The 144,179-nt window shown below is 44.1% G+C and overlaps 1 protein-coding gene across 2 annotated transcripts; it reads left to right on the top strand.

Moving 5' to 3' along the window:
- The first annotated feature begins 62,874 nt into the window (after positions 1-62,874).
- On the top strand, positions 62,875-139,786 carry PANK3 (pantothenate kinase 3). 2 transcript variants are annotated; one of them, XM_073620716.1, is made up of 8 exons: positions 62,875-63,060; positions 63,423-63,479; positions 66,984-67,336; positions 84,900-85,153; positions 86,353-86,529; positions 88,300-88,423; positions 122,189-122,314; positions 133,031-139,786. In XM_073620716.1, the coding sequence occupies exons 2-8, from the start codon at positions 63,452-63,454 to the stop codon at positions 133,079-133,081; spliced, it is 1,113 nt and encodes a 370-aa protein (XP_073476817.1). In that variant the 5' UTR covers positions 62,875-63,060; positions 63,423-63,451; the 3' UTR covers positions 133,082-139,786. The 2 variants fall into 2 exon arrangements, with proteins under 2 accessions (XP_073476817.1, XP_073476818.1); XM_073620717.1 differs by lacking the exons at positions 122,189-122,314; positions 133,031-139,786 and adding an exon at positions 94,082-94,276.
- The last annotated feature ends 4,393 nt before the right edge of the window (positions 139,787-144,179 follow it).

The following is a 144,179-nucleotide window of genomic DNA, read 5'->3' as shown; positions in this document are numbered from 1 at the left end:
AAAGGGGCATGTAAGAGGTTGGTGACACAGATTTTTCCTTGGCACATTTACTAAAAGCATCAGGCTGAGCGTTGATAGTTACATTGTTGGCGAGGTTGAAAAAAGACACGTCCATAAAGCCCAATAGCAGCGGCAGTTGCTGGACTATTGCTCAAGCAGTGGATGCGATTACTTCTGGTAGTACCTCTGCAGTTATGCATCGGGCTATGGTCAGAAGGGGAGGTAGAAACACACCAAAAAAGGGCTAAAAGGGTCTCCCTCAAGTTCTGAAAGCTTAAAACTCATCTCTGCAATGGCATCCTCCCCTGAGAGGGGATGGTTGGTTAGAGTTAGCCGTCAGGGGCCATGAAATGTTTGCAACTGTTTACAACACTGCAGCTCCTGTCTATATTATTTAAAAAAAGGGTTTTTTTTTTTTTCCTAAGCCATGATAGGATTAGGAAAAGGATTAGCGGCTTTAATTGCATCCCAGTATGGGATAAAATGCGACCGGTTCCCTTCCATTACCCAGGACCTTCAAACTGAGGATCCGGGGGGCGGGAGTAAATGTTTTTCTCTCAGGGGACCATGAAGAGAATGATGACTATTCTTCTGAGGGGTCAAATGCGGAAGGATCAGCTTCACAATCTGAGATTGTGGGTGCAATTTCTTACTGAATTGGTCCGCTCCACATTTATGTTATCCTTAAGTGAGTGTCCACTTCTTGTTTGGGTTCGCTAAAAGCCTCCTCAAGCTGCGCATGCCTTTCCCGTCCATTCATTGCTGGAAAGACTTATGTATTCTAAGTGGGATCACCCAGATAAGCATTTTTTTCCCTCCTAAAAAGTTTTTCACACTTTATCCTATGGAGAAAAAAATTGCCTCAAGGTGGGAGATACCAGAAATTGACGCTGCTATATCTTCTGAATAAAAGTTTGACTTGTCTGGCAGACAATGCTTAAATGCTTAGGGATCCAACGGATAAAAAGTTGGAATTCCTATTTAAAAAAACAAACAAAAAAAAAATATTGTTTTCTCTGGCAGGTTGAGTGTCTCAGCCTGTGCTGACAGTAATTGGTATATGTCAATCCTTGAGAGACCAGTTTTACCAGGTGCTCAAGGTTATCCCTGTTCAGCAGGCCCAGGATCTGGCAAGCTCCTAGTAGCTTTATGTTTGCAATAGACTCTATGGGAGATTCTATCTTTCAGGCCTTACACCTTTCGCTGGGCTGGTACATATGACATATGTATAGAATACTATGGTTGAAAAATTGGTCAGCCGAAGCGTCATGCAAAAAACTCCTGGCTAAGTTTTCTTTCTTTGGTAATATGGCTGTTTGGGATATCTTGAGATAATACATCCAAAGAATTTCTAAGGAAAAGTATCCCTTTGCCATTTAAGAAAAGGAGTAAATATATTTAATTAAAACAAGCTCCTTCTCCAGTGCCAGGGGCATCAGCCTCCAGGCAGTCATGATGGCTTCCACCGTCAAGTTCAAAAGGTAATCTTCAGGGTAAAGCCTCCTAATGAGGGGGCGCCCCCGCTCGCTGGAGTCGGGGGAAGACTTTTGCAGTTCTCAAGAGTCTGGCAGAAAGAGTTTTGAGACAGATGGGTGGCTCAATAACTCTAGGGTACAAACTGGAGTTCCGAGAGTTCCCGTCTCCTCTTTTTCTCAGATCAGACGTTCTTAAAGATCCAGAGAAAATAAGTCTCTTTCTAGCAGTGGACCATCTTTTGGCAAAAAGTGGTCATGGTGGTCCCCATGAAAGAGCAGGGGGTTTTATTCAAAACTTTTTTCGCGGCAAAACCGAATGGAGATGTCAAACCTATTCTGGATCTCAAGAATCTAAACCGGTTCCTGAATATCCGCTCTTTTTTGCATGGAGTCAATCCAATCATTTGTCTCCATCCTACAAGGAGGAGAACTTTTGACGTCAATCGACATCAAGGGTGCATACCTCCATGGGCCTATTTCCCTGCTCACTAGAAATATTTACTTTTTAAGGTAGAAAATCTTAATTTTCAGTTTGTAGCTCTGCTTTTCAGTCTAGCTACTGCACCTTGAGTGTTTACAAAGGTTCTGGCCCCTCCTCTAGTTAAGGGCCCAAGGTATAAAGACTATAGCTTACCTAGATGATCTGCTCTTGATAGACCAGTCGGTAGCCTGCTTAGACCAAAGTATGGTCACCACAGTCAACTACCTGGGATACCTAGGATGGGTTCTCAGAGAGAAAGATCAGCGCCATAAAGGAACTGATTCAAGTGGTCAAAGCAAAAAAGAATCCTTGATTCAGCTTTGCATGAGGGTGTTGGGAAAGATGGTGGTTTCAATTGAGGCCATTCCTTATGCTCAGTTTCATTCAAGGCTGTTGCAAAACAGTATCCTATTGGCTTGGAACAAGAAGGTCCAAGCTTTAGATTTAACAATGTGTCTCACTAAAGGTGCGCCGGAGCCTCAGTTTGTGGTTGATAACCAAAAATCTGCAAAAGGGAAAATCCTTCCTACCAGTTACCTGGAAAGTGGTAACAACATACGACAACCTTTTTTAGGTTGGGTGTCCAAGAAAAGTGGTCCAGATCAGAAATGAACTTGCCCATTAACATTCTAGAGTTTCGGGCAGAGCGCTTGGCCCTGAGGGCCTGGACGGTTAGTTGACGGAGATGTCCTGTCAGAATCCAATCCAACAATGCCACAGCAGTGGCCTATATCAATCATCAAGGCGGCACAAGAAGTTGTGCGGCCCAGAGACAGGTGAATCATATCCTATCTTGGGCAGAAAACAACGTACCTTGCCTATCGGCAGTTTTTCATTCTAGGAATAGAAAATTGGCAGGCGGTCTATTTGAGTTGCCAGCAGTTGTTCCCGGGAGAATGGTTCCTTCACCCCGATATCTTTCTGACAATAGATCAAAGATGGGGATACCAAATGTAGATCTGTTTGCATCCAAGTTCAACAAAGGGATTGACAACTTTGTGTTAAGAACAAAGGATCTGCTAGCATGCGGAACAGGTGCCTTGGTGTTCTCGTGGAATTAGTTTTACTGATTTATGCATTCCCACCTTTTCTGCCTGCATCCACAAATTCTTCGCAGGATGAAGCAGGAAGGAAAGTCGGTGATTCCTGTGGCCCCGGCGTGGTCCAGAAGATCTTGGTATGCAGAGATCATAAGTATGGCGGTAGGGGTCCCATGGACCCTACCACCATGTCCAGACCTTCTCTCGCAAGGTCCGGTATTCCATCTTACTTTTTCAAACGCTAAATTTCACGGTTTGGCTATTGAGACCCACATTCTGAAGAAGTGTGGGCTGTCAGGTTCAGCAGTATCTACCTTGGTTAATGCAAGGAAGCCAGCCTCCATAATCATATATTATGGAGTCTGGAAAGCATATGTCTCCTGGTATGAAACCAGGGGTTGGCACCCCAGGAAGTAGGTCATAGGTAGAATCCTTGACCTTCTGCAGATGGGGTTAGAAATAAAGCTGGTCTTGAGTACTTTCAAAGGACAATTTGCGGCCTTATCAGTATTATTTCAACGACCACTTGCTTCGCATTCTCTGGTTCGTAGCTTTATTCAGGGGGTAACGTGGCTTAATCCTCCGGTTAGGTCACCCCTGAACCCTTGGGACTTGAATTTAGTTCTATCGGCATTACAAAAACAGCCTTTTTTTGCGCCGATACGACATATTCCATTTGTCCTTTTTGACAAGGAAAACTAGTTTTTCTAGTAACCATATCTTCTGCAAGAAGGGTATCAGAGTTGGCTGCTCTTTTCTTGTAAAGAGTTATATTATTATTATTATTCACAAGCATAAGGTAGTATTGCGTCTTCATCCTAACTTTTTACCGAAGGTAATATCAGGTTTTTTTTAATCTAAACCAGGATATTGTTCTACCTTTATTTTTTCCAGAACCCTGTTCTGTGGAAGAAAAATCACTACATTCTCTTGATGTGGTGAAAGCAGTCAAAGTCTGCTTAAAGGCAACTGCTCAGATTCAGAAAACAGATGTTTTGATTCGTGTTGCCTGAAGTTCCTAAAAGAGGACAGGCAGCATAGAAATCTACTATTTCTAAATGGATTCAATCATTCAAGCTTATGGTTAAAGAGGTAGATTCCACCCTCACAAATCAAAGCGCACTCCTCTAGGGCTGTCAGTGCTTCGTGGGCAGTGCATCACCAAGCCTCCATGGCTCAAATCTGCAAGGCCGCAACTTGGTCTTCAATCCATACATTTACCAGATTCTATCAGGTGGATGTAAAAAGACATGAGCCTTTGGATGCAGTGTACTGCAGGCAGCAGTATAAGTCCTCTGATCTCATGGTGCCCTACTTTTTTTGTGTCTCCCTCCCCTCAGTTGGCATTGCTATGGGACATCCCACATAGTAATTACTATGGCTCTGTGTCCCGTGATGTACAATTAAAGAAAATAGGATTTTAATAATAGCTTACCTGTAAAATCCTTTTCTTTTGAAGTACATCACGGGACACAGAGATCCCGCCTCTCTTTCTAGTATACACAAGTATTGCTTTGCTACAAAACTGAGGTACTCCCTGTAACAAGCCCCTTGCTCGCTCGGTTCCACTCTCCCGACACTCCTCTGCAGCTATAGAATCAGACTGTAGATCGCAACATCTGATTGCTTGGTCATCCGATGCTCCGGGAATTGAACTACAGCTATGTGCCATTCAAATCCAGTTGTGATAGCTCAGAACAAACACCAGGCAGGCTGTATGTAAGTTCAACCAGGAATCTCCTTTATTCAAAAATACAGGCTCTTTTATACACTAACAGTGGAGGTGCATACCTCTGGCTCATATTACTCTAACAATACACCTTTAACCTAATTAACCTACTTAACATGGGCTAATTAACTAATCCCTTTAGACAGCCTAGATGACTCAGACATGACCTTTAGGCCAGACTGGCCGTCTTGTAGCTTAGAACCCCCAATCAACATTATCACAATAGCAGAGTTAATTAAACACAAACAACAATGGGGATCTAATGACTCTTAGATCCCATACTAGAGACTTATTTACAATACACATTTTAGCAGACAACAGACAGGTAGCTGGAATTGATGACATTAGCATTTAACAGTAGGAGTCCCAACGGTATGAATCAGTCAGTATTCCAATATGGCAAATCCAGGGTCCCCAGAGTCTGTGTGTCCTGGGGGACCAGGACCCGAATCCACAGTAATACCACCTCAAGGGTCCCCAGGCATACAGCTCACAAAGAGCACCGTTCCCCCAAATGCCAGGGCCCACGATCGATCGGCAAGAGGCTAGCATTCAGTCCCCTCCAAAAGTCTCTCTCCCGGCTAGGTCTGTCACACTCCCGGTATGGGAGGGGTTATATAGGGAGGTAACTTCCTGTTTAGGGCGTGCCAGTGTCCAGCACCTGAAGGTGGCCTATAACCCACATAGTAATTACTATGGCTCTGTGTCCCGTGATGTACTTTAAAAGAAAAGTATTTTTACAGGTAAGCTGTTATAAAAATCCTATTTTTATCAGCTCGCCGTACATCTTGCAGGTCACTACATTCATAATTGTTGGCCAATATTTATGTGACCGTGTGTATGCAAGACAGGTTGGAGCCAACAACCTTCGAACAAAATTCCACGGTTTTGTTGTCGGAAAGTCCGATCATGTGTACGGGTCATTAAGGCTTGATTCACATCTATGCATGTTGCTATTGAGCTTTTCTGCAGTGCTTTTTGCGGTGCTTGCCACGTTTTTGGACATGCTTTTTTTTATCTTGATTTCACCACAATTTTCCCACGATTTGCGTCTTGCATTTTTTTTTTTACACTGTGTATAGCTGGTTGCTAAGGAAGGGGACAGGAAGCCGGCCACGCGGGCTTCCCCGCTGAATGTACGAAAAAAAAATTGCAGATTAAAAAAAAAATTGTGAAAAAAACCCAGCGTGGGGCCCCCCCCAGGTCCATAGCAGGCCCTTGGGTCTAGTATGGATCCCCCCCCCCCCCCCACACCAACATTTAAAAAAAAAATGGCATGGGGGTCTCCCCCAAAATCCATATCAGGCCCTTATCCGAGCATGCAGCCCGGCAGGCCAGGAAAGGGAGGGGACGAGCGAGCGCCCCCCCCCTCCTGAACCATACCAGGCCGCATGCCCTCAACATGGGGGAATGGGTGTTTTGGGCCGGGGGGGCTCTGCGCCCTCCACCCTAAAGCAGCTTGCCCCCTTGTTGATGGGGACAAGGGCCTCTTCCCAACAACCCTTGCCCGGTGGTTGTCGGGGTCTGCGGGCGGGGGGCTTACCAGGATCTGGAAGCTTCATCCTGATTGAACTACTACCTCTCAGGTGAACACTCCAGGCTATTACCACAGAAAAGGAGTCGCTTCATCCTGATTGAACTACTACCGCTCAGGAGAACACTTCAGACCAGACTACAAAATGAAGCAACAAACTCAAAATATAAACAGCTAAATTTTAGTTTTTAGTTTAGTGTCAATTCATTACCATCTTAGAAAAAAGAGAGCAATTGGCTGGCTATAAGGGGTGGAGGAGGCCGGATTTATTTTTACACTAAACAATATCCTTATTTTTCAGTAAAAATTCATAAACCTCCATTAGTTAATGGTACTCCTACACCCCTCCTTTTTCCCCTTACATCTGTTTGGAAAGAGTAGTGCACGTTAGTTGCAGTCATGTACACTGCAAAGCCCAGAGCTCATAGCCCACAGCTTATAGCCCAGAGCCCAAAGCTCATAGCATAAAGTCTAAAGCCCATAGCCCAAAGCACATAGTTCATAGCCTAAAGTTCAAAGCCCATAGCCCAAAGCCCTTTTCGGGAAGTTGAATAATAAATGGATTACCAGCTTACACAAAAGAAGCGTGATTGGGCGGCTAGGAAAGAAGGAAGCCCACAGCCCAAAAGCCCATAGCCCAAAGCTACTTTTTTTGGTTGAAGAAAACATACTTAAATTTAATATAATTTTTTTTAAACCAAAATTTAGTGTAATTTCTTTAACATCTTACAAAGGAGAGTGATTGGCCAACTGTAATGCCGTGTACACACGATCGGATTTTCCAACAACAAATGTGAGCTTATTGGTGGAAAGTCCGACCGTGTGTATGCTCCATCGAACATTTGTTGGCGGACTTTCCGCCAACAAATGTTGGCTACTAGGTTCTCAAATTTTCCGCCAACAAATTTTTGTTGTTGGACTTTCCGATCGTGTGTACACAAGTCCGTCGCACAAAAGTCCACGCATGCTCAGAATCAAGTACGAGCCGGAAGTGCTCGGTCTTGTAAAACGAGCGTTCGTAATGGAGATATTACACGACTATTGAACTTCCTTTTCATCAGCTCGCCGTACGTCTTGTCCGATCATGTGTACGGGGCATAAGGCTCAATTCACATCTATGCATGTTGCTTTTGAGCTTTTCTGCAGTGCTTTTTGCGGTGCTTGCCGCATTTCTGGACACTCGTTTTTACCACGATTTCACCGCAATTTTGCCGCGATTTGCGTCTTGCGTTTTTTTCTTTACACTGTATATAGCTGGTTGCTAAGTAAGGGGCCAGGAAGCCGGCTGCTGCGTCCTTAACAACCGATGAGTCATCAGCTGTCAGCTGGCTTCCCCCGCTGCATGTAAAAAAAAGAATTGCCGGTTAAAAAAAAAATTGTGAAAAAAAACAGCGTGGGGTCCCCCCCCCAGGTCCATACCAGGCCCTTGGGTCTAGTATGGATTTGGAGGGGATCCCCCCGGCTAACATTTTTTTTTTAAATGGCGTGGGGGTCCCCCCCAAAATCCATACCAGACCCTTATCCGAGCATGCAACCCGGCAGGCCAGGAAAGGGAGGGGGATGAGCGAGCGCCCCCCCCGCCCTCCTGCACCATACCAGGCCGCATGCCCTCAAGATGGGTGATGGGTGCTTTGGGGCAGGGGGCTCTGCACCCCCCAACCCAAAGCACCTTGCCCCCATGTTGATGGGGACAAGGGCCTCTTCCCGACAACCCTTGCTTGGTGGTTGTCAGGGTCTGTGGGCGGGGGGGCTTATCGGAATCTGGAATCCCCCTTTAACGAGGGGGCCCCCAGATCCCAGCCTCCCCCCTATGTGAATGAGTATGGGATACATTTAAGGTTGCCACCTTTTCTTTGAGCCAATTCTGAACACTTCAGCGGGGCTTGGCATTTTTTTTTTAGCATACACTATGAGATTGTAAAATACCTGGGACACCTTTGTGTGCCCTAGGGGAGTAGTAATGCAGCACGCGCAGTGGTGAACAGTGGGTGTAGCCAATTGCATATAGTGCAGGTGTGTGTAATGTGCAATATAGTGTACATAGTGCAGGTGTGTGTAATGTGCAATATAGTGCAGGCGTGTGTAATGTACAATAAAGTGTATATAGTGCAGGTGTGTGTAATGTACAATATAGTGTATATGTAGTGTGTAATGTACAATATGGTGTATATAATGCAGGTGTGTGTAATGTACAATATAGTGTATATGTAGTGTGTAATGTACAATATGGGGTATATAATGCAGGTGTGTGTAATGTGCAATATAGTGTATATAGTGCAGGCGTGTGTAATGTGCAATATAGTGTATACAGTGCAGACGTGTGTAATGTACAATAAAGTGTGTATAGTGCAGGTGTGTGTAATGTACAATATAGTGTATATGTAGTGTGTAATGTACAATATAGTGTATATACTGCAGGTGTGTGTAATGTACAATATAGTGTATATACTGCAGGCGTGTGTAATGTACAATATAGTGTATATAGTGCAGGCATGTGTAATGTACAATATAGTGTATATAGTGCAGGCGTGTGTAATGTACAATATAGTGTATATGTAGTGTGTAATGTTTGGTGGGGAGCCTCCCAGTGTAATTTTGGGGGGTGGGGGGGAGATCTCCTGGTGTAGTTTGGGGGGGACAGGGGAGTCCTCCTGTAAGGCATTGGCTGAGGATAGTTAAGCTGTGCATGATGTGTGAGCCTAAGTATGTATGCATATTGTATGGGGGGAGTGAGGCCTGTATGTATGCATATTGTATGGGGGGAGGGGAGGACCATATATATGGATGGTATATGGGGGGGACTGTATATACAGGGCTCAAAATTTCAAGTCCTGAGCTAGGCCTTAAGGGTTACTCGCCACCAGTTGCCCCACCCAACCCCTACCATGCCCTACCCCTAATCCCGCCCCTATACACGCCCTCATAAATTCTCATGAAATTACACTTAAATGTTTTATGCAGAATTAAGTTACACAAATAAATATTAACAACTTTATCACCCATGCCCAGCAATGCAGCCTCACCCGTGCCCATCAATGCAGCGTGACCAGTGCCCACTAACGCAGCCTCACCTGTGACCATCATTGCAGCCTTACCCGTGCAGCCCCACCTGTGCCCATCGTGCAGCCCCACCTGTGTCCATCGTGCAGCCTCACTCATGCAACCCCACCTGTGTCCATCGTGCAGCCTCATCTGTGTCCATCGTGCAGCCCCATCCATGTCAACTCACCTGTGTCCATCGTGCAGCCTCACCTGCATCCATTATTGCAGCCTCACCTATTAAGCCTCACCTGTTTCCATTATGCAGCCTCACCTGTGTCCATTATTGCAGCCTCACCCATGCAGCCCCACCTGTGTCCATCGTGCAGCCCCACCTGTGTCCATCGTGCAGCCCCACCTATGTCCACCCACCTGTGTCCATCGTGCAGCCCCACCTGTGTCCATCGTGCAGCCTCACCTGCGTCCATTATTGCAGCCTTACCCATTAAGCCTCACCTGTGTCCATCATGCAGCCTCACCTTCGTCCATTATTGCAGCCTCACCCATGCAGCCTCACCAGTGTCCATTGTGCAGCCTCACTAGTGTCCATCGTGCAGCCCCACCAGTGTCCATCGTGCAGCCCCACCCACCAGTGTCCATCGTGCAGCCCCACCAGTGTCCATCGTGCAGCCCCACCAGTGTCCATCGTGCAGCCCCACCTGTGTCCATTGTGCAGCCCCACCTGTGTCCATTGTGCAGCCTCACCAGTGTCCATTGTGCAGCCTCACCAGTATCCATTGTGCAGCCTCACCAGTGTCCATCGTGCAGCCTCACCTGCGTCCATTATTGCAACCTCACCCATGCAGCCCCACCTGTGTCCATCGTGCAGCCCCACCTGTGTCCATCATGCAGCCTCACCTGCGTCCATTATTGCAGTTTCACCCATGCAGCCTCACCAGTGTCCATTGTGCAGCCTCACTAGTGTCCATCGTGCAGCCCCACCAGTGTCCATCGTGCAGCCCCACCCACCAGTGTCCATCGTGCAGCCCCACCAGTGTCCATCGTGCAGCCCCACCAGTGTCCATCGTGCAGCCCCACCTGTGTCCATCGTGCAGCCTCACCTGCGTCCATTATTGCAGCCTTACCCATTAAGCCTCACCTGTGTCCATCATGCAGCCTCACCTTCGTCCATTATTGCAGCCTCACCCATGCAGCCTCACCAGTGTCCATTGTGCAGCCTCACTAGTGTCCATCGTGCAGCCCCACCAGTGTCCATCGTGCAGCCCCACCCACCAGTGTCCATCGTGCAGCCCCACCAGTGTCCATCGTGCAGCCCCACCAGTGTCCATCGTGCAGCCCCACCTGTGTCCATTGTGCAGCCCCACCTGTGTCCATTGTGCAGCCTCACCAGTGTCCATTGTGCAGCCTCACCAGTATCCATTGTGCAGCCTCACCAGTGTCCATCGTGCAGCCTCACCTGCGTCCATTATTGCAACCTCACCCATGCAGCCCCACCTGTGTCCATCGTGCAGCCCCACCTGTGTCCATCATGCAGCCTCACCTGCGTCCATTATTGCAGTTTCACCCATGCAGCCTCACCAGTGTCCATTGTGCAGCCTCACTAGTGTCCATCGTGCAGCCCCACCAGTGTCCATCGTGCAGCCCCACCCACCAGTGTCCATCGTGCAGCCCCACCAGTGTCCATCGTGCAGCCCCACCAGTGTCCATCGTGCAGCCCCACCAGTGTCCATCGTGCAGCCCCACCAGTGTCCATCGTGCAGCCTCACCAGTGTCCATCGTGCAGCCTCCCCAGTGTCCATCGTGCAGCCTCACCAGTGTCCATCGTGCAGCCCCACCTGTGTCCATCATTCAGCCTCACCTGTGTCCATCATTCAGCCTCACCTGCGTCCATTATTGCAGCCTCACTCATGCAGCCTCACCATTGTCCATCGTGCAGCTTCACCTGTGTCCATCATGCATCCCCACCTGTGTCCATCATGCAGCCCCACCTGTGTCCATCATGCAGCCGGATGATTATAGCAGAAGAGGGGATCCGGCTTGATCACAGAGCGGGGTTTACCCACTGTAACAGCTTTACATTACAATTGAAGTCTGCGCGTCATCACACACAGCCTCGCCCTCCTGACCCCACACCTGTGACAGACAGAATGCCGGTCCAATGCCAGGGCACGTTCTGTCTGTAGCCTTTGTTACGTTGATCCCAGCTCTCTGCAGGTCATTCGCTAGGTCCCCCCGTGTGGTTCTGGGATTTTTGCTCACCGTTCTTGTGATCATTTTGACCCCACGGGGTGAGATCTTGTGTGGAGCCCCAGATCGAGGGAAATTATCAGTGGTTTTGTTACATAGTTACATAGTAGGTGAGGTTGAAAAAAGACACAAGTCCATCAAGTCCAACCTATCCAACCTTGTATGTCTTCCATTTTCAATTTATTGCTCCCACAGTTGATTTCTTCACACCAAGCTGCTTGCCTATTGCAGATTCAGTCTTCCCAGCCTGGTGCAGGTCTACAATTTTGTTTCTGGTGTCCTTGGTCTTCACCATAGTGGAGTTTGGAGTGTGACTGTTTGAGGTTGTGGACAGGTGTCTTTTATACTGATAACAAGTTCAAATAGGTGCCATTAATACAGGTAATGAGTGGAGGACAGAGGAGCCTCTTAACCACTTGCCGACCGCCTAACGACGATATACGTCGGCAGAATGGCACGGGCAGGCAAAATCACGTACCTGGTACGTGATTGCCTTCCCGCGGGCGGGGGGTCCTATCGGACCCCCCCCCCCCCGGTGCCATAGGCGGTCGGCTCTTGTTCGCGGGCGATGAGAGGTGAGGGGGAGGCCATCCATTGATGGCCACCCCCTCCCAATCGCTCCCAGCGAATGAAATGCTTCCTCTCCCTCTGTAATGTAAACAGAGGGAGAGGAAGTGATGTCATCCCTCCTTGAGCCGGTCTTTTCGATCCGGCGCCGAGGAGAGAAGACATCCGAGTAAGTTGCACCAACACTACACGGTCAGTAGAACACTCCAGGCACACTTGTCACCCCCCTTCACCCCCCCGATCACCCCCTGATCACCCCCCGATCACCCCCCTGTACCCCCTGTCACACTGACACCAATAGCAGTTTTTTTTTTTTTTTTTGCATTGGTGTCAGTTTGTGACAGTTATAAGTGTTAGGGCAGTTAGGTTAGCCCCCTTTAGGTCTAGGGTACCCCCCTTTAGGTCCAGGGTACCCCCCTAACCCCCCCTAATAAAGGTTAACCCCTTGATCACCCCCGTCACCAGTGTCGCTAAGCGATCGTTTTTCTGATCGCTGTATTAGTGACACAGGTGACGCTAATTAGGGAGGTAAGTATATAGGTTCGCTGTCAGTGTTTTATAGCGACAGGGACCCCCATATACTACCTGCTAAAGGTTTTAACCCCCTGATTGCCCCCTAGTTAACCCTTTCACCAGCGATCACCGTATAAGTGTTACGGGTGACGCTGGTTAGTTGGTTTGTTTATTATAGTTTATTATAGTTTTAGGGCACCCACCGTTTATTACCTTATAAAGGTTTAACCCCCTAATTGCCCGGCGGTGATATAAGTTACGTTTTTAGGATCAGATAAGGTCTGCGTCGCCCCAGGCAGCGTCAGGTTAGCGCCAGTACCGCTAACACCCACGCACGCAGCATACACCTCCCTTAGTGCTATAGTATCTGAAAGGATCGATATCTGATCCGATCAGATCTATACTCCCCAGTAGTTTAGGGTTCCCATAAACACAGTGTTAGCGGGATCAGCCCAGATACCTGCTAGCACCTGCGTTTTGCCCCTCGGCCCAGCCCAGCCCAGCCCACCCAAGTGCAGTATCGATCGATCACTGACACTTACAAAACACTAAGCACACATAACTGCAGCGTTCGCAGAGTCAGGCCTGATCCCTGCGATCGCTAACAGTTTTTTGGTAGCGTTTTGAATCAGTCGCTAACAGTCAGGAGCTTTTTTGCCTGTGAGTCTCACTAGTGTACCCCTAAATTTAGAGCCCAAAATGGCAAATCAAAGGTACACTAGTGAAGAGGCCTACAGGTTTCTGAGCATGACAGATAGTGAAGAGGAAGTCATTCATCTGTCAGATTCAGGCTCAGAATACGATCCTGTAGAGGACAGCGGCTCCATGACAGATAGCTCTGACGACGGAGTTGTGGTCCCTGCTAAGGTCAGGCGTACCAGACCCCAATCTTCTTCTGTCCTTGAAGTGCAAGAACCGCAGGTCCCTCGTATGGAGCAGAGAAGTACTAGTGCCGCTATTCCTTCTGGTGAACTGGCAAGCACCAGTGGCCTAGTACACCCTGGTCGTACATCCAGCACTGCAGTATCACGTGGTGACGTGGCGAGTCCCATAAGTGCAGTTCAAGCTGGTGAGGTGGCAAGCACTAGTAGTGTCCCGCTGCCACCAAGAAGACGAACACAGGCCCGTCGTGCCCATAGTGCCCTTCCTGCTTTGGGTACCCACCACTTCTGCAGCACCCGTACTTCCCCCTTTCACTGGCCAACCCGGAATTCAGGTGGAAACAGTTGACTTTACGCCACTGGATTTTTATTCGCTGTTTTTCACCGAAGATCTCTATCTCTATAAAGAGTGAGTTGCGGTCATATTGGTCCACTGACCCAATTTACCATTCGCCCTTGTTCTCTGCTTCCATGGCCAGGGCACGATATGAGCAGATTTTGCGGTTCATGCACTTCAACGACAATGAACTCTGTCGTCCTCGTGGAGACCCTGGATATGATCGGCTCTACAAAATTTGGCCCCTTGTAAACCACTTCAACCAACGTTTTGCAGACTTGTTTACTCCCCATCAAGTTGTCTGCATTGATGAGTCCCTGATTAAATTTCCTGGCCGCTTGTCATTCAAACAGTACCTTCCCAGCAAGCGTGCCAGATACGGGGTCAAGATGTATAAGCTCTGTGACAGGGCCACAGGCTATACATGTAGTTTTATGGTTTACGAGGGCAAAGATAGTCACGTAGAGCCAACAAACTGCCCTGACTACATAGGAAGCGCTGGCAAGATAGTGTGGGACTTGGTGTCACCCTTATTCGGAAAGGGGTACCACTTGTACGTGGACAATTATTACACGAGCGTGCCACTTTTTAGCCACCTTTTTGATCATCAGATTTCCCCAGCGGCTTGTAGATTCCCGTCTTAGGCTGGGGGAGAGAGCCTGCTTGCAGTGTAATAACTTGCTCGCTATGAAGTGGAGGGAAAATAAGAATGTTTTCGTTCTTACCTCCCTTCATGCAGACACGACGGTCCAAATTACTACGGCGACTGGTGTTGTGGAGAAACCCCTCTGTGTCCACGAATATAACCAAAATATGGGAGGGGTGGACCTCAACGACCAGTTGTTGGCGCCGTACCTAATTGCCCGTAAGGCCAGACGCTGGTACAAAAAAGTGTCTGTTTATTTATTTCCTTGTCAAAAGAAGTTTATTGAGTATACAATGTTATAAAGATACATAAAGTAAGTTTACAAGGATCTATAAAGTAAGCTCATTGTTTTACAGTAGGGTTTATATAGGTAAATATCATGAAATTTCAAATATTAAACATTGGGTTCACGTAAACCTAAATTAAAGATATATATTATTTCCTTAGTTACTTTTGTAGGTATTTAAATGATTTATACCTACTATACATATTGTTTACAAGTAGAGTGTATATAGATCAAATAAATTCTGATAATGAGCTTTAATCGTAAGGTGGAGAAAAGGAAAGAGAAAGAAGAAAAAGGGTTGAAAGGTAGAGGTATGGTCCACAAGGTTGTCCCGCTCGTCAGTTTATTATTCTTTTTAGTTCTCTTTGAAGCCTTAGAATGGGTGTCTCTGTAAGTCATTTAATCTGTTACCATGGCAACAGGACAGAGTCATTGAAGTTTGACAGGAACTGTTGTTTTATCCAAGGATGCCAAAGTTTTTCAAATTTTGGAATTTGATTTTGATCGATGGCTACCATCTTAGCATGGGACATTGTATTATTCATTCTGTGAATTGTTTCTGCTAGTACCAATGTAGGAGATTTCCATGCCTTGGCCACTGTTTGTTTTGCAGCCGTTATTAGTTGGATCATAAGTTTGAATTGAGAGAGTGTTAACCATTCCGGTTTTAGATTAAGTAAAGTTAAATATGGATCTGGTTGTATTATTTTTTTAAATATTTTAGATGCAATCACGAAGACTTCCTTCCAGAAGGTTTGGATTACTGGGCATGTCCACCATATGTGTAAATATGTGCCTATTTCTGGGCATCCTCGAAAACAAAGAGCTGAGGTATTAGGTGAATATTTTGCCACTCTAGCGGGTACAAGGTACCAGCGAGTTAGGACTTTATAATTTGTCTCCAGTGCTAAGATGTTGGGTGAAGATGACTTAGATGTGAGCCATATGTTAGACCAGTCCATGTCTTCTAAAGTTCATCCCAGGTCCTCCTCCCACCTCTGAACGTAAGAGGGTCTATTAAGATTTGCTACTCCATATAATTGATTATAAAGTGATGAAATTGTACCTTTAGCAAATGGATCTTTTGTACAGATTGATTCAAAAATGGATAATTGGGATAATGGTGTATCCCCCTTTAGGAATGGTGTATAGAAATTTTTGATTTGGAGATATCTAAATATCTCAGAGTTTGGTAGATCATATTTTTCTCTAAGCGATGGGAATGAAAGGAATGATTTAGATGCTATGAAGTCATTTAGTGTCTGAATGCCTGATGTTGTCCAAGCTTTAAAAGAATTTGGGTAGATCCATGCCGGATAAAAGGCCGGATTTCTGATAAAAGAAAGGAGAGGATTGTGTGGAGATTGTAACTGATATTTGGTTTTTAGTTTATCCCAGAGAGATAAGAAGTGTTTAGTTATGGAATTATGAATTTTAAAGTGGTCTCTAGGATCAAGCCATAATAAATTTGATATTAATAGAGGGTCATTTTCTGAAGCCTCTATAAATACCCATAATGGGATTTCCTGTTTTGCATGGTATTTGGACAGACTGGCCAAATGTGCTGCTCTGTAGTAGTTAGTAAAATTAGGGTATCCCAGGCCTCCTTTATTTTTGGGAAGATGTAGTGTGTGTATAGGTATACATGGTTTAGAAGAGCCCCATATACTGTTTATTTATTTCAATTGGCTTTGCTGAACGCTCATGTGCTATACAGAGCTTCAGAACAGACTGGATCCTTCCTTAAATTCCAGGAAGAGATCGTCAGAGCCCTTCTGCTCCACCTCACCATCCCCAACCAAATGCAGTAAGCTGGCTGCATGAGAGGCATTTTATTTATGTCCTCCCGAGTACCCCTACTCAACGAGCCTCCCAAAAAAGATGTTGTGTCTGTAGCAAGCGCGGATTTAGGCGTGACACCCTGTATTATTGTCCCTTCTGTCCTGGCAATCCTGGTCTTTGCATTGGTGAATGTTTTGAACGCTACCATACACTAGTGGAGTATTAGCGTAGGGTACAGCACTGCACTGACTAGGACACACTTTCACAGGGTCTCCCAAGATGCTGTCGCATTTTGAGAGACCCAAACCTGGTACCAGTTAAAAAAGTTAAAGTTACAAAAAAAGTGTAAAAAAACAAAAAAAAAGTAAAAAAAACACAAAAAAATATATAAAATAAAAAAAACAAAAATAGTTGTTGTTTTATTGTTCTCTCTCTATTCTCTCTCTATTGTTCTGCTCTTTTTTACTGTATTCTATACTGCAATGTTTTATTGTTATGTTTTTATCATGTTTGCTTTATAGGTATGCAATTTTTTTATACTTTGTTTTTTTATTGTTAACCACTTTTTTGTTTTCAGGTACGCCATTCAGCTGCAGAGCGGATTTATTTATCTTGACAGCAACAGCGTTTGCTCCCACGATACATAAAGCCGTGACTCCAGCGCTGTCGGAGGTGATTTCACCACCACAGTTACATAGGCATATAGAAAAATGCAGCGCATGTACAAATGAGCATAAATCTTTAGAATGGTGAAACAGTAAGGAAATCAATAATTGACCACAGGTGCTTTGAAACAAAAACGTCCAAAGATGGATGTGAATGTCCAACTGCACAGGAGGTGTTAGTACTCCAAGGGGTGGTGATGGTCTGATAGTTGTCAGAAAACACCAGGCATCATACAGCGACTTCACAACCGAAAAACTGGGTCCCAATGGGTCATTCGGAGAAAGTGCAAAAAAGCCTCTTACCAGATCCTGTGGATTCCCATGTCAGCGACAGGGAATCACATGCGCAGTTTGTCACCAATGACTTGGAGATGGGAGCTCGGGAAAGGCCAATCACTTGGATAGTGGTCTGTATGGATCTCTGCCGGCAACCGGATGGGTCCTCACAACGAACCGTCCTCACACCGAACCGTCCCAGCGTGCATCAGAAGTCTCACAAACGGTCCCCTAAAGAAAGAGCAGTTGGAGGGACTGGATCTCATGCGGTAAATGTGGAAACAAAAAAAATATGCCTCCACATGGTGCAGATAAAAAAGGGGTGTTTTTATTGACAAAAACGACCATACATAAATAAAAGCGTGATCACGATGGATAAAAACAAATGGGCAACAAGGAGAGTAGTATATGTACCCGACGCGTTTCGACCTAGGGGTCTTCAACAGGGGCATAGACCACTCGCTCCAAGTTGCCATATATATATAATAAAAATATCTAGAGAAGGACCAATCACAAGGGCTGAAAAACCTGGAGATTTGATTGGGTGAATGCAATCACATGACTTGCTTAAATGTCTAAAAATGAAGATCGTACACAGTTATTATATAAATGAATAAATGACACTGAGGTAAAGCCCAGGAGACTGTATAGAGGTCTACCAGCAGAAAAATATATAACTTTAAGATCTCTCTGACAGAGATAAAGCATTTAAAGATTTAGTGCAAACAACACTCCTCTGCTGACAGTCCGGCGGAATGTACCGCCCTGTCAGCCAGAGGAGCCAATCCTCAATGAGAAGACAAAAGATGTTAAGTGGAATTGACCAATGGGCCGCTGTGTATGATCCGGCCTCTATCCCTGAACGTCCACAGGACCAGCCCGTGTAGGGAATGACGTCACGTGCGTGGGCGTGTCCAACGTCTCCCTCTCACGTGACTCACTGGGCCAATCGGAGAGCAAGGGTCCCACTCAACTCTGCTGTACGCACAATCCGTACACCGCAGAGGGATAGGGCATGACGTAAACACACCCAGCGTCCCAGCGATCCAATCAAGCAAACAACGGACCCTCAATGTGACTAAACAGCATCCCTATTGTATACTTGTAAAGAAATGTGCAGTGCAGCAGAACGGGTCACGATGACCCGGAAGTGTGCATAAAATTTGTGTGAACAGGAAGTGTATTGAAAATGGGGACACACATAGTAAATTATGTTGTGTTGGGAAATGACAGACAAAATGCAATAAAGTGAATGTGTAAAAAGGTGACCTGAATGACACATAAATGTCGTTTAAGGTCAATATGTGTTCTCGTGAGACAGAACTAAAAATGGAAGTATTAAATAATATGTGAACACAAAACATCTGGAACACACCTTGTAAAATGTGTTGGAATGAATATATATATGGGGGAAATATAAAAATTAGTAAAGTGACAAAAATAGCTGGCAGTTAACCTTATGATCCCTTGATTATAAAAAGTCATCAAAAAGACCGAATGGGTCCATTTTGATTGGACCAATTTATATTGGGTGAAAGGATGACCCTCTAAGGTGCACCCTATATAAGTTATGTGAAAGCTTGTGAATATAGGTGAAAAAAAAAAAAAAAAAGGAGTTGAGGTCCCACTCCACGTTCAAACCGAACGGGAAATAGGACCTCAACTCCCATATCCAATAAGTCTCGAGGCGTGACACTCCTCGAAGGCGGGACTCTCCTCTCCAATGTGGGACGAATTTGTCGATTACCTGGAATAAAGTCCCGGTAGGGTCTCTATTATGGTGTTCCAGATAATGACGGGGTACTGTGTGTTTGTCCTTGCCTTTCTTGATACCTGCCACATGTTCATTGACTCATATGGAGAAAGTTCTGATGGTACGCCCAACATACTGTTTGTGGCAGGGGCAAGTGATGAGATAGACAATGTATTGTGATGTACAAGTTGTAAAATATTTCATCTGATAAGTAAGAGAGGTAACTGTAGATTGGAAAGTGGTACTTTTTTGTCTGCCTCGGATGTTGTGGAGGCAGACATTGCATCTACGGCAGGGGTAATAGCCCTGACATTCCTGAAAAAAGGAAACTCTTTTGGGGGGTCTATTATATTCGGAGCAATCTGTCCTTGAATGGACCGTGCTCCCCTGAATACAGCAGCCGCCCGTTCAGGAAGAACTGTCCCAAGTAGATTATCATTTAAAAGTACTTTCCAGTGCTTCTTTAATATAGCTTTCACTTGTTTGGACTGAATGGAGTGAGTAGTGAAGAAAGCCCATTTGTGCATGGGTTCTACTGTGGGTTTGGGGCGTTCTATCAAAGTGGATTCTCTATCTATGGATAGTGCCCTATTGAGTTCCTTGTCTAGATGTCTGGGATCGTAACCTTTTTCGATAAATCGATCTCTCAGAACTAGCGATTGTGACTGGAAATCAGTACCATTGGTACAGTTGCGCCGTAGTCTCAAAAATTGGCTACGGGGAACAGACTTGAGCCACTGCTCCTGATGGCAACTGTCAATGGGAATGAATCCGTTCCGGTCGGTGGCCTTGAAATACGTGCGGAACTCCAGATGTTTGTCCACCTCAAATATTTCAAGGTCCAAAAAATGTACACTGGTAGAGCTGGCCTCATAGCTCAAGGATATTCCTCTGTCGTTGGAATTGAGACTGGTCATAAAACTATCAAGTGATGTGCGGTCACCATCCCATAGGAAGAGGATGTCGTCTATGTACCTGGCCCAGAGGATCAACTCGGATCTCCGGGCCGCATAGACGACATCCTCTTCCCACTGGGCCATGAAGAGGTTGGCGAGGCTGGGGGCGAACTTAGCCCCCATAGCCACGCCCCTCTTCTGTAGAAAAAATTGATTTTGGAACCAAAAATAATTGTGTTCCGTTGCAAATATGAGTAATTGCATGATGAAATTACGCTGAAGGGAAGGGAGCTTATTGTCTCTAGATAAGTGTTTCTCAACCGCCTCAAAGCCCAAGTGATGTGGGATGCACGTATAAAGTGCCGCCACATCCGCTGTGACTAGAAGCATCCCTTCGGAAACCGAAACAGGTTCCAGTAATCTAATGGTGTCTCTAGTGTCCGTGAGATATGACTGCGTGGAACGAACCAACGGCTGTAAATAAAAATCTACATATTTACCAATGCGGGCCGTGACTGAGTCAATCCCGCTGACAATGGGTCTGCCAGGGGGATTGACTGAGTCCTTGTGGACTTTGGGAAGGTTATATATAGCTGGAATGCGTGGGACTTGTGGGACTAGAAAACTTTTTTCTTTTTTGTTTAAAATCCCCAACGCATAACCTTCCTCAATAAGTTTGACCAGAGCTTTTTTGAAAGGTGTGGTGGGGTCCGTGGGAATGGGACTGTAAGTGTTCGAATCGTTGAGGATTCTGTACATCTCTTTAAGGTAATCGACCTTATCAAGAACTACAATCCCGCCCCCCTTATCCGCAGGGCGGATTATAAGGTTCTTTTTCTCACAAAGGGATCTAAGGCCGTTCTTTATGTCAGATTGAACATAGACACGTTTTTTCTGTTTGTTTAATTTGTCCAAATCCCCCAAAACAAGGTTTTTAAAAACCTGTATGGAGGGAGCTAGAGAGCCTGGGGGGTTAAATATAGATGGATTAGATAATCCTGAATGTGTAACTTGTACATCAGACAGGCTGGAATCTACGGATTCGGAACCTGTATGTGCATTAGCTGAAACCGGGGGAATTATTGTGGATGAAATCCCTTACCGGTGAATCCCGTAGGGGGTTTGGTGAGAAAATGTCTTTGTATACTTAGTTTACGTGTAAACTTGAGGACGTCAATGAAGGTGGAGAATTTGTTAAGGGGTTTGGGCGGAACAAATTTGAGTCCTCTGTCGAGGACAGATTTCTCTGCCTCTGTCAGAGTGGCCGAACTCAAATTAAAAATACCTTTTCCTTTTATGTTCTTTTTCTTTTGGGATTGTGCCCTCCTCCCCCCTCTGGACCCTCTTTTCTTTCTGTATATCCCAGATGTCCCTCCATGGTTCTCTGAAAATCCAAAGAGTAACTAGGGGCAGGTTGGTTTTGATTGTAGTTGTATGGAGATCTGTGATAGTAATCCTCCTCCCTCTCAGAATAGCCATAGGTATCTCGATGTGCTTCGTAAGGAGTATTTTCTCTGAGGGGAGTGAAGCGATTAGTCACCCGAACAGGGGTATGGTACCCATATTCCTGATTTGGATGTTGTGATCCATGGTAACCCTGAGGGGGACCATAGTGTGGGGGAGGACCTTTGGTGTTGTTCCTCTGTTGTGGATCAGTGGGGCGTCCCCTGGGTGGACCTCTCCACACCGGGTCTTTCCCCCTTGGTCCCCGGAATGGAGGGGGACCTCGAGGAGGTCGGTAAGGACCCTGTTCAGGGCCTTGCTTCTTAACCGTAATCTCCTTAGTGGTTGGTTGGGATGTTGGTTGGTATACCAACGTTCTATCAGTATGGGTCATGGTAACTGTAGAAGTTTCCATATTGGAAGGTTCCCCATTGCAAGAGGAAGAAGAAGGGTTGAGCTTCTTCTGCCAATTGAAAACTGAATGTGTGGTGTAGTCTGTATAATCTCTATTGTATTTTTTTTGTTTTTTATTTCGTTGGTCCTTCTCTTCTTTTTCTAAAACATTTCTTAAATTATTCGAAAGTGCAATGTATTCAGCAGAGGTCTTGAAAGGAATCAGTTTGTCCCTCAAATCTTTAATTTCTGTATCTATAAGGGACAACCTGATCCTCTTCTTTTCCACGAGGTAGCCCAGTAACTTAATACCGACCTCGTTGAAATATTTATACCATGATTCAAGGTCCAATTCATCCTGTTGGGGATGAATGTCCCATCTGAGGCCACGGGGGACCATCTGTTCCTTGATATATTGTTCCAGGAACGCTGTGTCCCACTGGAGATGTAGTTCGCTAATCATCAGATTTTTTAATCTGATAAAAATGCCACTCATCTCAGAGTTGGGATTAGTGTTGGTGAAGACACCTTCAGTATTAAGGGACCTGGCAGTCCTATATTCAAACACATCCATGAGGAAGGAGAGCGTGAAGACTCAATTAGAAATTGGGTGGGAGCTGCAGGTGTGTAAAAAGTCAAAAACAGTATCAAAGGTAAATGGAAAACACTGCGTTAACCAGTGAAATAAAAAGAAGCTGCTGCATACAGTCTGACAAAAACAACAAATAGGCATATAGAAAAATGCAGCGCATGTACAAATGAGCATAAATCTTTAGAATGGTGAAACAGTAAGGAAATCAATAATTGACCACAGGTGCTTTGAAACAAAAACGTCCAAAGATGGATGTGAATGTTCAACTGCACAGGAGGTGTTAGTACTCCAAGGGGTGGTGATGGTCTGATAGTTGTCAGAAAACACCAGGCATCATACAGCGACTTCACAACCGAAAAACTGGGTCCCAATGGGTCATTCGGAGAAAGTGCAAAAAAGCCTCTTACCAGATCCTGTGGATTCCCATGTCAGCGACAGGGAATCACATGCGCAGTTTGTCACCAATGACTTGGAGATGGGAGCTCGGGAAAGGCCAATCACTTGGATAGTGGTCTGTATGGATCTCTGCCGGCAACCGGATGGGTCCTCACAACGAACCGTCCTCACACCGAACCGTCCCAGCGTGCATCAGAAGTCTCACAAATGGTCCCCCAAAGAAAGAGCAGTTGGAGGGACTGGATCTCATGCGGTAAATGTGGAAACAAAAAAAATATGCCTCCACATGGTGCAGATAAAAAAGGGGTGTTTTTATTGACAAAAACGACCATACACAAATAAAAGCGTGATCACGATGGATAAAAACAAATGGGCAACAAGGAGAGTAGTATATGTACCCGACGCGTTTCGACCTAGGGGTCTTCAACAGGGGCATAGACCACTCGCTCCAAGTTGCCATATATATATAATAAAAATATCTAGAGAAGGACCAATCACAAGGGCTGAAAAACCTGGAGATTTGATTGGGTGAATGCAATCACATGACTTGCTTAAATGTCTAAAAATGAAGATCGTACACAGTTATTATATAAATGAATAAATGACACTGAGGTAAAGCCCAGGAGACTGTATAGAGGTCTACCAGCAGAAAAATATATAACTTTAAGATCTCTCTGACAGAGATAAAGCATTTAAAGATTTAGTGCAAACAACACTCCTCTGCTGACAGTCCGGCGGAATGTACCGCCCTGTCAGCCAGAGGAGCCAATCCTCAATGAGAAGACAAAAGATGTTAAGTGGAATTGACCAATGGGCCGCTGTGTATGATCCGGCCTCTATCCCTGAACGTCCACAGGACCAGCCCGTGTAGGGAATGACGTCACGTGCGTGGGCGTGTCCAACGTCTCCCTCTCACGTGACTCACTGGGCCAATCGGAGAGCAAGGGTCCCACTCAACTCTGCTGTACGCACAATCCGTACACCGCAGAGGGATAGGGCATGACGTAAACACACCCAGCGTCCCAGCGATCCAATCAAGCAAACAACGGACCCTCAATGTGACTAAACAGCGTCCCTATTGTATACTTGTAAAGAAATGTGCAGTGCAGCAGAACGGGTCACGATGACCCGGAAGTGTGCATAAAATTTGTGTGAACAGGAAGTGTATTGAAAATGGGGACACACATAGTAAATTATGTTGTGTTGGGAAATGACAGGCAAAATGCAATAAAGTGAATGTGTAAAAAGGTGACCTGAATGACACATAAATGTCGTTTAAGGTCAATATGTGTTCTCGTGAGACAGAACTAAAAATGGAAGTATTAAATAATATGTGAACACAAAACATCTGGAACACACCTTGTAAAATGTGTTGGAATGAATATATATATGGGGGAAATATAAAAATTAGTAAAGTGACAAAACTAGCTGGCAGTAAACCTTATGATCCCTTGATTATAAAAAGTCATCAAAAAGACCGAATGGGTCCATTTTGATTGGACCAATTTATATTGGGTGAAAGGATGACCCTCTAAGGTGCACCCTATATAAGTTATGTGAAAGCTTGTGAATATAGGTGAAAAAAAAAAAAAAAAAAAAAAAAAAGAAAGGGGGGGGGGAGAATTTAAAGGGGAAGGGGGAGGCATGTATGGAAATAAAGGAGGAATTTAGGATTGATTAATGAAGGAGTTGAGGTCCCACTCCACGTTCAAACCGAACGGGAAATAGGACCTCAACTCCCATATCCAATAAGTCTCGAGGCGTGACACTCCTCGAAGGCGGGACTCTCCTCTCCAATGTGGGGCGAATTTGTCGATTACCTGGAATAAAGTCCCGGTAGGGTCTCTAGTATGGTGTTCCAGATAATGACGGGGTACTGTGTGTTTGTCCTTGCCTTTCTTGATACCTGCCACATGTTCATTGACTCGTATGGAGAAAGTTCTGATGGTACGCCCAACATACTGTTTGTGGCAGGGACAAGTGATGAGATAGACAATGTATTGTGATGTACAAGTTGTAAAATGTTTCATCTGATAAGTAAGAGAGGTAACTGTAGATTGGAAAGTGGTACTTTTTTGTCTGCCTCGGATGTTGTGGAGGCAGACATTGCATCTACGGCAGGGGTAATAGCCCTGACATTCCTGAAAAAAGGAAACTCTTTTGGGGGGGTCTATTATATTCGGAGCAATCTGTCCTTGAATGGACCGTGCTCCCCTGAATACAACAGCCGCCCGTTCAGGAAGAACTGTCCCAAGTAGATTATCATTTAAAAGTACTTTCCAGTGCTTCTTTAATATAGCTTTCACTTGTTTGGACTGAATGGAGTGAGTAGTGAAGAAAGGCCATTTGTGCATGGGTTCTACTGTGGGTTTGGGGCGTTCTATCAAAGTGGATTCTCTATCTATGGATAGTGCCCTATTGAGTTCCTCGTCTAGATGTCTGGGATCGTAACCTTTTTCGATAAATCGATCTCTCAGAACTAGCGATTGTGACTGGAAATCAGTAGCATTGGTACAGTTGCGCCGTAGTCTCAAAAATTGGCTACGGGGAACAGACTTGAGCCACTGCTCCTGATGGCAACTGTCAATGGGAATGAATCCGTTCCGGTCGGTGGCCTTGAAATACGCGCGGAACTCCAGATGTTTGTCCACCACAAATATTTCAAGGTCCAAAAAATGTACACTGGTAGAGCTGGCCTCATAGCTCAAGGATATTCCTCTGTCGTTGGAATTGAGACTGATCATAAAACTATCAAGTGATGTGCGGTCACCATCCCATAGGAAGAGGATGTCGTCTATGTACCTGGCCCAGAGGATCAACTCGGATCTCCGAGCCGCATAGACGACATTCTCTTCCCACTGGGCCATGAAGAGGTTGGCGAGGCTGGGGGCGAACTTAGCCCCCATAGCCACGCCCCTCTTCTGTAGAAAAAATTGATTTTGGAACCAAAAATAATTGTGTTCCGTTGCAAATATGAGTAATTGCATGATGAAATTACGCTGAAGGGAAGGGAGCTTATTGTCTCTAGATAAGTGTTTCTCAACCGCCTCAAAGCCCAAGTGATGTGGGATGCACGTATAAAGTGCAACACAACATAATTTACTATGTGTGTCCCCATTTTCAATACACTTCCTGTTCACACAAATTTTATGCACACTTCCGGGTCATCGTGACCCGTTCTGCTGCACTGCACATTTCTTTACAAGTATAGGGACGCTGTTTAGTCACATTGAGGGTCCGTTGTTTGCTTGATTGGATCGCTGGGATGCTGGGTGTGTTTACGTCATGCCCTATCCCTCTGCGGTGTACGGATTGCTGGAATTACTGGAACCTGTTTCGGTTTCCGAAGGGATGCTTCTAGTCACAGTGGATGTGGCGGCACTTTATACGTGCATCCCACATCACTTGGGCTTTGAGGCGGTTGAGAAACACTTATCTAGAGACAATAAGCTCCCTTCCCTTCAGCGTAATTTCATCATGCAATTACTCATATTTGCAACGGAACACAATTATTTTTGGTTCCAAAATCAATTTTTTCTACAGAAGAGGGGCGTGGCTATGGGGGCTAAGTTCGCCCCCAGCCTCGCCAACCTCTTCATGGCCCAGTGGGAAGAGGATGTCGTCTATGCGGCCCGGAGATCCGAGTTGATCCTCTGGGCCAGGTACATAGACGACATCCTCTTCCTATGGGATGGTGACCGCACATCACTTGATAGTTTTATGACCAGTCTCAATTCCAACGACAGAGGAATATCCTTGAGCTATGAGGCCAGCTCTACCAGTGTACATTTTTTGGACCTTGAAATATTTGTGGTGGACAAACATCTGGAGTTCCGCACGTATTTCAAGGCCACCGACCGGAACGGATTCATTCCCATTGACAGTTGCCATCAGGAGCAGTGGCTCAAGTCTGTTCCCCGTAGCCAATTTTTGAGACTACGGAGCAACTGTACCAATGCTACTGATTTCCAGTCACAATCGCTAGTTCTGAGAGATCGATTTATCGAAAAAGGTTACGATCCCAGACATCTAGACGAGGAACTCAATAGGGCACTATCCATAGATAGAGAATCCACTTTGATAGAACGCCCCAAACCCACAGTAGAACCCATGCACAAATGGGCTTTCTTCACTACTCACTCCATTCAGTCTAAACAAGTGAAAGCTATATTAAAGAAGCACTGGAAAGTACTTTTAAATGATAATCTACTTGGACAGTTCTTCCTGAACGGGCGGCTGTTGTATTCAGGGGAGCACGGTCCATTCAAGGACAGATTGCTCCGAATATAATAGACCCCCCCAAAAGAGTTTCCTTTTTTCAGGAATGTCAGGGCTATTACCCCTGCCGTAGATGCAATGTCTGCCTCCACAACATCCGAGGCAGACAAAAAAGTACCACTTTCCAATCTACAGTTACCTCTCTTACTTATCAGATGAAACATTTTACAACTTGTACATCACAATACATTGTCTATCTCATCACTTGCCCCTGCCACAAACAGTATGTTGGGCGTACCATCAGAACTTTCTCCATACGAGTCAATGAACATGTGGCAGGTATCAAGAAAGGCAAGGACAAACACACAGTACCCCGTCATTATCTGGAACACCATAATAGAGACCCTACCGGGACTTTATTCCAGGTACTCGACAAATTCGTCCCACATTGGAGAGGAGAGTCCCGCCTTCGAGGAGTGTCACGCCTCGAGACTTATTTGCATATGGGAGTTGAGGTCCTATTTCCCGTTCGGTTTGAACGTGGAGTGGGACCTCAACTCCTTCATTAATCAATCCTAAATTCCTCCTTTATTTCCATACATGCTCCCCCCCTTCCCCTTTAAATTTCCCTCCCCCCTCCCCCCCTTTCTTTTTTTTTTTTTTTCACCTATATTCACAAGCTTTCACATAACTTATATAGGGTGCACCTTAGAGGGTCATCCTTTCACCCAATATAAATTGGTCCAATCAAAATGGACCCATTCGGTCTTTTTGATGACTTTTTATGATCAAGGGATCATAAGGTTAACTGCCAGCTAGTTTTGTCACTTTACTAATTTTTATATTTCCCCCATATATATATTCATTCCAACACATTTTACAAGGTGTGTTCCAGATGTTTTGTGTTCACATATTATTTAATACTTCCATTTTTAGTTCTGTCTCACGAGAACACATATTGACCTTAAACGACATTTATGTGTCATTCAGGTCACCTTTTTACACATTCACTTTATTGCATTTTGCCTGTCATTTCCCAACACAACATAATTTACTATGTGTGTCCCCATTTTCAATACACTTCCTGATCACACAAATTTTATGCACACTTCCGGGTCATCGTGACCCGTTCTGCTGCACTGCACATTTCTTTACAAGTATACAATAGGGACGCTGTTTAGTCACATTGAGGGTCCGTTGTTTGCTTGATTGGATCGCTGGGACGCTGGGTGTGTTTACGTCATGCCCTATCCCTCTACGGTGTACGGATTGTGCGTACAGCAGAGTTGAGTGGGACCCTTGCTCTCCGATTGGCCCAGTGAGTCACGTGAGAGGGAGACGTTGGACACGCCCACGCACGTGACGTCATTCCCTACACGGGCTGGTCCTGTGGACGTTCAGGGATAGAGGCCGGATCATACACAGCGGCCCATTGGTCAATTCCACTTAATATCTTTTGTCTTCTCATTGAGGATTGGCTCCTCTGGCTGACAGGGCGGTACATTCCGCCGGACTGTCAGCAGAGGAGTGTTGTTTGCACTAAATCTTTAAATGCTTTATCTCTGTCAGAGAGATCTTAAAGTTATATATTTTTCTGCTGGTAGACCTCTATACAGTCTCCTGGGCTTTACCTCAGTGTCATTTATTCATTTATATAATAACTGTGTACGATCTTCATTTTTAGACATTTAAGCAAGTCACGTGATTGCATTCACCCAATCAAATCTCCAGGTTTTTCAGCCCTTGTGATTGGTCCTTCTCTAGATATTTTTATTATATATATATATGGCAACTTGGAGCGAGTGGTCTATGCCCCTGTTGAAGACCCCTAGGTCGAAACGCGTCGGGTACATATACTACTCTCCTTGTTGCCCATTTGTTTTTATCCATCGTGATCACGCTTTTATTTGTGTATGGTCGTTTTTGTCAATAAAAACACCCCTTTTTTATCTGCACCATGTGGAGGCATATTTTTTTTGTTTCCACATTTACCGCATGAGATCCAGTCCCTCCAACTGCTCTTTCTTTGGGGGACCGTTTGTGAGACTTCTGATGCACGCTGGGATGGTTCGGTGTGAGGACGGTTCGTTGTGAGGACCCATCCGGTTGCCGGCAGAGATCCATACAGACCACTATCCAAGTGATTGGCCTTTCCCGAGCTCCCATCTCCAAGTCATTGGTGACAAACTGCGCATGTGATTCCCTGTCGCTGACATGGGAATCCACAGGATCTGGTAAGAGGCTTTTTTGCACTTTCTCCGAATGACCCATTGGGACCCAGTTTTTCGGTTGTGAAGTCGCTGTATGATGCCTGGTGTTTTCTGACAACTATCAGACCATCACCACCCCTTGGAGTACTAACACCTCCTGTGCAGTTGGACATTCACATCCATCTTTGGACGTTTTTGTTTCAAAGCACCTGTGGTCAATTATTGATTTCCTTACTGTTTCACCATTCTAAAGATTTATGCTCATTTGTACATGCGCTGCATTTTTCTATATGCCTATTTGTTGTTTTTGTCAGACTGTATGCAGCAGCTTCTTTTTATTTCACTGGTTAACGCGGTGTTTTCCATTTACCTTTGATACTGTTTTTGACTTTTTACACACCTGCAGCTCCCACCCAATTTCTAATTGAGTCTTCACGCTCTCCTTCCTCATGGATGTGTTTGAATATAGGACTGCCAGGTCCCTTAATACTGAAGGTGTCTTCACCAACACTAATCCCAACTCTGAGATGAGTGGCATTTTTATCAGATTAAAAAATCTGATGATTAGCGAACTACATCTCCAGTGGGACACAGCGTTCCTGGAACAATATATCAAGGAACAGATGGTCCCCCGTGGCCTCAGATGGGACATTCATCCCCAACAGGATGAATTGGACCTTGAATCATGGTATAAATATTTCAACGAGGTCGGTATTAAGTTACTGGGCTACCTCGTGGAAAAGAAGAGGATCAGGTTGTCCCTTATAGATACAGAAATTAAAGATTTGAGGGACAAACTGATTCCTTTCAAGACCTCTGCTGAATACATTGCACTTTCGAATAATTTAAGAAATGTTTTAGAAAAAGAAGAGAAGGACCAACGAAATAAAAAACAAAAAAAATACAATAGAGATTATACAGACTACACCACACATTCAGTTTTCAATTGGCAGAAGAAGCTCAACCCTTCTTCTTCCTCTTGCAATGGGGAACCTTCCAATATGGAAACTTCTACAGTTACCATGACCCATACTGATAGAACGTTGGTATACCAACCAACATCCCAACCAACCACTAAGGAGATTACGGTTAAGAAGCAAGGCCCTGAACAGGGTCCTTACCGACCTCCTCGAGGTCCCCCTCCATTCCGGGGACCAAGGGGGAAAGACCCGGTGTGGAGAGGTCCACCCAGGGGACGCCCCACTGATCCACAACAGAGGAACAACACCAAAGGTCCTCCCCCACACTATGGTCCCCCTCAGGGTTACCATGGATCACAACATCCAAATCAGGAATATGGGTACCATACCCCTGTTCGGGTGACTAATCGCTTCACTCCCCTCAGAGAAAATACTCCTTACGAAGCACATCGAGATACCTATGGCTATTCTGAGAGGGAGGAGGATTACTATCACAGATCTCCATACAACTACAATCAAAACCAACCTGCCCCTAGTTACTCTTTGGATTTTCAGAGAACCATGGAGGGACATCTGGGATATACAGAAAGAAAAGAGGGTCCAGAGGGGGGAGGAGGGCACAATCCCAAAAGAAAAAGAACATAAAAGGAAAAGGTATTTTTAATTTGAGTTCGGCCACTCTGACAGAGGCAGAGAAATCTGTCCTCGACAGAGGACTCAAATTTGTTCCGCCCAAACCCCTTAACAAATTCTCCACCTTCATTGACGTCCTCAAGTTTACACGTAAACTAAGTATACAAAGACATTTTCTCACCAAACCCCCTACGGGATTCACCGGTAAGGGGATTTCATCCACAATAATTCCCCCGGTTTCAGCTAATGCACATACAGGTTCCGAATCCATAGATTCCAGCCTGTCTGATGTACAAGTTACACATTCAGGATTATCTAATCCATTTATATTTAACCCCCCAGGCTCTCTAGCTCCCTCCATACAGGTTTTTAAAAACCTTGTTTTGGGGGATTTGGACAAATTAAACAAACAGAAAAAACGTGTCTATGTTCAATCTGACATAAAAAACGGCCTTAGATCCCTTTGTGAGAAAAAGAACCTTATAATCCGCCCTGCGGATAAGGGGGGCGGGATTGTAGGTCGATTACCTTAAAGAGATGTACAGAATCCTCAACGATTCGAACACTTACAGTCCCATTCCCACGGACCCCACCACACCTTTCAAAAAAGCTCTGGTCAAACTTATTGAGGAAGGTTATGCGTTGGGGATTTTAAACAAAAAAGAAAAAAGTTTTCTAGTCCCACAAGTCCCACGCATTCCAGCTATATATTACCTTCCCAAAGTCCACAAGGACTCAGTCAATCCCCCTGGCAGACCCATTGTCAGCGGGATTGACTCAGTCACGGCCCGCATTGGTAAATATGTAGATTTTTATTTACAGCCGTTGGTTCGTTCCACGCAGTCATATCTCAAGGACACTAGAGACACCATTAGATTACTGGAACCTGTTTCGGTTTCCGAAGGGATGCTTCTAGTCACAGTGGATGTGGCGGCACTTTATACGTGCATCCCACATCACTTGGGCTTTGAGGCGGTTGAGAAACACTTATCTAGAGACAATAAGCTCCCTTCCCTTCAGCGTAATTTCATCATGCAATTACTCATATTTGCAACGGAACACAATTATTTTTGGTTCCAAAATCAATTTTTTCTACAGAAGAGGGGCGTGGCTATGGGGGCTAAGTTCGCCCCCAGCCTCGCCAACCTCTTCATGGCCCAGTGGGAAGAGGATGTCGTCTATGCGGCCCGGAGATCCGAGTTGATCCTCTGGGCCAGGTACATAGACGACATCCTCTTCCTATGGGATGGTGACCGCACATCACTTGATAGTTTTATGACCAGTCTCAATTCCAACGACAGAGGAATATCCTTGAGCTATGAGGCCAGCTCTACCAGTGTACATTTTTTGGACCTTGAAATATTTGTGGTGGACAAACATCTGGAGTTCCGCACGTATTTCAAGGCCACCGACCGGAACGGATTCATTCCCATTGACAGTTGCCATCAGGAGCAGTGGCTCAAGTCTGTTCCCCGTAGCCAATTTTTGAGACTACGGAGCAACTGTACCGATGCTACTGATTTCCAGTCACAATCGCTAGTTCTGAGAGATCGATTTATCGAAAAAGGTTACGATCCCAGACATCTAGACGAGGAACTCAATAGGGCACTATCCATAGATAGAGAATCCACTTTGATAGAACGCCCCAAACCCACAGTAGAACCCATGCACAAATGGGCTTTCTTCACTACTCACTCCATTCAGTCTAAACAAGTGAAAGCTATATTAAAGAAGCACTGGAAAGTACTTTTAAATGATAATCTACTTGGACAGTTCTTCCTGAACGGGCGGCTGTTGTATTCAGGGGAGCACGGTCCATTCAAGGACAGATTGCTCCGAATATAATAGACCCCCCCAAAAGAGTTTCCTTTTTTCAGGAATGTCAGGGCTATTACCCCTGCCGTAGATGCAATGTCTGCCTCCACAACATCCGAGGCAGACAAAAAAGTACCACTTTCCAATCTACAGTTACCTCTCTTACTTATCAGATGAAACATTTTACAACTTGTACATCACAATACATTGTCTATCTCATCACTTGCCCCTGCCACAAACAGTATGTTGGGCGTACCATCAGAACTTTCTCCATACGAGTCAATGAACATGTGGCAGGTATCAAGAAAGGCAAGGACAAACACACAGTACCCCGTCATTATCTGGAACACCATAATAGAGACCCTACCGGGACTTTATTCCAGGTACTCGACAAATTCGTCCCACATTGGAGAGGAGAGTCCCGCCTTCGAGGAGTGTCACGCCTCGAGACTTATTTGCATATGGGAGTTGAGGTCCTATTTCCTGTTCGGTTTGAACGTGGAGTGGGACCTCAACTCCTTCATTAATCAATCCTAAATTCCTCCTTTATTTCCATACATGTTCCCCCCCTTCCCCTTTAAATTTCCCTCCCCCCTCCCCCCCCTTTCTTTTTTTTTTTTTTTTCACCTATATTCACAAGCTTTCACATAACTTATATAGGGTGCACCTTAGAGGGTCATCCTTTCACCCAATATAAATTGGTCCAATCAAAATGGACCCATTCGGTCTTTTTGATGACTTTTTATAATCAAGGGATCATAAGGTTAACTGCCAGCTAGTTTTGTCACTTTACTAATTTTTATATTTCCCCCATATATATATTCATTCCAACACATTTTACAAGGTGTGTTCCAGATGTTTTGTGTTCACATATTATTTAATACTTCCATTTTTAGTTCTGTCTCACGAGAACACATATTGACCTTAAACGACATTTATGTGTCATTCAGGTCACCTTTTTACACATTCACTTTATTGCATTTTGCCTGTCATTTCCCAACACAACATAATTTACTATGTGTGTCCCCATTTTCAATACACTTCCTGATCACACAAATTTTATGCACACTTCCGGGTCATCGTGACCCGTTCTGCTGCACTGCACATTTCTTTACAAGTATACAATAGGGACGCTGTTTAGTCACATTGAGGGTCCGTTGTTTGCTTGATTGGATCGCTGAGACGCTGGGTGTGTTTACGTCATGCCCTATCCCTCTGCGGTGTACGGATTGTGCGTACAGCAGAGTTGAGTGGGACCCTTGCTCTCCGATTGGCCCAGTGAGTCACGTGAGAGGGAGACGTTGGACACGCCCACGCACGTGACGTCATTCCCTACACGGGCTGGTCCTGTGGACGTTCAGGGATAGAGGCCGGATCATACACAGCGGCCCATTGGTCAATTCCACTTAACATCTTTTGTCTTCTCATTGAGGATTGGCTCCTCTGGCTGACAGGGCGGTACATTCCGCCGGACTGTCAGCAGAGGAGTGTTGTTTGCACTAAATCTTTAAATGCTTTATCTCTGTCAGAGAGATCTTAAAGTTATATATTTTTCTGCTGGTAGACCTCTATACAGTCTCCTGGGCTTTACCTCAGTGTCATTTATTCATTTATATAATAACTGTGTACGATCTTCATTTTTAGACATTTAAGCAAGTCATGTGATTGCATTCACCCAATCAAATCTCCAGGTTTTTCAGCCCTTGTGATTGGTCCTTCTCTAGATATTTTTATTTTATATATATGGCAACTTGGAGCGAGTGGTCTATGCCCCTGTTGAAGACCCCTAGGTCGAAACGCGTCGGGTACATATACTACTCTCCTTGTTGCCCATTTGTTTTTATCCATCGTGATCACGCTTTTATTTGTGTATGGTCGTTTTTGTCAATAAAAACACCCCTTTTTTATCTGCACCATGTGGAGGCATATTTTTTTTGTTTCCACATTTACCGCATGAGATCCAGTCCCTCCAACTGCTCTTTCTTTGGGGGACCGTTTGTGAGACTTCTGATGCACGCTGGGACGGTTCGGTGTGAGGACGGTTCGTTGTGAGGACCCATCCGGTTGCCGGCAGAGATCCATACAGACCACTATCCAAGTGATTGGCCTTTCCCGAGCTCCCATCTCCAGGTCATTGGTGACAAACTGCGCATGTGATTCCCTGTCGCTGACATGGGAATCCACAGGATCTGGTAAGAGGCTTTTTTGCACTTTCTCCGAATGACCCATTGGGACCCAGTTTTTCGGTTGTGAAGTCGCTGTATGATGCCTGGTGTTTTCTGACAACTATCAGACCATCACCACCCCTTGGAGTACTAACACCTCCTGTGCAGTTGGACATTCACATCCATCTTTGGACGTTTTTGTTTCAAAGCACCTGTGGTCAATTATCGATTTCCTTACTGTTTCACCATTCTAAAGATTTATGCTCATTTGTACATGCGCTGCATTTTTCTATATGCCTATTTGTTGTTTTTGTCAGACTGTATGCAGCAGCTTCTTTTTATTTCACTGGTTAGCGCGGTGTTTTCCATTTACCTTACCACAGTTACATACTTCAGCATATATGTCGAAGCGTGGGGGCAGCAGTGGGTGGAGGAGCGATTTGCTCCTGCCTTTTGCGGGAGGATGCCCCCATGCTTCGGCATATATATACGGTGCATGTATGCCCATCATTAGAAGTGGGTGGATGAAGGGAGGTATTCTAATGGTGGGCATACCCACCGATCAATATCTTTTTTTTCGTTCAGCCCACAGGCTGCATGAAAAAAAAGTTTACAATATATGCCCAACAAGGACCAGCAACGTACTGGTATGTTGCTGGACTTTGAGTGGTTATACCAGAATGATGCCTGCAGGTTTAGCTATCATCTTGGTATCATTCTTTTCAGCCAGCAGTCGACTTTCATGTAAAAGCAATCCTAGCGGCTAATTAGCCTCTAGACTGCTTTTACAAGCAGTGGGAGGGAATGCCCCCCCTCCCCCACCGTCTTCCGTGTTTTTCTCCGGCTCTCCTATCTCAACAGGGAACCTGAGAATGCAGCCGGTGATTCAGTCAGCTGACAATAGAGCTGATCAGAGACCAGAATGGCTCCAAACATCTCTATGGCCTAAGAAACCGGAAGCTACGAGCATTTCATGACTTAGATTTCGCCGGATGTAAACAGCGCCATTTGGGAAATTGGGAAAGCATTTTATCACACCGATCTTGGTGTGATCAGATGCTTTGAGGGCAGAGGAGAGATCTAGGGTCTAATAGACCCCAATTTTTTCAAAAAAGAGTACCTGTCACTACCTATTGCTATCATAGGGGATATTTACATTCCCTGAGATAACAATAAAATGATTAAAAAAAATAAAAATGAAAGGAACAGTTTAAAAATAAGATAATAAAGAAAAAAAAAAAAAAAAAAAAAAAGCACCCCTGTCCCCCCCTGCTCTCGCACAAAGGCGAACGCAAGCGTCGGTCTGGCGTCAAATGTAAACAGCAATTGCACCATGCATGTGAGGTAAACCTCCTCTGTAAATCTAAAGTGGTAACCTGTAAAGGCTTTTAAAGGCTTTTAAAAATGTATTTAGTTTGTCGCCACTGCACGTTTGTGCGCAATTTTAAAGCATGTCATGTTTGGTATCCATGTACTCGGCCTAAGATCATCTTTTTTATTTCATCAAACATTTGGGCAATATAGTGTGTTTTAGTGCATTCAAATTTTAAAAAGTGTGTTTTTTCCCAAAAAATTTGAAAAATCGCTGCGCAAATACTGTGTGAAAAAAAAAAAAATGAAACACCCACCATTTTAATCTGTAGTGACATAAGCTTCTAAATGTTGTGCATAAAATGCCAGGACAGTTCAACCCCCCCCCCCAAATGACCCCATTTTGGAAAGTAGACACCCCAAGCTATTTGCTGAGAGGCATGTCGAGTCCATGGAATATTTTATATTGTGACACAAGTTGCGGGAAAGAGACAAATTTTTTTTTTTTTTGCACAAAGTTGTCACTAAATGATATATTGCTCAAACATACCATGGGAATATGTGAAATTACACCCCAAAATACATTCTGTTGCTTCTCCTGAGTACGGGGATACCACATGTGTGAGACTTTTTGGGAGCCTAGCCACGTACGGGACCCCGAAAACCAAGCACGCCTTCAGGCTTTCTAAGGGCGTAAATTTTTGATTTCACTCTTCACTGCCTATCACAGTTTCGGAGGCCATGGAATGCCCAGATGGCACAAACCCCCCCCCAAATGACCCCATTTTGGAAAATAGACACCCAAAGCTATTTGCTGAGAGGTATAGTGAGTATTTTGCAGACCTCACTTTTTGTCACAAACTTTTGAAAATTGAAAAAAGAAAAAAAAATATGTTTTTCTTGTCTTTCTTCATTTTCAAAAACAAATGAGAGCTGCAAAATACTCACCATGCCTCTCAGCAAATAGCTTGGGGTGTCTACTTTCCAAAATGGGGTCAATTTGGGGGGTTTTGTGCTATCTTGGCATTTTATGGCCTTCGAAACTGTGATGGGTAGTGAGGAGTAAAATCAAAAATTTACGCCATTAGAAATCCTGAAGGCGGTGATTGGATTTCGGTGCCCCGTATGAAGCTAGGCTCCCAAAAAGTGCCACTCATGTGGTATCCCGTACTCAGGAGAAGCAGCAGAATGTATTTTGGGGTGTAATTCCACATATGCCCATGGCATGTTTGAGCAATATATCATTTAGTGACAACTTTGTGCAAAAAAAAAAAAAAAAATTGTCACTTTCCCGCAACTTGTTTCAAAATATAAAATATTCCATGGACTCAACATGCCTCTCAGCAAATAGCTTGGGGTGTCTACTTTCCAAAATGGGGTCATTTGTTTTGGGGTTTTGTGCCATCTGGGCATTTTATGGCCTTCAAAAATGTGATAGGTAGTGAGGAGTGAAATCACAACTTTACACCCTTAGAAATCCTGAAGGCTGTGCTTGGTTTTCGGGGCCCCGTACGTGGTTAGGCTCCCAAAAAGTCCCACACATGTGGTATCCCCGTACTCAGGAGAATCAGCAGAATGTATTTTGGGGTGCAATTCCACATATGCCCACGGCCTGTGTGAGCAATATATCATTTAGTGACAACTTTGTGCAAAAAAAAAAAAAATGGGGTCATTTGGGGGGGGTTTGTACTGCCCTTCCATTTTAGCACCTCAAGAAATGACATAGGCAGTCATAAACTAAAAGCTGTGTAAATTCCAGAAAATGTACCCTAGTTTGTAGACGCTATAACTTTTGCGCAAACCAATAAATATACGCTTATTGACATTTTTTTTACCAAAGACATGTGGCCGAATACATTTTGGCCTAAATGTATGACTAAAATTGAGTTTATTGGATTTTTTTTATAACAAAAAGTAGAAAATATCATTTTTTTTCAAAATTTTCGGTCTTTTTCTGTTTATAGCGCAAAACATAAAAACGGCAGAGGTGATCAAATACCATCAAAAGAAAGCCCTACTTGTGGGAAGAAAAGGACGCAAATTTTGTTTGGGTACAGCATTGCATGACCGCGCAATTAGCAGTTAAAGCGACACAGTGCCAAATTGTAAAAAGTGCTCTGGTCAGGAAGGGGGTAAATCCTTCCGGGGCTGAAGTGGTTAAAGAAGAAGATACAGGTCTATGAGAGCCAGAAATCTTGCTTGTTTGTAGGTGACCAAATACTTATTTTCCACCATAATTTGCAAATAAAGTCTTTCAAAAATCAGACAATGTGATTGTCTGGATTTGTTTCCACATTTTGTCTCTCATAGTTGAGGTATTCCTATAATGACAATTACAGGCCTCTCTCATCTTTTTAAGTAAGAGAACTTGCACAATTGGTGGCTGACTAAATACTTTTTTGCCCCACTGTATGTATGTATGTATGTATGAAGTATGGGGGTGGGGTGAGAAGAACCCTTTGAAATCCTGACATACTAAGATCACAAAAACTTACTTTACAAGCTAGTCTGACACAGCGATCTCTGCACACTTCAAAAGAGCAGCAGGGAACGCAGGGGCTCTTCCTTCAACCTCCCCTCCGTGTCCCTTCTTCGGTCAGCCAGCTTAGGCAAGGCACGCTGCACAGGGAGCCACCGGCGGGTCTGAATAATGTGCCTGGGTCTCAGGCGGGCAGAGACCCGGACACATGTTTCAAAACCTGTACTGTCCGGGTGAATCCCAGACAGGTGGCAGCCCTAGCTAAAACTAAGTTTTATTTTTTTCTTTCATATGTACAGTATCTGCACAAATTTTCTATTATATTCAATCATAATATGTTTACTGCCCTTTACATGTTTTTTTCCTGCTCTGTTGACACCTGGAATGTTTACTGATTTTTTAGCCCACCTACATCGTGTAGCTGCAGAGATTCATATCGGTTTTCATATTTTCCTTTCTAAAGATCACATATTTCCAGAAGTATATTTACAAACACTACAAGGACTTATCTGATCATTTTACTCTCTGTCTCAGATTGTCTATATTGCATGTCTTTGCTGCTCTATGGCAGAGGGAGCTATGTGCACTTATATTAACGGGTCACATTGCATCATTCAGATGGCATGTACTGAACTTAATCAGCCCCCCCCCTTAAAGACCCCCCATTAGATTAGAATCCCTTAACATTACCCCCCTTAAAGACCCTACCATTAGCTCAGAGCCCCCTTGTATCAGTGCGTTCCCCCCCCCCCTTCCGCAGACCTCCATTAGAGAGAGACTTACCGGCAGGAGTGGGGGCTGTCACTGGAGCCACTGCAAAGATGTGTGTGGGAAGTTGGGGACAGGGCCGGAGTTAGGGGTTGGAGCTGGGTGGTGGAGCGGCTGTCTCCCATGGGTTCCTCTGCAAGATCGTCACTGGAGGTGTCCTAGCACAGCTGAGCATTCACACGCTGGCGGCGGCCACGCGTGGGGGCGGGGCAGAGTGCGAGAAGAGAGTGAAGCAGTGAAGTATACTCCTCACTGAGTTCCTGCTCATGTCATTATCGGGGGGGTTGAGAGAGAGAGAGAGAAACCGTAGCAACTGCATTGAAGGCTACCCCCCGCTGAGTTTTCACGCTGGCTCCAGTCATCCATGGGAGGACAGAAACCCGGGCACAAGTGTCAAAACCTGGACTGTCCGGGTCATTCCCATACAGGTGGCAACCCTAGGTACACTACCCCTACCCATTCACCAAAAAAGTAGTGTAGTGTTAAATAATACAGTAGACGGTTTTTGACAAGTCTTTTATTAAAAATATCTGCACTTCTTCCCCGCTTCTTCCTCCGGTCTTCCTCCATCTTCTCCCGCATCTTCCTCCTCCGGGCTTTTCCTGCTGCTTCTTCTTCCGCTCGTCCCCTCCCTTACCTGGCCTGCCGGGTTGCATGCTCGGATAAGGGTGTGGTATGGATTTTGGGAGGGACCCGCACTCCATTTTTTTTTTTTTTTTTTACATTTTGGTGTGGGGGGGGGGGTCCCCTCCAAATCCATACTAGACCCAAGGGCCTGGTATGGACCTATGGAGGGACCCCATGCTGTTTTTGTTTTTGTTTACGATTTTAAGTCTATTACATGCAAAACGCTGCATTTTGCGGGAAAAAAGTCCCTGACCCTTTCCAAAAACGCAGAGGCAAAAAATGCATTGATGTTAACATGTTCCATAGTTTGAATTGAGCCTAAGGGGAGGAGGAGGTCAGATTTTTTTTTTTTTTTTTTTAAACGCTAAACAATATTCCTATTCTTCAGTAATAATCCATACACATCCACTAGTTGATGGCCCTGTTATCCATTTTTCATTAATTAATTTCTTACCTTTTTTTCCTGCTTCCATTTACTATAACATCCTCCATCAGCTCCCACGCCTTTCGTTTCCCCCTTCACTTCTCTTTGTTTGGAACAAGCAGTGCACGTTACACTGCTCCATGCAAAGCCCATAGCCCAGGAAGTCGAATCACAAAAAAAGAATATGGAGGTTTGGAGGAGTCTGAAACCAGTAAAAATCACTTTTTGGGTTAAGAACACATGCCTGAATTGGATATTTTTTTTAAACCAGAGTTTAGCATCACTCCTTTACCATCCAGCAAAAATGGAGTGTGATTTGCCAGCTATTGGGGGAGGAGGAGGCTGGATTTTATTTTTTTTCGTTGCACTAAATATATAATTTTTTTAATAATCCATACAGATCCACTACTTAATGTTTATGTAATTTATTTTTAATTAAATAATTTCTTATCTGTGTGTCTCTGATTCCTTGTCACATCTGCTGTTAACTCCTAAACATCTCCACTTCCCCTCACTTCTGCTTGTTTGAAATTAAAAAAAAAAACAACATTTTTTTTGTATAGATTTTTTAGATAATATAGTCAACGTACTTGCAAATTATTTGTCATGAAATTGTTTCTTGCTGTGTGTTTCTTATTCCTTATCACACCTTCCTTTTAACCCCTGAACCTCCTCTCCATTTCTTCTCGCTTCTGTTTGAAAAAAAATATTTTGTAAGCATAGGTAAGATAGTGATATGATAAGATAGTATGTATGTTTTTAGTCTTGTTTATAAAAAAGGTAGGTAGATAGATATATTTTATTGATAAGATAGACATTCTAGTTAATGTCCTTGTAAAGTATCTTTTATGAAAAGGTCTCTGTATGTTCCTGCCTTCTTCTGTCATTCTTCATTAACCACTTGCTTACCGGGCACTTAAACCCCCCTCCTATCCAGACCAATTTTCAGCTTTCGGCGCTGACGCACTTTGAATGACAATTGCGTGGTCATACAACACTGTACCCAAATGAAATTTTTATAATTTTTTCACCACAAATAGAGCTTTCTTTTGGTGGTATTTGATCACCTCTGCGGTTTTTACTTTTTATTAAAAAAATGTAAAAAACTGAATTTTTTTTAAAAAAAAAGTTTATTTTTTTATATTTTGTTTTAAAAAATTTTAAACGGGTAATTTTTCTCCTTCATTGATGTACGCTGATGAGGCGGCAGTGATAGGCACTGATAGGCGGCAGTGATGGGCACTGATGGGTGGCAGTGATGGGCACTGATGGGTGGCAGTGATGGGCACTGATGGGTGGCAGTGATGGGCAGCACTGGCAGGTGGCACTGATTGGCACTACAGGTGGGCATTGATAGGTGGTACTTGTGGGCACTGATAGGTGGTACTTGTGGGCACTGTTAGGTGGCACTGTGGGCACTGTTAGGTGGCACTTTTATTGGGCACTGATGAGGCAGATGTGCCTCTTCCACTTGGGGACCGATGTCCCTCACATCCGATCCGGTGATCGGCTTTTTTTTCTACTCGCGCTGTCAGCGTGAGTAAAAAAAAAAAAACGATTACCGATCTTTTGTTTACATCATGTGATCAGCTGTCATTGGCTGACAGCTGATCACATGGTAAGGGGCCGGGACCGGCCCCTTACACAGATCGGTGATCAGCCGAGTCTTAGTGACTCGGTGATCACAACGCGCCCGGCGCGCGCCCTGTAGGGCGCGCGCAGGGAGCGTGCACAGGGGAGGAATGTAGGTCCGCGCTGTAGCCGTCATTCGGCTATAGCGCGGATGCCAAGCGGTTAAATCCCAAACCTCTCCTGCAGCCAACAGCCGAAACCTTGTAGCCCAAAACCCGCAGTCTGCAGCCCGCGGCCCAAAACCCATTTCAAGCAGTTAGATCAGAAAAACATAAATGGAGATTTGGGGGAGTCTGAGATCAGTAAAAATCACTTTTTTTGAACACATACTTAAATTGAATATATTTTTTTAAACTAGAGTTTAATGTCACTTCTTTAACATCGTACAAAGAAGAAGTGTGATTGGCTGGCTATAGGGGAGGAGGAGGTCGGATTTTTTTTTTGTTTACTGTACACTATTTTTTTTTTCAGTAAAAATCCATCCACTAGTTAATGCCCCCCCCCCATGTCTGTTTGGAACAAGCAGTACACGTTAGTTGCAGTCATGTACACTGCAAATCCCAAATCCCATAGCTTAAAGTCCAAAGCCCATTGCCCAGAGCCCACAGCAGGAAGTCGGATCACAAAAAATAAAATAAAAATTTAGATTTGGAGGAATCTGAGATTGGTAAAAAACACTTTTTCGGATATATTTTTAACCAGTTAAGGACCAGCCACCGAAGTTGTACTGCGGCAGGTTGGCTCTCCTGGGCGAATTGCCTTCATTGTACGTTGGGTGCGCGCACCCACAGCGAACGGATTAGTTCCAGAACTGATCAGTCTCCAGGCCCAGGCCAATGATTTCTGGCCTGGACCTGGTGATTGGTTCTGGCGAATGAGAGACTGTCATCTGCCTGTGTAATGTAAACACAGGGAGAGTAAGTGATGTCACCTCCTCTCGTGGAGCCCTTTTTGGTTCCAGTGAGGAAAGAGGACATCTAACCATGAGATGCACCAACACTACACAAAAGTAGTGCCAACTGCCCAGAATACATAGGGAGCGCTGGCAAGACTGTTTGGGACTTGGTGTCACCCTTATTCGGATAGGGGTACCCCTTATACGTGGACACTTACACAAGTGTACCACTTTTTAGTCACCTTTTTGATTGAGGAATTGGCACGTGGCACCGTGCGATCTAATCTCCGGGGCTTCCCTAACGGCTTGTAGAATCCCGACTTAGATGTGGGGAGAGAGTCTGCTTGAGCTGTAATATTTTACTCGCAGTAAAGTGGAGGGATACACGGAATATTTTCGTTCTGTCCTCCCTTCATGCAGATATGGCAGTCGAAATTCCAACGGCGACTGGTGTTGATGTGAAGCCCCTCTGTGTCCATGAATACAACCTTAATATGGGAGGGGTGGACTTCCAACGACCATATGATGGCGCCGTACTTAATTGCCCATAAGGCCAGACACTGGTATTAAAAAAGTGTCTGTATATTTTTTTCAATTGGCTCTGCTGAACGCTTATGTGCCATACAAAGCATCAGAATGAACTGGATCCTTCCTAAAATTCTAGGAAGAGATCATCACAGCCCTTCTGTTTCCAGATGGTGATGTGGCCCAACTTCCCAATGCAAATGCAGTGCAACTTCCCAATGCAAATGCAGTGAGCCGGCTGCATGAGAGGCGCTTTCCAGAAGTCCTTCATGGGTTACCCTTGCCCAAACTGCACCCCAAAGATGTTGCGTCTACAGAAAATGCGAATATAGGTGTGACACCTGCTATTATTGTCCCTCCTCTCCTGTCTAACCTGGTCTCTGCATCAGTGAATGTTTCCGTCCCTACCACACACTAGTGGAGAATTAGTGTAGGGTACAGCACTGCACAGTCCTATGGCAAACTAACATAGGGTCCCAAAAGATGAGATGGCCATCACATTTTGAGAGACCCTAATCTGGAACGTTTACAGTTAAAATAGAAGTGCAAAAAAAATAATAAAATTAAAGAAAAAGCCAAAAATAGTTGTAATTTTATTTTTCTTCTCTCTCTATTGTTCTCTCTCTATTGTTCTCTCTCTTTTGTTACTGTATTTTATGCTTAACTGTAATGTTTTATAGTATTTGCTTTGCAGGTATGGTATGTCTAATAGGGCGTACACACGGTTGGACTTTGTTCGGACATTCCGACAACAAAATCCTAGGATTTTTTCCGACGGATGTTGGCTCAAACTTGTTTTGTCTACACACAGTCGCACAAAGTTGTCGGAATTTCCGATCGCCAACAACGCGGTGACGTACACCACGTACGACGAGACTAGAAAAGGCCGGTTCAGAACCAAGCGCGGCACCCTTTGGGCTCCTTTTGCTAATCTCGTGTTAGTAAAAGTTTGGTGAGAGACGATTCGCGCTTTTTCAGACTCGTGGCTTTCAGATCGTTTTCTGACGTTCAGTTTGTGCTTGTGGGTTTGTATCTGCTCTTCAGTGCGTGCAGTCAGTTCGTATTGGAGTTTTCTGTGTGATCTTGCCTGCTCGTTGCTGTTTTTCAGGTCGCTCTTCACAGGCCTTGCTGTTCTTCAGTGCGTTCTGTTACTTCGTTCTGAGCAGCCGACCGTTTTCTAGCCATGTTTCGTATGCGTACTCCTCGTAGAGTTCGTGCTGTGCGGGGGCTTGGTGTTGGGGTCCTGACCTTGACACAAGTCCAGTCCATGAACAGGGTGGGGAGGAGTTCATGGACCAAGAATTGGTTGCTTCAGCGTGACCAGTTCTGTCATATGCCTTTGCTCCGTGAGATCCATGAGAATAATCCTGATGATTTCAGGAACTTTCTCAGGATGACGGACCCCGTGTTTCACCGTTTGTTGGCTTCGCTGACCCCCTATATCAGCAGGCAGGATACCTGCATGAGGCAAGCCATCACTCCGGAGCAGAGGTTGGTCGCTACCTTGCGGTATTTGGCCACAGGGAGAAACCTGCAGGACCTCAAGTTCTCGACAGGCATCTCCCCCCAGGCTCTGGGGATCATTATCCCAGAGACCTGTTCTGCCATCATCCAGGTCCTGCAGAAGGAGTATATGAAGGTAAGATTTTTATCCTTTTATATCACATTTTATTGTATTGAATGTTTGCTAATATATTGTATTTCTTTCCTCATTCCCTAATTACCATGATTGTAATATGCTGTGAATGTCCCCTTTGTCCTCATGCATGCTGGATTTTTATGTCATTATTATTTTAGGTCCTTCATACATATTTGCCCTTCAATAAACTCCCCAGCATGGTGTCTCCTGCCCTATATTCACCTCATGTAGTCACTTAACAATGTATTTTATCAGCTCCATAGTAGTGCTTTACCCCAAACACCCCCTAAAATGTTTGGAAATGTTACTTTTGATTTAAATTCAGGCAGAGGGCCAGAGGCTTTTTTTTTGTGGTGTCCCCAAATTTTTTGTAACCCTCCCCCCCCCAACTGCTAAGTCAGCTGATCCCAATTCATTATCCTCAATCATCTATCTGCTGACTTTGCCAAACCCATACACACTATACCCATCTCTTTACTGGTCAGATTTATGGATGAATTCCCCAAAGCATGTAGTGCAAGGGCCTGCCTGTCTACTTTCCAATGGTACTGTTTAAAGTTCTTGTATCCTATTATTATCTTGATAGGTAATAGCAGAATGTCCAAATGTCCTCAAATGTGTACAGTGTGTATTTATATCTTTGTATTATGACACTTCTTACCTGTCCAGTGGTCTGCCAATAGTGTAACTAAGGAGGGGCTGTTCCAAGTAATACCCTGTATTTAGGCATTCATCTCTCAATGAAGTGAAGAGGGTTACCTGTCCAAGAGTTCCCCCCCCTATAATGTTAGAAATGGACCATGAGAGGGGGGGAGGGGGAATATGATAGGTGTACCTTATACTTTGTTGTTGTAAAATTCCCCTTAGTAAATGTTATCTGGAGGTTGACCCATAATGTTTGTGTCTAATCTGCTTGCCATGTTTCTGTGAAAAAATAGTAATGTTTATTGTTTTTTCCTCAACAGTTTCCTTCCACGCCACAGGAATGGCAGACTGTGGCCTCCCACTTTGCCCAGCGGTGGGACTTTCCTAACTGCGGAGGGGCAATTGATGGGAAACACGTCCACATCGTCCCACCACCCAACTCGGGGTCGTACTATTATAATTACAAGGGGTTTAATAGTATAGTGATGTTGGCGGTGGTGTCGGCTAATTACGACTTCTTGTATGTGGACGTGGGGAAGAATGGCCGGATGTCCGATGGTGGAGTGATCGCCCAGACGGAGTTCTACAGGCGTCTCCAGAATGGCAGCTTGGACTTGCCACCTCCAGAGGACAATGTTGAAGGTCTCCCATTTGTGTTCGTTGCTGATGAAGCGTTTGCGCTGGGGGACCACCTGATGCGGCCATTCCCGATGAGGACCCTCACCCCGGAACAGAGGGTTTTTAATTACCGGCTGGCCAGAGCCCGAAGAGTGGTGGAGAACACATTTGGAATCCTGGCCAGCTGGTTCCAACTATTTCTGACATCCATCCATATGGCGGAGTATAAGAAAACATTCAGCCAACTATGCTGGCTCAGTTGGGCCTGAGGCCGGAATACCAAATACATCAACAATGACGGCGCTTGAAAGCGGCCGTCCTGGCTTGCCCTCCCTGAGTGCCCGTGATGTCCGGTTACGATACCTGGAGTTCTTTGCGGGTAGGGGGGCTATCAATATGCCAGACAATCTGTGACACCTTTTTCAAATAAAAAACAACCAAAAGCAATTCTTGGTGGACATTTACTGCTTGTGTTTGTTTGAGCTGACCCTGACAGAAATGTGTTGAGTGCAGAAAATGTCGTGATTGGGTAACCTTATAAAGAATAGTGTTGGCTGGTACTTCCTAAATGCAAAAACACATTTCACTACAAGTGCACTTGCAACTGCACTGAACTTGCACTTGTAGTGCAAAGTGTATTTGCCCTTAGGAAATAACCCCCATTTTTGCATAAAACAGCAATTACATCACCCCAAAAGTGTTGTAGTGTTGAGACAATAATCCACACATTCTTCAGTAAGGCACTTTTTTATACCTGCACAATCACATGTGCATTTACCAAAGGTTTTTAAAACAAAACAACATGTTTGTTGTATAACAATTTTTGGGGGGGCATTATCAAAAATCGAAATATCCATTTCAGATAAAACAGGCCTGTGTAAAACCAACAAGAAAGCCAAAAAACTTGAACTTACAAAGTTCACATTAGGTAAAACCTGAAGGCTATATCAGACATCAGTATTTAGGAACTGGGTTTGATATAGCATTCAGATGGGGGGAAATCACCCCTGGAAAAGCCAAATTTGGAAGATGCACACCAATTTACGAATGTCAACATGTGCTATCTGCCATCAGGGGGGATCAAGGGACGTGTTTTGGGGGAGCAAGCCCTTCCTCAATGCGACTTTATAATTGAGGAAGGGGTTGCACCCCCAAAACGCGTCCATTGATCTCCCGTGATGGCAGATAGCACATGTTGGCACACTGTGTGCATCCTCCAAATTTGGCTTTTCTAAACATTGTAAAAATTTTTGTAAGATAAAACAGGTGATTTTGTGGGGTTTAAATTCGCCCCAAAACATCAATGATGTTATTATTTTTTTTAATAACATCAGTGATTTGTTGCTGGATGTTTTGCAATTGGAGATTACACCCCATGATCTCCCCGATCAGTATCTGGGCACTTTCAGATGTAAAGCGTTCTGGATCACGATCACCTAAAAAGAGATAAAGAACAAAAAAAACAGGTCTCAAAAATCTGCCAACATCCATCTCTTTTACCTGAGCCTGTGGTCGCAGACACTCACCTGTTGTGGTGCCAATCTCCACCACATCTTCTTCTTCCTCCTGCTCTTCTTCTTGTGTTGGTATTTCCCCTTCTTCCAGAGGGGGGGGGTCTCTGGTCTCCTGGGATGAGGAGTGTCCTCCGAGTCTTTTCTCCCCTATGTAAAACAAAAATGGTATACTTAGCACACAGATATTTGATGGCAGAACTAGAAATAGGAAACATTGCTTGGAAGTGGGGTACAATTGTCTATTTTAGCAGAGTTCCAAGATGTATATTTTTTATTGCCCTTTGTCAAGCTGCAATACTTTACCTGTTTGGTACAAGTTTCACAGATGTAGCCCCCCCTATAGTATACACTGGAGCACCTGTGTGGCCCCCCTAATAAAAATGGTGTTCTTGTGTCCCACACTAGTGCTCCAGTGTCCAGATGTGAAAACAGCTGCTCAGTGTCCTCTCCTTACACAGAATCTAGTTTGCATTTCATTCTAGTAACAAACCCATCTACACAAACAAATATTTGGCATCCAAGTAGGCCCAAAAAAAATGTGGGAAAATGCATATGGCCTAAACAATGGTGTTCTAGAGGCCGAAAGAAAAATGTTTGATACGAACGAATAATGGGCCCATGAACATTAAAGTTGACCTTTTCAAACGTTACAATTACTAAAAGCATATGGAGCAGAACGAACGGAATAAAGACAGAAAGAATATGAACACAGCACAACTACTTACTTTTTTGCAGCACTCTCCGGATCTTTCGGTACTGCTCTGGCTCTCTCAACTTCAGGTCCGACCACCGCTTCCTGAGCTGATATTTAGACCTTCGTACCCCGAAATTCCGCTCTAGACTCCTGACCACTTTCGCCATGATCTTGGCCTTTCGGATGTTCGGGTTGGGGTAAGGCCCATATTTTCCGTCATAGTCGGACTTCCTCATGATGTCGACCATCTCCAACATCTCCCCAAACGACATATTTGTGGCCTTAAAACGTCTCCTTCTGGATCGGGACGTGCCTGGATCCGCCCTTTCCTCCTCCTCCTCCTCGTTGCTACAATTAGCCCGCACCTGCTGTATGTCCGCCATCATGCTCTTCACCCACTGCGCAGAACGAAAAGGGGCGGGGAATACACTAGAAAGAACATCAGGGGCGGGCGGAGTTACACGCATGCGCAGTGTATATAAAGCGTAACACGCGTGCGTATTACGTTTGATCTGTGAGCGGAGGAAGGAGCATTGAACGCGGCGATCGTAAGAACGAAGGTAAGAGACAAACTGGGGCCTATACTGCTTCTATAGATTGAGGCCTATATTGTAACAAGATTAGGAGAGTTTGGTGTGACATTAGGCTTTGTCTTGTGTTGTGTCTTGCAGTGAACATGGATATGGTACTGAAAGATCAGGACTTCATTTCGGTCTTCATAGAGATGCTAAGGGAGCTGCCCTGTCTGTGGGAGATTAAACACCCCCATTACAAGAACCAAACAAAGAGGAAGGCAGCACTGGAGCAATTGTGTGAAATTGTGAAGCAGGTGATCCCCACGGCAGACATCACTTTTTTAAAGATTTTCATTGGTGGCGGAGCACATATCTGAGGGAGCTCAATAAAGTCCTGGATTCGCAGAGATCCGGAGCAGCAGGTGACATCTATGTCCCCAGGATGTTGTACTACGACAGGCTGCACTTTCTGGCAGGCCAGACTGAACCCAGGCCATCCCTCTCAAGTCTTCCTTCCACGCTTCCTTCCCCCCTGGCTGAGGCTTCTGACGCCCAACCTGGGCCTTCCAGGCCACATGTAGAGGAGCCCAGATTGAGCCAGGTATAGCATTCCTCTAAATATTTCTGCTTGTCCAATCAATGATGTGAACTAGATGTTAGTTGGGAGTACTAATTTATGATTGTGATTGATGATGCAAAAACTAAAACCATGTCCCTTTTTCATACACAGGGAAGTCTCAGCCAGGAGGTGGCCGGGCCGAGCCGGCTGGCTGATCTGCAGGTCCCTCCATCCCCCCTGGAAAGAGAAAGTGGCAGTAGGAGGAGTACCCTAGAGGAGGCGGCTATCAGATTTTTTTGTAGGGCTACAGAGGTCCTGGGAGCACCACACACCAGACAGGAGAACATTGCTGCATTCATAGCATATAAAATGCAGAGGATGGAGGAGGGCCAAAAAGCTATGTGTGAGGCCCTCATATCTGAGGCTCTGGCGAAAGGTGTGAGGGGCCAAATTACACCTCACACACAGCTTTGGGATGGTCCTCCTCCTCCTCCTGCAGGTCCTACTCCTCCTCCAGGTCCTACTCCTCCTCCTGCCACATCTCCAACTGCACAGCCACAGCCCGGAAGGAAGTGTGGAAGGAAGACCAGAGAGTGATTGCCCTGAATCCAGTCTGGTCGGCCAAAAGATGCAGCCTCTTGTGGTACCACAGCCTGGGGACACTGATGTCATCTGCTGCTATCCGAGTCTCTGTGAATCCCGGACCAGACTGCCCTCCCTTACATATGGACTCCTCAGGCCACCAATTTTGAGGTTTAAGAATTGATGTCTGCCGTGGGGGTCCCAGGCTTCACTAATTTCTGCTGTTGATCCAGTGTTGCCTTCCTCTTTGTTTGGTTCTGAGCCCTTAATAAAGGAGTTTTGTTTTGAATTATACTCTCCTATGTGTTTTACTTCAAAAATGACAGTTTGTGAGGATTCAGGTACATTTCTAATATACAATGTGAAATGAACAAGGGACACCAACAACAAAAAATCTCCTGGAGATTAAATAATAAAAGATATCAATGGTGTTGGGGTAACTTGACACACAAAACACAGACAAAAATATTCTGGAGAAAAAATAAAAATAACATTGAACAAAGATCAGCCTTGGAAAAAATCCAAACATTAAAGAAAAAAAAAGGCTTAAAAACAAAAAAAAAAAAACATAAAAAATATAAAACTGGCAGATATGACATCTAATAACAATATATTGAGGGAATCCCACTAAAAAAACACAAATAAAACTTTGTGAGAAGTGTGTGTGAATATGAGCAGCAAAACGACTTAATTCTTGTCACATTATAAAGAAGAAGAGAGTGCGCTGTATTAAACCATTTTTTACATTGCAGCGTGACGAAAGTGCTGTATCCATTGCGAATGCTAAGTTTACCAGAACGAGCTGTCCCGTGTCGGAATTTCTTCTGAGCATGCGTGGCACTTTGTGCGTCGGAACAGGCCACACACGGTCGGAATTGACGCGATCGGATTTTGTTGTCGGAAAATTTTATCTCCTGCTGTCCAACTTTGTGTGTCGGAAAATCCGATGGAAAATGTCCGATGGCGCCCACACACGGTCGGAATTTCCGACAACACGCTCCGATCGGACAATGTCCATCGGAAAATCCGACCGTGTGTACGGGGCATTACAGTATAACAGTAATGTTACTTTGTTTTATTGTTAACCATTATTTGCTTTGCAGGTACGCCATTCAGCTGCAGCAGGGGTTTGCTCTCTCGATACGTAAAGCAGTGACTCCAGCACTGTAGGAGGTGTTTTTACCACCACAGTTAAAAACAAAAAAAGAAAAAGGAGTATATATACCGAAGCATGGGGGCAGGGGTGGAGGGGCGATTTGCCCCTAACATTAGGGGTGGATTGCCCCCATTCTTCGGCATATATTTTTTACTCCTTTTTTTGGCACAGATTGCAATAAAAATAGTAGTTTTATCGAGTTAATGTTTTATTGTTACCATTATTTGCTTTTCAGGTACGCCATTCAGCTGCAGCACAGATTTATTTTTTTTGACAGCAACAGGGTTTGCTATCATGATACGTAAATCAGCGGCTCCGGCGCTGTAGGAAGTGATTTCACCACCACAGTTAAAAAAAAACGGTGCATGTATGCCCATCATTAGAAGTGGGTGGATGCAAGGAGGTATTCTAATGGGGGGCATACTACCGATCAATGTCTTTTTTTCGTTCAGCCCACAGGGTGCATGAAAAAAAAAGAACATTACAATATATGGCTTTAAGAGGTTTTACCAGAATGATGCCTGCAGGTTTAGGTATCATCTTGGTATCGTTCTTTTCAGCCAGTCGGCTTTGTCTCAGGCTCATGTGCATGAGCCTGAGACATCACCACGCTGAACAGCTGACTGGTAGACACCATGGCTGATTCAAACCTACTTTTCTTACCTGCTTGTATTTATGGACTTTTTCCTTGTATGATTTATTTTTTTAATAAATACTTTTGCTGGAACATACTGCATCATGAAGCCCTCTTGTATTCCTCCTTTCATGAGAATACCCAGATCCTGGCTTTTATGAGAGTGTCCTGGAGAGTGAAGTTTTTTCCTTGCTGATTCCTGGATAAACAGGTGGATTCCTCTCTGCTTTCAATCACCGTGAGTTCACCTGCCGGCAGGCTAATGCACAAGCACTTCTGATTTCTATCATTTGAGATCCAACAGATCTGGTAAGCAGTTTGTATTTGCATTTTATGCTCCGTATTCCAGATGATTCGAATGAATGTGTCCTGCTTTCTGAGATTAAGTGAAGGACTTTTACATCTCTTAAATTTTGAAGAATCATTTTGGGATTTTCTGTTTTTGATGAATACATTTTGGTTTTATTCATTTATTTTTTATATCACATGGACTATTTGTTTTTGATACACCAAGTAATCTTTATATAAAATTGTAATAAACATATTAACATATTTTAAGATTGTGTCTGTCTTTCTATTTTTATGTTATCATTTACATTTCAATGAAAAAATATTAAATAATAAAAAAATGTACAAAACGAAATAAAAAAAAAAAAATTATAGATATCTATCCACAATTTTTTACAGTATTGAAATACTATTAAATATTTTAATCTGTCATTCCAAATTTTAATTAAAAAAAAAAATTATATTTAATTTAATAACAAAATGCCTGTCAGATCACATATGCGGGAATAGTGGAATTCAATGGGGCTCGAACCTGCAAAATCCAAAGTTCTCACTGAAGGCTTATATGCAAGTTCTTTGCCATAAAAAGTGTATGGGGACCTGGGTCCTGCCCCAGGGGACATGTATCAAAAATGTTTTTAAAGCGGCCGTTTTTTCAGGAGCAGTGATTTTAATAATGCTTAAAGTGAAACAATAAAAATGAAAAATTCCTTTAAATATCGTGCCTGGGGGGTGTCTAAAGTATACCTGTAAAGTAGCATACCTTTCCCGTGTTTATTACCGTAGCGCAGCAAAATGACATTTCTAAAGGAAAAATTTCACTCAAAATTGCTTGTGGCTGTAATGTATTGCCGGTTCCCGGTGTTCTGTCGAATAATGCCTCCTGTCGAAAAAAATGCATCCTACGCACTGCGCATTCGCAGTACGTCACGTCACTTCAGCTGATTTCCCGATCAGCTGGCGTGACGTTTCGACTGGGCATGCGCAGTTCGTCAGATTCATTTTCCAACGGGAGACAAGCCAGGGGGAGTGCGCAGAGGGAGAGAATCTAAATGTAAGATTCTGCCTCGCTCTCTGTGTGGTGTGACGTATCGACTGGGCATGCGCAGTTCGTCGCGTGCATTTTTCGACCAGAGGCAAGCCACAGGGAGCGCGCGAAGAGAGAATTTAAATTTAAGATTCTGCCTCACTCTCTGTGCATCTCAACACTGGATGTAAGGGAGAACTCCGCAGAGAACACTGGATGTAAGGGAGAACTCCGCAGAGAACACTGGATCTAAGGGAGAACTCCACAGGGGACACTGGATCTAAGGGAGAACTCGGCTTGGAACACTGAGGTAAGGGAGAACTCGGCTTGGAACACTGAGGTAAGGGAGAACTCGGCTTGGAACACTGAGGTAAGGGAGAACTCGGCTTGGAACACTGAGGTAAGGGAGAACTCGGCTTGGAACACTGAGGTAAGGGAGAACTCGGCTTGGAACACTGAGGTAAGGGAGAACTCGGCTTGGAACACTGAGGTAAGGGAGAACTCGGCTTGGAACACTGAGGAAAGGGAGAACTCGGCTTGGAACACTGAGGAAAGGGAGAACTCGGCTTGGAACACTGAGGAAAGGGAGAACTCGGCTTGGAACACTGAGGAAAGGGAGAACTCGGCTTGGAACACTGAGGAAAGGGAGAACTCCGCAGGGATACACGGCCACGCCCCCTCTCAAAGCACAGACCTTGGCCCTCCCACTAGCACCGCTGTGTCATTCCAAGCTCCCCTGACAAATACACTGCTTATGCATGGGGCTCGCCCCCTTTCTCTAGAGCAGCCTAGGGGCGTGTTAGGTGCGGGGCTGGATGCGGTGCTGCCGCTGATGTTATTAAGCCAGCGGAGTTCTCCCTTACATCAGTTTTCCCTGCAGTGTTCCCTGCCGAGTTCTCCCTTACCTCAGTGTCCTCTGCGGAGTTCTCCCTTACATCAGTGTTCCCAACGGAGTTCTCCCTTACCTCAGTGTTCCCTGTGGAGTTCTCCCTTACATCCAGTGTTCCCTGTGGAGTTCTCCCTTACATCCAGTGTGTTCCCTGCGGAGTTCTCCCTTACATCCAGTGTTCTCTGCGGAGTTCTCCCTTACCTGAGTGTTCCCTGCGGATTTCTCCCTTACCTCAGTGTTCCCTGTGGAGTTCTCTTTTACATCCAGTGTTCCCTGCGGAGTTCTCCCTTACATCCAGTGTTCCCTGCGGAGTTCTCCCTTACATCCAGTGTTCCCTGCGGAGTTCCCCCTTACATCAAATCAGCTGGAGTGACGTGAAGTATTGCGCATGCGCAGTGTGTAGGATGCATTTTTTGACAGAACACCAGCAATATAGAACTAAAATCACCAAAAGAAAAATGGCATAGGTTCCCCCCACCAGTCCATACCAGGCCCTTTGAGTCGTCTGGTATGGCTATTAAGGGAAACTCCACAACAATTTTTTTTTTTTTAAATGGCATAGGGGTCCCCCCAAAAATCCATACTAGGCCCTTCAGGTCTGGTATGGATATTAAGGGGAACCCTGCGCCCCCCTCCTCCTGAACTGTACCAGGCCACATGTCCTCAACATGGGGAGGGTGCTTTGGGGTCTCCCCCAAAACACCTTGTACCCAGGTTGATGGGGACAAGGGCCTCATCCCCACAACCCTTGCCCGGTGGTTGTGGGGGTCTGCGGGCGGGGGTCTTATCAGAATCTGGAAGCCCCCTTTAACAAGGGGACCCTCAGATCCTGGCCCTCCCATGTGAATGGGTATCGGGTACATTGTACCCCTACACATTCACTGAAAAAAAGCAATAAAATGTGACAAAAGACAATAGCCAGTTTTTGACAACTCCTTTATTAAAAATGTCTTCTTCTTCCCCCTGCTTCTTCCTCCGGTCTTCTCCATCTTCCTCCGGCTCCAGTCTTTCTCCTCTGCCGCTCCCACCACCGACCTGCTATGAAAACGAACCTCCTCGGATGCTTTGGCCTGCTGATCTGTCCGCTTCCATAGCGCCCATCTCATATATAACTATGGGGCGTGACCGCCGGATGACATCATCAGGAGACCCCTGAAGGGCCTGGTATGGAATTTAGGGGGACCCCCACACCATTTTTTTTTAAATTTTGGTTCGGGGTTCCCCTGTGGGGAAATCCCATGCCGTTTTTATCAATGAACTTTTATGTGCATTGTCAGACCGACAATTCATTAATAGCCACGAGTAGTTTTAAATTACTTTTTTACCTTTGAAGTCATTTTGCTGTCAGACTGTTCTAAACACGGGAAACATGTGCCCCTTTACAGACATACTATAGACACCCCCCAGGTACGAAATTTAAAGGAATATTACACTTTTATTGTTTCACTTTAAGCATTATTAAAGGCCGTTTTTAAAACTTTTTTTTTGCATTGATACATGTCCCCTGGGGCAGGACCCAGGTCCTCAAACACTTTTTATGACAATAACTTGCATATAAGCCTTTAAAATTAGCACTTCTGATTATTCACGTTCGTGTCCCATAGACTTTAACGGTGTTCGAACAAATTTTTTGCCTGTTCACATGTTCTGGTGCGAACCGAACAGGGGGGTGTTCGGCTCATCCCTACCGCAGATTAATAAATGGATACTTTTATGTGGGAGAGATACAAACTCTGCCTTGTATCTACTGGAGACCACCCTCTTACCTGACTTCTGAGGTTAGGTGAGGCCAGTGCTCAGTGAAAATCAGCAGCCCCCCCCCCCACACACACACCTTTTGGCGAAAGGTGGGGAGAGACCATTCTCTCACTCACCAGGCAAGCACTAATACAGGCTGGTGGAGGGCTTGGCAGAATAGTCATAGAGAGAAACTATAACCTCAGTTGGGTTTTTAGTGTGGTCTGTTGCTCTGTCAGGTAGATTTCATAAAATCTATCCAATGAGGACATTCAGCTACGAAGGGCTAGAGGTTCTGACATTGTTCCTATTGCTGTTGAGGCCTTCAGCCAACATTTTGTGTATGGGAGTCACACAAGAGGGAAATGATGGGAAACTTTCTTAATATAACAGACAAATGTAAACCTGACAGAAAACTGAACTCTTCCCCACTCTAACTAAAAAAAAATAACAGATTCCTCCATCCACAACAAATCTCTAGCTGTGGCTATTGTAACTGCTGCGGTTGCATTATCAGCAAACAAGAGCTGTCTGTAACAGCTTCATCACTGTGCTGGGAGTACACTGCAAACCTGCTCACAGTTCACAAAAGCCACTCTCCATGGACACATATGTGCAGTGGCTCGGTATTAACCTCTTCCCTCCAGCCGTACGGATTAATGCAGCCTCTTGGCAGGGGGGCTTTAATGCCGAGAGGCTGCATATATGTGGCCCTACGTAAACATATTTCTATGCTGAGTGCATGCTCCCCGCACAGAGCCCTGAGGGTACTGGAAAGCTCCCGATGCATACTTGCGATCCAGAGTTTTTCCATCATATGACCGCTGTTACAGCCAATCACAGTTTTTTGGTAAAGGTGCCGCATATAAGCATATAGCTTTCAGTTAAAGAGGAACTTCACTCCCCTTCACTTCACTTTTTTTCCTTTCCCTTTCACATTGTTTGCTGGGTTGTATGCCCAGTAAATCCAGCGTTGCCTGGTGTAATATGCACATTGGATCTCGTCATCACGAGGCTGGCTATCCCTTCCAGGTATTTGCAGTTGCCCACCTGAAGATGTGCACAAGGGCGTTATAGTGGAGAATGCCTAGCACACATGCAGTGTTGCTGAGATTGCCCCAAAGCCTCCTGAGATGCATAACGTGAACGATCCCAAGAGTAGGGATGGGTTTGGGTTCAAGCCAGACTCATAGGGAAGCTGTCAGTCCTGCCCAATCAACTACAGCCAGGACATTCCCTGCCTCACAGCTACACATACAAAAAGGGACAGGGATGCTTGTGACATAGTTACATAGTTAGAAAAGTGAAAAATTACTGTGCTACCAAGGTAAGAGAAAGCTGCTAGCACAACAACGTGACCAATTGTGTAAATATATGTGTGAAAAAAAGTGCAGCACTAGATGAAGTTGAAACACCAATATGTTGTGCACCAAGGTGAAATTAGAAAGTGAGGTGTTAAATATCAAAATGATGGAGTGAGCAATGATAAATTAATAATAAGTGCAATACAATAAATCATATCCAATTAGGTACATTTGAAAACATTAACACTCTATTGGCATATAAATGTGACAAAATAAGTGCAAAAAACCCGGACTGTCACCTCATATCACAACAAATGTAACAAAGAAAAAGTACACTCCCCAAACACTATTCAAGTGTAGAGGAGTAAATGAACTGTAGACAATACTGGTCAACTGTTCTGTGAAAAGGATCACCCAGGACTGCAAACCACATTCCCCCTTATATAACATAGGAAATGCTGTTTGGCTCAAAATGGTCGATGCTCCCCGCTGAAACCACTGCTTGTGGAAGAGAATTCCACATCCTTGACACTCTTATGCCCTGTACACACGGTCGGACATTGATTGAACATTCCGACAACAAAATCCATGGATTTTTTCCAACGGATGTTGGCTCAAACTTGTCTTGCATACACACAGTCACACAAAGTTGTTGGAAAATCCAATTGTTTTGAACGCGGTTACGTAAAACACGTACGTCAGGACTATAAACGGGGCAGTAGCCAATAGCTTTCGTCTCTTAATTTATTCTGAGCAAGCGTGGCACTTTGTGCGTCGGATTTGTGTACACACGATCGGAATTTAACTGATCGGATTTTGTTGTCGGAAAATTTTATAGCCTGCTCTCAAACTTTGTGTGTCGGAAATTCCTATGAAAATGTGTGATGGAGCCTACACACGGTCGGATTTTCCGACAACAAGGTCCTATCAAACATTTTCCATCAGAAAATCCAATCGTGTGTACAGGGCATTACAGTAAAGAACCCTCCACGCAATCTAAGGTTAAACCTCTTTTCTTCTAATTTTAGTGAATGGCCACGAGTCTTTTTAAATTCCCTTCCCTGGAACAGTTTTATCCCTATTGTGGGGTCACCAGTACGGTATTTATAAATTGAAATCATATCCCCTCTCAAGCGTCTCTTCTCCAGAGAGAATAAGTTCAGTGCTCGCAACCTTTCTTCATAACTAATCTCCAGCCCCTTTATTAGCTTTGTTGTCCTTCTTTGTACTCTCTCCATTTCCAGTACATCCTTCCTGAGGACTGGTGCCCAGAACTGGACAGCATACTCCAGTTGCGGCCTGACCAGAGTCTTGTAGAGCGGGAGAATTATCGTTTTATCTCTGGAGTTAATCCCCTTTTTAATGCATGCCTATATTCTGGTTTTATTTGCAGCAGCTTGGCATTGCATGCCATTGCTGAGCCTATCATTTACTAGAACCCCCCAGGTCCTTTTCCATCCTAGATTCCCCCAGAGGTTCACCCCCTAGTGAGTGGTTTGCATTCATATTTTTGGCACCTAAATGCATTATTTAAAATTTTTCTACATTGAACCTCATTTGCCATGTATTTGCCCAACCCATTAAATTGTTCATATCTTGTTACAAGGTTTCCACATCCTGCGGAGAAGTTATTGCCCTGCTTAGCTTAGTATCGCCCACAAATACAGAGATTGAACTGTTTATCCCATCCTCCAGATCACTTATGAATAAATTAAATTGGATTGGTCCCAGACATCATTGAGCTAATACGGATTTGATGACAGCTGACTGAGTGGGAGTGACAGCTTCCTTCGGGGGTTTAGCTCGGACCAAACCTGAAAGCAGCTGTAAATCCAATGGAAACAGAGAAGAATGGCGGTACATCCGGATATAAAATCAAAAGAATTTATTGAAAGTCCCTAAAATCAAGCGAAAATGACAAACATCAATCCAAAAAAGGTGCTCAGTGGACGTGTTTCACACAGACGTGCTTACTCATCAGTTGTAAATCCTTACCCATGCTTAGTGAAGTGACTGGCCTCAGATGATACACAGAGATAAAGGATGAGCTCCGGCGTGTTCGCATGCTGAACGTGCCGAGCCCGCCAGGAAGTCGGCATTGCGCAGCGCTAATCACAATCAGTGAGACATTTACCCATGTGCGGCTGCAGAGATCGGGGAAATGTCTCCCTACCTGTGATTAGCGATGCGCCGACTTCCTGGCGGGCTCTGCACGTTCATCATGCGAACACGCCAGAGCTCATCCTTAACAGAGATTACACAAATCCTCCTACATAAGTTGTACCGGTTTATTTACAGCGGTCTTTGCCCTACATCCATTCAAAAGGCAGAATTTACACAGGATCTCAGCACTGAAAAGCAGGGGGTGGAGAGCAGAAGTTACATCCGTAAGGAAAGCTCTGAGAGCTGATTGGAGGGAAGGGACACACCCTCCTTCACATGGGTACATACTAGAGTTGAGGCTGTCGATCACTGGTTGTGCCCTCCCCTGCCACCATTTTTCTCCTGGTGTCAGGAAAACTCACCAGAATAGACACTTTCCTGGTGCCTGCATGGCAGCATACACATGGTTGTTTGCTCCACCCCCAGCCAACCCACAGGACCAATTAACTCTAGAAAAGAGAGCGAAGCCCCCTCCGCCCCCATTCGTACTGAAGGTCCCTTCCACATATCACTCCAATCAGGAATGGCTCCTGCCAGCATTCCCGGAAGAAAAGAATTCATCAAACCTGCACGAATTGGATGTAGCCTTAAAGTCCTACATCTCTGCTACTCTACACCTCCAGAAAGAGGAGAGATTATTTGTAGTCACCAGTGGTGCAAGGAAATGGCAAGCAGCATTGAAGCACACAATAGTGGGATGGATTTTGCATATTATACACAGGGCTTACTGGGCTAGTGGGCTTCCTGTTCCTCAGGAAGTGAATGCGCACTTGACAAAAGGGATTTCATCTTCAAGGGCAGCCATGGCAAAGGTCTCCCTTGAGATAATCTGCAAAGCAGCAGACTGGTCCTCGTTTTCCACGTTTATGGCTCACTACAGCCTATAGCCAGCTAGTCTCACCTCCCGGGATTTTGGGAGGAAAACCTTACAATTTTCTGTTTCGTCATAGTCAATTAAAAATTATTTTCTTCAGCATTCCCTCCCTGGTAGGGAGTTATTTACCATGAGTATGCTGCCATGAAGGCACCAGGAAAATGGAAAATTAAATACTTACCTTTCCGTAATTTTCCTTTCCTGGTGCCTATCCATGGCAGCATATTCCCCTCCCCTGTTCTTATTCTTGTGGCAGAATTGAGTCTAGTTATGAGAATGGGGGAGCGGCGTTGCTCTCATTTATAGAGTTATAATGGTCCTGCGGGTTGGCTGGGGGTGGAGCAACCAACCATCCGTATATGCTGCTAGGGCTGGTGCTACCACTAAGCAAACTAAGCAGCCGCCTAGGGCACCCAGTCACTGGTGTTCCTACTCTCTTCTCTCTGTAGCAAGCAACTAAGTCTCAGCATCAGCAGGCAGCCGCCGCTCCGTTCGCACATAGTGTCGGAGGCGCAGTAGCAGCGGAGGACTGTGTCCTGATTCCTGAATGAATGGAAGCAAGCAAATATTCATAGATGGGCACTGGTAGGCTGCATCGATGGGCACTGGTAGACTGCATTTGATGGGTTCTGGTGAGGCTGCATTGATAGCCACTGGTGAGGCTGCGTTTGATGGGCTCTGGTGAGGCTGCGTTTGATGAGCGCTGGTAAGGCTGCGTTTGATGAGCGCTGGTAAGGCTGCGTTTGATGAGCGCTGGTAAGGCTGCGTTTGATGAGCGCTGGTAAGGCTGCGTTTGATGAGCGCTGGTAAGGCTGCGTTTGATGAGCGCTGGTGAGGCTGCGTTTGATGAGCGCTGGTGAGGCTGCGTTTGATGAGCGCTGGTGAGGCTGCGTTTGATGAGCGCTGGTGAGGCTGCGTTTGATGAGCGCTGGTGAGGCTGCGTTTGATGAGCGCTGGTGAGGCTGCGTTTGATGAGCGCTGGTGAGGCTGCGTTTGATGAGCGCTGGTGAGGCTGCGTTTGATGAGCGCTGGTAAGGCTGCGTTTGATGAGCGCTGGTAAGGCTGCGTTTGATGGCCGCTGGTGAGGATGCGTTTGATGGCCGCTGGTGAGGCTGCGTTTGATGGGCGCTGGTGAGGATGCGTTTGATTGGCGCTGGTGAGGCTGCGTTGGATGGGCGCTGGTGAGGATGCATTTGATGGGTGCTGGTGAGGCTGCATTGAAGGGTGCTGGTGAGGCTGCTTTGAAGGGCGCTGATGAGGCTGCATTGAAGGGTGCTGGTGAGGCTGCATTTGATAGGCTCTGGTGAGGCTGCATTTGATGGGCACTGGTGGGGCTGCATTGAAGGGCGCTGGTGGGGCTGCATTTGATGGGCGCTGGTGGGGCTGCATTTGATGGGCGCTGGTGGGGCTGCATTTGATGGGCGCTGGTGAGGCTGCATTTGATGGGCGCTGGTGAGGCTGCATTTGATGGGCGCTGGTGAGGCTGCATTTGATGGGCGCTGGTGAGGCTGCATTTGATGGGCGCTGGTGAGGCTGCATTTGATGGGCGCTGGTGAGGCTGCATTTGATGGGCGCTAGTAGGCTATATTAATGGGCACTGGTGAGGCTGCATTTGAAGGGTGCTGGTGAGGCTGCATTTGATGGGTGCTGGGGAGGCTGCATTTGATGGGCGCTTCATTAAAAAGGTGGGGTTTACATGGGCCAGGGAAAGGGGGTGGAGTCAGGGGTGGAGCCCAGGGGGGAGGCAAAATGAGGTTTCGCCTAGGGCGTCAAAAATCCTTGCATCAGCCCTGGATGCTGCCATGGATAGGCACCAGAAAAGGAAAATGACAGAAAGGTAAGTATTCAATTTTCCATTTTGTGCTCTGGATTGAGATAAGTACACACTATAGAGGGTTATGCTTTGTTCATTTTTCATGTGTAAGGTTTACAACCACTTGAACTAATCCCTACTCAGAAGTCTTCAAGCAGAGAGGAATACCATGCTCACCTAGGAGAGAATGATGGAAGTACAAGGACAGTAGAGTTGCCACCTCATCCCTTTAAATCCGAACACATATTAATTACACAGGTTCTGTGGCTGATTAAGGTGGTAATTAAACTCACTTGTTGCCTTATCTACATTGAATTAGCCTCAGAACCTGTGTAATTCAAAGGTGTTCGAGTATAAGGGATGAGGTGGCAACTCTAAAGGACAGGTCCTGCAATAAAAATCGTTTTTTAATAATAAAAAGAAAATGGTAAATAAAAGGGTGAGATGAAGAGGAAATGAGAGAAAGTGGTTTATAATGAAGAAGGTGTGTATTATACAAGTCTATATCCCAGAGATATAAAAGACACAGAAGCCATGGCTCCCAATGACAGACATTAGAGAACCTATACACACACACACACGTGACTCCTTGCCGCTTGTCATCCACCTTCCATCTCTTCTCCTACAACCCACCAACACTCAACACCTCCGCCTCCTGATTGGCTCCATCGTCCTGCTGCTTCTGATTGGCGGAGACAGATTCGGCGTCACCTGCATCCAAGCGCCGTCCGCGGATATGACAGAACAGAGAGCCGAGCGCTGCCCAGATCTGTGCGATGTGTATTGTATGTGGAGCGGCCGGCGATAACCTTCCACGTCCATTCCTCTCATCATAAACCTATTCCCTATCAACAGGTACGCCTTTGTATGTGTACTTGTACACATTGCCAGCGCTCCGCCATTTCCGAGGCCTTAGAAATAGCGCATTGTAGAGTCCAGAAGGTTCTACAAACTACAGATCCCAGCCAGCTTTGCGGTGGAAGGAGGACGCCATTTCCGGTCCGCAGTGTCAGGAGAGGAAGTTGTGATTGTTTGTATGTGTGATGGTAGAGGGAGGAGTCAGGGTGTGATGTGATCATTGTATTGGGCAGGCAGTGATAATAGCCGGCTTGATGGACAGTGGGGAGGCTTCAGTACAAAGTGCAGCGATCTTCCTCTTTTCCCCGGAACCCTGCAGTGCAGTATTGAATGAGTGACTCTGCATGTTCTCTCTACAGGAAGGAAAGCTTCAAGGATCGGCTCAACGATGAAAATCAAGGATGCAAAGAAACCATGTAAGTGACTTCTGCTGTTTTAGCCCTGATTAAACCACTTAGTGAAATGTTATCTTTATTATAGGCTCTTTTTTTTCCCCTAAGACAGGCAGATGGTATCATGATCTCCACCCATTCCGAGGAAGCCTTGTGTTTATTGATAAAAATACAAGGCTTACTGTGAAAGGTTGAGCCGCACTTAGCCTGACTCAGTTTTTTTCCCGGGGAGTGGGACAGGAAGTCCCCCGTACCACTGCCAGAACGCAGCGCTGTATACTGTATGTAACTAATGCTGCTTACTGTTTATCCAGCTTGGCTCAGCCTGACTATTTACCTACTTCCCACCGGCCACTGCACATAAACGGCTGGGTGGGCACTTCCTCCTTCTGAGTGGACGTTCCTCAATGTCCCTCAGAAGGAGTAGGATTTTGCAGCGGTGCGATCCCGATGCATTGGTGGCACCCGGACACAGCGCATCTCAGATCGGCAGGAGGGCTCTGTGATTGGCCCTTCTGATCACATGATGGCTGTGATGTAAATAGAGAGACGGTTGCTAGGCGATCGGCTCTCCTTCTCCTCACACGGAGCTTGTCAGTGAGGAGAAGGAGAGCGGATCTCTGCAGCCGGCTGGTGATCCGTGTGTATGAGCTGTTTTTTTTACACACTGATCACCGGGCTAGTGTCCCCACACAGTAAAATCATGTGTCCCAGTATAATCATCTGTCCATGATCACACAAACCAATTATTATACACTTATCAGGATTTTTTTTTTTTGACCATAGACATAGCAGAATACATTTTGACCTAAATGTATGATGAAATTTGATTTTATTGGATATCTTTTGAAACAGAAAGTAGAAAAATATAGTTTTTTTTTTTTTTTTTTTTTTTTTTAAATTTTCACTTTTTTTCGCTTATATCGCAGCAAATAAATACCACCAAAAGAAAGCTCTATTTGTGTAAACAAAATTATAAAAATTTAATTTGGTTACAGTGTAGCATTACCGGGCAATTCAAAGTGCGAGAGCACTGAAACCTGGAAATTGGTCTAGGAAGGAAGGGGGTGAAAGTGCCCAGTATTGAAGTGGTTAAAGTTGTCGCATACCCTTACATATACCCAATGAAGTGACTGGCCTTAGGCGAAACACAAAGATTAAACAAATCCTTGTACCTGTTTATCTGCAGTCTTCTCTTCTCTACAGTTGTTCAAAGCTCAGAATTAAGAAAGCTTGTCAGAGCTGTCAGATAAATGGGGGTGGAGAACTGAAATTGCACTCTGCAGAGCTCAGTGAGGAGAGCTCTGACAGCTGATTGGAAGGAAGGGACACACACCCCTTTCTCGCAGCACACAGGAACAGAGATGAGGCTGTCAATCAGCTGGAGATCTCTCTCCTGTCATGTTTTTTTTACTCTTGGTGTCAGGAAAATTTGTCAGAAGTGACTCATGCTGATAGCTGAAGAATGGGCAGCACTTAGAAATGACACTTAGTGCTTTGAATTGAGACATGTACACACTATAGAAGAATATGCTTTGTTCATATTTAATATCTGAGGTTTACAACCACTTCAATACCAGGCACTTTCACCCCCTTTCTGCCCAGGCCAATTTTCAGCTTTCAGCGCTGTCGCGCTTTGAATGACAATTGCAAAAACAACATTTTTATCTTTTGAAACAGATGCAGCTTTATTTTGGTGGTATTTAAGTACCACTAGTTTTTTTATTTTTTGCTAAACAAATAAAGAAAAAAAGACCAAAAATTTTGAAGAAAAAAAAGTTTTGCTTTATTTCTGTTATAAAAAAACCCCAAACAGGTAATGGGACTTTAAAGGCATTAAAAAAAAGAATAATTTATTAATTGCAAAAAACACAAGAAAATTTAGTACAAAATCACAATAAACATATAAACGTAAGGATAATAGTAATCATAGAACCACTAAGAACAAGAGCGTGAAGCAGTCATGGTGTATGTGAAGTCTTCTACATGGCCCTACGCGTTTCGGGATTTATCTGGAGCGTCCCTTCATCAGGGGCACTAAAATCGCACTATCAAAATCAGAAAATCTTATATCAATAAACTGTTACGTAAATACATAATTGCATGAGTCACTTCTGACACATTTTTTTTTCTGTACAAAATTTTCTTGTGTTTTTTGCAATTAATAAATTATTCTTTTTTTTTTTTTAATACTCAGTTGTCTTTAAAGTCCCATTACCTGTTTGGGGGTTTTTTATTCTTTACATCCAGGGATGATGGCAACCTATATGATCTATTTGGATGGCTTCCTTTTTTAAAATATTTCTGTTATAACAGTCTGTAAATAAGTAAATTTTCTCCTGCACTGATGAGGCACTGACCGGCATCACTGGTGGGCACTGTCTGGCATCGCTGATGGTGCTGCACTGATAATCATTGCAGATCCCCCCCTGTCAGGAGAGCCGCTTATTGGCTCACCTCTACTCGTGCTGTCAGCGTGAATAGAGGAATGCTAATAACCGGCACTTCCTAGTTACACTGTGATCAGCTGTGATTAAACAGTGGAGAGCAGTGATTTTTCACTGTGCCCCTCTAGCACTTACTGGAGCGGGATGGGCGCAGCTGGTTTCAGCTCTCAGCAGTGTGTACCCTGCATTAGAGTTGGTTCCAGAACAATGGGTAACAGTAAATCTTAAAATGGGGTCAACCATCTGAGAGGGAAATTCGCACTTTGTAGAGATTTCCTTGCACTTTCTGTTGAGTCTCTGAAATAGAAGGTGAAGGGAAATCTCCATAGCGGGTCAAAGAAAACATAAAGTGATGGTTTATCCATTCTGTACTTTTTTTATCGAAACATTTGGTTATACATATACCTTAGAATATTAAAACAAAGCAAACTTTTTATTGTCTTCTATTACCATTTCATCCTTGTAGAATTAATGATCCTCTAGCTAACCTCATTTGGCGTTTGAATGTTTTAAAGGAGTTGTAAAGGCAGAAGTTTTTTTTTTTTTATTCTATTGCATTCTATTCATTATGGAAAAAAAAAAAAAAAAAAAAAAAAAAACCTTCTGTGTGTAGCAGCCTTCCCAGCACCCTCTAATTACTTACCTGAGCCCCATCTCTCTCCAGCGATGTTCACAGGTGTCTTAGCCATCCAGGACTCTCCTAATTGGCTGAGACACAGCAGTGGCGCCATTGGCTCCCGCGGCTGTCAATCAAAGTCAGTTAGTCAATCGGGAGAGAAGGGGCCGGGTCGGGGCTCCATGTCTGAATGGACACACATGGAGCTGTGACTTGGCTCGTGTGCCCCTATAGCAAGCTGCTTGCTGTGGGGGCACTCAACAGGAGGGAGGGACCAGGAGCACTGAAGAGGGACCTGAGAAGAGGAGGATCTGGGCTGCTCTATGCAAAACCAACTGCACAGAGCAGGTAAGTATAACATGTTTGTTATACGGGACTTTACAATCACTTTTTAAGGTACAAAGTAGAGTAAAAACCAAGTGTAAATATTCTGACTGTTTTTTTTTTTTTTCTTCCTTTGCTCAGCTTTCCCATGGTTTGGTATGGACATTGGTGGCACACTAGTGAAACTAGCCTATTTTGAACCGATCGACATTACAGCAGAAGAAGAGCAAGAGGAAGTAGAAAGCTTAAAGAGTATACGTAAATATCTGACTTCCAATATAGCCTATGGCTCCACAGGCATACGGGATGTTCATTTGGAGCTGAAAGACTTGACGCTGTTTGGAAGAAGGGGAAATCTGCACTTTATTCGTTTTCCAACCCATGATCTACCAACATTTATTCAAATGGCAAGGGATAAAAAATTTTCAACTCTTCACACAGTTCTGTGTGCCACTGGAGGTGGGGCTTATAAATTTGAGGAAGACTTTCGTACAGTAAGTATCCTTAACTCAATTTTTAATTATAGTTGGGATTTTTCATATTTTTTCTAAATACATTTTTAAATGGTTTTACTGTACTTGAATTTCTTCTGCCTCTAAATCCCAACTCTGACACAAGAAAACACTAGCCTTGCAGTGGGGCCACTCCCACTACAAGGGTTAAAATGGTATTAAACCCCAAACAAAAATGTATTGTATTGCAGCTTACCAATCATTAGATGTGGTGGTTGCATCAATTTTCTTTTATTTGGCCTTTTTCTCTCTGTTTTCACCTGGTGATCTGGCCAGTAACACACTTCCTGTATTAGTGAGACACAACTCTGATGCAGTGAGCACAGGAGGCACATTTAAGCTAAACTCCAGCTCACACTTCAGTTACAGCAAACTTTTATTTTTCCTTTTGCAGTAAAGGTTTCGCATGATTAAATTAAAGCTAATCATTTTAATCCCTCCTGCCAGTGTTAATTGGTTTGTCTCATCCATGTAAACTGATACATTCTGCTGGGGAGCTTGAGTTTGTGAAAAATAACAAACTTGCTGGCTGGATCACAAGATGAAATTAGAAGAAAGCCTTAAAAAAGGAAGCTGATGCAGTAATTAAGCCAGTAAGTCTGTTATTTTTCAAAAGCACAAGCTGTCCTGCAGATGTGGCAGTTACACGGATAAGTCAAACTATTTACCGCTGACAGGGGTGCTTACAATGATTAGCTTTTATTTATGTAAAACCTTTATCCCAAAATGAAAAAAAGCTGTGTGCTATAACTGCTTAAAGCTGTAGTAAACCCGCTGACCCTTTTTTTTTTTTTTTTTTTTTTTTTTTATACACCTGTAAGGTAAAGGGCATAATGAGCTAGTAGCTACTAACTCTTTATGAAATACTTACCTTAGAACGATGCATCCTTATCTTACCTGGTCCACGCCGAGGTAGCTGACATGTTGCCTCGGCGTGTCTTCTGGGTATCGCGGCTCCAGCGCTGTGAGTGGCTGGAGCCGCGATGTCGTCACTCCCGCGCATGCGTGCGGAAGACTTCTTTCCGGCAAGGTCCGGCATCTTCCGGGCTTTCAGCCGAGAATTCCCTGTGCGCATGTGCCGCTGCAGTCAGCGGCTCATTACAAGGGGAATATCTCCTAAACCGTATAGGTTTAGGAGATTTTTTTTTTTTCTTTACCTACAGGTAAGCCTTATTATAGGCTTACCTGTAGGTAAAAGTTGAAATTTTGACTATACAACCACTTTAAAAAGTACTAGCTGGATTTTGGCTTCAGTTTGTTTAGTGTATTTAATCACTGCAATGCCTCTATCTATAGATACATAGAGGTATTGCAGTGGTTAAATATACTAAACAAATTGAAGCCAAAATCCAGCTAGTACTTTATAAGCAGTTATAGCACACAGCTTTTTTTCCTTTTGCGATAAAGGTTTTACATAAAAGCTAATCATTATAAGCACTCCTGTCAGTGGTAAATAGTTTGACTCATCTGTGTAACTACCACATCTGTAGGGCAGCTTGTTCTATATAAATAAATAAAATATATATATATATATATATATATATATATATATATATATATATATATATATATATATATATATATATATATATATATATAAAACATTTATTTATTTATTTTTTTCAGCCTTGTATTGTGGTGGGTATATACACCAGGACCATGGTTAAGGCTACAACCATGATCCCGGTACCATTTTGTTCTGTTGGCAATTCCCAATCCGGTAAAAGTGATCAGAGTGGCGATTTCAGTTGGAGGTCTAAAAGACCCCAGATCTCTCCATAAAGAAGACCTATCATAGTCAAAGGGATCACAAGGGATGTTGTTCATCCCTTGTGATAGCAATAAAATTGGTCAAAAAATAAATGAGTGAAGGGACAGTGTAGAAATCAAATTGAATAAAAATTTGAAAGCACCTACAACCCCCCCCAACCCTTCACATGCTCACACACAAAGACAAACGCGCATATACGTCCCACACGCATATGTAAACGATGATCGTACAACACATGAACTCTCACCACAAACATCGGTGAGCAGTAATTCTAGAGCCAGACCTCCTGTGTACCTAAACTGGTATAATCTGTAAAGGCTTTTAAATCATCGCCTATGGATAATTTAATGTACTGTAGCTTGTCGTTGTTCTGCATCCTTGTGCAATTTTAAAGTGAGCCATGTTTGGTATCTACAATGGAATGTAAAAATATATGAACCCCTTGGAATAACTAGTTTTCTCCCCTCGTCTTTCAGGACAGCACCTGGAGAGAGCGCAGCTCCACCCACTTTTCCCAGGAAACACTGTAGTCAGTTTTTTCTTTAAAGACAGGACGCTTCCACCATGGCCTCAGTTGTAGTGTTTCCTCCGCCATGGTGGAAGCGCTGCAGGGAGCCAGGGGTATGCTGCGCTTTCTCCAGGTGGAGAGAGTTGGGGGCATACCGGTATTTCGTTTTTTTTCTGTACACAGGCCAGCCCAGCTTCCTCCCTTACGTGCGGGGGTTGCTCCGGCGTCCTCCCCTCTTCATACCCGGCGAGGGTCAGGCTGCTGGGGGTCCCCGCTCCCTCAGACCGGCAGCTAGCTGGGGAGGAGCGGCGTCTCCTCTTCATCCCCAAAGCTCAGCCTTCCGGGTTCCGGTGGCAAGCGCGTCACTACGGCCGGGGGCGGGACCTCCAGCGGCGCGATGCGGCTTCCGGTTCCGGCCGCTGGAATGCAGGAGTAGAGGGCGGTCTCTTTCGGCTGACATAATTTCTGGTCCTCGCAGCGGTGAGCGGACCGGGAAACTTTAAATACAGGCACCAGACACCTTTGGGAATCCTGGCAGCATGGAGGAGGAACAATCGGTGGTGGCAGGAGCAGGAGCCACACAAGTCAGCCAGGCCCAGGTAAGCGGGGACAGCGGTCTCTGTAACTTACTCTATGGGCATGTTTTAGTTTCCCTCTTTGTTAAATTCTGGGAATTTTAAAGAGCCTGCAACACTCTTCCTGTGTATTGAAGCAGGAAGTAAGTGTGTTTAAGAATTGTGAAGTAAATCTGTGGGGGATTTACTGGCTGAGTTTAAGTAGAGGGGTTAAAGTGTTAGATCCTCCATTTTTTCAGCATGCTGTTTGTTTGTAGGGTAAAAACATACGGTTTTATTTGCTTATGTATTTCAGAAGGCAAAAGAAAAGACCAAACATTCCTCTTTTTCTGTTAAAAGGAAATGCCCATCTTGTAAAAATGTGCTTAAAGAGTCTTGGGCAAAAGTGTTATGCAAAGGATGTATTGCAGACTTAGTAAAAGAGGAAACCACTCCTACTACACCTGTGGTTCAGCAAGATTTACTGAGCTCTTTCAGAAAAGATTTGGCTAATACTTTTGAATCATTCAGGTCTTATCTTGACAAACGTCCAGCTGCAGGTAGCAGCTCAGTACCTCGTTCCCAGTCCTCTGTTTCTGCATACAGAGGGGGCAGTGACTCGGAAGAAGAAGATCGTAGCGTGGCTACGGAATCTGAGGAAGAAGCAGAGGAAGAGAGAATCTTCTTCTTCTTCTTCTTCTCGCTATAAATTATCTCTAGAGGAGGTGGATGATCTGCTAAAAACTATCCACACTACTCTAAATATTACAGAGGATAAAACCCTGTTATCGTTACATGACAAAATGTTTCAAGGCATGGGTGAAGTGAAGCACAGGGTGTTTCCGGTGCAGAAGTTTCTGTCAGAAACAATTAAAAGGGAATGGAAGGACCCAGCGAGGGCCCCTTTCTTTTCTAGATCCCTCAAACGCAGGTTTCCCTTTGAAGAAGATAGCACACAGGTCTGGAACAAAAAACCTAGACTGGATGCGGCTTTCTCTCAAGTGTCGAGAAACACCGACCTTGCGTTTGAGGACATGGGTATCCTCAAGGATCCCATGGATAAAAGGGCTGACTCCCTGCTGAAGAAAGATTGGGATTCCACCCTAGCAAATCTAAAGCCAGCTATGGCCTCAACAGTGGTGGCCAGAAACCTAGAGCATTGGCTGGAACAACTAAAAGCTCACATCGAGGCAGGGACCCCTCGTAAAGATCTTTTAGAGACACTACCGGTGTTACTGAAAGCAGTAGGATATATAGCAGATGCTTCAGCTGAATCAGTCAGGATGTCAGCCAGATCCTCTGCCTTAATTAATTCAACTCGTAGAGCTTTATGGGTCAAGACGTGGACCGGAGATACAGCCTCAAAGACCAAGCTGTGTGGTCTACCCTTTGAAGGGGATTTGGTTTTTGGCCCGGGTCTTGAAGCCATACTGGAAAGAACGGCTGACAAGAAAAAGGCTTTCCCCATTAAGAAAAAGGTGATCCCTCAGGGCAGTAAAAATTTTCGATCTTTTCGGAAAACCTCAGATACAAAGGAGACAGGTTATAAAAGACCTTGGAGGTCTCAGAGAGGCAGGGGCAAGTCAGGGGTGCTATTTTCGCCCCCCTACCCCGAATACAAAGAGCCAGTGACTGTCCTCCGACTGTGGGAGCGAGGTTACAGACCTTCTTTCCACAGTGGCAGAGTATAACAGACAGTCCGTTTTATCCTCAAAACCATAAAAGAGGGTTACGGGCTGGAGTTTTCCCAACCACCTCCGGTTCGGCTTTTTATAACTCAAGCTCCCAGAGATCCAGAAAAGCTTGCAGCTATGACTACAATTCTACAGGAATTAATTCAGCAAAAGGTGATCTTAAATGTTCCCCCCCAAAGAAGTGGAACAGGGGTGCTATCCGCACATATTTCTGGTAAAGAAGCCTTCAGGCAAATTCAGATTAATTCTGAACCTGAAGATTCTCAACAGATTTGTCGGGTACAAAAAATTCAAGATCGATACGATCTTTTCAGTAAGGGGTCTCCTGATCCCAAACTGTTTTATGGTACCCATAGACCTGAGGGATGCATATCTCCATGTGCCTATAGCCCCAGCATCACAAAAACACCTCAGATTTGCAATCAGGATGGGAGAGTCTATCATACATCTTCAGTTCAGAGCTCTCCCTTTCGGGCTGTCATCCTCTCCAAGGATATTCACGTAGATCCTGGCAGAGGCCTTAGCCCCTCTCAGAGTAGAGGGAATCTTGATTGTCCCATATTTAGACGATCTTCTATTTGCCAAAACGAGGCACGTATTAGAGAAGGATCTGGAAAGGACAAAGAGTCATCTGGAGAGCCTGGGCTGGTTAATAAACAAGGAAAAATCAAACATGATTCCATCACAGATAATAAAATTTCTAGGTTACACTATAGATTCCATATAGGAGAGAATCTTTCTCCCAGAGGAAAAGATTGTAAAACTTCAGAATGCGGTAAAAAAGACCCAGACAAACCTGCCGATTTCCATCAGGGCAGCAATTCAAGACAATCTTGAAAAATTGGTCCTATGGAGAGTCCCTAGAAAAAATCATAATAATATCCCCCCCGAGTTCAGAGGAAACTCTGGTGGTGGAGGAGTCATTCCAATCTGGTCGGGGGTCTGCTTTGGTGTTTTCCCCGGGAGAGGAGGTTAACAACAGATGCGAGTTCCTGGGGTTTGGGCGCCCACCTGGAAGGACAGATGGCTCAGGGGAATTGGACGAACAGGGAAGCCAGGAGATCCTCCAATTGGAGGGAACTAAGGGCTATTCTCCTATGACTATGGGCTTTCGAGAAACTAGTCCAGGGTCACCATGTTCAAGTACTATCAGACAATGCCACAGCAGTGGCATATGTGACAAGACAAGGAGGTACGAGAAGCAAAGTCTTGTTAGCCTTGTCCCTTCAGATTCTATCCTGGGCAGAAAACAATTTAAAGTCCCTAACAGCGGTACACTTAAAGGGAGATCTGAATCTAGTGGCCGACTTTCTAAGAGAAAGGATACTAGAGGCAGAGTGGAGTCTAAACAAGGAGGTATTCCAAAAATTAACAGAGAAATGGGGAGCTCCTCAGATAGACCTGTTCGAATCCCAGAAAAATTCAAAGGTGAAAGCGTATTATTCACTAAACAGGTAAGATCAGGCGAGAGGGTTGGATGCGCTGGCACAACCATGGAACTTCCACTTGTGCTACGCCTTTCCCCCCTTTCAAATGATCCCTTTGGTTTTAAAGAAACTACAAGAGTCCACAAGTATGATCCTAGTGGCTCCTTTTTGGGCCAAGAAGCCCTGGTTTGCAACTATACAGAGGATGGCGGTGGAACCACACTGGGTCCTTCCACTTCAAAAAGATCTCTTAACCCAGGGTCCCCTTCAGCATCCAAATATCTACCAGCTCAAGCTGACGGGGTGGTTACTGAAGAGCAGATTCTAAAAAGAAAAGGCTTCTCAGATAAACTGGTGTCGACCCTGTTAAGTAGCCGAAAAAAGGTTACCAGAGGTATTTATTTTAAAACATGGAAGCGGTTTAATTCCTGGTGCATGACTAAAAAATGTTCACCACAGGAATTGCCTTCAATATTAGAGTTTCTCAGTGAAGGAATGGAGATGGGTTTGGCAGCCAGTAACCTAAAAGTGCAAGTGGCTGCCTTGTCGGTTTTTCTTGAGAGAAAGTTATCTCAAGAGCCGTTTATAATTAGATTTTTTAAAGCATTGGCCAGGCTTAGGCCAATACCTTTTTTAAATCCTTTCCTAAATGGGATTTATCATTGGTGCTACAGGGGTTGATCAAATCACCTTTTGAGCCCCCAGAGGAAGCAACTATAAAATTATGGTCGCTCAAATTAGTCCTGTTGGTAGCAATTACCTCGGCCAGAAGAGTTAGTGAGTTACAAGCTCTATCTATAATAGAACCCTTTTGCTTTATATTTCCAGACCGGGTAGTGCTGAAAACTGACCCGGGTTTTTTGCCAAAAGTTGCAACCGCTTTTCATAGGGCACAAGAGATAATTTTACCTACTTTTTGTCCTACACCATCCAACTCTAAAGAGGAGTCTTTTCATACTCTGGATGTGAGAAGATGTTTTATTTAGAAATCACGAGAGACTTTAGGAAGTCAAATTCTCTTTTTATTCTTTTCTCTGGATCTCGTAAGGGTCATAGTGCTTCCAAAAGCACTATAGGCAGATGGCTAAGAATGGCTATTAGTAAAGCCTATAAACATTCAGGGGCTGATCCTCCCACAGGGGTAATGGCCCATTCAACAAGGGCAGTAGCAACGTCCTGGGCGGAAAGAGCAGGGGCTTCTCCAGGTCGGATCTGTAAAGCGGCAACGTGGACAAGCTTCTCCACCTTCACCCGCCACTACAGGTTGGACTTGCTATCAGCATCGGAACAATCGTTCGGCAAGAAAGTCCTGCAGGCGGTGGTCCCACCCTAGAGTAAGTACTCTTTTATCATCTTCAGGTGCTGTCCTGAAAGACGAGGGTAGAAAAACCCTAGTTAGACTTACCGGTAATGGTATTTCTACGAGTCTTTCAGGACAGCACCGATGACCCGCCCTAATGGTTTGTGTTACATGTGGTGTTATTGCTATGTTTTGCTTATCTAATTTCAGCATGGCTGGAGGTACTCTGTGAACAACTGAGGCCATGGTGGAAGCGTCCGGTCTTTAAAGAAAAAACTGACTGCAGTGTTTCCTGGGAAAAGTGGGTGGAGCTGCGCTCTCTCCAGGTGCTGTCCTGAAAGACTCGTAGAAATACCGTTACCGGTAAGTCTAACTAGGGATTTTCTGCAGTAATTTGCCATAAAATGTGATCTGATCCTCATCTACAGTCGGCCATAGATGGTTTAACCACTTGCCGACTGCGCTTTAGCCGATTGACAGCTACAGCGCAGCCGGCTAGTTCTGGTAGGCCGTCATAGGGAGTGTCTGTGATGGCTGGGTCCGCAGGATTCAGTGCATCAGTGTAAAGGGCCAAAGACAGCGGCCCTTTACCACATGATCGCTCCACCCCAATAACTGAGTGGACACTTGTCAGCAAACCGGCATCCCTGCTGGTTCAGCTTGTGCTGCTGCGGTGTCTCTCTCCTCTCCGCTCCTGCTTACACCCTGTATCAGTGAGAGGAGAGAGAAACACCGCAGCAGCATGAGCTGGCACGATCCTGTGTGCGATCTCAGTGCCATCACCATGCCCCATCAATGACATCACAGTGCCCTACAGTGACAATACAGTGCTTATCAGTGTCACTGGATCCTCAGTGCTGTAAAAATGCATTAAAAAATGCATTTTCATTTTCTTTCCACACTTTCTAAAAACTTGTGGAAAAAATTACATGTTCAAAAGACTCCTTATGCTCCATAGAATTTTTTGGTGTGTTTGCTTTCCAAAATGGGGTCGTTTTGTGGGCGTTTCCATTGTCCTGGTCCTAGTGCAACTAGCTTGAAAATGCTAGTTGCTTTGCTGTTTCTGGCTTTCATACTTTTGAATCACACCCCTGGAACAGTCTTGCTGAAAAAAAGGGTCCAGAAAGTGATGCACTTTTTCTGAGTCAGTGCCTCAGAAAGCATAGATCCAGGAGCAATCAGCCTGACCAAGAGAGAGCTACCATTCTCAATGCTCAATTCTATAATCATGAGCTTACTTTAAATATGACAGCTCCATAGTATACTCATCATAGGGAAGACAGATTGTATTGTTTGCCATCGAAGATTACAAATGATGAAAGCACCAACCCACTAGTAAGTGTCCAGAATATCTCTATTTTAGCATTTAAACATATGAAAATCCAACACGGTTTGGGGGCTACTGCAGTGTCCCTTCATCAGGGCTAGAAAGAATGTATTAAAGAAAAAAAAAAAAAAACATGAGGTCCAGCTGACATGCACACTAGCTTAAAAAAACGCTCCTAGCAGCAGATTTTGCTATAGGATGGATGAGAACTGGTTAATCTAAACTCAATTTTTTCCTGCTTTAAGAAGCAAATTGTGTTATTCTATGTGTCCAAGTCAGTCTAGAAGTATTTTTGACGCTTTGGCTTCTGGGAGCAGAAACCCCCCCCCCCCCCCCTTTTTTTTTTTTTTTTTTTTTTTTTTTTTTTTTTTTTTTGAGAGCGATTTGCCAACATAAAGAAAAGTTGAATGCTCCTAACTGCTGCTAAGAGCTGTCACAAAAACGCTATTATGGGTATTTTTCATCCAGTGTTTTTCTGGCATTTTTTTAACTTAGTGTGCATGGAGCCTAAGAAATTTAAAATGATTAAGTCCCAGAATAAAAATATATCTAGAAATCTGGGAAATAAAATATCTTTAAATCATTTTTTTATTATCCTGGGTCATTGGACACAGCCAATGACTGATCAGTGTACCGCCTCACTGCAATTACCATATGGTTACTGTGACCAATCACAGCAGATCACATGACAATTTTAAACAATGGAAGGCTACCTTTCATGCCATCCATTGTGTACAATTTTGTTGCTAGTTGTGATTTGGTTACAGTGATCACATGGTACAGACAGGGCCAATCATAGCCCATCTGTACCATGTGATTAGCTATGGCCAATCCCAGCTAATCACAACAAAACAAACTGAATGAATCAATTCCATGCAGTAAAATGTTTGTTTATAGCATTGAAATTCACTGCTACAAGCAATCGTAATGTGTGTGTGTGTGTGAAAAAAAAAATCCAGATCCCTTTCCCAGAGTAGTACAATGTTACTATGGTAACATTATATTGCCCTGGTCACAGTATGTTTAAAAAAAAGAAAAAAATGTAGTAATTTTAAAAAAACTATTTATTTTTAATCGTACTGTCCCCAGTCAGTGTCCCTGATCACCGCCACACCTGTTATATCAGGGGTCCTCAAACTACGGCCCGCGGGCCACATGCGGCCCGCCGAGGACATTTATCCGGCCCACCCCACCCAGGGCCGGATTCCCGACAGGCCAGGCTCGGGCCGGGGCCAGGTCTGCTCGGCTTGGGCAGGTCCACTCTGCTTCGGCAGGGAGCATATCCGCTCCGCTCAAGCCGCCTCCCCCACCCCAGTAATGGAGGGCTCCGTGTGCCGCGCTGCATGCTGGGAAGTGTAGTTTCCAGCACAGTCCCGCACGGAGGGTGACAGCGAGACAGGAGGCGCGAAGAGTGACAGCGAGAGCGGAGGCTTCAGGCAACAGCCTACTAACAAGTGAGGACCCCTGTCCACCCCACTGTCCCCCCCTCTATCCACCCCTCTGTCCCCCTGTCCACCCCTCTGTCCCCCTGTCCACCCCTCTGTCCCCCTGTCCATCCCACTGTCCCCCTGTCCACCCCTCTGTCCCTCTGTCCCCCTGTCCGTCCGTCCCTCTGTCCCCCTGTCCGTCCGTCCCTCTGTCCCCCTGTCCGTCCCTCTGTCCCCCTGTCCGTCCGTCCCTCTGTCCCCCTGTCCGTCCGTCCCTCTGTCCCCCTGTCCGTCCGTCCCTCTGTCCCCCTGTCCGTCCCTCTGTCCCCCTGTCCGTCCCTCTGTCCCCCTGTCCGTCCCTCTGTCCCCCCCCCCTGTCCATCACTCTGTCCACCCCACTGTCCCCCCCTGTCCACCCCACTGTCCCCCCCTGTTCACTCCCCCACTGTCCCCCTGTCCATCCCACTGTCCCCCTGTCCACCCCACTGCCCCCCCCCTCTGTCCCCCTGTCCACCCCTCTGTCCATCCCACTGTCCCCCTGTCCATCCCTCTGTCCCCCTGTCCATCCCCTATATATATTATTATTTATTATTCATTCTTTTATTCTTTTGCACTACAAAAAAGATGTGTGCATAGGAATTTAGGAATTAGTTCATATTTTTAAACTATAGTGCGGCCCCCCAACAGTCTGAGGTACCGTGAACTGGCCCCCTGTCTAAAAAGTTTGAGGACCCCTGTGTTATATGATGACGCAGTACTGCACTGGTGACCATATGTTGGAAAAAAACATTTTTTTATTTTTTTTTATTTTCCAAAAAATTTCGACCAAAAAAAAAAAAGACAACTTGCAATGCCTCTTAAATACCTTTTGGACTGTCTACTTTCTAAAAAGGGGTAGTTTTGGGGATATTTGTACTGTCCTGACATTTTTGGGCCTGAAGAAATGAGATAGGCCGCCAGTACATCAGGATTGATCAGTTTTCAGATATACAGTATCTCACAAAGTGAGTACACCCTGACATTTTTGTAAATATTTTATTAAATCTTTTCATGTGACAACACTGAAGAAATGACACTTTGCTACAATGTAAAGTAGTGAGTGTACAGCTTGTATAACAGTGTAAATTTACTGTCCCCTCAAAATAACTCAACACACAGCCATTTATGTCTAAACCGCTGGCAACAAAAGTGAGCACACCCCTAAGTGAAAATGTCCAAATTGGGCCCAAAGTGTCAATATTTTGTGTGGCCACCAATATTTTCCAGCACTACCTTAACCCTCTTGGGCATAGAGTTCACCAGAGCTTCACAGGTTGCCACTGGTGTCTTCTTCCACTCCTCCATGACGACATCACACAGCTGGTGGAGAGAGACCTTGCACTCCTTCACCTTCCATTTGAGGATGCTCAATAGGCTTTAGGTCTGGAGACATGCTTGGCCAGTCCATCACCTTTACCCTCAGCTTCTTTAGCAAGGCAGTGGTCGTCTTGGAGCTGTGCTTGGGGTTGTTATCATGTTGGAATACTGCCCTACAGCCCAGTCTCCGAAGGGAAGGGATCATGCTCGGCTTTAGTATGTCACAGTACATGTTGGCATTCGTGCTTCTCTCAATGAACTGTAGCTCCCCAGTGACGACGGCACTCGTGCAGCCCTAAACCATGACACTCCTACCACCATGCTTGACTGTAGGCAAGACACACTTGTCTTTGTACTCCTCACCTGGTTGCCGCCACACACACTTGACATCATCTGAACCAAATAGGTTTATCTTGGTCTCATCAGACCACAGGACATGGTTCCAGTAATCCATGTCCTTTGTCTGCTTGTCTTCAGCAAACTGTTTGCGGGCTTTCTTGTGCATCATCATTAGAAGAGGCTTCCTTCTGGGACGACAGCCATGCAGACCAATTTTATGCAGTGTGCGTTGTACGGTCTGAGCACTGACAGGCTGACCCACCCCTCCAACCTCTGCAGCAATACTGGCAGCACTCATACGTCTATTTCCCAAAGACAACCTCTGGATATGACGCTGAGCACGTGCACTGAACGTCATTGTTCAAACATGGAGAGGCCTGCTCTGAGTGAAACCTGTCCTGTTAAACAGCTGTATGGTCTTGGCCACAGTGCTGCAGCTCAGTTTTAGGGTCTTGGCAAAATTCTTATAGCCTAGGCCAGGGGTCCTCAAACTACGGCCCGCGGGCCACATGTGGCCCGCCGAGGACATTTATCCGGCCCACCCCACCCAGGGCCGGATTCCCGACAGGCCAGGTCGGCTCGGCTTGGGCAGGTCCACTCTGCTTCGGCAGGGAGCATATCCGCTCCGCTCAAGCCGCCTCCCCCACCCCAGTAATGGAGGGCTCTGTGTGCCGCGCTGCATGCTGGGAAGTGTAGTTTCCAGCACAGTCCCGCACGGAGGGTGACAGCGAGACAGGAGGCGCGAAGAGTGACAGCGAGAGCGGAGGCTTCAGGCAACAGCCTACTAACAAGTGAGGACCACTGTCCACCCCTCTGTCCCCCTGTCCACCCCTCTGTCCCCCTGTCCATCCCACTGTCCCCCTGTCCACCCCTCTGTCCCCCCCTCTGTCCCCTTGTCCGTCCCTCTGTCCCCCTGTCCGTCCCTCTGTCCCCCTGTCCGTCCCTCTGTCCATCCCACTGTCCCCCTGTCCATCCCACTGTCCCCCTGTCCATCCCTCTGTCCCCCTGTCCATCCCTCTGTCCCCCTGTCCATCCCTCTGTCCCCCTGTCCATCCCTCTGTCCCCCTGTCCATCCCTCTGTCCCCCTGTCTACCCCCCTGTCCACCCCTCTGTCCCACTGTCCCCCTGTCCACCCCCCCACTGTCCCCCTGTCCACCCCACTGCCCCCCCCTCTGTCCCCCTGTCCACCCCTCTGTCCATCCCACTGTCCCCCTGTCCATCCCTCTGTCCCCCTGTCCATCCCTCTGTCCCCCTGTCCGTCCCCCTGTCCATCCCTCTGTCCCCCTGTCCATCCCTCTGTCCCCCTGTCCATCCCTCTGTCCCCCTGTCTACCCCCCTGTCCACCCCACTGTCCCCCTGTCCACCCCTCTGTCCCACTGTCCCCCTGTCCACCCCACTGCCCCCCCCTCTGTCCCCCTGTCCACCCCTCTGTCCATCCCACTGTCCCCCTGTCCATCCCTCTGTCCCCCTGTCCATCCCCTATATATATATATTATTATTTATTATTCATTCTTTTATTCTTTTGCACTACAAAAAAGATGTGTGCATAGGAATTTAGGAATTAGTTCATATTTTTAAACTATAGTGCGGCCCCCCAACAGTCTGAGGTACCGTGAACTGGCCCCCTGTCTAAAAAGTTTGAGGACCCCTGGCCTAGGCCATCTTTATGTAGAGCAAAAATTCTTCTTTTTTTTTCTGATCCTCAGAGTTCTTTGCTGCCCATTCACACCCGAGACCTTGTAATACTAGCGAGTCACATGACATTGGGGAGGGAAAATGGCTAATTTTCACTTAAGGGTGTACTCAATTACTTTTGTTGCCAGCGATTTAGACATTAATGGCTGTGTGTTGAGTTATTTTGAGGGGACAGCAAATGTACAATGTTATACAAGCTGTACAGTCACTACTTTACATTGTAGCAAAGTGTCATTTCTTCAGTGTTGTCTCACATGAAAACATATAATAAAATATTTTCAAAAATGTGGGGGTTATACTCACTTTTGTGAGATACTGTATACCATAATCTTTGGACTCCTATAATTTTCCTACAGACTAATATACAGTAGTACCTTGGGTTATGAGCATAATTAATTCCAGAAGCATGCTTGTAATCCAAAGCACTCGTATATCAAGCGAGTTTCCCCATAGGAATCAATAGATAATTCATACCAGTGTCACTGCTAATGTATGCAGTACTACATGTGGCCAGAGGTGGGGGTGGCGCCGGAAACGCGCGGAGCCGCGCCGAGTGTCACCGGCACCCCCGCACCACTGGCCACATGCGGTACTGCACACCCCAAAGGCTTGAATCCTGCTCGTCTTGCGAGACATGCTCGCAAATAGTCAAGAATTTAAAAAAAAAAAAAAACGCTTGTATTGCGAAACGCTTGTAAACCGCGTTACTTGCAATCCGAGATTTTACTGTACACTGATTTGGGTAACTTTCACCAAATAAATGTAGCAGAAAACATTTTGACCTAAATTTATGAAGAACAATCATTTGCAAAATTTTATAACCCAAACACTTTTTTTTTTTTTATTTTAAATTTTCGGTCTTTTTTTAGTTTAGCAAACAATTAAAAAACCCAGTGGTGAATAAATGCCATCAAAAGAAAGCTCTAGTTGTGTGAACAAAGTTATAAAAAATTTCATTTGGGTACAGTTGCATGACCGCGCAATTGTCATTCAAAATGTGACATCTCTGAAAGCTGAAAATTGGCCTGGTCAGGAAGGGGGTAAAAGTGCCCTGTATTAAAGTGGTTAATAACAAAAACAAGAGTACCAAATCATAATAGCATCTTTATTACATTTAAAATCCAAAAGAGATTATGATTTAAAATAGTATAATTGTAGGGATAATGAAAATAATGTTATAGGATGTATACATGGCAGGGTATAAAAATCAAACAGTAAGGTATAAAGTATGTATGTATGTATGTACGTGTGTATGTGTGTGTGTATATATTAATATAATTTATATTGTAATGTAATTATAGTGGGGACGGAAAGTATTTTCAGACCCCCTTAAATTTTTCACTGTTTGTTATATTGCAGCCATTTGCTAAAATTATTTACGTTTTTTTTTCCTCATTAATGTACACACAGCACCCCATGTTGACAGAAAAACACAGAATTGTTGACATTTTTGCAGATTTATTAAAAAAGAAAAACTGAAATATCACATGGTCTTAAGTATTCAGACCCTTTGCTCAGTATTTAGTAGAAGCACCCTTTTGATCTAATACAGCCATGAGTCTTTTTGGGAAAGATGCAACAAGTTTTTCACACCTGGATTTGGGGATTCTCTGCCATTCCTCCTTGCAGATCCTCTCCAGTTCTGTCAGGTTGGATGGTAAACGTTGGTGGACAGCCATTTTTAGGTCTCTCCAGAGATGCTCAATTGGGTTTAAGTCAGGGCTCTGGCTGGGCCATTCAAGAACAGTCACGGAGTTGTTGCGAGGCCACTCCGTTATTTTAGCTCTGTGCTTAGGGTCATTCTCTTGTTGGAAGGTAAACCTTCGGCCCAGTCTGAGGTCCTGAGCACTCTGGAGAAGGTTTTCGTCCAGGATATCCCTGTACTTGGCTGCATTCATCTTTGCCTCGATTTCAACCAGTCGTCCTGTTCCTGCAGCTGAAAAACGCCCCCACAGTATGATGCTGCCACCACCATGCTTCACGTGTTGGGACTGTATTGGACAGGTGATGAGCAGTGCCTGGTTTTCTCCACACATACCGCTTAGAATTAAGGCCAAAAAGTTCTATCTTGGTCTCATCAGACCAAAGAATCTTATTTCTCACCATCTTGGCGTCCTTCAGGTATTTTTTTAGCAAACTCCATGTGGGCTTTTATGTGTCTTGCACTGAGGAGAGGCTTCCGTCGGGCCACTCTGCCATCAAGCCCCGACTGGTAGAGGGCTGTAGTGATGGTTGGCTTTCTACAACTTTCTCCCATCTCCTGACTGCATCTCTGGAGCTCAGCCACAGTGATCTTTGGGTTCTTCTTTACCTCTCTCGCCAAGGCTCTTCTCCCCTGATAGCTCAGTTTGGCCGGATGGCCAGCTCTAGGAAGGGTTCTGGTCGTCCCAAACGTCTTCCATTTAAGGATTATGGAGGCCACTGTGCTCTTAGGAACCTTAAGTGCAGCAGAATTTATTTTGTAACCTTGGTCAGAACTGTGCCTTGCCACAATTCTGTCTCTGAGCTCTTCAGGCAGTTCCTTTGACCTCATGATTCTCATTTGCTCTGACATGCACTGCGAGCTGTAAGGTCTTATATAGACAGGTGTGTGGCTTTCCTAATCAAGTCCAATCAGTATAATCAAACACAGCTGGACTCAAATGAAGGTGTAGAACCATCTCAAGAATGTTCAGAAGAAATGGACAGCACCTGAGTTACATTTGAGTGTCACAGCAAAGGGTCTGAATACTTAGAACCATGTGATATTTCAGTTTTTCTTTTTTAATAAATCTGCAAAAATGTCAACAATTCTGTGCTTTTCTGTCAATATGGGGTGCTGTGTGTACATTAATGAGGGAAAAAAAAAAAATAAAACACTTAAATGATTTTCGCAAATGGCTACAATATAACTAATGCCCTGTACACACGGTCGGACTTTATTCGGACATTCCGACAACAAAATCCTAGGATTTTTTCCGACGGACGTTGGCTCAAACTTGTCTTGCATACACACGGTCACACAAAGTTGTCGGAAAATCCGATCGTTCTGAACGCGGTGACGTAAAACACGTACGTCGGGACTATAAACAGGGCAGCGGCCAATAGCTTTCATCTCTTTATTTATTCTGAGCATGCGTGGACTTTGTCGGTCGGATTTGTGTACACACGATCGGAATTTCCGACAACGGATTTTGTTGTCGGAAAATTTTATATCCTGCTCTCATGCTTTGTGTGTCGGAAAATCCGATGGAAAATGTGTGATGGAGCCTACACACGGTAGGAATTTCCGACAAGGTCCTATCACACATTTTCCGACCGTGTGTACGGGGCATAAGAGTGAAAAATTTAAGGGGGTCTGAATACGTCCCCACTGTGTATGGTATGTGTGTATGTGTGTATATGTGTGTGTGTGTGTGTGTGTGTGTGTGTGTATGTATGTATGTGTGTGTATGTATGTATGTATATATATATATATATATATATATATATATATATATATATATATATATATATATATATATATATATATATATATATATATATATATATATATATATATATATATATATTATATAGCTTTTCATATCTACCTGCCTCACAAATAAACTAACTTTTGGCAGTGCAAAGCTATTACCCTTTCTTGTGCACTCATTTGCTATGTAGAGACTGCCTGCGCCAGACTCGCAGAGGCAGCCCAGAGGACTGGAAACAATGAGGACTTGACAGGGCATGCATGCATGATGTTTCTAGGAATTATGGAATGTGCAGACCCCAGTAGGGTAATCGGGGGACTGTTCATGACGGAGTGAATGCTCCCATCCAGGAGGTTCAAGGAAGAAGCACAGAGGAACCTGGAGGCTGCTACAGTAAAAACATTAAACATTTTTGAAAATCCTTCTGTTAAAAAAATAAATAAATAATATTCCAATGATTAAATGCTCAAGAGGGATGTATTTTTCATAAAAAAAGCTGCGACTTTAGTACTACTTTTAAGCTGAGATACAATCCAATATTTATAAGTGGTGTGTTTTTTTTTTTTTTTTTTTTTTTTTTTTTTTTTTTTGTAATATAGTAATAATATGCATATTTTACTGTCTTTTCATAACACTATCTATTTGCTAACAAAAGTATTATAACAATGATCAGCTTTTGTCAATTTTTTCAGATTGGGAATCTTCAGCTGCACAAGGTGGATGAACTGGATTCCCTTGTTAAAGGATTGCTGTTTATAGATTCTGTCCGTTTTAATGGACAGGCTGAGTGCTATTATTTTGAAAATGCTTCACACCCTGAACAGTGCCAGAAGATCCCATTTAATCTGGATGACCCCTACCCTTTACTAGTTGTGAACATTGGCTCTGGAGTCAGTATTCTAGCAGTTCATTCAAAGGACAGCTATAAGAGAGTCTGTGGAACAAGGTAATAAGCTATGTTCTTTAAGCATAATAGAAAAACAACAGCAAGGGTGCACTATAGCCACGCACCAAACTCACTATGGTCTAAAACTTCACTTTTATTTATACCTGTCTAAAACTCATAATGTAGAAAATAAAAGGGAGTCCTAAAGATGCCATGTTTATGACCTTATAGGGCAGTGCAAAATGAGTGCAAAAATACAAGGTGGTGGGACAGATATGCAACTGCCTTTGTTTTAGGGAGATAACCAGACAGCAAGTATGTCTTTAGCTGCCATTGGTCAATTTTTCTGTCTGAGTGGAGATGTGTATAGGGTAAGGTCAGTATACTGGTCACATACCACAACCCAAAGGCATGGATTGCTACTAAGGATTCCTGTGGTTACTAAAAGGCTCAGCTGCCCATCAAAATCAAATATACCACAATACCCTTCCGGCCTGGAAAATAATGCATTTTTATCAATCCACTATCTCCAACAGTCCACAAAAATCTCCCTTTTCCTTCTGCAACTAAACCCACATTGCCCCAATAAATCTAAGTGCCCATAATTAAAGAAAAAGAATTAAAAACCTCAAAGATCACAAATGTCCCTTAACCCAACATATTTCACCTTTAGAACAAGGCTTCATCAGGGCCATATAGTGCAAAAAGTGTGTTTAAGAAAAGCCCATGGCAAATGGTGGCTGTTTACAGTACAGATCTATTTATAATATGGGTAGGAGCGTGGCTATGTAATACCACGTCCACATGTGATGTCATACATGCGTCATGACACACAGCATGTATTTGCCTATATAAATAACCAAACCCGCTCCAAATGTCCCAATGCATACACTGCAATACAATCCCATCCCTATGTGGGTTTGATGCCCTCACGTGACCATACAGTATATTGCATCCTCCTAATCTGCAATGGGGGGGGAGGGGGGAACATACCACAAACCATATTTGCCATTAACAAGACTTTCAAACTATCTTTCTGCTATATAGGGGGCCTTCAGGCTCTCTCTCATGCTCCATGATGCTAAATTGTTTGGTACTCAGTTACAAATGGTAAGAATGTAAATCCCTAATTAAGATCATATGGTGACCTGGAACCCAGTCATTTATTAAGCATAATACAAGGTTTTCTAATAACTGATCTGTAAGATTTCTACTAGTGGAAAATAACAACTTGCTGTTTATAATTGTATTTTTTTCAGTCTTGGTGGTGGGACCTTCCTTGGCCTTTGCAGTTTACTGACTGGATGTGATAGTTTTGAAGAGGCTCTTGAAATGGCATCATCTGGTGATAGCACAAAAGCAGATAAATTGGTACGGGATATATATGGAGGAGATTATGAACGGTTTGGACTTCCTGGCTGGGCAGTAGCATCAAGGTAACAACATATAATTTGTTTTCATCACAATTTACAATCATTTTTTACATACTGTATGGAACAAATTGACTCAAACTAATCTTATAATTCATTGATAGAGTTTGCCTGTCACATTGAAAATTAAGCATATTTAATAAGCTAAATGATAATGGACAGCAATAATTTTCTGGGAAAGGTGTATATTTCTACTTCTGAGTAACACAATGGTTGCTGAACATACAGGAGACCAAATTAGTTTAGTTGAGGCCACTTTTAAAATACTTTGTTTTAATTTTCCTGGGCAGTTCCACAAAGTTTGCTAATACAATTTCCTTTGCTGGAATCTATAGTGATAAGTTCAGATTGCTAGGGCACAACTAAAAAAAAAAACAAATCCATGTCCTCCCCATTGTGGGTTAGATGCCCTCCAGTATCTCTATATTCCTTAGATTCGTTCTGATGCTCAAATGAATGGGCTGAAGTTGTACTGCACCCGCATCGCAAGAAATTCTCACAAGAACAAACAGTCCACTCCTGTGTGATGGGAACCGGCCCGTGAACCAGTCTGTTGTTTTTCAACAGAACAAGTTCTGCAAATGTAACCGAGTGTTGAGACAAACCTTTTACCACTGAGAGGGGTTCTTAGAATTATCAGATTTTATTTATTCATGTAAAACCTTTATCCCAAACAGAAAAAAAACTCAGCAATTCCCAGCTTGTGTGAAACAAGGCTCTCTCTATTTATTAAAACGTATTTGGACTCGGACAACCGTATCCTTCAGTGTACAATAGCCAGACATGAATGACTTTGCACTTGCAGTAGGCATTCTGCAGCTATTGTTTTGCTGAGGCCTACTTTTTCATCTGTCCCACAGTGTTGTGAGGCCACAATGATGGTGGCAGTGCAAGATACCACTGGGCAGTTTTTAATGTTCCTAGGCCTGGACCATCAATGTAATCTAGTGATCAGAAATGGGAGTGGATGAGATTTGCTTCCTGACGGGCGCCTGTGAGGCAAATTTGTTTGTAGCTGCCTAGGCACAGTCGTATGCAGAAAGCAGCTCTGCTACTTCTAATCAGAAATTATAACCTAATGGTAAATTATACAGAAAAAGTGAAAACCAACTGCTCACTAAGGTATAGTCACCACAGGTATTCTATGCAAATGTAGGTGCAGTGTTCCAGGTATTGCTGACTCACCAGTTAGGTGCAGTCTCCGTGACCCAGACATCAGACATTAAAATCAGGGATAGAATTCCCACTTAAAAAGGGGAGTCACGGGCGGACCAAGCAGCTTAAATAGGAAAAATGCTTTATTGCACAAAAAATATTAACAAACTACAGAAATTGGGTCCCATCACCAACACCTAAATAAAATTAAAACAAAGACAACGTTGGAACATCACGTCATGTCAGACTAGAAGCACACATAATATGGATAATTGTAAAGTATAGCGGCATATAAGGCAGAGAGTGGAGATGTGATAACCGTTGTAAGTTGTACATGTCTAACTGCAGCCATTTTGTCCTGTACATCCTTGTAAAACTCAGATGATTTTACAATAGGCCAAGCTGTTGAAAGTGAAAGCAACAGTTACAGGGGTTCGGGATAATAATGCCAAAACGTAAGGGAAGCTTTTCCCTGCATGTCTGTTTAAGAGTTATCTTCAGTATATCATTTATTTCCATATTATTTTTATTCTTCAGAATGTGATTTCTTTTATTCACGAAGTTGTGTATTCTTCATTTTGCATTACTTATACCTCTTTTCAATTTTTTTTTTTTTTGTAGTTTTGGCAATATGATATACAAAGATAAACGAGAGTCTGCTAGTAAAGAAGATTTGGCTCGTGCTACATTGGTAACCATAACCAATAATATTGGATCAATAGCAAGGATGTGTGCTGTCAATGAGGTAAAGCTTTAATTAAGGTGATAGCATTATGTCAAGGTTTATGCTTAGAATTGACATCATCCTTTCAAATTTATAAAAAAAAAGTGTGTGTGTGTGTATATATGTATGTGTGTATATATGTGTGTGTGTGTGTGTGTGTGTGTGTGTGTGTGTGTGTGTGTGTGTGTGTATGTGTATATATATATATATATATATATATATATATATATATATATATATATATATATATATATATATATATATATATATATATAATTACACTATATTGTCAAAAGTACTGGGACGACTGCCTTTACTGAACTTTAATGGCATCCCAGTCTTTGTCCGTAGGGTTCAATATTGCGTTGGCCCACCCTTTGCTGGTATAACAACTTAAACTTTTCGGTGAAGGCTGTCCACAAGGTTTAGGAGTTTGTCAATGGAAATGTTTGACCATTCTTCCAGAAGTGCTTTTGTGAAGTCAGGCACTGATGTGGATGAGAGAGACTGGCTCGCAGTCTGCACTCTAGTTCATTCCAAAGGTGTTCTGTTGGGTTGAGGTCAGGGCTCTGTGCAGGCCAGTCAAGTTCCTCCACCCCAAACTCGCTCATCCATGTCTTTATGGACCTTGCTTTGTGCACTGGTCCAAATCATTTGGTGGAGGGGAGATTATGGTGTGGGGTTGTTTTTCAGGGGTTGGGCTTGGCCTCCTAGTTCCAGTGAGGGAAACTTAAGGCGTCAGCATACCAAGACATTATGGACAATTTTTATGCTCCTGACCTCAACCCGATCGAACACCTTTGGGATGAATTTAAGCGGAGACTGAAAGGCAGGCCTTCTCGTCCACATTAGTGCCTGATCTCACAAATGCACTTCTGGAAGAATGGTCAAACCATCCCATAGACACACTCCTAAACATTGTGGACAGCTATCCTAGAAGAGTTGAAGCTGCTATAGCTGCTAAAGGTGGGCCAACTGAATATTGAACCCTGTCGCGTGCGTGTGTGATGGCAACCAGGTGAGGAGTGCAAAGACAAGTTTGTCTTGCCTACAGTCAAGCATGGTGGTGGGAGTGTCATGGTCTGGGGCTGCATGAGTGCTGCCGGCACTGGGGAGCTACAGTTCATTGAGGGAACCATGAATGCCAACATGTACTGTGACATACTGAAGCAGAGCATGATCCCCTCCCTTCGGAGACTCAACCGCAGGGCAGTATTCCAACATAACAACCCCGAACACCTCCAAGGCGACCACTGCTTTGCTAAAGAAGCTGAGGGTAAAGGTGATGGGCTAAACAATATAAAGGTGAAAAATACTGCACTGTCACAGATAAAAAGTAAATGTGGAGCGCTAAAATAAGGACGGTCAATATAAATGAGGCCGTGTGTGTGATAAAGTGAAAAATTAAGCATTATTGTTTTACACTCATAATACACATGTGCAAATGCATAAGTGTATAAACCAGGGGTCTCAAACTGGCGGCCCTCCAGCTGTTGCAAAACTACAAGTCCCATCATGCCTCTGCCTGTGGGAGTCATGCTTGTATATGTCAGCCTTGCAATGCCTCATGGGACTTGTAGTTTTGCAACAGCTGGAGGGCCGCCAGTTTGAGTCCCCTGGTATAAACTGAATAAAGTCCGCAATGTGATGCAAAATAAAGTAAATGAGTCCACAGATGACAACTAGAATATAATGGCAATCGAGGTGATTGAATATCCTCCTTAGGAGATCAGTGGGAGAACAGGTGTGAAGAGTGGATAATGGAAGAAAGCCACCACCAACATAAGGAAGGCTTATCATAGCTATTGGACTCAACAAGGCATATGCCCAATGAGTCATTAAGGCTTATAGTGAAGACACACACACACGTCTGCAAATACTGGCACAAGTGAATAGTGATCACGCTGTCCTCCAGATGGTTCCCAATGGAGTAGCAAAATGCAAAGTTTATTCACTTATGCATTTGCACATGTGTCATTTTGAGTGTAAAACAATAATGCTCAGTTTTTCACTTTAACACACACGGCCTCATTTATAGTGACCGTCCTTATTTTTAGCGCTGCACATTTACTTTTTAAAGGTGATAGGCATCCGTGGGGCATCCTCCAATGGAAAGTGTAGAAGAGCAAGGTCTCTAGCGTCCACCAGCTCCGTGATGTTGTCGTGGAGGAGTGGAAAATGACTCCAGTGGCAACCTGTGAAGCTCTGGTGGACACTATGCCCAAGTGCTGGAAAAAAATGCTGGCCTCACAAAATATTGACACTTTGGGTCCAATTTGGACATTTTCGCTTAGGGAACTGGGAATAAAGGCTAATTTGCCTAAAAAGAGGGGGGAGGGGAAAGGATTTTCCCCAGGGACTTTTAAGGTGCTGTTTAAATCAACAATATAATCAAAAATTCAAAGAATCTGTACAATCATATTAAATAAAAATTACTGTTTTATTGAATCATGATTAAAATATCAATGCCTCACATAGAGAATGAGACATAGTTATAAAAACAATTTAACATAGGCAGTTTTACCCAAATTCATTCACATTAAACAGTGCAACATAAAGCAACTACTTAAAGGTGCCATGACAATCTGCCGCTCGACATGTTTCGCTCTAATACGAGCTTCTTCAGGAGTTTAAAGGCAATGATTGTGGTGGACTCTAAATGATGGGAGAATAGACAATAATCAATACAAAAGTAGTTTAAACATATATAGAGTACATCTAATGATATTAGATTCAATTAACAAAGTAGAGATTGATACAGAGCATTGAAATGCATACACATAATTTTAGGTACCAAACACTTCAACCAAATATATATGAAAGATTTGAGTTTATACATCTTACCAGGCTGTAGTGCACCAATACGACATAAATACTTCAATAGAATGACAAACTGCTGCTGATTTCAAACCGGGGGGTTCTCATATATGAGGGACATCGCTGCCATAGTGTGACCACAGGGGAACATAAAGTTTTAAAACGGCCCTTTAAAAAGCAGGATAGATTAAGGATTAGAGAAGAGGGATCGCATCCAAAATCCTTCCTATTCGGTTTAGGGAGTATATTACCTTTAATAGAACCAATCGTGGATCTTTGCCTAGAGCATAAAAGTCTCACGGCATATATACATTATGTAGATAGGGATGGCACCATGGTCTGGTAAACTAGTCACTGATGACTGCACAGAGTGATAGTGCAGGGGAAACGGTCACCGTTAAAACTGTTTTCTAGATAGAGAGAGAGGAATATAATGAAAAAGGACCATTAGAGTTCAAAAAGTGCAGCTTACTGTCACTTAATGGCAGTGCTGCAGAGAGAGAACTTACCTTAAAGACAGTAATCCGGCACATAGGCTTGAGAGAGCTTCAAGCTGCCTCTGTGAAACAGCGCCGGTCGCAGAACTGTGAGCGATATATGACCGCCTTTTATATACCCCCATCACGGCGGCGTCTGGTCTCGCCGCCGGGATGCGGACGCTTACTGAGACCAGCTGCGTCATGACGTGGGGGGACGTAGCGGCGTCGTACTGACGTCAGCGAACGTTCATGGGGCTTAGTGCGCATGTCAGTGTAATTTTAGAGCCTGTGAAGCATCTGGGCGCCACAGGCGCCATCTTAGCTAAGGGAAAAAAGGTAAAGGCGAATAGATCTAGCTTGAAGCATTATGCCTGTCTTTAAATACTGTTGCTATTCTAATAGCATTGAAAAGATATTCCCTAAGGTTCTTAAAAAAGGCTCATATGCATCATTGTTAGATGTCAAAACCCCCACCATGACATGACCGGACTCAATTTAATAGGGCCACCACCATGGGGGCGATTGGTTCTTCACCTCCCATGGTGGGTGCCCCGGGCGTCCGTGTGGTCTAAATTGACAGAGATAGTCCCCGTATGAGAATATTTCCGGGGAATTATTGCCAAACATAGGAGATAGGAGCAAAACTTGTAGGTATATATTTGCAACCACAGCCTGCAAGATGCAATAAAAACAACTCAGTGGAGGTTCAATGATATCAAATGTAACATACAAAATACATATGGTCATATTACAACTATTTCTAACTATTTTATATGGCTCATACATACATATGATGCAAAATCAATACAGAATTGAAAATACTGGATATAGTTAATGACCTGAAAAGAAAAGGAAAGGGCAGGGGAAAAGGGGAAAAGAAAGAAGAGAAAAGAGAAAAGCAAGGAAAACCGGGGAATGAAAAGAGAGGGACAAGGCCAAATCAAGGCTAGAGATGCTTCAGTTTTCAAAGAAATGGCTTAAAACTGAACGTATCGTTCATGCCTGGATGCTGGAGAGCCGATAACTCGTGTATCCAGCGTGCCTCCTTTTGAAGGAGGAGCTTATCATAATCTCCCCCTCTAGGGCCAGGGGGAATGTGTTCCAAAGCAAAAAAATGTAAGCAATTAGCGTCAAAGTTGTGCTGCAGCATACTGGGACTATCTCTGTCAATTTAGACCACACGGACGCCCGGGGCACCCACCATGGGAGGTGAAGAACCAATCGCCCCCATGGTGGTGGCCCTATTAAATTGAGTCCGGTCATGTCATGGTGGGGGTTTTGACATCTAACAATGATGCATATGAGCCTTTTTTAAGAACCTTTGGGAATATCTTTTCAATGCTATTAGAATAGCAACAGTATTTAAAGACAGGCATAATGCTTCAAGCTAGATCTATTCGCCTTTACCTTTTTTCCCTTAGCTAAGATGGCGCCTGTGGCGCCCAGATGCTTCACAGGCTCTAAAATTACACTGACATGCGCACTAAGCCCCATGAACGTTCGCTGACGTCAGTACGACGCCGCTACGTCCCCCCACGTCATGACGCAGCTGGTCTCAGTAAGCGTCCGCATCCCGACGGCGAGACCAGACGCCGCCGTGATGGGGGTATATAAAGGCGGTCATATATCGCTCACAGTTCTGTGACCGGCGCTGTTTCACAGAGGCAGCTTGAAGCTCTCTCAAGCCTATGTTCCGGATTACTGTCTTTAAGGTAAGTTCTCTCTCTGCAGCACTGCCATTAAGTGACAGTAAGCTGCACTTTTTGAACTCTAATGGTCCTTTTTCATTATATTCCTCTCTCTCTATCTAGAAAACAGTTTTAACGGTGACCGTTTCCCCTGCACTATCACTCTGTGCAGTCATCAGTGACTAGTTTACCAGACCATGGTGCCATCCCTATCTACATAATGTATATATGCCGTGAGACTTTTATGCTCTAGGCAAAGATCCACGATTGGTTCTATTAAAGGTAATATATTCCCTAAACCGAATAGGAAGGATTTTGGATGCGATCCCTCTTCTCTAATCCTTAATCTATCCTGCTTTTTAAAGGGCCGTTTTAAAACTTTATGTTCCCCTGTGGTCACACTATGGCAGCGATGTCCCTCATATATGAGAACCCCCCGGTTTGAAATCAACAGCAGTTTGTCATTCTATTGAAGTATTTATGTCGTATTGGTGCACTACAGCCTGGTAAGATGTATAAACTCAAATCTTTCATATATATTTGGTTGAAGTGTTTGGTACCTAAAATTATGTGTATGCATTTCAATGCTCTGTATCAATCTCTACTTTGTTAATTGAATCTAATATCATTAGATGTACTCTATATATGTTTAAACTACTTTTGTATTGATTATTGTCTATTCTCCCATCATTTAGAGTCCACCACAATCATTGCCTTTAAACTCCTGAAGAAGCTCGTATTAGAGCGAAACATGTCGAGCGGCAGATTGTCATGGCACCTTTAAGTAGTTGCTTTATGTTGCACTGTTTAATGTGAATGAATTTGGGTAAAACTGCCTATGTTAAATTGTTTTTATAACTATGTCTCATTCTCTATGTGAGGCATTGATATTTTAATCATGATTCAATAAAACAGTAATTTTTATTTAATATGATTGTACAGATTCTTTGAATTTTTGATTATATTGTTGATTTAAACAGCACCTTAAAAGTCCCTGGGGAAAATCCTTTCCCCTCCCCCCTCTTTTTAGGCAAATTAGCCTTTATTCCCAGTTCATATTTAACTATGGGATGTGATGCTTTCAGTTGACTATCTCTGTCCTCCTTTATATCTTATTTTCGCTTAGGGATGTACTCGCTTTTGTTGCCAGCGGTTTAGAAATTAATGGCTGTGTGTTGAGTTATTTTGAGGGGACAGCAAATTTACACTGTTATACAAGCTGTACACTCACTACTTTACATTGTAGCAGAGTTTTATTTCCTCAATGTTGTCACATGAAAAGACATAATAAAATATTTAGATAGTGTGTGTGTGTGTGTGTATATATATCTATATTTCAGGTGCATTTTAACACCTGTCCACAATTGGCAGTCTGCTCACCTAGACACTGGTGGAGCCATGTAGCCTTCCCCTGGGATAGCTTCGGATTCCCATCTCACTGTGCTTAAGTATTAATGTGGGTTTGTTGGCTAAAAGATAGGAGTGGAGTTTGATTTTACTGCAAGCTCTGCTTTAAGAATCAATTTATTAGATTTATATAAATGAGAAAGTGTATTCAAACATGTTATGCTTCACAATGGAGGCAGATATACAATTATATCAATTGCCTTCAGAAGTCACCCAATTAGTAAATGGTCAACCTGTGTGTAATTCAGTATAAATACAGCTGTTCTGTGAAGCCCTCAGAGGTTTGTTAGAGAACCTTAGTGAACAAACAGCATCATGAAGGCCAAGGAACACACTAGACAGGTCAGGGATAAAGTTGTGAAGAAGTTTAAAGCAGGGTTAGGTTATAAAATAAAAATATCCCAAGCTTTGAACATCTCACAGAGCACTTTTCAAGCCATCATCTGAAAATTGAAAGAGTATGGCACAACTACAAACCTACCAAGACATGGCCATCCACCTAAATGGACAGACCAGGCAAGGAGCGCATTAATCAGAGAGGCAGCCAAGGGGCCCGTGGTAACTCTGATGGAGCTGCAGAGGTCCACAGCTCAGGTGGGAGAATCTGTCCACAGGACAACTATTAGTCATTCACTCCAAAAATCTGGCTTTTATATAGAAGAGTGGCACGAAGAAAGCCATTGTTGAAAGAAAGCCATAAGAAGTCCCATTTGCAGTTTTCGAGAAGCCATGTAGGGGACACAGAAAACATGTGGAAGAAGGTGCTCTGGTCAGATGAGACCAAAATTGAACTTTCTTTCTCGAACATCACGGGACACAGAGCCACAGTAATTACTGATGGGTTATATAGGTATCACTGGTGATTGGACACTGGCACACCCTATCAGGAAGTTCAACCCCCTATATAATCCCTCCCCCTTGCAGGGATACCTCAGTTTTTACGCCAGTGTCTTAGGTGTTGGACGTGTAAAGATGTCCTGTGCTGAGCTCCAAAGGGAATATCCTGATATCCTATACTGGGGCAAGCCAGGCGAACCAAATCCATTCAAAGTGTCCTTTTTAGGCTGAATTGGATGGTACCCGGGCCTCGTGTCCGAAGAAACGAGGTTTTACCCGTAACGCTTCTCTTTTTAGAGAGCTGGACCCCGCAGATCAGAAAATGGCTTTAAACTTCCTAATTTCTGGCGAGGTGCTTTACGGGCCCAGAACTGAAGGATCCCCCTATTCATAGGGGGCCCCAGTCTCTGACGTTTTTTTCAAACGGAGCCCACCGTGAGAGGTGAAGATTGGGTCTGTGTAAACTGAACCCTGCAGCTGGATAAGGTAAGAGGAGATTCCACAGAATTTTCTAATTCTAGTAGGTTTCTCCTTTAAGGTAAATGCATGCTATGCCTATTGTGACCACCGGGGGCTGCCAAGAGCACAAACCTTCACATGCTGGACGGTCTGTCTCAGTGAGACAGTATCAGGCCGGCTGCAAGGTAAGATGGAAGGGGGGATTTCTCATGTTTGAATGTTCCCCCCCAGGCTAGAAAGAGGCCACAGGGGTCTAGAAAGTGGTTATACCGCTCGGGCTCTGCTGCCTCAGGCCACCATCTTTGACTATTGCTGTTTAAGCAGGTCTTCACTACCAGCTTCTCCCCCTCCTCCCCCTTTCCCAGCCTTCCTCCATAGAAAATCATAGGAGAGTCGGCCAGCGCGGGAAGCGCTAGTTTTTTTTCAAAACTCAAGGGGGGGGGTGGGACGTCAGCACAGAGTGCTTAGACTCCCACTCAGGCCAGCTGCAGGCTATTAAAGCACCATGTACAGGTGCACTCAGCCTTCTGAGAGACACAGAGCTGACGGTCGCATGTAAGGTGGGACACAGGCATTCTCCTAGGCAGCATTTACTGAAGTAACACCAGACTGAGCATTTGGTAGCAAGGCTTTTAGCCAGACTACATCGCTCAGCAGGCAGTGTTCATTTGTATACCTCACACCTTGTTGCTTTGCACTATGGGTAGAAGAGGTTCAAGCACCCCAAGAACCAGAGACACTAGGGGATCTCGTTCAGGTTCTGAGGGCCCCCTGTCAGCAGCATCCCCCCCCCCCCTCATGGGCCAGGGACGGCTAGCCAGGAAGAGCCATCGGGGTCAGGGGCTACACCTGCTTCTGGCACTTCAGCCCCTGTATATATTACACAAGAGGTTTTTTCCTCAACCATTAATGGTCTAGAGGAAAGATTAATGGCCGTGATTACGTCTTCACTCAGTAAAAGAAAGCGCACTAGGCCTTCCTCTGTTCCCCAAGACCCTCAGACAGAGGAGCTCTGGGATAAAGGAGATGAATCCCTTTCAGAGGTTCAGGATGGGACGGATGAATCCTCTTCGGAGGAATCAGGTGGAGAGGGACCCTCTGCGACTTCCCAAGAGGAGAAAGTCTTAGTGCAGATCCTCACTGGATTGGTCCGCTCCACATTTAAGTTGCCCCCACCTGAAACTGCTAAAGAATCCTCTTCTGCTTTGGGGTCACTGAAACCTTTCCAAGCAGCACAGGCTTTTCCTGTTCATAATTTACTTGAAAAGCTCATTTATTCTGAGTGGGATCACCCAGACAAACGTTTCTTTCCGCCGAAAAAGTTTTCAACACTTTATCCGATGGAAGAAAAGTTTATTAAGATGTGGGGAATACCGGTTATTGATGCCGCCATTTCCTCCATAAATAATAGCCGGTTGTTTGGAGAGGACTTGGATAATTATATCAAGAGAATCTCTTGTGGGAAAAGCACTCTCTTACCTGTCAAGAAGAAGAGTAAGCGTCCCTCTTTCAAACGGACTCTTTCCCCAGCGCCGGGGGCTTCAGCCTCCAGGCAGTCTCGACGGCCGCCTCCATCGGGGTCCAGAGACAAGAGTCAACCCCAGGGACAAAAGAAGTCCTGGGGAAAGAAGCCTACTAGGCAAAACACTAAGACCTCTGCATGAGGGGGCGCCCCCGCTCACTCGAGTGGGGGGAAGACTGCGACAGTTCTCAGAGCTCTGGCAGGAGGATTTCCAGGACAGATGGGTAATCTCCTCGGTAACCTTAGGGTACAAGCTGGAGTTTCAGGAATTCCCCTCTCCTCGGTTCCTCAGATCAGGTGTCCCCAGAGACCCAGAGAAGAAGCAGTCGCTCCTTCTAACGTTAGAGCGACTTTTGTCGCAGGAGGTCAAAAGACCAGGGATTGGGCTTCTATTCCAACCTTTTTACGGTCCAAAAGCCAAATGGGGATGTCAGGCCCATTCTGGTTTTAAGGGATCTGAACCGATTCCTAAGGATTCACTCCTTCCGTATGGCATCAATTCGAACAGTAGTTCCCACCCTGCAGGGAGGAGAATTTCTGGCATCGAAAGACATCAGAGATGCATATCTGCATGTGCCCATTTTTCCTGCTCATCAGAAGTTTCTGCGCTTCGAGGTAGGAGGACGCCATTTCCAGTTTGTGGCTCTGCCTTTCGGGATAGCCACTGCACCTCGAGTGTTCACAAAGATCTTGGCTCCTCCTCTGGCCAGATTAAGGGCTCGGGGTATAGCTGTCATAGCATACCTAGACGACCTGCTCTTGATAGACCAGTCGGTAGCCTCTTTGAATGGAAACTTGAGGACCACAGTCAGGTATCTAGAACACCTGGGTTGGATCCTCAACTTAGAAAAATCTTTCCTAAAACCAGTAAGAAGACTGGATTATTTAGGTCTGATTATAGATACAAGCCAGGAGAAAATATTTCTACCCCAGGCAAAGATCGCTGCTTTAAGAGAGCTGATTCTGGCAGTAAGGACCAAGAAGGGTCCCTCTGTCCGCCTTTGTATGAGGCTACTAGGGAAGAAGGTGTCTTCATTCGAAGCAGTTCCCTATACTCAGTTTCATTCAAGAATGCTGCAACACAGTATTCTGTCAACCTGGAACAAGAAGGTTCAGGCATTAGACTTTCCGATGCACCTGTCGCATGCGGTGCGTCAGAGCCTCAATTGGTGGCTCATACCCGAAAACCTGCAGAAGGGGAAATCCTTTCTACCAGTTACCTGGACGGTGGTAACAACAGATGCCAGTCTGTCAGGTTGGGGAGCAGTTCTGGAACAGTCTGCGGTCCAAGGGGTATGGTCCAAGACAGAGAGGACCTTACCCATCAACATTCTGGAGATCCGGGCGATACATCTAGCTCTAAAAGCCTGGACTATCAGGCTACAGGGTTGTCCGGTCAGGATCCAGTCCGACAATGCCACAGCAGTGGCTTATGTCAATCATCAGGGAGGCACCCGGAGCCGAGCTGCTCAAAAGGAGGTGAACCAGATCTTAGTCTGGGCAGAGAGGCATGTGCTATGCATATCGGCAGTTTTCATCCCGGGAATAGAGAATTGGCAGGCGGACTATCTAAGTCGCCAGCAGTTACTTCCAGGGGAATGGTCTCTGCATCCCGACGTCTTTTGGGCCATATGCCTCAGATGGGGGGTTCCAGATGTAGATCTCTTTGCATCCCGATTCAACAAAAAGATAGATTCGTGGCAAGGACGAAAGATCCTCTTGCATGCGGGACGGATACGTTGGTGATTCCGTGGCATCGGTTCTCACTGATTTACGCATTCCCGCCTATTCTGCTACTACCACGACTCCTTCGCAGGATCAGGCAGGAAAGGAAGTCGGTACTTCTGGTGGCCCCCGCTTGGCCCAGAAGGACTTGGTATGCAGAAATAGTAAGGATGACGGTGGGTTCTCCGTGGACCCTACCGGTACGCCCAGACCTGTTATCTCAAGGTCCAGTGTTCCATCCTGCCTTACAAACGCTAAACTTGACGGTTTGGCTATTGAGACCCACGTTCTGAAGAGTCGTGGGCTCTCAGGTCCTGTCATATCTACCTTGATCAATGCAAGGAAGCCAGCTTCCAGGATGATTTATCATAGAGTCTGGAAAGCTTATGTGTCCTGGTGTGAATCCAGAGGTTGGCATCCCAGGAAATATGTCATAGGTAGAATCCTTGATTTTCTACAATTAGGATTAGAGATGAAGCTGGCCTTGAGTACCATCAAGGGCCAGGTCTCTGCTTTATCAGAATTATTTCAGCGGCCACTTGCTTCGCATTCTTTAGTCCGAAGCTTTATGCAGGGGGTGATGCGTCTTAATCCTCCGGTTAGGGCGCCCCTAAACCCCTGGGACTTGAACTTGGTCCTGGCTGTGTTACAGAAACAGCCTTTTGAACCAATAAGTTAGATTCCTTTGGTCTTGTTGACAAGGAAGTTAATTTTTCTGGTGGCCATCTCTTCTGCTAGAAGAGTATCAGAATTAACAGCTCTTTCCTGTAAGGAGCCTTATTTGATTATACACAAGGATAGAGTGGTACTACGCCCTCATCCTAGTTTTTTACCGAAGGTGGTTTCTGATTTTCATTTAAACCAAGACATTGTTCTACCTTCCTTTTTTCCAGATCCCTGTTCTCCGGAAGAGAGATCTCTACATTTGTTGGATGTAGTAAGAGCAGTTAAGGCCTATCTTGGGGCAACTGCTCAGATCCGCAAGACGGATGTTTTGTTTGTGCTGCCAGAGGGTCCCAATAGAGGACAGGCAGCGTCAAAAGCTACCATTTCTAAATGGATTCGACAATTGATCATTCAAGCTTACGGTTTGAAACAGAAGATTCCTCCGTTTCAGATCAGGGCACATTCCACAAGGGCTATTGGTGCTTGGGCAGTGCATCACCGGGCCTCTATGGCTCAAATCTGCAAGGCTGCAACCTGGTCTTCAGTTCATACATTCACCAGATTCTATCAGGTGGATATGAGAAGGCATGAGGATATCGCCTTTGGGCGTAGTGTGCTGCAGGCAGCGGTACAGGGTCCTCAGGTCTAATTGCACCCTACTTGGTCGTGGTCCCCCCCCCCCCCCCCCCCTCAGGTAGCATTGCTCTGGGACATCCCATCAGTAATTACTATGGCTCTGTGTCCCGTGATGTTCGAGAAAGAAAATAGGATTTTTTAAAACGGCTTACCTGTAAAATCCTTTTCTTTCGAAGGACATCATGGGACACAGAGGTCCCGCCCCTCTTCTAATACACTATATTGCTTGGCTACAAAACTGAGGTATCCCTGCAAGGGGGAGGGATTATATAGGGGGTTGAACTTCCTGATAGGGTGTGCCAGTGTCCAATCACCAGTGATACCTATATAACCCATCAGTAATTACTGTGGCTCTGTGTCCCGTGATGTCCTTCGAAAGAAAAGGATTTTACAGGTAAGCTGTTTTAAAAAAATCCTATTTTTTTGACCTAAAAGCAAAACGCTATGTGTGGCGGAAAACTAACACTGCGCATCACCCTTAACGCACAATCCCCACCGTGAAACATGGTGATGGCAGCATCATGTTGTGGGGATGCTTTTCTTCAGCAGGGACAGGAAAGCTACTCAGTTGATGGGAAGATGGACCATCTTAGAAGAATACCTGTTATGCCGCCTACACACAAGCAGACTTTTCGACCGGACTGGTCCGACAGACCGAGTCCGGTGGACAATTCGACCATGTGTGGGCTTCATCGGACCTGCAGCTGACTTTTTCGGTCGAAAATCTGACGGACTTTAGATTTGGAACATGTTTCAAATCTTTCCGACGGACTTGTGTCTGGTCGAAAAGTCCGCTCGTCTGTATGCTAGTTCGGATGAAAACCAACGCTAGGGCAGCTATTGGCTACTGGTTATCAACTTCCTTATTTTAGTCCGGTCGTACGTCATCGCGTATGAATCCGTCGGACTTTGGTGTGATCGTGTGTAGGCAAGTCCGTTTGTTTCGGAAAGTCTGCCGAAAGTCCGTCGGATAGACCGTTGGACCAGTCCGGTCGAAAAGTCCGCTCGTGTGTACGCGGCATTAGAGTCTGTAAAAGACTTGAGACTGTGGCGGAGGTTCACCTTCCAGCAGGACAACGACCCTAAACATACAGCCAGAGTTAAATGGAGTGGTTTAGTTTAAAACATATTCATGTGTTAGAATGGCCCAGTCAAAGTCCAGACCTAAATCCAATTGAGAATCTGTGACAGGACTTGAAAATTGCTGTTTACAGTTGCTCTCCATCCGATCTGACAGAGCTTGAGCAATTTTGCAAAGAGGAATGGGCAAAAATGTCACTCTCTCTAGATGTGCAAAGCTGGTAGAGACCTACCCAAAAACACTTGCAGATGTAATTGCAATACAGTGTATTGACTCCCAAGGGCTGAATACAAATGCTTGCCATATTTTTCAGATTCTGTATTTATCGGCGTATAACATGTACCTTTTTCCCCCTGAAAATAGGGGGAACAACGTGGGTGCGTGTTATACGTCGATATAGGGCTGCCTTGGAAGGGGCGAGTGCCGCTAGATTAGAGTCGGGATCTCCTGTGTGCTCTGCTCGGCTCGCCGTCATGCCCAGTCCCACCTCCTTAATGGCTCCTAGCAGTGACGTTGCATGTCCCGGCATTGGACTCTGGTGAGGCTGCAATGATGGGCAATGGCGAGGGTGCAGATTGGCACTGATGAGGCTGCAATGATGGGCAATGGCGAGGCTGTAGATGGGCACTGATCAGGATGCAATGACGGGTAATGGCAAGGCTGCCGATTGGCACTGATCAGGCTGCAGATGGGCACTGATCAGGCTGCAATGGCGAGGCTGCAGATGGGCAATGATCAGGCTGCAGTGATGGCCACTGGCGAGGCTGCAAATGGGCACTGATCAGGCTGCAATGATAAGGCTGCATTGATGGGCATTGACCCTTATTTTGCTTAAAAGTTATTTTATTTAAAATGTAAGTGTGTGGTGTGTGTTTTTTTTTTTTTTTTTTCCTGAAACCTCCCTCTTAAAATTAAGGTGCGTGTTATACGCCTATAAATACGATATTTATTTGTAAAAAAATTTGAAAACCATTTTATCTTTTTTTTTTTTCCTTCCACTTCACAATTATGTGCAACTTTGTGTTGGTCTATCACATTAAATCCCAATAAAATACATTTACGCTTTTGGTTGTAACATGACAAAATGTGGAAAATTTTCAAGGGGTATGAAAGACTTTTTCAAAGATAATGTTTCCTTTTTGCATTTGTATGACACCCCTCACTTGCTTTATCCTGAAACATCTTCTGTAGAACAGCCCTAACCAAAACCTCAACATCTGAGCACATTTTGACATATTGGGATTGCATCACTAAAGGCAAATAGTCTCTGCACTGCTAGTGCAGTTGTTCTAGATCTGAGGGGAATGTGCAAGGAAAATTAAAAAAAAAAACAGCATTTTTGCTTGCACATGATTGGATGGTAGAAATCAGCAGAGCATCCCCTAATTTTAGAGCTTCTCCTCAGAGCAACTGCATTTGCTGTACACTTACAGTGCACAGACTATTTGCCTTTTAGTAAATCAACGCAATTGGATATTCGAACCAAATAACAACCTTAGATCCAGTGCCACTAAACACTCTTACCTACTGCTGACCTATCAAATTAGTTTTGTAGGCAGAGACCCATTGACATTGTTGCTTTAGAGATCCGACCTGTCCTTGGTATTTGTGTTCTTCATATACAGAAATGTAAATAAACATAATGATCTGGATATATGCATACACTTTTTTTTTTTTTTTGGAAGAATTTTCTCATGTCTCTCAGCTTCTTTATAGTGCTGCCTTGTTGACTATAAATCAAGCAGCATTGTACAGGGCTATGAAAGATGTGAGCTATGACCCATCTGTAACATATTTTTTTTATTTTTGTCAAAAAAAGAACCAACCTGCTTTTATTTTATATAAAAAAAAAATGTAATATGTATAATAAACTCTAAGTAGAATGCACCCTCTATTTCACTCTTCCTTTGCTTCATCTCTCAAATGCAAGCTTTTTTCTGCTATTCTCAGACTTCCTGTTCTAGGGTGGCTACGTTCATTCTCCATGCTATTCTTTCTTGAAGTGGACTACACATCTGTGTGCAGACCCATTCAGTGCTATTGGAATTTTAGTACACATAGAGTAACCAGAGTGACCATAAATAACAGGACTGCATGCTCAATATTTGCAGCTGAGAGGTGCATCAGTGGAGGATAGGGAACATGCACAGGACAAAAGAGCCTGAAAATAGACTTTCTGAACAAAGAAAAGAAAAATGAGCAGTGGGGTATACTTGATGATGATATTTTATAACCATTTGATGTTTAAAAAAAGAATTAAGTTTAGTGTCACTTTTACTATTTTCATTTTATGACTTTAAGAATGAAGTTACTGACTATACCAGTTTAAGCTTTCTGTGCAGCTTTGGACAACATTCTTAAAAGACTAGACGTTAGCAGCTTTGACAATTAGATGAGTTACACAGTAAACTGGTACCCCATTTGGCAACTGGAATCTATCCATTTGACCGATGGATCAGCCCATAAGAAATACCACGCCCTCTCCAGCCAGTAGAGTGCTATGTTTTTTTCCATCGAACTAAAGAAACCTAAAAATACTGTTACATTACTATCTTTGTGAGGCTCTGTATCTCTGGAAATGGCTCACCTTTTCCTAGAAACAGGACAAGAGCTCAGCCAAGTCCACCTGTTGTCATTCTGTGAATGTCCTCAACTTCTTAGTATATTATCTCCTCTGTGAATATAATACACCCCATGTTACACACACCTCCACCATTAGCAGCTCAATTTGACCAACAATTAGTACGTCAAATGCACCTGTCCCTTTTTAAGGGATGTCACCACGTATATCAAATGTGACTTTTCCTCTCGGCACACTCAGATTGGATGTACGTCCCTTGTAGATCAAGAACAGATACTCAGAGATAGAACCTATAAAAAAAAAAAAAAAAAATCATAGTGCTTTCCATAAAAGATATTATTTTATTAAAACCAAAGGGTTAAAAATACATTCACATTCAGAAGTGCACAAAAGCTGGTGCACTGCAGATTACTTGCACATATTATACTCAAATAGCCAGTGGGGGCATCACAAATAGAGACTGCAGCTTGTGGATGAATTGTACATTGACCAGTATGGTTTCCTTAACCAGTTTGATTCTGTTCAGTGTTGCTCACATAGACTCTCGATGTTCCCTTCCGCCTGACTGTGCTAATAAGGTGTCTTACGTCACCAGTTCTGTTCATTACACATTATACCACTAGGCATGGCTTCATTAGAAGGATTCCATCACTTTGGAGGGGTTTCCTCTCACTTCTTGGTTTGGCTATGGAACAGGAAGTAAAGTTTAATATTTTTATCTTTTGGTATTTTCAATCAACTTTTTAATCAACTATTTACTCCCCATAGTTTTTTTTTGTTTGCACTTACTGAGCAGATGTAACAAAACCTTTTCAATTTGATTGTATAGTTATTTAACAGACCCAAAGGGGAGAAAATAAGATAGAAGTTAATTGTACATTTAGGAGCTGGAATTTGTCTAGCAATCGGGTTTGGTTTACGGATAACATTCTGAAACCGTTTCAACTTACAAAAAAACTCCTTCCTTAAGAAAACATCTTTACTACTTTTTATTATTTCCTTTTATTATTTTACTAAAGATTTCTTCAGTTAGTCCTCACTGTCTACAGAAGCAGTGTATCTGGATCTGTCCAACCTCGGTAAAACTTTGGGAGCTGTACCCATGCTGGGCAGCCTGTAATGTTGCATCGGGCACTGGAGCCTACATGGTGTGCTCACCTAAGCACTTAGTGCAACATGTTGAGCTAGCCACAGAATGCTATACAGGGCCATGGCCCATCGCAATAGAAGTACAGTAAAAGCCCCTCTGAATCCATGTCACCCTATAATTAACAGTCAATGACTGATTCGTCCATCAGATGGGATACCTCCGAATGTACCAATAGTTAACCTTGGAACTAAATGTATGGGGACAAAGAGATGTCACCAGAAAGGTAAAAACAGGAGGATCAACTACAGTCTACTTGCAAATTGATGAAAGTTAATTTTCCAGGCGTTAGGTTCACCAGAGGCGGTTGGAAAAAGCCCCCTCTAGTGTACCACGCTGTCACAATGTATCGGTCATTGATTAAAAATACAACATTTGACATGAATGTCGATAAAAACACTAAGCTCACATAACCCCCTGTGCACTCCTTATACCAAGTTCCGCCCCCAGATGAGGAATAATCAGTGGATACAAAATGCTGAAAAAAATGACATAATAAACCCCGTTCTTGTCCAATAGAGTAGTATGGTAGTTTGCAGTTGGCAGCCGTGTCCTCAGGGGCTATTGATTAATTACTGTCAACAATAGCAGCCCACTAGTGGGAAGGACGGGGGTAATAAATTACTGTGTTTAGCTCTTAAGTCTTGCTTCTAAGATGGGCAATTCCTGCAATTAGACCTGTATATTGCAGACCATCCCGTAACTCAAACTAAGAGCTGCAGAGAAGTATCATCCTGCTGTATTATATACAGTGCAAAATCTTATAGACAGCAGGCCATGTAGGAGTTAATAGTTCCGTTTGCTTCCTTCCTCTGAAACACAAGCAGGTTTAGAGTTCAAAGCACCGATGGACCAATAGACCGCAGACAGTATTAGCTCATAGATTGAAGTGAGTTACAAAGTCTCTCAGTTAACAATCAACATTCCTCCGCATGAAGACCAGGTAAAAGGAAGTAAACTCCAAACGGCAGTTACAACGTGGCCATTGCACCAAAACAGGAACCGACCTTAAAGTAGAACTATAGCCAAAACTTTTTTTTCCATTTTGGATAGAGCAAATTAGGGTTATATTAACCCCTGTTTTTTTTTTTTTTTTTTTTTGCCATCTGTGTCCCATTGGGGAGATTTACCTTCACTTCCTATCCCATAGCCAAACAGGAAGTGAGAGAGGAAATACCTGCAAATTAAGGAATTCTTTGGGGATTTCAGAATCTGATTCTAGGCCTAATTCAGGCACGCACCAAGCAGCCTATTTGACAGAAGCAGATATTTCTGCATCTGTGTCACTTTTGACAAATTACAGCCTTGAAGTGTTTGTAAAGGCAGAATTGTGTGCAGCAGCCCCCCTATACTTACCTTAGCCCCACCTTGATCCAGCGATGTTGAACGAGAGACTCGTCTGTCCGGGACTCTCCCTCCTCATTGGCTGAGACAGCAGCAAAGCGCCATTAGCTCCCGTTGCTACCAATCAAAGTCAGTGAGCCAATGAGGAAATGGGGGGGGGGGGGGGGGCAAGGCCGCGCTGTAGCTCTGTGTGTGAATTGACACACGGAGCCGTGGCTTGGCTTGGGTGCCCCAGAGCAAGCTGCTTGCTCTAGGGGGCACTCAACCGGAGTGAGGAGCCAGGGGCGTTGAAAAGAACCTGAGAAGAGGAGGATGTGGGCTGCTCTGTCAAATCCACTGCACAGAGCAGGTAAGTATAACATGTTTGTTATTTTAAAACAAAAAACAGGTTTGTAGCACTTCAATTCAGCTTTTTGGGACGCTGAATTAGATGGGAATGAAGAAGCCATAAAAACAGTGTTGGAAAAAACTGCAGAACATTTCTCTACTCCACACTGTCGCTGTATTGAAGAGGGAGCTTCCCACAGTATGCTTGCTAATATTGAAAAGCCCATTGCCTGTTGTCGGAAATTCCGACCGTGTGTAGGCTCCATCACACATTTTCCATAGGAATTTCCGACACACAAAGTTTGAGAGCAGGATATAAAATTTTCCGACAACAAAATCCGTTGTCGGAAATTCCGATCGTGTGTACACAAATCCGACGGACAAAGTGCCACGCATGCTGAGAATAAATAAAGAGATGAAAGCTATTGGCCACTGCCCCGTTTATAGTCCCGACGTACGTGTTTTACGTCACCACGTTTAGAACGATCGGATTTTCCAACAACTTTGTGTGACCGTGTGTATGCAAGACAAGTTTGAGCCAACATCCGTCGGAAAAAATCCCTAGGATTTTGTTGTCGGAATGTCCGAACAAAGTCCGACCGTGTGTACGGGGCATTACAGTGAGAAAATCCTCTCCCCCCCCCCCCCCCCTATAGATGGAAGATTCCTACAACAGATGCAAATCTGTCAGGCTTGTGTTGGACTCTTCTGATCCTTGACAGTTCACAGAAAATGGTCAAGAAGTGAAGGGACACCCAGTTCGGGTGCAGTGATACATTGCCACCACAGTGGCACATATCAGCCATCAAAGGTGGCATGGGGAACCTGGCTGCCTTTTTTAAAGGAAGAAAACCAGATTCTCTTGCAGACAGAAACTCGCTGTCCTGCAAACTCTAATCCACATCCCAGAAGTAGACAGTTGACAGGCGGACTATCTCAGTTGCCACCACCTGGACCAAGGGAAATGGGCTCTTCATCCAGATGTGTTCAGTCTGATTGCAAAAAATGGGTCACTCCCTATGTGGACATCCTATTCTCAAGATACAACAAGCAATCTTTATTTTTATCCAGAACCAGATCTGCCCCCAGGTGCTTGTTATCCCCTGGTCTTAGTTCAGGCTAGTTTATGCCTTCCCTCATCTGAGCATTCTACCTCACCTGCTCCACAAAATAAATCAATAAGGGAACAAGGTGATACCTTATGACACCAAACTGACCCAGAGGAATTTGGTACACAGACTTCTTGCAGAAGACCCCTGGCCTCTTCCCAACAAACCAGATCTGCTATTTCAAGACCCCCTATTACAACTTGTTTCACAGTCTCTGGCTTTAATGGCATAGCTGTTGAAACCCAGATCCTGAGTAATGGAAACGGTATCATTAGCTGTAATTGGCATGGATTAATGAAGAATCGTTCTTGCCAAACCAATCTATTAACCTTCTATGATGAGGTGAGTTGCCATCTAGATAAAGGAAGGCCCATAGACGTGGTGTATCTGGATTTTGCAAAAGCATTTGACACAGTTCCCCATAAACGTTTACTGTACAAAATAAGGTCCGTTGGCATGGATCATAGGGTGAGTACAGGATTGAAAACTGGCTACAAGGGCGAGTTCAGAGGGTCGTGATAAATGGGGAGTACTCGGAATGGTCAGGGGTGGGCAGTGGGGTCCCCCAGGGTTCTGTGCTGGGACCAATCATATTTAATTTGTTCATAAACTACCTGGAGGATGGGGTAAACCATTCAATCTCTGTATTTGCGGACAATACTAAGCTAAGCAAGACAATAACTTCTCCGCAGGACCTTGCAAAAAGATCTGAACAAATTAATGGGGTGGGCAACTACATGGCAAATGAGGTTTAATGTAGAAAAATGTAAAATAATGCATTTGGGTGGCAAAAAGATGAATGCAATCTATACACTGGGGGGAGAACCTCTGGGGGAATCTAGGATGGAAAAGGACCTGGGGGTCCTAGTAGATAATAGGCTCAGCAATGGCATGCGATGCCAAGCTGCTGCTAACAAAGCAAACAGAATATTGGCATGCATTAAAAAGGGGATCGACGCCAGAGATAAAACGATAATTCTCCCGCTCTACAAGACTCTGGTCCGGCCGCACCTAGAGTATGCTGTCCAGTTCTGGGCACCAGTCCTCAGAAAAGATGTACTGGAAATGGAGCGAGTACAAAGAAGGGCAACAAAGCTAATAAAGGGTCTGAAGGATGTTAGTTATGAGGAAAGGTTGCGAGCACTGAACTTATTCTCTCTGGAGAAGAGAAGCTTGAGAGGGGATATGTTTTCAATTTACAAATACCGTACTGGTCACCCCACAATGGGGATAAAACTTTTTCGTGGAAGGAAGTTTAACAAGACTCGTGGCCACTCATTAAAATTACAAGAAAAGAGGTTTAACCTTAAGCTAAGTAGAGGGTTCTTTTACTGGTAAGAGCGGCAAGGATGTGGAATTCCCTTCCACAGGCGGTGGTCTCAGCAGGGGCATCGATGGTTTCAAAAAACTATTAGATAAGCACGTGAACGACCACAACATACAGGGGTATACAGTGTAATACTGACATATAATCACACACATAGGTTGGACTTGTGTCTTTTTTCAATCTCACCTACTATGTAACTAAAAGATAGAGGACTGAGATTCTGTCATTGCTATCTTGTTTAAGGCAACAAAAATAATAATTCAGGAAAATGTATTATCATACCTGGAAATTTTACTTTGCTTTGTGTGAGCGCATTCAATATTATTTTGTACCCTGCTTTTTTGCCTTTCTACAAACAGGTTGTTTCTCTTATTAGGTCCCCTTTGCAGCACCCTGTGCTCCCTGGGAAAAAGTGGAACTTCATTCTCTCAATCGACATTTATTATTTTTCATCCTTATGCTGCTAGCATTAGTAAATGAAAAGTATATCATATTAGCTTGTTTTAAACTTTTTTTTTTTTTTTTTTGTTTTTAACATTTCTACGGTTACTTCCTGGTTTCCATGCTGAGGCAAATGTCATACAGCCCAGGAGTCTTCGTAGAGGAGGAGGGACTTTCTGAACTAAGAACACCCTGTCCTGCGTGCATCCCTGACCTGAAGAGCAGGTGGATTCCAGGAAGTAAATGCTACATGAATCCTCTGCCCTTACTCAGGCTGGGCATGGCCTGAAATGCTAGGGGATGTTTTTCAAAGTGATTTCTCAACAAAATAAAACATGGAGTAATGGATGGGTGAATTTGCTCTGACTGTTAAAAATGAATTGAATAGCATTTTGGTCTGTGGTGCTCAGATGAAATGTAGTTCCACTTTAACTTGGTTGTTTCTGCCTTGCAAAAGCCACCATGTGAATCCATCAGGGATAATCTTTTGGAGTATTTTAACCAACAAGTAGCTTTTCTGGAGGCCATCATGTCTATAAGGTGTATCTCATAATGTGTTGCTAATTTCCTGCAAAGATCCCTACCTCATACTTCTCAACAACAAGGTCATATTATGCCCTAGACCATATTTCCTTCCAAAGGTGGTTGCAGCATTCTCCATGAGGACATTTTACCTAACATCCATTATGCCCTGCTCCTCTCTACATAGCCTGGATGTGCTCAGAGAGAGCCATTAGTGTGTACCTAAAAGCTACCTCTTCCATTAGAGAAACAGCATGAAATTCAGCATTGCTGGGTGGATAAGGAATTTAACTGGTGCTTATTATGTAAAACGAACACCTCCTGCACTCTTATGCGCACAATCCACCATATCTGTCGGATCATAGTCTCCCAAATATGTAAATTCCATATCTTGAAGTACAGTACAGAACAAGACATTTTCCCTTCGCTGCATTTTTTTCAAACCAGTTTAGGCAAGTTTAGCAGCATTTTGGGTACTTACCAGTATTTGCACCTAGCGCTTAGCTGCGTTTTGGCGTCTTGATGTTGAAAAGCTCCTCTTGAACAAAACTCTTCTGCATTCATTAGACGGAGCTTCGACTGCCTCTAAACTCTGCTGCTCCTAAATTCCTCTAAAAGCCTATGTGCACATGGACACATTGGGGGTTATTTACTAATGGCAAATCCACTTTGCACTATAAGTGCAAATTGCACTTGATATTGCACTGAAAGTGCACTTGGAAGTGCAGTCACTGTAGATCTGAGGGGGACATGCAAGGAAAATAAACAGTATTTTAGCTTGCACAAGATTGGATAATAAAATCAACAGAGCTTCCCCTCATTTCAGATTTGCCCCTCAGATTTACAGCAACTGCACTTCCAATTGCACTTTCAGTGCAATTTCAAGTGCACTTTGCACTTGAAGTTTGCACTTGTAGTGCAAAGTGGATTTGTCTTTCGTAAATAACCCCCATAGGCTTTTATTGAGGTGCGTTCAGGGGCGTAGGCAAAAAAACCACCAAAAGCCCCAAAAACGTCAGTTTAGGAGTAACAGTATGCACGCTGCCTTAAATTAGAATCTGTGGGGAAGGGATCAGAAAGGTATATGTCATATGGGCAGTAAGGGTCTACAGGGGAACAAGATATAGAGGGTGGAATAGCGGGAGGAAACGGCACAAACAAAACAGCAGGGAAATTGCATCACCTACATCCAATAAAAAGAGAGTAATAAAATCAAGGTATAGCTCATGAATGAGTGATGATAGAATATTAAATGCTGGGACTCCAGGCAATTTCCCCACCCTGTAACTTCTAATTATGTCAGACACAGAGACAACTTGAGTAACAGTGATTACATTTGTCATAAGGTACAGAAAAAAGAGACATGTTGGTACAACAGCAACTCTAAATTTAACTGTTTGCCGCCCGCCCGGTGGGGTGGTGCGGCTCTCGTTTTTGGACACCGTCATATGACGACGTCCGAGAACGGCTGCTCTCGCGCGCCCCCGCGCCGTGTTCCTAGGTGCTAGGCACTTTAACCATGTGATTGGCTGTGTCCAATCACAGCCGGTCACATGTAAACAAGGAAGTGCCGGTAATCGTCTCTCGTCGCCTCACACTGACAGTGTGTGGCAAGGAGAGCCGATCAGCGGCATCTCCGCGCAGGGGGACATCTAGGAATGTAATCGGGCACTGATCATCATTTGCTAAACAAACTAAAAAAGACCAACATTTTTGGAAAAAAAAAAAAACTTTTTCTTAGTTACTGCTATAAAATTTGGTTTTCTCCTTCACTGACGGACACTGATGAGGTGGCACAGATGGGCACTGAGTTGGCACTGATGAGGCACTGATATGTAGAATTGATGGGCACTGATAGGCGACACTGATGGGCACTGACAGGTGGCATTGATGGACACTAATAGATGGCACTGATGGGCAGCATTGATTTGACAGGTACTGACAGGTGTTAATGCTGGGAACTGATTGGCAATGTGATGGACACTGACACTATGGTGGGCACTGGTTTGCACTGTGGTGGGCACTGATTGGCACTTTATTGGGCACTGGCAGAGGGTTATGATGGGGCACTGACTGGGCACCGATTGGCAGCTTGTGGGTACATTTGAAGGGGGCAGTGCTGATAATCAGTGTGCTGATTATCAGCACAGACCCCCCCCCTCCTCTGACAGGGAGAGCCACCGATCGGCTCTCCCTGTCAGCACGAACCGAGGAATGCTGTTTACCGACACTTCCTGGTTCTTGCGATGATCAGCTGTGATAAGAGGCTTCTTATCACGATTGGAGATGCGGCGTGTCACACTGAAACGCCACACTCGTGTTCGCCGCGCTGCACGCCCGCATGTTATCCTGCTGGACGTCATATGACGCCCAGTCAGGATAACAGAACCACTTCCCGGTCGTCATTCTGTTATAGGCCGGGCGGGAAGTGGTTAAATACCACCAAAAGAAAGCTCTATTTGTGTGAAGAAAATGATAAAAAATTTGTGGTTAAAAAAAGCTATCAATAGGCTATGATCCTAAATACTTGCCAGAAAGAGCAGAAATATTTGTAAGAGCACACAGTGGGAATGTTTTAAAGATGAAGATTTAAACCAGAATAAAGACCAAATTAAAGCAAAGTTCCACCCAAAAGTGCAACTTCGGCTTATTCCTCTCCTCCCCCTCCAGTGCCATATTTGGTCCCCGTTCCCCCCCTGAAAAGTGCCAGTTTTTGACAGGTCCCAATCCCCACTTCTGGAGACGGCGCCGTGGCGAAGCTATGCCCCCATTCTTCTTTTTCCGCCACTGGGTCATTTAGAAAGCGTAGCGCGCATGCGCAGTAGGGAAAGGCTTCATTGCCGGGTTCCCTTACCAGCAATGGCGGCGGCTGCACCCAACAGCTGATCCAAAGATCGCCTGGGGTGCCAACATTGCGGGCTTCCCGGAAAGGTAAGTGTCCATATATTATGTTTTGTACAGGGCAGCCTGGATCCTCCTCTTCCCAGGTCCCTCTTCGCTGCTTCTGGCCCCTCCCTTCCCTCTAGTGCCCCCACAGTAAGTAGCTTGCTATGGGGGCACGCGAGCCAAGCTGCAGCTCCGTGTGTCCATTCAGACATGGATTTGCCTTTGGCTCCACCCCCTCTCTCTTGATTATCTAACTGATTTTGATTGAAAGCAACGGGAGCCAATGGTGCCGCTGCTGTGTCTCAACCAATCAGGAGGGGGAAGTCCCAGAAGGCTGAGGGGCTCGTGGACATCGCTGGACAGAGATGGGGCTCAGGTAAGTATTAGGGGTGCTGGGGCAGCTGCTACACACAAAAGGTTTTTTTTATCTCAATGCATACAACTCCTTTTAAAAACCTACTGTATGTGGCAAAATTCTAGATAGTATACAAAAAAAAACACTCTATACAGAAATGTATCTACAATAGTGATATCATAAGTGACCACCAGCATGAATTTATGAAGGACTGTTCTTGTCAGACCAGCCTGTTATTGTTCTATGAGGAAGTAACTGAGAAATTGGATGCTGGAAGTGGATGTAGTTTATTTAGATTTTGCAAAAACATTTGATAATTTATCCTAAAAATGTTTAATCTGTAAAAGGTTGTTTGTACATGCATGTCATATGACAGCCGGCGGGCGCGGCTCTCGTTCTGGGAGGGTGTCATATGACGCCCTCGCCTTCCCGGCCCACCAGGGGGCGCGCGCCGCCGCCGGCAATCACGGCGCCCGCCGTGTCACTGGGCACCCGATGTGTGTGCCCAGCGGCTGCGATGTCTGCCGGGCACCCGCGATTGCCTGGTAACACGGCAGGACCGTGGACACAGATCCACGTCCTGTCAGAGGAGAGGAGACCGATGTGTGTTCTCAGTATAGAGCAACACCGATCGTTCTCCCCTTGTGAGTCCCCTCCCCCTTCAGTTAGAAACACTCCCTAGGAACATAATTAACCCCTCGATCTCCCCCTAGTGTTAACCCCTTCCCTGCCAGTGACATTTATACAGTAATCAGTGCATTTTCATAGCATGGATCGCTGTATAAATGTGAATGGTCCCAAAAATGTGTCAGAAGTGTCCGATATGTCCGCCACAATATCGCATATCGATAAAAATTGCAGATCGCCGCCATTACTGGTAAAAAAAAAATAATAATAATAAAAATGCTTTAAATCTATCCCCTATTTTGTAGACGCTATAACTTTTGCGCAAACCAATCAATATACACTTATTGCGATTTTTTTTTTTTTTTTTTTTTTTTTTCCCAAAAATATGTAGAAGAATACGTATCAGCCTAAACTGAGGGAAAAAATTGTTTAAAAAAAAATGGATGTTTGTCATAGCAAAAAGTAAAAAATATTGTGTTTTTTTTTCAAACTTGTCACGCTTCTTTTGTTTATAGCACAAAAAATAAAAAACCGCAGAGGTGATCAAATACCACTAAAAGAAAGCTCTATTTGTGGGGAAAAAAATAATAAAAATTTCATTTGGGTATAGTGTTGCATGACCGCGCAATTGTCATTCAAAGTGTGACAGCGCTGAAAGCTGAAAAATGGCTTAGGCAGGAAGGGGGTAAAAGTGCACTGTATTGAGATGGTTAAATAGTCTAAAATTGTGAGTGGTGTGCCCCAGTGTTCTATCTTGGTGCCAGTTCTGTTCAGTTTCTTTATTAATGATCTAGAGATTGGAATTATGAGCTTGATTTCACTGTTTGCTGATGATACCAAATTATGCAAGGAAATAAATGGATAAAATAATTTAAAAAAATTGATAAAATATGGAATTGGGCAGCTACATGACAGGTTTAGTTTAACCACTTCAATACCGGGCTATAGTCCTATGACGTCTGCAGATGGGATCTCCCATCCTGGGCGTGCGTCATATGACGTCCTTGGCTTCTCGCCGCTCCTGCGGGCACCCGGGGGCCCACAGCTCGGCGATCTTGGATGAGGTGTGTCCCTCGGACACAGCCCATCCCAGATCCATGTAAAGAGCCAATAAAAAATGTCTCTCTACCACGTGACCGGCTGTGTCCGATCACAGCCGGTCACATGTACTGTCTACATGCACGGCGTTCGTGCATGCCCCTAGGGCGCGTGCAGAGCAGCGTTCGGGGACGAGGCTTGTCACCCTGACACAGTCCGAGCCCGATCGCAGTAAAGAGCCAATGAAATTGGCTTTTTACCACGTGACCGGCTGTGTCCAATCACAGCCGGTCACAGAATGTCAACAAACCACGGTAACACGATGTTACCGGGTTCTCCTCCTCACACACCGATCGACCCACATGAACCACACTGCCCCCCCTAATAAAGAGGACCTGTCACCACCCATCAAAGTACCCGAGTACCTGTCACAGTCCATCTGAGTACCCGAGTACTGAGTACCTGTCGCAGTCCATCTGAGTACCTGTCACAGTTCATCTGAGTACCCGAGTACCTTTCACAGTCCATCTGAGTACCCGAGTACTGAGTACCTGTCACAGTCCATCTGAGTAACCGAGTACTGAGTACCTGTCGCAGTCCATCTGAGTACCTGTCACAGTTCATCTGAGTACCCGAGTACCTTTCACAGTCCATCTGAGTACCCGAGTACTGAGTACCTGTCGCAGTCCATCTGAGTACCTGTCGCAGTCCATCTGAGTACCTGTCGCAGTCCATCTGAGTACCCGAGTACTGAGTACCTGTCGCAGTCCATCTGAGTACCTGTCACAGTTCATCTGAGTACCCAAGTACCTTTCACAGTCCATCTGAGTACCTATCACAGTCCATCTGAGTACCCGAGTACTGAGTACCTGTCACAGTCCATCTGAGTAACCGAGTACTGAGTACCTTTCACAGTCCATCTGAGTACCCGAGTACTGAGTACCTGTCACAGTTCATCTGAGTACCTGTCACAGTCCATCTGAGTACCGAGTACCTGTCGCAGTCCATCTGAGTACCTGTCACAGTTCATCTGAGTACCCAAGTACCTTTCACAGTCCATCTGAGTACCTGTCGCTGTCCATCTGAGTATCTGTCACAGTCCATCTGAGTACCCGAGTACCTGAGAACCTGTTACAGCCCATCTGAGTACCTGTCACCAGGCCATCAGAGTACCCGAGTACCTGTCACCAGGCCATCAGAGTACCCGAGTACCTGTCACCAGGCCATCAGAGTACCCGAGTACCTGTCTCCAGCCCATCAGAGTACCTGAGTACCTATCTGCAGCCCATGCCACATAGAATATACGTTGGGGTGTTTTCCAAAATGGGGTCATTTTGTGGGTAATTCCACTGTCCTGATGCTCTAGGACCTTCAAAAGTGTGATGGGTAGGAATGAAATGAGATGTGTAATTTATGCTCCTAGAATGCCTGTAGGTACTACTTCAATGTTGGGGCTCTGTATGTGGCCAGACTGTGTAAAAGTCTCACACATGTGGTATCGCCATACTCAGGAGGAGTAGCAGAATGTGTTTTGGGGTGTAATTTTTGCTATATACATGCTATGTGTTAGAAATATCTTATAAATTGACAATTTTGTGTAAAAAAATTTCATTTTCTTTCCACATTTTCTGACGACTTGTGTAAAAAAAAATGTGTCAAAAGACTCATAATGCTTCATAGAATATACGTTGGGGTGTTTGTTTTCCAAAATGGGGTCATTTTGTGGGTAATTCCATTGTCCTGGTGCTCCAGGGCCTTCAAAAGTGTAATAGGTCGTTAGGAAATTAGAGGTGTAATTTATGCTCCAAAAATGCCTGTTGGTGCTCCCTGCATGTTGGGCCTCTGTATGTGGCCAGGCTGTGTAAAAGTCTCACACATGTGGTATCGCCATACTCAGGAGGAGTAGCAGAATGTGTTTTGGGGTGTCATTTTTGCTATATACATGCTTTGAGTTAGAAATATCTTATAAACTGACAACTTTGTGTAAAAAAAAAAAAAAAAAAAAAAATACGTTTTAATTTTCTTTCCACGTTTTCCGAAGACTTGTGGAAAAAAATGAACCGTTCAAAAGACTCATTATGCCTCATAGAATAGACATTGGGGTGTTTGCTTTCCAAAATAGGGTCATTTTGTGGGTAATTTCACTGTCCTGGTGCTCCAGGGCCTTCACAAATGTATTAGGTCGTTAGGAAATTAGAGGTGTCATTTATGCTCCTAGAACCCCTGACGGTGCTCCCTGCATGTTGGACCTCTCTGTGTAAAAGTCACACACATGTGGTATCGCCATACTCGGGAGGAGTAGCAGAATGGGGTGTAATTGGAAGTATGCATATGCTGTGTGTGAGAAATAACTTGTTATTATGACAATTTTGTGAAAAAAAATTCTTAATTTTCCCAAGAATTGTGGGAAAAAATTACGTAAAAAAACTCACCATGCCTCTTACTAAATACCATTTGGAGGGGTATTTGCACTTTCCTGACATTTCAGAGCCTCAAGAAATGAGAGAGGCCGTCAGTGCATCGGGTGTGATCAATTTTAAATGATTTGCACCATAGCTTGTAGACTCTAACTTTCAGAGACTAAATAATATCCACTAATTTGGTTTATTTTTTTTTTTTTTTTTTCGAAATTTTTGTTTTTTTCACTTATGTCACAAAAAATAAAAAATCCAGTGGTGATTAAATGCCACCAAAAGAAAGCTCTCTTTGTATGGAAAAAAAATGATAACATTTTTGTTTGAGTACAGTGTTGCATGACTGAGTAATTGGCATTCAAAGTGTGAGAGTGCTGAAAGCTAAAAATTGGTCTGGTAAGGAAGGGTGTATAAATGTCCTGTATTGAAGTGGTTAAATACTTAGAAATGTATGCGCACTTAGGTGACAAAAATATGCATGCAGGATACACATTAGGAGGAGCTCTCATTGAATTATTAGTATACAGGCTTTATATAGCACCAACAGTTTGCGCAGCGCTTTACAACATTAGGGCAGACAGTACAGTTACAATACAATTCAATACAGGAGAAATCGGAGCCCTGCCCACTAGAGTTTGTAATCTAAGATGCTTGCAATATTTTGTAAAAAGCACAAATATCACATGCAATAATTAAGTGAATTGACCCGACAGAGTTCAGCTTTAGCTATACTCCCTTTTATAGCTTTTGCAAGGTTTCTATTTCTCTGTGATTTTATGTTGCCCTTGCTTTGAATGAACCACATAGCCATTTAACTTTTTTCTCCCACCCAACAGAAAACTGTTTCTAGGGAGAACACAGAACTGTGCATATACAATACAAACTGCTAATTTACTAATTCTGTATATAAAAAAATAAAAAATAAGGCATCAGTTTATTACAAAAAGCCAATAGACTTTTTTAAACATTCTTTAAATGACAAACTCAGAAGTATTCTGTTGAAGTCGATCATCGTGTGTTTTGAGCATATTTATGTAGAAAAAGCTGCCCTGTTTAATAAAAGTCTCAAACAATAGGACACCCCTCCTACCCCAAAGTAATGAGACTTGCTAGCTAGGTATATAGTCCCGTTGTAAGTCAATAGATGCTGAAAGAGATCATGGAATAATCAGTGATGTGAAAGAATCTGAGGGTGCTTGTAGACGTAGCAATAGCATGCAATGCCAAGCTGTGGCTAGCAAAACACTGTTATGCATTAAAAGGGCAAGCATTCAAGAGCTTGATCAATAATTCTAACCAGGACTTTTTTTCTCAGGGAATAGGTGTAGGAACTCCCTCCTTTTCGAATCACCCGTTGTCTCCGCCCCCTACACACCTCTGAGCACCGACCTTGGGTTCCACCCCCTACCCACCTTCCAGTACCCTTCCTTCCAGAGAATACAGAACCAAGTAATTTGTATAGAATTTGATACTGATCACTAGCAATAATAGATTTCCCAACCGCCAACAATAGACCCCTCCCTCAACAGTAGATCCCTTCCAGCAACAATTAACCCCCCCTCCCACAACAATAGATCCTCCACCAGCAAAAATAAACCTCCTCAGCAACACTAGACCCCCACAACAATAGATCCCCCAGCGACCATAGATCCCCCAGCAGCCAGGATCAGTAATCCCTCCAGCATACTATAGTACCCCTCGCCATTACATACATTCTGTGCTGGAGGTGCCGGAACTGCGTTCCCTCGCTTTCCCGCTGAAAAAACCCCTGATTCTAACCCTTTACAAAACACTGGTTCAGCCTCATCTTGAATATGGAGTTTAGTTTTTGTCATCATAGTTAGAGTTGAGCTAAGGACAACAAAATTAATAAGGAGGATGGAGGACCTTGGCTATGAGGATCAATTACAAAGATTAGTTATTCACTCTGTAGGAGAGGTGCTTAAGAGGTGATATGATTACAATGTACAGACCCTATATATCAAAGTTGATTCCAATAATCGTACTTAACTGTTTACCCAAAGGTCCCTAAAAAGGAGCCTTTTTCATCATTTTAAGTTAGAAGAAAGGAGACATAAAGTGGTTGTAAACCCAGATAACAAAAAGTAAACTGAACATATTAGCTAACTCGGCAAAGTAGCATAACTCATTTGTGCACAGTCTGACAGGGAAACGAACAGCTTGTCATCTGTAATGCTCCCCGCTTTTCTACTGAAAAAAAATCCAACACAAGCAAAAAAAGGTGCCGTCACTCCTTTGATTAACAGACATGCAGAGGAGACTCATGCATGAGTGAAGGGTGCATGTCTCCTGCTGTCCCAGCCTGAGTGGAAGTGTGTTTAGTTGTAAGTGCTTGTAAGGCTTAATGCACACGGGACGTTTTTACAACCTCTCCTGAACGATTTAACTTGACAGATGGTAACCCACGTTCAAAACGTCAGTTTTGCTGCGTTTACATGCCGCGTTTTGCCACGTTTGCATTTAGAAGCGTTTGAAAAAAATGTTTTTTCCCGAAATGGCCAAAAAATTAAAAACGCCTGTAAAACAAAACGCAGCTAAACGCGAGGTACTATTTGGCGCTTGAAATGCCTCTAAACTCAGGGTCTTTTTTGCTTCCATCCTCATTTTTTTGCTTTCCAAAAAAGGCCTCTAAACTCCACTGCCTAGAAACGACTATAAACGACCCTGTGTACATGTACTGATAAGATAACATAGAGGAGAGTTCAGGAGCAGTTGAAAAAATTGTCCAACTGCTCCTAAACGTCTGTTTACCAGCAGCAGTATACATGAGGCCCTAACCTCGTATGCATCAGTTTTCAAAGACCTGCACCATTTTATAGTATGTCAAAAAAAATCCAAAGTGCTGTATTTTTACTTCAAGTGGTTGTAAAGGCAGAAGATTTTTTACTTAATGCATTCTATGCATTAAGATAAAAAAGCCTTCTGTGTGCAGCAGCTCCCCTAATACTTAATGAGCCCGATCTTCCTCCAGCGATGTGCACGAGAGCCTCAGCTGTTTGGGGAACTCCTCAGCTATGTGTCAGAATAGAGAGACAGCAGTGGCTGGGGAGCGAGCCTGCGCCTGTTGCCCACATAGCAAGCTGCTTGCTTTGGGGGCAGTTGGCAGGAGGGAGGGGCCAGGAGCGGAAAAGCTTTTTTTACTATTAGAGCAGTAAAAATGTGGAGCCCCCTACCCTAGAAAGTGGTACTAGCTGAAAGCATCAACTTTTAAATTCTTTTTAGATGTCTTCCTCAGGAAGCAAAATTGTACAAAGCTTTGGAAATTATTAGGGAATAAAAATCATATACACACAGTCTGAACTGGCTGTAACTGTCTTTTTTTTTTTTTTTCTCTTCTAAACTTTGTAACTAAAATAGGGCTTAACTATACTGGGCTGGGAGAGATCTAGATGGCGTGGACATATAAAGCCTGCTCCAGTTGCTGGTTTGGCAGCTTTTTATCTGGCATTAGCCCACTTTTGCCAGTTATTCCCAAAAGGAAAAAACTATTTGCTGTAACTGCTTATAAAGTGTTAGTTGCAGTTCATCCATATCTGCTTGTCTAACAGGACTGACAAAGCTGCTGTCCAAAGGTGTTTGCTTTAATACTTCATCCAGAATGTAAACACCCTAAGACAGGAAGCATGTTACTGACTGGATCACTGGGTAAAATCTCTTCTCGACTTTTTGGCTAAGATTAGGTGTAGTATCTATTCTTTTTGTTGTCCAGTAAGGACACTCCACAGTCTTTCTGTCCTCATGGCTGGGAGTGCTAATTGTATAGTGCTGATGCTGGTATGATGGGAGCCCTGAGTTATTTTCCTGATAGGCAGGGAAACCAAATGGGGTGTGGGTTGGGAGTACTTGGCATGGACGATTCCAAGGGGCCCAGTGTCTTTTGATCTGAGCTGTGCTATCTGGTCTGGTCAGGGGCTGAGAAGACAGAGAGCCCCCTATGTCAAGCACCCCCTGGGAGTGCTTTTAGTATCACTATGGGTTTGGGATCCCACTGTGAGAATGAGCACACTAGGCTATGACATCACTTGTTTTTTTTCTGCACTATGCCTCATAGGCTAACCAATGCACCTGCACTGTACTGGCCTTATTCAAGATCTCCTGGATACATCTACTGCACTGTCACTGTTTAGTATGTTCAACATGCTTTGCTGCCCTCCTCAGACTGGGTCCAAGCACGATATGTAGTAAATAGGTTTAGACTAAATGTAAAAACCCTCCTAAATAGTGTGGCTCTATTCAGTTTGGATACTTTATTTGTAGGTTTTAGTTTTTCCACTGGTGCTTTTCTGCTTTATTTAATCAAGACTGATAATACATCTTTTTTGTCTTCTAGAAAATAAACAGAGTCATTTTTGTTGGCAACTTTCTCCGTGTTAACACACTGTCTATGAAGCTTCTTGCATATGCATTGGATTATTGGTCAAATGGTCAACTCAAAGCCTTGTTTCTGGAACATGAGGTCTGTATTGAGAATATATTTTATATATTTTGTGCCCCATATGCTTACAGCTGTTTAGGTTTTATGCACACAAGCATCTTGATTCAACATCAGAACCTCAACATTCCGTTCACTTGTTTTCTTATTGAATGAAATAACGTGTAAAAGTAATGTATTTGCTGCTTTTAAATGAGTTTGACTATTACCATCTTTAAATCGGAGATCACAGTGCAGACTCTACAACAACCTTTTTGATATAAAGCAAAAATGTGGAAAAAAGTCATGATGTGCTCATGTGTGTGACAGCTCAGGTGTGTAACTATTTGTATTGTTGATATATACAATATACAGTTGTGCTCAAAAGTTTGCATACCCTAGCAGAAATTGTGACATTTTGGCATTAATATTAAGGCCTCGTGCACACTGGATGTTTTTGGAAGTTTTTACAGCAGCTTCAGACATTTTTTTTCTACAGTCAATAAACTCCCCATCATGTTATCCTACTTGTCCATGCCCACATAGGTTGTTAAAAGCAGTTTTTTGGCTTTAAAAAATAAACAAAACTAGTGGGTTCTGAGAGGAGTTTTTCAGCTGTAAAAAAACTGTAACTTCAAAAGATGCTAATAAACACTCAAACGCACCTCACCAGCATTTTTAATGTTTTTAAGCCATTAAAAAAAAAAAAACGCTATTGCAGAAACTTTAAAAAAACATTGATAAACTCACTACAAAGCTACTGGTGTTTTTATAATGTTGTTTTAACGTCCAGTGTGCACGAGGCCTGAAAATATGACTGATCATGCCAAAAAACTGGAAAATTAGGGGCTCTTTTGATACCAAGCCAGGGTCAGGTAGACCAAGAAAGATTGCAGCCACAACTGGCGGAAGAATTGCTCAGGATACAAAGAAATACCCACAGGTAACCGCAGGAGTAATACAGGCTGCTGTGGAAAAAGATGGTGTGGTTGTTTGTTTTTAAACACTTACGGACCTCCCGCCGTCGTTATACGTCGGCAGTTCGAAGAGGAGTATAGTAGCAGCCAGCTGTCGTAAGCCCCGGTATCCTCTTCTTTAGTGCGCAGTCTGCTTTCAGATAAGAGTGGTCTCGAGATCACTTTTAACGGCGGGGAGAGGGAACCCCCCCCCCCCCGCCATGCTCCGGTGTCCTCCACCGCTCTCCGGTGCCCTCCACCACTTACCGGAGCCTCCGGCAGCAGCGGAGGCGATGGGATCCTGTGTCCTCTGTGGTATGGAGCTGAGTGAGGGGAAGATGGCCCCCACCCGGCTCCATACTAATGCAGGGCAGAACCGATGTCAAAACGTCACTCCCGCCCATAGCTCTTAAATCCATTTTTTTTTTTTTTATATTGCATTTTAGTGTAAATATGAGATCTGGGGTCTTTTTGACCTCAGATCTCATGTTTAAGAGGTCCCGTCATGCTTTTTTCTATTACAAGGGATGTTGTAATAGGAATAAAAGTGACACAATTTTTATTTTAATTTTTTTTTATAAAGAACAGTGTAAAAAGAAAAGGTAAAATAAATCATTTTTAAATGCGCCCCATCCCGCCGAGCTCGTGTGCAGAAGCGAACGCATACGTGAGTAGTGCCCGCATATGAAAACGGTGTTCAAACCACACATGTCAGGTGCCACCGCGATCGTAAGAGTGAGAGAAATAATTCTAGCCCTAGACCTCCTCTGTAACTCAAAAAATGCAACCTGTAGAATTTTTTTTAAACATCGCATATGGAGATTTTTAAGGGTAAAAGTTTGTTGCGATTGCACGAGCAGGCGCAATTTTAAAGCATGACATCCTGGGTAACAATTTACTTGGCGTAACATCATCTTTCACATTATAAAAAAAAAAATTGGGCTAACTTACTGTTGTCTTTTTTTTTTTTTATTCAAAAAAGTGTATTTTTTCCAAAAAAGTGCGCTTGTAAGACCGCTGCGCAAATACGGTGTGACAGAAAGTATTGCAACGACTGGCATTTTATTCTTTAGGGTGTTAATTAATTTCTATGTAATTTTCTAGCAAAAAAAATGATTTTAACTTGTAAACAAGTTTGAAAAATAGGCCCGGTCTTAAAGTGGTTAAGGAGCATGATACCTGAACAAAAAAGAGCTGCATGGTCAAGTAGCCAGAAAGAAGCCTTTACTGTACAATTTCCACAAAAAAGCCTGGTTACAATATGCCCAACACCACCTTGTCATGCCTCATTGGCTTTTTTGTGGCATTGGCGCAGTAAAGGCTTCCTTCTGGCAGCTCAACCATGCAGCTCTTTTTTTGTTCAAGTATCGTTGAATTATGCTCCTTTAAAAATGACCACACCGTCTTTTTGGAGAGCAGCCTGTATTTCTACTGCGGTTACTTTTGGGTCTTTGTTTGTATCCTGAGCAATTCTTCTGCCAGTTGTGACTGCAATCTTTCTTGGTCTACTTCACCTTGGCTTGGTATCAAAAGAGCTCCTAATTTTCCACTTCTTAATAAGTGATTAAACAGTACTGACTGGAGGGTCGTGTCCAAGATGGCGACGTGAGCGGCTGCTTGTTCCAGAGCTTCGCCATCCACCGGCTAAAATCCAGATCAACGGTGCTTCCTAAAGCCACCCGAGCGCCAGCAGACCCGGCCCAGCTCACAGGCAATCCGGAGCAGCAGCCGACAGTACCGGATTCTCCAAATTTCCGCCTCGATCGGGGCCGAATGACCCGCTCCGCCATCCCCACGTGGTGTCCCGCGGTGATCCCTGTCTACACGAGGCCTTACAGGTGGGATGGGGGACATCTGAATGCGGCTCAGAAAATCAGGCACGGCAGCTGGTAAGGGCGAGAAACTCAAATTCCCACGACCCAGGGGAGCCCCCAGGCATTGACAGAACCAGCGGAGGAATACAGGGCCACCCGCAGCCTCCACAGGGCCTCACAGACCGGCCCAATGGAGTCGGCCGAGTCCAGACCTCCCTGGCTAGCAGAGGTAATGGCGGTCATAGCCACATACCCGTCTGTTTGAGGGTCCAGGATGGAAAGGCAACCCACTTTTTTAATTCTAGAGAGGCCTCTGCTTGGCTAGATTCGCTACTCCGAGATGGATGACCAGAGGAATAGTATGTGAATACCTGGAAATGATGCAAGTTTGGGTCTAGGCCAGGCACCTTTTCCAGCGCGGCCCTGTGGAAGAAGACATTAAATCAATGTCTATTGCAGTTGCACCTGTTGTGCCAAGTTTGCAGGAACAAGACTGCTGGCTTCCCACCCCCCCCCCAGTAGGAACCAAGAATGTGCCCCTGACAGGTCCAGGAGATCCCAAACAGCCTGCTTAATTCCTGTTATCCTCCACTGTGACTTTCCTTATCAGGTCTGCAGGAAATACATTAGACAAACTTATACACCGATGGATCTCTACTTTCCCTATTGCTGAGACTTTTTATTTGCTCTTCACTTTTTTCCCCAGACCTTCGGGTCCTAGCAGTACTCACCGGTTAAGAGGTTCCTGGTGTTTCAGTTCATTAAGGCCCACAACCCGCATGTTTGTATTTTACAAGAGACCCACTGTAGTGGGCAGTAGAACTAGGTCCCTAAAAAAGCCCTGGTTTGGATATCACTACCAGTCCACGTATTCTAATTTTGCGAGAGGTGTCAGCATATTGGTGCATAAATCTATCCCCTTCCGATTACTGGATCTGGTGCTGGACTCGGGGGGGCAGATACGTACTACTTCACGCTCAGGTCTGTTCAATGAAGTGGGTTATAGCAGGCCTTTATTTGCCTCCCCCAGCATCTTTGTGTCTTTTGAACCAGCTAACTTCAAAAATTGCAGATTTTGTTAATGACAATATCGTTATTTTGGGTGATTTTAACCTGGTCCCCGATCCTAATATAGACAGACTGTCCACAAGTGGTAACTCACACTCTGGATTGGTAGAGTGGGAGGAGACATATGGACTGACAGATATGTGACGATGGAGGCACCCTCAGACCAGGGCCTACACCTGACACTCCACATCTCACCATTCCTTCTCTAGGATCGACCCGGCTTATGTGGGAAGTGCAGCCCTGCCTAGAACCACGGACATTAAGATACTCCCTAGAGGAATTTCTGACCATGCACCGCTGCTGCTGATCATGGACCTATCCTCGGCCCACGAAGGCCACATTATGGAGGCTCTCCAGGTTCTGGGTGTCTGATGAGGCGGTGGATGGGCAGTTCAGGGGGTCATTCCGGGAGTTCTGGACGACTAACTCCAGTTCGGCACTGGCGCTAGTGGTGTGGGATGCCTTCAAAGCTTATACCAGTGGACAATACCAGTTCATTATAGCCAATGTGCACAGGGAAAGAAGGGCTGAACTAAATAGTGCAGAAAGGGAGGCAGGCCTACAGGAAGCAATATTTGTTAGATATAAAGACCCTTAGGACTATGTTAAAATGCAGTCTCTGACTAGTGAGGTGATACAAATAAGCACCTCTCTCACTCAGAAATGGATGCTAGCCCAATCCCAGCTTATTTTTTGAACAGGGAGAAAGGTCAGGGAAACTGCAATCGGGGGGGGGGGGGGGGGGGGGATATGTATATCTTACATACAGGACCATAATGGAGTGCCTCTTTACATCCCCAATGAGATCAATAGTCCAATGGGACGGGTGATCTGTCTATCAAAGTGCCCTGACAAGGGGGAGGGGCTGTATGTGACGGCGCGTAGCGGGGAACACACAGCTATTCAAATGAAAGCTGTGATGTTCCTGGCGCTGTAATCAAACAGGCGGCGGCTCTCCTCTCCCTTCACTGGCTGCACTACTGGGGACACTGGCTGCACTACTGGGGACACTGGCTGCACTACTGGGGACACTGGCTGCACTACTGGGGACACTGGCTGCAGTGGGGACACTGGCTGCAATGGGGACACTGGCTGCAGTGGGGACACTGGCTGCAGTGGGAACACTGGCTGCACTATACACTGGCTGCACTACTGGGGACACTGGCTGCACTACTGGGGACACTGGCTGCACTCCTGGGGACACTGGCTGCACTCCTGGGGACACTGGCTGCACTCCTGGGGACACTGGCTGCACTCCTGGGGACACTGGCTGCACTACTGGGGACACTGGCTGCACTACTGGGGACACTGGCTGCACTACTGGGGACACTGGCTGCACTACTGGGGACACTGGCTGCAATGGGAACATAGGCTGCGCTACTGGAGACACTGGCTGCAATGGGAACATAGGCTGCGCTACTGGGGACATTGGCTGCAATGGGGACACAGGCTGCGCTACTGGGGATATTGGCTGCAATGGGGACACAGGCTGCGCTACTGGGGATATTGGCTGCAATGGGGACACTGGCTGCACTACTGGTGACACTGGCTGCACTATACACTGGCTGTACTACTGGGGACACTGGCTGCAGTGGGGACACTGGCTGCAGTGGGGACACAGGCTGCACTACCGGGGACACTGGCTGGCTGCATTAATCTCTTGTATCATGTCCGCAGTCTCTGACCATCTCCTGTACCATGTCCCCGGTCTCTGACCATCTCCTGTACCATGTCCCCGGTCTCTGACCATCTCCTGTACCATGTCCCCGGTCTCTGACCATCTCCTGTACCATGTCCCCGGTCTCTGACCATCTCCTGTACCATGTCCCCGGTCTCTGACCATCTCCTGTACCATCTCTGCAGTCTCTGACCATCTCCTATACCATCTCTGCAGTCTCTGACCATCTCCTGTACCATGTCCCCAGTCTCTGACCATCTCCTCCTGTATAAAAATATTTTTAAAAACAGTCACTTTCGGTATCGGCATTGCTTCGGTATCTTTTTTAGGCTCCAGGAAGATTTATTTTCGGTATCGGTTTCGGCACCAAAAAACCCATTCGGTGCATCCCCAACCCAGACCCCACTGACGTTCCGGTCCTGACCGCAAAGTATCGCGATGCCCTTGACACACCCATTTCCGTAGACGAAATTTTAAAGGCGCTTAAAACACTCAATCAGGCAAGACTCCAGGCCCGGACGGTATACCGGTTGAATTTTACAAGCAGTATAGCGAGGAAATAGCTGCTAGACTACACATTATGTTATTGGAGGCGCACAGGAAAGAGGAACTCCCAGGCTCCTTGAGGGAGGCGGTTGTGGTGGTGATTCCTAAGCCTGGAAAGGCTCCCTCTCTGTGCTCCTCATACCGCCTTATCTCATTAATTAATGTTGATGTGAAACTGTTGGCCAAAGATCTGGCCAACAGACTGAACACGTCATACTAGCACTGGTACACCCGGACCAAACGGGTTTATGCCAGGGAGAAGCACGTACATTAATATCAGGAGACGTTTTACAGATATGGCCAGGGCCCATCCCGAGTCCGCAGCCGTGGTGGCCTCACTCGATTCGGAGAAAGCATTTTGACTTGGTCAAGTAGGGCTACCTTTGGGGGGTCCTTTCCAGGTTTGGGTTCGACTCTAGGTTTATGACCTGGCTGCGTATGCTTTATGCCAACCCGAGAGCCAGAGATCGCGCGAATGGCTGCCTCTCGGATAGCTTTCCTCTGGGGCAAGGTACGCGCAGGGGTGCCCCCTGTCACTAGAACCCTTAGCCATCGCCTTACGAGCGGAGAGGGAGGTGAAAGGCATGTTGGTGTACACGATCGAAGAGAAGGTATCCCTATATGCGGACGACACACTGCTCTACCTTGCAGACGCCTCCAGATCGTTGGAGAAGGCATTAGACCTGTTCTAGAGGTTTGGTAGGTTTTCATTGGAATCCGCATAAACTGGGGCAAGTCGGTTTTATTCCCACTGCACCCCTCTGTCCCTAGGTTAGACACGGGCACTCCCCTTAAGTGGGTCAAGGAATTTACCTATCTGAGCATTAAAATCAGTAGCACAACAAACAATTCATGTCCCAACTAACAGCCAAATGTGCAGCATGGCGTACCCTTCCACTGACACCGGTGGATAGAGCTAATCTTCTGAAAATGACTTTTCTCCCGAAATTTTTGTATTTTTTCGCCAACACCCCGTCGCATATACCCAAGGCCTTTTTCAGACGTCTGGAGGGTATCCTGACCTCACTTATTTGGGCTGGGAGACCACCCAGAGTGGCAAAACGTATATTATACCTTCCTCTATAGTGCGCTGGTGATTCTCCCAGCCCAAACAGAACCCGGCGGTGAGATTAGAGGCGGCTATACTGGGGTCATACGCGGCATTGAGCAATTTGGCATTCAGGGGGGTTAAGGCTCCCCACTGACGGCACCCATGAAGACAACGATTAGGGTTTGGCAGAGAGATATACCGCAAACCAAACTGCATTTCCCCACACACCCCGCTTTGGGGGAGCCCCACGTTATCCCACCTATATGACATCCCGGACCCATCCTATTGGGCTAGGTGAGGGATTACCACTTTAAACCATGTTGTGCAGGACGGAAAGATTATGCCCTCCTCGGAACTGAAATGCATATATTCACTGCCAAACACCTCTGAATTCAGGTTCTGACAACTAAGACATGCTATGAGGGCCCAGTTTCCAGAAACGCTGACACTCAAATCTGACTCCATTGAGCGCCTGTTGATTTCCAGCGTGATGAGAAAATCCCTTTCCACCCTTTATCTTTACCTGGCTGTAGCCCATGACAAAAACCCACACACTCCCTGGATAAATGGAGGGAGGACATCCCGGCCCTGGGGGAGGACAAATGGGAGGACTGTATATCTACCTTTTATCCCTTCTATGATAGCGGCCAAAGTTAGGTTCATTCAGCTAAAATTCATTCACAGGGCATACTACACCCCGCATAGAATGGCCAGCATATACCCGAATCTTGACCCTGCCTGCCCTAGATGCACTACAGAGGTTGGTACGTTCTGGCATATGGTCTGGGCATGTTCTAAAATCAAGACCTACTGGGAAAATATAGCAGAGAAGCTGAGTGAACTGGGCGGGACACGTGCCAGTGGAACCCTTGGTGCTTCTGCTGAGCTACGGGGGGAAGTTAAAGGGGACAGGTATACCAAACTCTGTATTACCGTCTCACTATTTTATGCCAGGAGGGAAATAATGGTGCACTGGAAGTCAGCCAATCCCCACCCTGAAATCCTGGTAAGAGGCGGTTGATTCAGTACTACCTCTGTATAAACTCACCTATGAGAGAACTTGTAGGATGTTAGTATCCGAAATTAGGTATCCTATATTGCTACTGTATGAATGAAACTACATGAAAATCTGTTGCTGACTATGTTGTAATGCTGATTTGTTAATAAAACTAAAAAACAGTACTGATTGGCATATGCAAGGCTTTGGATATCTTTTGATATCCTCTTCCATCTTTGTAAAGTTTCATTACCTTGTTACGTAGGTCTTATGACTGTTCTTTTCTAACTCCTCATGGCTCAGTATCTAGTCTACTTAGTGCATCTATGTGAGATCATAAATGCAGCGCTAAATAAAATATGATGGTCCATATAAATCAATGAAGAGTAGAGATGAGATGAAACCTCCACCAAAACTTCCGTGTGCAAGAGAAAAGCACACCACACCCAAGTGCTTGTCGATCTGCTTACCAGAAGTATATAAAAAACAAGCGATGTATGCATGTAGTACAAAGGCTCAATCAGTAAATCCAGTTGGCACACTCCATCATAGACAGACAGATAAAGTTGTCACGTATCACCAGGAACTGGAGGGATACTTCCAGCCGTGGCTATGACGGCTGGAAGTATCCCTCCAGTTCCTGGTGATACGTGACAACTTTATCTGTCTGTCTATGATGGAGTGTGCCAACTGGATTTACTGATTGAGCCTTTGTACTACATGCATACATCGCTTGTTTTTTATATCCTTCGGGTAAGCAGATCGACAAGCACTTGGGTGTGGTGTGCTTTTCTCTTGCACACGGAAGTTTTGGTGGAGGTTTCATCTCATCTTTACTCTCCATTGATTTATATGGACTATCATATCTTATTTAGCACTGCATTTATGATCTTTTTTACTTGTGTTTGATGAATCAACGAACTATGTTGGCTGCTTATTACTTTTATAATTATCTCAGTTAGCGCTGGTATTTGGTTACCGATCTATGTGAGAGCTAATAAACTCATTGACTATTTATACACAGACACTAATTGTCAGCCCCAAATGTGGGAAATGAAACTTTTAATTGCCATTTTAACCTGCGTGTGCCAACTTCTGTGTCTGTACCAAGGCCAAACATTCCAGGGTATGTAAACTTTTTATCAGGGCCATTTGGGTGATTTCCGTTATTATGATTTTTAAAAGAATTCAAAAAAGATGTGATAATGGCTTCATGTGATTGCGGTCCTTAACCTCCCTGACGGTTTTCCCAAGCGTGGCTCGGGGTTAAATTTCAGCACCTTTAGCGGTAACCCCAAGCCACAATCGGGATTACATTGCAGGATCCTGGTGCGGCGTTACTTACCTTGTCCCCAGAATCCTGCGATGTCCCCCGCTGTGTCTGCAGGCTCTGTCTCCTCCGAAGCCTCTCTGTGCCATGCTCCGTTCCCTGCGAGCGCCGCGACGCACGGGGGCGGAGCCTGGCGGCAAATTTTAAAGAAAAAGTAAAAATCATGACACATTCAGTACTGTAATCTTACAGATTACCTGTACTGTATGAAATCATTTCACATCTCTTTTGTCCCCAGTGCTTTGTCCAATGCCCTGCATGCAGTTTTATATTATACTGTATATACTGTTCTTTCTGCCTGGAAACTTGAGATTGTCCATAGCAACCAAAAAGTGTCCCTTTATGTCAAAAGTGGCTTTAACCCAGCTAGAAAACAGCGATAGTAAATTAGAACACTTGTAGAAATGAGCGATAGTGAATTGTGGGGAAATGTATTTTATTATTATTATTATTATTATATTATTTTTGTAATTATTTATTTATATTATAATTTGTTTTTGTGTTTCAAACTTCATCATACCCGGGATATCTACTACTCTTGGTGGACAGATTTAAGTGTGTTATTGTTAAAAATTACAGGCCTACAATATAAAACGCCAAATTTCCATGCAAAATAATGGTACCGCTCTCAGCACCTAAAATCCAAAATAATCATACCGCCAGGGAGGTTAAATAAAAGACATTTCTTTTGGCATGATCAGACATATTTTCAATATTAATGCTAACATTTCACAATTTCTGCCAGGGTATGCAAACTTTAGAGCACAACTGTATATTTGCAAAGGAGGGAGGCGTATTGTAGTACTGAGTTTTTCCTTGCATATAGCACGTTCCAATTTTGATATTGGATGTACTGCACATGCACTCTATGATATTGAGTAAGACAGGGGTGTATTATAGCATGTTTTAGGGATTAATTTATATTTATGGTTTTAAATATTTTATTTTGCACAAGTAAGTGAGGGTCGTAGTAGCATTTGTGGAAATGGTTCCCGCTGCTGTGTGAGCCACTGAGGAGAGAGAGCTGCTGATCTCATGCACATTGTGAATCGAGATGGGGCTCAGGTAAGTATAAGGGGGGAACTGAGTGGGGAGCAGCACATAGACTGCATTAAGGTAAAAAAACTTCTGCCTTTTAGAACCATTTTAAGTAATTAGACACTCATTTACAGCATGCTTGTTAGGGGTTCACAGAGACCTGAAAATTTTATATCAAGTGTTCTTCAATGGTAAAATGCTTGATAAAGGCATCAAACACTTGGTATATAATTATCTCTTAATTCCATTACCTGTTCTAATTTTTTTCTTTTTCCTCCTTCAGGGTTATTTTGGTGCTGTTGGTGCTCTATTAGGATTGACCATTTTTTCTTGAATTGCCATACATTATCAAGTTGAAGAAATATGACCTTTGTTTCCCAAGTTTTAGAAATACATAATTTGTATACATCAAGAAGAACTGTGGCTCAAAGTTGGTGGGCATTCATTTTTTTTTTTTTTTGACGGTGTTTTAAAGTGTTTCAATAACGTCATGAGTAATCCAATGGAAGGCCATCACAGTCTGCCATCGAATGGAACATACGCAGTGCTTGCCTTTCAGTAGTCATTATTTTTGTATACTGAACCAGTATTAAGGAAAAGGAAAAACAGAGGAATGAACATACTGTGCTGCACTGACTTTAAACATTCACATTCACAACGTTATTGGCAGCTAATGTCTTAACATGGATTTTCCATATGATATGCATCTAGTATGTCTTGTATCAATGCCACAAATTTAAGTTTGACCGATCTTAACTGTGATAAAGCTTACTGACTTTAGTCATTCCTTTTATTGTTATGAATGGCCACTTTGTGGCTTTTCATTTTAAGTAGCATTTTGTTTTTGTAATTCCATTTCTCCTGGCATTTATAAGGGGACACAATAGATCTTTGGTTCTAGGAGGTGGAACTTTGCATCTAGGAGGCTGAAACTAGGCAGATCTGAAGGTACAGCTCATCCTAGTGGATATACACACCACACATGTTGATTAAGCCAGTTTAACTTGGTGTCTATAGGAGGTAGATTGTCTGTCTGTTTGTCTTGAGCTCTATAAGATCTAGGTGCTTAGGATTTTTGCATTATCATTCATACTCATCAACAGCTGCTGGCCATGTTATACTTTACATCCTATATCTTAAAAATTCATCCTAGCAGCGGATGTGTAGGTCAGTATCATACCAGTCCAGTATCAGCTTCAGAAGCTCATTCCCTCAATGTCATGTCGGACCCCTTGGCTTACAGCAACCACATTCTCAGTGTCATACCAGACTCTAGATTCAGAGAGTCACTGACATTGGGGCTGTAGGAGATGAGTTAGTTTCTTTACCTGATATTTATTATGCCTGGCTAACCTACTGGGATGGAAGAAGCTTTACATTAATACCACCTGTTAAATCCATGAAGCCATTTTCCCAATGCCAAATGCTTTATTACCTTATACTATACTCATTCTCCGAGGAATTGGTTAAAAAAAATGGTCTGCTCCACTATTGCCAAACCTACCTGTAGGTAGCCTAACAAGTCCACAATTATTCCAGTTGCCAAGTCTGCTTTTCTAAGTATTGAGTTGAAAAAACGAATACCTATGTAAAGCTACTCTTCAGCAGCTGGTTCTGCACATTTTTTTTTCTCACCTGTACCTGGGTGTCTCAGGCTACTGTGAAGTGGGAAAGAATCAAGCAGCAGGACCTTGTGTCTAAAGGCTCATCCCAACACCTGAACAATACCCTGGGTCAGTTGGTCCAGGCAGCCAAGTACATATGTAACACCTCTCTGGATGGAGAGTGATTGTCCTCATCACCTCTACAGCTGCAGCTCAAGTGCTGTCCTTGGACCAAAAGTCCTTTTTCCTGTGTTTTTGTTTTTTTTTCTTTTTTTTTTTTTTTTTTTTCCCAATGTCTCTTTTTAAGAGACTACTATTTTGGGGCATCCATTGAAAGTCTTTTCTTGGCTTTGGACAACAGGGTGGAGTAAAGTTTGTTGAGATTTGACGAATTCTGTCTTTGCAACATCACAGTTGCCTGGTAGGAGGTAGTTTAGGCAGGGTACAAAATGCAATTTCTATCTCCCTCTTAACTGGCTTTTCTCTTCCAATCTTCTCCACTTATTTCTACAGGACTGAGCTATTTTCAAGTCTTTACAGGGCCTTATTTAGGGAGTTGTGCTTACTGTACCCTAGGGAGGCATGAGGGGAAGGTGTACCCTTCTTCTTTTTTTTTTTTTTTTTTTTTTTTTTTTTTTTTGATTTGCCTAGTGCCTGCATAGAGCATGGGTGCTCAACCTGTGGCCCTCCAGCTGTTGCAAAACTACAAGTCCCATGAGGCATTGCAAGGCCGACTGTTAGAAGTATGACTCCTAAAAGCAAAGGCATGTTGGAACTTGTAGTTCTGCAACAGCTGGAGGACCACAGGTTGAGCACCCATGGCATAGAGCCATTGAATTTACCCATGGATCTGGCGTGTCGCCCCAATGAACTACCGGAGAAAATAATTTTACGGTGAGTGCAATTTTTTTTTTTTTTTTTTACATGTATGCCATGTGATTGTTTTGCCCTAATGCACCAGTTGACCAGCCTGAGAGTTAATTTCTGTCTCATGTACATCAGGTGTATGTTTGTAATTCAAATGGTTACACCTATTCATTGTGCTAGTTTGTGGTGATACATTGCAGTGCCATTCAATTAATTTTGAAAGGCAAATTAAAACACCTTGCGAACATACCTTGAGGCACACTTGTTGGGCAAAAAAGTCCAAGCCTGATTTTATGCAGCATGCAATACTGCACGTTATTGTAAATTAATGAATATACACTGCATTAAGGCAGTTCATCTATTGAAAATGAATGGGGCTGCTCTGAGGCAACATGCTGTGCAAGTGTGAAGGTGCCCTAAAAAGCTTATTTTATTTCATCTACTGTATCTGTTTTTCTCTGACAGTTATGAGTCACTATTGAAATATATGCTGTTCACTGTAGCAGTAAGGATGGTACGTTTTTATTTCTTTACTATCCCATCTGAAGCTGTACATTTTTTAAGCCTTACTTTTGAAAATTAGTTATGATAAAGGAAGGTAATATTTTTTGTTCCTCGTTCGTTACTTTGAGGGACATGGAAAGTTATGCACCTGTCAGTTCTACTGCTGTCTACAAGAGGATTGGACATTAAATATGTAAGCCACTCCACAATATCCCCTCCTAGCAGTGTGTTTTGCTGATGTCCTAGGAGGATGTATCTTTTCTTCAGCTCTGCTGGAAAAGGGTCTATCCTAATTTTGCTAGCATTATCTTTTTCATTCATTATTTTCTTCTACTAAGCACCTTTTCTACATTGCTGCTAATGCTGGTCTGATGACATAGCTGACTGGTGTGACTGTCTTCAGCCTGGCTCTTGGAGCGCCATGCCCTCTGAAGAGTCTTCTGCTGCTACTACTAAAAAAAATTAATTGTTTGGGCTTTTATTAATGTGATGTACACCACTCTTAAAAGGATCAAAGTGCTTTTTTCCAATCAAGAGCCCTGACAAGATGTTTGCTCCTCCTAACCACGTATACGTGTACCTGTTTAAAAAGGATCTTGTTAAAAAGTGGGTTGGCAGCACTGTGGCTGCGGCACTGTCCCACCTTACCAAAGTGATCACAATAGCAGTGGATGATGCACCTGTCATTAAAGACCCAACCAATAAGCAGTTTGAAGCCCTTTCTAGAGCTGACTGGTCAAAGTCCATTTAAAAGGATCTTGTCACTACTTCAGTTGATCCCTTGATCATAGAATGTTTAGAACAAATAATTGTTGTTTTAAAGAAAAAGTAAAGTGCTGCCTTTCACATAATGTGCTAGTAGGCATGTGAAACTTACCCGCAAACGAAGCCCTCGTTGTCAACACTGGAGGCAGCATCCATCTTCGCCCGTCCTCCTTCCAGGTCTGCGGACTTCAGCTGTGTGACTGGCCAGAGTCACTTCCGTGCATGCACACAGGAGCCGCCGGTCATGGCACAGGGCTCTAAAGAAACCGCACGGGTGGCCGTTCCTACAGAGCTCATGCGCTGATGAGGTCATCGGCTGCATATGCAGTAAATCTCTCCTAAATGGGGCATGTTTAGGAGATATTCACAGTACCTATAGGAAAGCCTTATTATAGGCTTACCTATAGGTACAAACAATCAATGGAAATTTACTTTTAAGCTGCAGTTGTGATGAGCTTCTGGAGATTTCCTACCTCATCTTCCATATGGGTCTCATCAGTACACATGGGGTGGACACTTCGGTTAAAATGTTGGACTGCTGTAACAGCATCTAAAAAGTGCATGCTCTGTGTTGCCTTCAAGAGACCATGCCCCTTCAGATCTACTCTGGATACCATTATCAAGGAAGTCTGTTAGCCAATGCAGACTCTTGGATTTTAGGTGTTTGGATGTAGAAAGTGGTTTCCAGGGTCTACAAGCTAGACTTTTGCTCCTAGCCTTTCAGGTCTCCTAGATCTCCAGTTAGCCCCTCTTAGATCTTCTGAATCAAAGTGTCAGTTGCTGTGGCAGAATGGTTTCAGAAGTTTTATATAACCTGTTCTCGGTTCCCAAACACATCCAAGATGGAGGGGAATTGACTCCATCTGGGATCTTACAGCACCGAATGTTTGATTAAACCAGAGAAATCTGTATGGAATCCACAAGGTCTGTCACTGCTTCTATTTGCCTGGGAGGTTTCTTGGCTTCTGTGGATATCAAGGACCCATAACTACGCACATGTCCCTACTTTCAGTGTATTCTATGCTTTGCTGTGGGCCCCTGCACTTTTAGTTTGTGACCCACTTTTGCACCTTGGATGTTCAAAAATCTGCTGGCCCTGGTACAAGCCCTGTTGTTCTCTCATGGCATCCCCATTGCAGAATACTTAGACAACCTTCTGTTGAGGGAACAGTCAATGCAGGTTTTGGTCTCAAGCATCGGGTTCCGCTATTTCCTGTCAAAGCGCACACTATTATAGATCTGTGAGAACTTCTTGAGCTTTTCAGCATCCAGCATCTGTTTCCCAAATTTTCAGGGCTGCCAGCTGGTCTTCTGTTAACAAGTTCTTCCAGGTATAGATGTTTAGGCACTATATTATGCCAGCTTCAAGTGTAAGGTCCTTCAGGCAGTTCGTTCAGCTGCAAGCAGTCCCCAGTTTTGTTATTTTTTCTTAGGCCCATTAACATTTGTTTGTTGTCTTGTCTACTCCTCAGTTTGACTACTTTTGGAGGTCCTGAGGGCTAACAACTCGTGTCCCTCATTGCATTTGAAGGAAAACTACAATTTGTGTAGTTTGTAAAAATCCATTTGAGGGACACGGGTCCCACCACCTCTGTGTTTAAAATCATGTACTTGGTACTGCTTTGCTACAAAACTGAGGCTTGCTGGTAGTAGAATGGGTTGTTCTGGGTTGGCCTACAACTTTTTTCCTTTTTTTTTTATGCCAGTTTAGTTCTCTTGTAGGTGGCAGTATAACCTGAAGGTAAATGCTTTCCTGTGTGCTCTTAATATATTCCAAAAAAAGGACTTTATGGGAAGCACAACAATTCTATTTTATTTATTTATTTATGATGGAGCCATTCTGGGATAAAACATCTGATGCTTAAGTTATCTCACTGGAATGTAAATGATTCGTTGTGACCTTAAATATTCATCTCTGTTGCCTTATCATATGCTTGTAATCAAAATGTTTTTTCATACACTAGTTCCCCGTGCTGATGCAAGCTTTTTAAAATTCCTCATCAAGGGAGTTTTAGGGCTGCTGAACTTCATGAAACCCTAATACAGTTTCACGCATTTAAAATCAGGACCTCCTCCACCTCTCTGAACCAGCTGCTGTGAAAGTTGCCGTTGACATAAGAGAGTGTTGGGAAATAGATCTTTATACACTTTTTTTTTTACCAGTGGTGATGGCATATTATATATTGCATATAGTCCAATTGTTCTTGACCTGGCATGTGCCATACAGCTGAAGTATTTGTAAATGTGCACTTTCTAGAATTTTATATGGAGTAAATGTGATGTCACAATTATTGCTAACATATTAACAAAGAACTCTGATTTTGTGGATGTAAAATGGAGCCAGCACAAAAACATACCGGCATTGTCGTTTTTTTTTTTCTTTTTTTTTTTTTTTTTTTAGCTTTGTATGGAATACCTTACAATGGAATTGTCTGATAGGCAAATGCTAAAGCCTAAACTGCTGTTTACTTGAAAACCCTTTGTAGTGTTACACACTGGGACACCTAAAAGAGAGGTGGGATATCTGATAACCCCATTGCAGACGTGGGATGAGGAGTGGTTATTTCATAATTTTAGATTCCTGTACACTTCTGCCATAATTTTTTTCCAACATAGAGGGTTATTTTTAATGGATCGTAACATTCACAAGAGGTGATCATTGTTTGTTTTTTTTGCAAGCAATGACAGGAGTGTAGTCCAATATTAGAAAAATATCCGTGTACTGAAAACATTCACAACTGAGCATAGGGCTTTTAAATGTTTTACTGGAGAGATATATATGTGTGTGTGTGTGTGTGTGTGTGTGTTTTGATGTTACTTTTGAGAAAACATTCCATTTGCATTGTATGTCACTTTCCAGACAACAGTAAATTGCTACATTTCCACCACTTTTTTTTTTTTTTCTTCCTGTGAAATAGTATTCAAAAAAACATACTCTTTCATGTTAATAGTTACTGGAAGCAGTTGAAAAAAAAAAATCTATAAATATAAGGTTTGATGCCCAGTATGTATCTATATTAAGGAGTAATGTTGTAGTGATTGTTTTGTATAGTAAATTCACTTTTTTTTCCACATTTCTACTTATTTTTTATTTAATCTAGTTAGTAAATGCCCTCTTTATGGTAATCTGGAAATATATGTGGTGTTCCTGTTTAAAGTGAACCTGTCACAATAGTGAAAAGATTACATAAACAGCTTTAGTCTTTGTGAAAACCTAATGTCAAAATTTTTAGTTTGGTCTCTCTGCCTATCCATTGCATTAAATGGCTAGTGGGAATGGTTAGAAAGTGAAAGGGTGGGGCCAAGAAAAGACTTACAGAAAATGTAAAGAGTTGCATATATTATCAACAGCCTTTATCTTTGAATCAACTGATCATTCTGACACACGTCCTATGAAGGTAACCACGCAGAAACATTACAAGTTAACAGTGTTTTTAAAACATTAACACTTATGTGCAATATTTCCATTAAATCGATCACATTTAAAATGTAGAAAAAATTATATACAGTGATGATAAATATTTTCTATTTAAGTACTTTTATTTTTTTTTTTAAATGGTTTAACTTGCCTATTTTCAACAGCGCAGTAAAATTTTAAGTTTGATCCCTAAATATATCACATAAATCTAGAAAAGATTGCATTACATGGCTTTAGCTTTGTGGAGCAAAGAACTATTATGAGTGGTCTATGGCACTTTAAATCCAGTATTTAAAACACTGGACAAATCCGCCATGTACATTTTAATGAATTTACGTTTTACAATTTGTATCCCTTAATTCTTGTGTACCCATTGCTACTGCCATTTAATATGTGTATAAAATGCAACGCATAATACCAGAGCGTACCAATCCACTTGTAACCCATTGAGATCTTGTTTATCCTTGCACTGGAATTGTGATGTTATTGACTTGCAGAGGTTTTTTTTAATGTGAACATGCAACATTCCAGCCTTGTCATTCATTCCCTTTGGTGCTTTCATTTGTTGATTATTCTGAAATATGTCACTACATCTTTAGATGCCTTCTTCAGGCACTTTGTGACATTGGTGACATTTTTCAAAAATTGTAATAAAGTCCATTGAGGTTTGATTTACTATTAGTAGATACGCTGATAATAAAAGTTATTTTATATGTAACAGGTTGTTCTTGAGAAAAAAATAGACCCCTTACTGTTTGGTACTAATCATAGATGAAAATTTAGGTTGTATACCACACATTGTGCATGCATTTTGAGTGAATTCCCATTTAACTAACCTATATCAAAACTTTTAAGAACAAAAGATGAAGTTAGTAATACAGTCAGGTACGATTTAGGACTATTTTACCCATTTAGTCTTTGTTTTACTTATTTCCAATTTCCAAGCATAATGACATCAGTATCAATTTAATAGTGTCATAGTGATTGTATTCAATATCAAATGGCAAAACAAGAGAATGTTAATGGGTTACCTCAAACCTAGAACATACAGTATCTCACAAAAGTGAGTACACCCCTCACATTTTTCTAAATATTTTATTATATATTTTCATGTGACAACACTGAAGAAATGACACTTTGCTACAATGTAAAGTAGTGAGTGTACAGCCTGTATAACAGTGTAAATTTGCTGTCCCGTCAAAATAACTCAACACACGGCCATTATTGTCTAAACCGCTGGCAACAAAAGTGAGTACACCCCTAAGTGAAAATGTCCAAATTGGGCCCAAAGTGTAAATATTTTGTGTAGCCACCATTATTTTCTAGCACTGCCTTAACCCTCTTGGGCATGGAGTTCACCAGAGCTTCACAGGTTGCCACTGGAGTCCTCTTACACTCCTCCATGACGTCATCACAGACCTGGTGGAGTTTAGAAACCTTGCGCTCCTCCACTTTTCATTTGAGGATGCCCCACAGATGCTCAATAGGGTTTAGGTCTGGAGACATGCTTGGCCAGTCCATCACCTTTACCCATATAAATAAAACTTTTGTGCGCTAGCAGTAATTAAATAAATAAACGAAGAATGCCTAGGAGACATAATGTGTGTGTGAATCCCAGCAAGAATAATAACAACAACAAGTGCATAGAATCATAAATCCAGCAAAATATTAGCATAAACCAAAAGTAAGTAGTCACACATCAAGGCAACTCATAATCAGTCCAAGACAGGATTCAAAAAACAAGTAGAAGGGAAAAAAGTCCACTTGTTATATCTCCTCACTGAATCATGGGAAATAATGAGCTATAATGAGCTGAAGAGACTCTTATCGGATGTGCATTGATTGCAGAAAAAGGAGTAAAAGATGTGCGCTTACCCCAATCGTTGGACCTCCTCTCTGGCAAGGTCGTATGGGCTTGCAGATATAGCCCTCTGCAGGGACAGAATGTTGATATCCGGGTCTTGACAGCATGTACCACCGACTCCAATATGGTCCGGACACTCCAACTGCTCCAACATCAGAGGGGGGACTCCTCTGCCACCAGATCCAGCAATGTCTTCTCTCTGTACGTCTTGCTGGATCTGGTGGCAGAGGAGTCCCCCCTCTGATGTTGGAGCAGTTGGAGTGTCCGGACCATATTGGAGTCGGTGGTACGTGCTGTCAAGACCCGGATATCAACATTCTGTCCCTGCAGAGGGCTATATCTGCAAGCCCATACGACCTTGCCAGAGAGGAGGTCCAACGATTGGGGTAAGCGCACATCTTTTACTCCTTTTTCTGCAATCAATGCACATCCGATAAGAGTCTCTTCAGCTCATTATAGCTCATTATTTCCCATGATTCAGTGAGGAGATATAACAAGTGGACTTTTTTCCCTTCTACTTGTTTTTTGAATCCTGTCTTGGACTGATTATGAGTTGCCTTGATGTGTGACTACTTACTTTTGGTTTATGCTAATATTTTCCTGGATTTATGATTCTATGCACTTGTTGTTGTTATTATTCTTGCTGGGATTCACACACACATTATGTCTCCTAGGCATTCTTCATTTATTTATTTAATTACTGCTAGCGCACAAAAGTTTTATTTATATGTTTATCACTTCATGGATATTTGAAGTTTTTTTTGCAGCTGCACTTTATTTATTTGTCATTTATTTGTTATCACGTATTGCTCATTAGCGCAGGTTTCTTCCATTATTTTTCATCACCTTTACCCCCCAGCTTCTTTAGCAAGGCAGTGGTCGTCTTGGAGGTGTGTTTGGGGCTTTTATTACGTTAAAATTCCGCCCTGCGGCCCAGTCCCTGAAGGGAGGGGATCATGCTCTGCTTCAGTATGTCACAGTACATGTTGGCAGTCATGGTTCGCTCAATGAATGGTAGCTTCCCAGTGACAGCGGCACTCATGCAGCCCCAGACAATGACACTCCCACCACTATGCTTGGCTGTAGGCAAGACACCCTTTTCTTTGTACTCCTCACCTGGTTTCCACCACACACACTTGACACCATCTGAACCAAATAAGTTTATCTTGGTCTCATCAGCAGGACATGGTTCCAGAAATCCATGTCCTTAGTCTGCTTGTCTTCAGCAAACTGCGGGCTTTTTTGTGCATCATATTTAGAAGAGACTTCCTTCTGGGACGACAGCCATGCAGACCAACTTGATGCAGTGTGTGGCGTATGGTCTGAGCACTGACAGGCTGACCCACCCCTTCCACCTCTGCAGCAATGCTGGCAGCACTCATACGTCTATTTCCCAAAGACAACCTCTGGATATGATGCTGAGCATGTGCACTCAACTTCTTTGGTTGACCATGGCGTGGCCTGTTCTGAGCGGAACCTGTCCTGTTAAACCACTGTATGGTCTTGGCCACCGTGCTGCAGCTCAGTTTGTGTCTTGGCAACGCTATGTGGCCCTTTCTGTTCTCCTTTTAATTACCCCTACCACATCTTTTGGATATCCGATCATCGTCTCTTATGAGACATACCCACAAGATACCTCCATCCTGATGATAGCCAGGTGTCCCTGTTCCAGCAATATGAGGGTTCCAGTGTTTATTCCCATTGGTTGTTTCAACAACACAAGCCCGTTTGACCCACGGAACATACGTTCTTGTGGGTTCAAACGCTCCGGTAAGCCTCCTAACTTTCGGTAGTGGTATCCCTCACTTTAAGCCATACATCCTGGTTCACTGTTTAGACATTCACTTGAAGTTCTGAATCATATTCTGCACAGCATCACTTTGATTTTGTTTGGACATTTATCATTTGTCACATTTGCTTATTACGTTTGTACATGTTTTTTCGTTTTATTCACAAGTTGTGAGTGTTTGGGTTTATTACCCCTTGTTTGATATATGTGTCACGTCATGTATTTTAAGAGCGCTACACATTTTTTCTTCTTTGTTTTGCTATTTATCCAATTTGCTGTGTCAGCTGCTGTTTTTTTAGGACAGAGTGGTATTGCTTGTTACACTATTTTTAATCTTCTTATAGCCTGGGCCATCTTTATATAGAACTACAATTCTTTTTTTCAGATCCTCAGAGTTCTTAGCCATGAGGTGCCATATTGAACTTCCAGTGACCAGTATGAGAGAGTGAGAGCGATAACACCAAATTTAACACACCTGCTCCCCATTCACACCCGAGACCTTGTAACACTAACCAGTCACATGACACTGGCAAGGGAAAATGGCTAATTGGCCCAATTTGGACATTTTCACTTAGGGGTGTACTCACTTTTGTTGCTAGCGGTTTAGATATTATTGGCTGT

The sequence above is a fragment of the Aquarana catesbeiana genome, linkage group LG03 (assembly GCF_042186555.1).
Source record: "Aquarana catesbeiana isolate 2022-GZ linkage group LG03, ASM4218655v1, whole genome shotgun sequence".
NCBI classification, from domain to species: Eukaryota; Metazoa; Chordata; class Amphibia; order Anura; family Ranidae; genus Aquarana; species Aquarana catesbeiana.
Note: the sequence above shows the minus strand (reverse complement) of the source record. Positions and strands in the feature narration are given on the sequence as shown.

Coding starts and splice junctions, on each gene's coding strand:
- PANK3 (XM_073620716.1), top strand. CDS start 63,452: ATGAAAATCAAGGATGCAAAGAAACCAT. Junction 63,480..66,983: donor CAAGGATGCAAAGAAACCAT/GTAAGTGACTTC, acceptor TCCTTTGCTCAG/CTTTCCCATGGTTTGGTATG. Junction 67,337..84,899: donor TTGAGGAAGACTTTCGTACA/GTAAGTATCCTT, acceptor CAATTTTTTCAG/ATTGGGAATCTTCAGCTGCA.